The sequence below is a fragment of the Anopheles ziemanni genome, chromosome 2, assembly GCF_943734765.1.
Source record: "Anopheles ziemanni chromosome 2, idAnoZiCoDA_A2_x.2, whole genome shotgun sequence".
Classification (NCBI taxonomy): domain Eukaryota; kingdom Metazoa; phylum Arthropoda; class Insecta; order Diptera; family Culicidae; genus Anopheles; species Anopheles ziemanni.
Genome location: NC_080705.1, coordinates 52,251,401 through 52,392,184, shown reverse-complemented (window position 1 = coordinate 52,392,184; position 140,784 = coordinate 52,251,401). Strand labels below are relative to the sequence as shown.

Sequence of the window (140,784 nt, the reverse complement as noted above, 5' to 3'; positions counted from 1 at the left end):
TTCAAGTATCTTCACTGAAAATTTTAAATCGATCCGACATCTCAATAAAATGATAATTCCGAAGTACGAGAAATACGAAACGTTTGAGGGGTATCGACCGACAACGGCAAATAAACATTATTTAAATTTGTGTAAAAACTTGTTTTCTTTAGCAAAACGATAGAAAATTAGTATTTCTAGGCATTCTAAAAGTTTCATGCTGATTCGATAATCCAATCAATTGTTATTTGAATATAAAACTACAATAACTACCCGTGTAGGTGGTTAAATGAAAAAACAAATTTTAAAACAAAAAAAAATTGCCAGAAAAATATTTTTTTTGATGGGCTAAAGTGGTTAAAAAATAATAAAGAAGCGAAAAATTAACACATAATAACATTTTTACATTTTTTTAAATAATTTTTTCCACGGTCAACAGCTCTTTTCAGTATAACGGATGGGTTGAGGCAGTAGTTAAGTATATCGGTCGATATAAAAAAAATGTCCAGCCTTCAGAAATGTAATTCAGTTATGAAACTCAGTTTAAATTGATATTTTTACCAAATTTTTTTCGGGTGCCGAAACGTAAACAAACTGCTCTTCAATAAGTAGGAGATGACGAAGAAATATATACCTCCTACGGCGGGGCAACATATCGTCGATGGTTGTTTTAGGTGGTTTTCTCAGTGAATTTCAAATGTAGAAGCGCCAAACTCACTCAGGGTGCATGAAATACGTAGCTAAACAAATATCATGCATTACTACCTCAAAATTCAACAAATTTTTTTAGCCGAGTTTGTGCTCCAATTTGATACATATTTCCACATACGCCATTACCTCTGTCGCGCTTGGCTTGCGCGATTGTTCAGCCGAAACTGGGCTACTGTTGAAACGGGATGTCGCGCTGCAGTGTGGACCCCGAGTTTGGTTTCCATGGCGTGTAGGTTTACAATAATGTATTCAGTGCTTCAATTGGAAGATATTTTTGATTGAGCAAAGTTGTCTGAAGCAGAAAACCTGAACCACTTGTTTATGAGCCCATGTTCCGATCTTCTGTCATACAAAATGCATTGAATCGTATGAGTAAAGAACAAAGCACGCTACTATAAACCAGCTTCGAACGATTTGTCAAACGACGAAAACCGAGGCAGACGAAAACCGGGGCCAGCCTGTACTTGTTTAGCTATGTATTTTAAGCACCCTGAATGAGTTTGGCGCTTCTACATTTGAAATTCACTGAGAAAACCACCTAAAACAAACATCGACGATATTTTGCCACACCGTAAGAGGTATATATTTCTCTGTCATCTCCTACTTGTTGAGTGCAGTTTGTTTACGTTTCGGTACCCGACAAAACTTTGGTAAAAATATCAATTAAAACTGAGTTTTATAACTGAATTACATTTGTGAAGGCTAGAGGCAAGTAGTACAACGAAAAATCCGATGTTTCGTGGAGAATATTGCTCGTTTTGCTCGCGTTTGTGTTTCGGTTTGTTTACGTTTTGTCCAGCTGTCGGTTTGTTTTCGTTTCGACTTGACATTTGACAACAGCTAGCGCGACGACGCGTTTTTCGCTGTTTCTACACTAGCGCGATTTGTGCGACATTTTTTTTTGTATGGAGTTCTGCCGCCTGTCACTCGGGGTCCACACTACAGCGCGACGTCGCCTGACAGGAGCTGAACTCCATAGAAAAAAAACCTTGCGCGATGTCGCGCGAATCGCGCTAGGTTTTTTTTTGCATGGAGTTCTGCGCCTGTCAGGCGACGTCGCGTTACGCGACGGTGCAGTCTGGAAAGCGTGTCAGGTCTCGTCGCGATTCGGGACGGGACGTCGCGCTGTAGTGTGGACCCCGAGTGACACGCTTTCCAGACTGCACCGTCGCGTAACGCGACGTCGCCTGACAGGCGCTGAACTCCATGCAAACAAAATCTAGCGCGATTCGCGCGACATCGCGCAAGGTTTTTTTTATATGGAGTTCATCTCCTGTCAGGCGACGTCGCGCTGTAGTGTGGACCCCGAGTGACGTAAAACACATAAAATAATCATTTTTATGTGGGCCAAAGTTGGTACATAGGTGGGTCAAAATAGAAACAAAGTGGGTCAAAATAGCGACAAAAAGGGTGTTCGTAAATTAATAACTTTTCAGCGAAAACAACAAATAAACTCAAATATATGAATTTAAGTGCATGTCTAGATAGCTGCTCTACATTACCATACAAAATTTACTGTTATATGATCGGTACAATCAATGCAACGATTTCTTTTGTGATGACCCTTTCCTAAGTGGGCCAAAATTGGTCCTTTTTCCCTATACTACACCCAGCTAATGTTGACATCAAAAATGAATAGGTCTTTCAACTAGTAGGTGCATTACTCCTTGGGTGGGTCATTGAGCCACTCATTCACCGGGTGGTCACAGTCCTTTTGCTTGTTGGGTTGTTGCACCTGAGTTGACACATTACAAAGTCCTACACAAGATTACTGGAACAAGGTAACACTAGCTTCGAGGAGCCTTGATCATACGCAGAGCTGCCAACTTGACAACAATGGCGTAAAATCGCCGTTTTCTGATTTATTCGTAGAATCCGTCCAAACAATTTGCTGGCTGGTTACTGTTGTTTAAGAGTTTATCTGGTAATTAAGATAATAAAATGTCCCTGAATGTACCGCAGTGTCTGGAAAATCGGCTAGGGATAACTGTTGCTGTGAAGGTTCAACAAATCTCAGCAGCAGCGACGCAATCCGCGAAGGTGAAACATGAACCTGTGGTAGGTGTAGAAGTTTTTATTGTTTGTATTCTAAATTGAATCAATCTTCCCGTTTTCTTGACGAAGTATGAAGTAATCTCCATCTGTTGGAATGGTATGCCGGTATGGTATAACCAAGTATTGTCAAAAACAGTTCCACTAAGACTTCCACTACTTGTAGTCTGCCGTCAACGACTCAAAAGGTAGTGCGTATGGCCACCCCATAGGGGTAGCTTCAGTTAGTTTTTTTATTATAAGAATAGCTAGCGAACTATCAATCGCATATAAAGTGCAATAAAAATATTAAACTAAATCACGGGTAAAAGAGTAAATAAGGCCCCGGGCTAGATAACCCGCATTCAACCTCCACTGCGTGATTAGTTTAAACCGTTATGTTCTATTAAGCGAACCGTTAGTGATCAAATATTTGAAAAGTATGCATACGTCGCGCTTTGCATAGCTTCAGACCCTTAATGTGAACCAGTAGGAAGAGGGAATAGAAGTTTATCTACGATATGTCGTTTAAAATTGAAGTTGAAATTGATGACTGTACGGATACTTTCTTGTCAGACTGTATATATCTGTAGAGATTTTTAGTCGTAGATGTTAGGGTTAACGGATGATTCGAACATTTTCGGTTTTTTTTAGATTCGTTTTCGACTTACCGGTTCAGCCGTTTGAGGTTTGATTAGATTGCATACATTCTGGCGTTTTGAAATAATTCACGGCGAATTTTTAGGCGAAAATGTATGATCGTTTTAAAAAGAGCGCAATAATTTTGGATATGTTTGCTACAAAATGTGCCACTAGAAATTTTAAAGGTAAAAGAGTAAATGAGGCCCCGGCCGCCATGTTTTCGATCGTGGCTACACCTCTTGTGGACGTTTAAACTGAATGTATGCAATTGGTGATACATTAATTCGTTAAATTCAACCTACGAGTATTTGAACCGTAGTGTGTACCGTTAATTTCGGCTACGCAATCAACCAAGGGGTGCGGTATGAGGGGGGCCCACGGGCCCCCCTTATTTTTCAAAACTATAACAAACTCTCTTTTTCGGTAGACCTAGCGCAGTCCGCTCGCTGCGCTCGCTGCGGGCGCGCCGCCGTTTCCAACTCATTTCTTCGACTAAACTCATTGTTTCATGCTGTCCATCATGTGTAGTTTAGTTTACTTACTTGTAACTAAACATGTAAAAGTATATAAACATGTAAAAGTATATTCAACCTCCACTGCGTGATTAGTTTAAACCGTTATGGTCTTTTAAGCGAACCGTTAGCGTTCAAAAATTCGAAACGAATGCATGTGTCGCGCTTTGCATAGCTTCAGGCGCTTAATGTGAACCAGCAGGAAGAGGAGAATCTAGCCCGGGGCCTCATTTACTCTTTTACCATTTTAAAATCTAAGTTAGAAGTAAAAAGTAATAAAGAAATCATTTAATAATCTTTCCATTTTTGGTAAAAGAGTAAATGAGGCCCCGGCCGCCATGTTTTCGATCGTGGCTACACCTCTTGTGGACGTTTAAACTGAATGTATGCAATTGGTGATACATTAATTCGTTAAATTCAACCTCCGAGTATTTGAACCGTAGTGTGTACCGTTAATTTCGGCTACGCAATCAACCTAGGGGGTGCGGAATGAGGGGGGCCCACGGGCCCCTCTCATTTCTCAAAACTATAATAAACTCTCTTTTTCGGTAGACCTAGCGCAGTCCGCTCGCTTCGCTCGCTGCGGGCGCGCCGCCGTTTCCAAATCATTTCTTGGGCTAAACTCATTGTTTCATGCTGTCCATCATGTGTGTTATAGTTTAGTTACTAGTAACTTAACACGTAAAAGTATATTAACCCGCATTCAACCTCCACTGCGTGATTAGTTTAAACCGTTATGGTCTTTTAAGCAAACCGTTAGCGTTCAAAAATTCGAAACGAATTCATGTGTCGCGCTTTGCATAGCTTCAGGCGCTAAATGTGAACCAGTAGGAAGAGGAGAATCTAGCCCGGGGCCTCATTTACTCTTTTACCAAAAAGGTAAAATTTTATTTACTCTTTTACCCTATTTTTTTGACTGCTACTACTTGACCTTTTTTTCAAATATTTAAAGTTTGTTAACTGTTTTTTTTTCAACTGACTTGAAAACAAAGCATACCTTTGCCCAAATGCACTAATCTGAATAAAACTGGGCGACTTTTAACTGAAAAGAAATGAAAAGTCCACACTATCCATTAAAATTGTGAATCATATGAAATATTAGCATTCGTAAATGTTGCTTTGTTTACGAATACTACACTGCTTTAAACTTGTAAAAACTAGATTGAATAAGCAGAAAAAAGCTTGCAGTAATATGTTAATTTTAATCTCTCAATTTTAGTTTCACAGAGATGAGCGTAGTTTGGCCACTTTTGCCACGCAATATTTAATTTAGAAGGTTTAGGTGTAAGTTATGAGAATTTATGTATGTTTTCTAATATTTATGGGCTCTACCCAAGGAGAACCGTGCTGCACTTTCCTACCAAAAGTGTACATGTCTACCAAAAAAACACCTTGCCAAGTGTATTTTTGGTATGCTTTTTGGACATATACACCTCATAACCTATCAAAGGTGTATTTTTGGTAGGCTTTGGTGACATGTACACCTCATAACCTACCGAAGATGTATTTTTGGAAGGCACTGGTGTTTCGAAAAGAACTAACTGTCAAACCTTTGTTTCTTTACTGTGAAGGTGCAAGTTTGGCCAACTAGCAGGCTGTGTTTTTCCATCCCATTTGTTGTTTTTTGTTATAACCGTGTACCGTAGATGTACCATATTTGGCGCAGTTAAGGAAATTCTGCATAAAAAGTTGAATAACCAAATCAATAATCGGTCAAATCATACCATTTTTTGCACAGTGCAAGCCTAACTACCATAGAATATAAGAAAAATAAGTGAAAAACTCTTAAGTTGATATTTCTTCAAGTTTCAAAAACTCTTTGTGTAGCACATTATGTTCCTAACTTGGCGCATGGTTTTTGCAATGTTCCTTACTTGGCGCGATGTGTTCCTAACTTGGCGCACTTAAAATAAAATGGATGTAGTTCATCGAATTGAACAGCTTTATTCAAAATTCAACTTAAAACAATAGAAACACTTTTCAACATCAATTTAAAAAACAATTTAGCTTTTTTTTTTGCAGCGGACTTTGGCTTCTCTCGTGAAAATAAAACTATCTCATCGCTAACTTTTATAATCTCATTCATCAAAGCCTTCTATGATTCAAAAAAAGCTAGCAGTGCGAACAGTCATATTCTCCACGGTGAATAATTAGGAACACTGTGAGCCAAACTTGGCGCAAAATATTTTCGCTTCAAAATTAGTATAAAAATCTCAAAAAGCGCCGAATATAACCACGATTCATTGGAAATACTTACGTTTTAACAGTTTCTGATAAAAAAAATACCTAATAATTTTTCCTTTGCGGATAAATGATTGGAAACAGTTTCACCATCTCTTTAGCAGCGTTGCTAACGCGGGTAAAAAATGGCGCACTTGTGGGATGGAATTTTTCATTTAATTAAATTTACATTCAATAACAAAAAATCAATTACATGTTTTGATGCGGATATATAGTACAAACATGTACAAATATATGACTACATATTTTAGGCTGAAATAATTTGGAAATAGTCTAATATCGAAGAAAATATTAGAAAGTGCGCCAAGTTTGGACCCGCGCCAAGTATGGTGCTTCTACGGTAGTGTTAGAATGAATCGCAGTGGCACAGTTATCGGTGACGGTTGGACATCATCGGTTGTTACCGGGAGTCACATAGCATCGGTGGCGGGATAGCGGCGCATGGATCGACCAACACGAGTTGGTTAACCGAGGCCAAGTTAACTCGCGCCAGACAGTAAGTAAGTGTGTACGAACCAATAGCAGAGAGTTTTTACTGATGATGATTTGTCCGCGCTTTTCACACATTTTAATATCTCGACAAGGAAGAACATCAACGCGTTTTGAGTGTTTTCGCTGGCCATGACGGAGTGGTGCTGCACATCGTACATCGAAAGAGCCTGCTACGATCCGTGGTCGCTGTTAGCCAGCACAAACTAGAGGAGGTCCCGGACATGTATATATTATTATCATCGATAAATCGAAATAATAAAACAAACAAAAATATTATCCTGCATGAAAATAATTATTTTGGAAAGAAAAGATATCTTGAACCCAGCTCATATAAACTACAGCGAATGGGTATACGTTTTTTGCCACGTATAGTCAGAAATAGGTGTTATAAACGCACAGTCACGTTGATATAAGAGTTCTCTTTTGAGGTGTACTGCAAGTGTAAACAGAATTGTTTTTACACTTCTTTTCAGAATTCTGTTTACACCTACATTGCGTAGGAAATCTGCTGCAAAAGAGTGAGAGAATTCTGAAGAGAATTCTTTTACACCTGAATAACACAAAAATTTCTCGTTGGGTAGTATATGGAATTAAAATAATATGCATATTTTTCCGTTATACTACTTCATTTTACACGCTAAATGTTTGATATTATGTTTCGGGTGTAGTAATCCAGTACTTCACATTTCAGTCAACGGACGGAAAAGTATCCATGGTATTGCGTATATAGGCAGCACCTTGAATGTGATTCCATAGGTTACGAAACTGTCAATAATGATGGAGGTTTTGGCGCATAGTTCATCAAATTCGCAATATTTCCCTGGATACTCTTATGTTTGGCATATTTCTGTTCATTTTCATTTTTGCCATTTTCGTTTGTCTAGCAGCTTTGGAATTCAAAATCATGCGAACGTTTCGTAATAGAACACATAATGTCTTATTTTTGTAGCAAAACATTTGAACATTTGAATTTTGGTTTTTTGTTTTTTTTTGCTATTTTTTTTAAATGTAACAGCGAGGGTACAATGTGTATGTACAGTTCTAAAAAGATCAGAGCATTGGTTTTTGTTGAACTTTTGGTATGACCGTGAGATAAAAACTGTGCAAGAATAGCCAAATATCCAGGCAGCCATTGAACTTACTGTGTAAGATCGACAAACAATTACAACCAGCATTGGTTAAATATTTCACGTTTTTTAGATAATCTTAATTACCAATGGATTTAGAAATATCGGTATCTTGAACGTTCTGCAATTAAAGTTTTAGTAAAAGTGGGGTGATGTACAGCTTTTTGTTACTATGGAACACAGCAATCATTTTAAAACCCTTTTCATATTACCCGGAGCTCCAGTGAGCCCACGCAAGCCTAATTATTGGGCCGTTTCTGTTTTCTTAAGATTTTTAAGTTGAGCCGAGCATGATCCTGAAGAGTTTTGAGCAAAGAAAACGAACGGCAATTGAGTTTTGTGGTTCAAAACAGACCGCCTGCGAAAAGAAACACATCGGTATTGTTGTTTCATCAGAAGTTACGAGTAAAAAGATCCGGAGGCAAATGGCTGAGAAAAAAAGGAAACGGTAAAGCAGCCCCCTGCACAGTATGAGCTTCCAACTGGTACTGCCGCGAGTGTTCCGAGTAAACAAACAACCGACGGGAAGCATGGCCTGCTCAACACACCGATGCCCCTACCCTGCCTCGTCCTGCTCGGCGTTTTCCATCAAGGCGTTCAGTTTACCGTTGGGTTTTCCTTTTTTTTCTATCAATTGTGTGTGGTCTTCTAATTTTTGCTGGCAACCCGTGAGAAGAAGAGAGTGCAGGGAGAGAGAGCGATTTCGATCAGTTTCGTTAAGTTCTCCTTGCCCTCGGACGGAAACAGATGTTTCGTTCATGCCGGTTGAACGAGCCGATGGAGGCGCCTGGTGCCTCACGCCGTACCGAAGGCGTTTGGGGGGCGTCGGGTTTTCCTCTCCCGTAGCTCGTTTGTGCATAAACATTCCAACCGGTGGCACGGAACCACGGAACACTCTGTCAGAGCGTCCGTGAGAGTAGTTAGCAGAAGCACGGAACGAACGGACACGATCCGGCGAACGGCGAGGAGGTTTTTGATAAAACGTACCGTTCCCGTTCGCACACCGTTCATTCAGTCTTTCGGCGTCGATCGAAGCTAGCGGTCGAACACAGCTTCGTCCTCTGTCGAGTTGGTCGAAGGTAGTCGGGTAGTCGAGTGGGAGTGCTTTCTGGTGGAGATTAAAAAAGGGTAGCGTGCGCGTTGCTATGCAATTCTCCTGCCTGTTGGTTTCATCGTCGAAGGAGGTAAACTAGTGTTGGGAAATAATTTACCACAAAAAACGATTGCTCAATTCCGTGCCCGGAAGGCCCGCTCATGTGTATGTGCGTGTGTGGGTGTGTGCCTGGAAACGATTCTTGGTGATCTGGTGATCTGGTCACTGAATCTGGTGGTGTGTTAGTTTGTGGTTCGTGCGCTCGGTGCACTTGTTGGGGCAGAACCCCCCTCCTCCTCCCACTTGGTCGAGCGGTAGAGTATTTGTTTTGAAAATTTCCAAAACGTGCACGCGCAATTTCGGTACAACAACAGCGTGTTAGGATAATAAATAAGGCACAGGCAAGCTTCGGTGAGGCCCGCGGAATCGGGCAGCGTCCCGCAGTTGAGTGTCAGGACGCAGTGTTGCGTGGGGAATGTACCGCAAACCCTCAAAGCCACTTATCTGAATAGTTTTACATAAAACCGACGATAATATCATCGCTCTGTGTTTGCCGAACGAATTCTACGGGAACGTACGTTCGTACCGTACGTGTCGCCCAAGGGCTGGTCGTGCTCGTTCATCACATATGCTGAGGAGGCTGCGGCTAGGCGTTGCGGTCGGCATCCATCATTATACATTGCTGACGGTGTAAGATTTCTTCCGAGCGCAGGTAAGGACTAGACCGAATGGTGCAAAAGAAGGAGAAAAACGCCAAAACCAAGTTCCCGAATGGGCTTCCGTCAGTTCTGTGGTCTCTTCTCTCAATGTGGAACATATTCGTATGATTTTCATCTCGGCCCTGAAACGATTTTTTTATGGGCTATGCTGTTGAAAATCATAACCGAGTCTTGGGCGCGTTTTCAGCGTTTATCACTTCCTACGCGCTTTGGAACACTCAACCAGCTCTGACAGTGCAGTTTAAGGAGCATCAACCAGCCAACCAACCAGACGCTCACGTATGTCGGCCGTGGAATAAAGTTCAGAAATCGAGCGATTTCTCTTCTTTGATCTTACCCCACGAACCGTTTCGGACGAGCGCAGATCAATAGGCTCCTAATTATGACACGTTTCTTGCAAGGAGTGTTATGAGTAATGTAAAAGGATCTCATCGTATGGTTATTTCTGGATGGACGGTGAAACTTCATCCGACCGGATGCTAACAGCATAATTGCAATGTGATGATGATGGCATTTTTCCTCTTTTTTTTCTTGTTGGTTCTACAATCATCATATGAAGATGTTTTAGACTCTGTTTGCGGTTCACCGAAGAAAAACTAGATGGAAATTTAACAGGAAACTTTCTCTACCTGTTGATTGTTTTAAAAGTGATTGTTACATGTAATTTCTGATATCAATATTCATGTTTAACATTACAATGATAACACATATAAACAGTGGTACAGGTAAACCCTCCATTTTGAGAATAATTTCATGCTAAAAAATGGTACCCCATTCGTGTGTCACAGTTTTCAAATCTTTTTTCATGTAGTTTTCTTACTTTAATGTAAATGATACACAGTAAGGATATTACTTCCTTTATTGTTCTTTCACTGAAAAAATATACAACGAGAGTTCGCAGAGACGTTCGAGTTGCAAATAATTACAATATTGTATTGTTTTATCTGTTCTACACTTTTTAAAATATCTTTAGTTCAAATGGGTGGGTAAAGACTGGAGCTGTTGCGTGGTTGGGTTTAGGGTGTCCCGATTCCAGCCACCCTGGAATAATCGCAATATTTGATGATGTTTAAATTTTCGACGGTGACGAAACTTTGTCTATTTATTTATTTTTCGTTTACTATGTATTTTTACTCTACTTACCAATAGAGAAGTAAACGGCGGGAACATTACGTAGCTTACGTTGTATGTTGCAGTTGTATGTATTTTTGATCGTTTATTCTCGCGGATGCGAAAACTTATGAATAAAAAATAAGCATGTGACATTCTATATAAGGATTAAAAGGTGTTGATGAAAAGATGAATTATTTATTTTTGCACTTCATATGTTGATTGGTTGGGCTGCGGTATTTCAAAAGTTTTTTGTTTTTGACAATGACAACCAAGCAACCGGTAGCTTCTATTGTTTCTGGTCGAAAATTGAATCAACCCAAAGAGCAAATGGATGGAAGAAAGGATAGTTCATGCCGAATTTGTTCGTGCGGTTGCTTAAATGAATTATATTTAATTGTAACAACTAAAAAAATTTGTAGAGGATAACATATCTAATATGCAAAAACATGTTTCAAATATGAGTACATGAATAAATACATTAATTTGCATGCTTTATAACCTTCGATTGTCCGAAGTGCTTTTAAGCGGAAAACCCGAACTATTTATTCAAAAGAGAATAATTTGATTCGTATTTGCTGGCAAAAGACGTAAATCTATGAAATATTTGTTTATATACTTTGGCAATGTTGGATTTCTGAGTAATTTCTTTCTCAAAGAGATGTTTACAAAGCGTGATTAAATTGAGTAAAACAATACACTTTATGTTGCGCTTTAAGTTAAACTCCAAGCAAAAGTATAGTTGAATTAATTGAATCATTTGTAAATATCCAAAGTTATGCGCCCGGTATTTTCACCATTGTTTGCGATACGAAAGATATTTGTTTTTCCTGCTCTTCAGTCAGTCCACTTAGCAGGGAGTTAAAATGGGCTTTATAGTGAAAATTACGATAAAATCAACATGCGGGAATGCAAAAAGGGCAACTTGTGGCAAATGTTGTTTGCTCATACCACCCAGCAGAGTCCATTTGCGACCGGCTTATTACACATGGTCGGTCGGATTTTAATTTAGCTAACAGTATATTTCCCTAAGTATCCTATTGTTGGAGAATGTATCCGGCAGTTTCTCTCTGGAGACAAAATGTGGGTTGTTCGCAAGTAACTGCTGTGTGTTTTAGCTAGATAAGATGTAACGAGATGGGGAAATTTTGCATATAGTTTGTACAGACGAGCATAATGTTTAATGTTTGCCTGTAGAATATTTATTATTTGTTCTCATTAATAAACATACTATATCATTTTTTCACAACACTAAAACAAAGTTGTATCGTTATCTCGTACAATACTTTGAGTATAATAACTCAATGGCTTAAGTGCTTATATTTGATGTCTTCGTTCATCTCTCTACCTTCTGATGTTTACTGCTCCGCCGAGGGCATAGCTTCTGTTTCGACGGTATAAATTCCCAGTGCACACCTGGAAGAGACACACAGGAAGAAAAATGAATCAATTCGAAACGGAAGATGGTTTATGAGTGGTTTTTATTACGCTAGCCTTTCATTTATTTTCCTGCACAATTTAGCAGCCTTCCTAAGGTGGTTTAAAAACAGAACCCGATTGGCGAAAGATGTAAACAATAATTCATTCACGCATTTGAGGCATTTGGATGCTCCATTAATGTTTTCGAAGTAGGTCGTATAACATTTCGAGTGTCGATGGGTTTCTTTTGCCATTACAGTTGTTTATATTCTGAACCGGAATTTACTCCAGTCGGGAAGGAAAGCGCATTTGATCTAACAGGTTGTTGATGGGCTCTCACGTGTAGGTTACGGATCAGGGAACTGTTTCTCTTCGAGCAAGGTGTTATAGGACATGGATGCAACTTACGTTTCGGTTGCGGATGGGAAATGCGATATCGCAATATTTTGTCTACGTCGCATTCGTCGAATGGAACTTATGTAACGTATCACTTGATAAACTTGTTATTTGATCTGTGATTTTGCCCTGGTTTTTTGTGGCCGATTGGTATGTTATGTTTTTATGCTTTGAGGCTTGGCATCTTCATAAAACCCATGTGAAATATCCATTCCTCTATCTTGTAGTTATCAATACGTGGTGCAAAATAAAATGTCGCTTGCCAACCGCTTGCTCCCTCAGCTCGATGTCGTTGCGTCTAGCAATACCTTGCACAATAATCTTTTCAGTGGTGTCGAATTTATCTAAATGTTGGTACTCAAACATAGCCAATAATTTGTTTAAGTTTACTGCACAAATTCGTCACGCACCCTGTTTAATAGGGTAATTTATTGACACGTAGGAGAATAGTATGTCCTCCTAACGATGGAGGTAATAAAACACTGGTAGTGGAGCACTGATTTGAGCGCGCATCGTTTGCCTCCAGCAAATCTATTGGAATGTAATGTAATTATTTTCTCATGTTTCCCCCGAACAATACATTCGAACAGTGTACGAAACGACGTCCGAGCCATATCCGACCACTAGTGGTTATCTAGTGTTTACGTAATCCTTCCCGCCAGATGGTCATCCTTTTTCGTCTGTCCTTCGTCATTCGTTTTGCGTTCATTCGCCAGCATCATTCATTCGCCATCCAGCCGGTGGTGGCCGGTGAACTATTAAAGACCAGCGTCGCACTTTCTGCCGCCCTTCTGGCCATTCACATTCCCACTGAAACACAGGGCAGCTATGAAATCACTTGTTACTTCCACACTTACAATCGATGCACACAACGGACGCACACACACTGGCACGCGCCTGCCGAACACCTACACGGTTCTCCCATTAAGCCATTCTTTCCGCCGGCGGAGCGTGAAAAATGGAAAAGCTTCGTCATTTTACGGTGCGAATGCTGTGATGAAACCCATATTTGCCGGATATTGACTTTTGTAGCCCTGTATCCTTTGTCAAATAAGCACTCGAGGGTTTTGGCACCGCACCGGCAACGAACGGTGGTGGGAGCCAGCTGGTTCCCGGCCTGCCAAACCCCGAAACCTCTCGCTCCCGAGTTGGCCCTTCCAAAAACGCGCTACGGAAAATGATACAATTGATCATCAAGCCCCTCTCCACACACCGACACGCATGTGATGCCATCAAACATGGTCGAGCGGGAAAGAGAGTGATTTTTACATTCTTGTCAATCGGCGATCTACGTTCAGACCCGGCTCCTCTGATGTGGTCATAAACCGACCAAATAAGATTACGCCGTTTGTCTTGCGGCTGCCCTGTTACGGTAAGCTTCTCCTTTGAAACCCATCTTGAGTGCCCTTGGGGAATTAAAACTAATTCCCGTCTTCTGGGATCAGAGAATACCAGAGTCGCTACGAAATATTCATAATTCTATCCTAGAATCGATGGCCTTTATCTGACTACGAGCTGCAAATTGTGTGAACGCTCACTTAGCCCCGAAATCCATATCCGTCCATGTGCATTAAGTTTGAATTCTTCGAAAGCTATCGAAGCGAATCTGCGAAGTTAAATTAATTTCGCGATCCAAGGTGTGGCTTTTTTCTCCGAAGTAAATATCTTCCCAAGATATGCATACCGTCAATATGGGATAATATTTCAGAGACATTGTGATATTCTGAACGTCGGATACCGAAACATTCGTGTTTGTTACTCGTAAATGCGGCTCAATCCCTTTGCCAATCGTGCCCAAACCTGCTTGTCGCTCCGGTTTTCGAACGTTTGCACAACTGGCGCAACAGCTTCCTTCGCACAGTGGGATAAGCTAGAACAATAAAGCGGAGATTTTAAATTTTGGCTGAATTTCTCGACAATTATTTTTATTTAAAACTGATTCAAAAAAAACTAAACGCAATTTTTCTATTGGAAATTTGGATGGCGCTTCTGTAGTATGAAAAGGTCTTTGTACTAGAAAAGTATGCTGTTAAATAACGTAATGCAACAATTTAATGCGATCCGTTGGTAGCACATTAAATGAATTAAAATTTATGTTTCCTTCATTTCATTTTATCCAGTAAAAATTTGCTCTTTAGATCCTCGTATAGTAGCTGTTAAAATGAGAAAATTTAGATCCATGTGTAGTAGCTATTAAAATGAAAAAGTTGTATTAACATTCTTAAAGTAAAACTTTTGAACATATTGCAAATCAAAGATAAATAAACAAAATTCGAATTCGTTTTAAATTGACTGAACCACACATATTTTGAAAACTCGTTTAAAAAATTAAAAAATGTTACTTGTTTTCGTTTTTTCAACTTTTGTATAGCACAGCTAGAACATTGAGCAATGTATCGAAATTTTACTAAGATTTTTTTTTTAGATCAGACTATCATTTAAGTTTGTCACTATTAATTTATCAACACTTTCGCGTCGAGCACGGACTACGATCGAAAAATATACGTTCGAATCGAATTGTCAAAGGTCACTCAAGTGAAAAAGCGCGGGAAAAATTTCACTCATCTCCCCTTAAATATGTTCATTTTACCTGCCATTTTGAATGTGAACGAAATGAGCTCTTTGGGCAAATCCGTTCGTTCCCGTTTGTATGGGAAGAAATCCGCGAGGTTTTAAGCCGCGGATTCTCAACGAATTCGCACATTTGAGGGTTCTTATTTAAAAAAAGAGTGTTAATCGCTTTTCTGGGGATCCTATTTGTAGTTTTTATGAATTAATTATCTTATTGTGTAATTATTGAAATGATTACCAACGACTTCGTTTGAAAAGAAACAATCATCCATTACATTGAAACACTTCAACGCCTTAGGTATAAACGAAGTTGGAGGCTTCAAAGGAACCTTTGAACATGTAAGGTATAAACGCACAGAGTTCATTTTTCTCCGACCGTCGAGCGGATTTTATCCGGTCGTAGTCCGTGCTCTACCCGTTTGATTTTTCCGAAATGTCCATCTCTTATCCCACCGTGCGCCCGGCGAAAATCGTTCAAGCGGAGGCGCGTCTGTCGTATTCTGGTGAACTTTTTCGCGTGATCCGGATACGATTTTCGCCTCCTGTTCCATGGTTCGTTCGAGCGCAACAAAATGATACTAACTGGCAACAGCCTGGCTTGGTGGCACTCGGAATGGAGTGGCTCCCCACGACCGAGTTTAAGCTGCATAAGTCCCTCGTACTCTGTTCGGTGTCCTTCGCCCAGTGTCTTCTCCCGTTAAAGCCACCATGGCCAACTTTTCCTACCACCAGTCCGGGAGTAGTGAAGTGCGTACCGAAGCTTTAAGCCAGTCCACGTAGTATTGGAATCTAATTATTCAATTTTTCTTCGCTGCCATCCTTCGCGACCCTCGTTTCCCTTTGTGCGGGACGCATCGGGTTTTTGTTGAACAGTTTCTATGATTTTATTCATCAACCGTCAAAGTGCGTGTTTGTAAGATGAACCATACTATTATTGAATTCAATTTCGACTTCTTTTGTAGCAGTGTTTGTTGTGATTGTTTTATTCAATGAAACGAAATACATTTTCAGATTTAAATTTTACTTATATTGCATCTTTTTAAATTAGTTTGACAACTTAAAGCCCTCGGGGCGTTATAAAGCCCTAGGGGCAAATAACAGTAAGGTGAAATAAATACAAATACAAATACAAATACAAACTTCCAGGGCTTAGATCAATGAGATAGGTTGATATGTTTTGGTTAATATCTGAAAATCTAATTGCAGTCCATCATCAAATCTCTCTAAAAAGCATATTTATACAGCTGAAGGTTGAGATGACCGGGTTGTCGGATTTGTTCATTATTCATGAGCGTCCCGATGACCAGCTGACAGCGTTCGTCACGGCTTCGGTGACAAACTCCATGGTCATGGTCTCTGACGGTCGAGCCGAGGGCGGGACAGTTATTTCGATTATGCCGTTTTTTGTTCCTTTTTGCGGCAAATCGCGCTCCGCTCCGGTGACCCTCAAATCCTTACCATCAAACTGATCGTCTTCGCATCAATTTGGACACCTCCACGCTTCGTATCACCGAGAAAAGGTAGTTTCATTAGCATTTTCTTGTCACTCGATCATTAGACATCGGGGTATTGGGTTTGAAATGGGAAGATTGATAAGTGCCGGTGCCCCTGAAACAAATGGGCCGACATTTAGTGTCAACATTGTTCGCATCGCGTACCGTTCAGTGTACACGAACCATTGCGTCGACCGGCCAAGTTATGCTGGTCGTGAAATGCGCCAAACTTATGGCCGACAGTGGATATGACTGGGGTAGGTGAGTTTATTGTACCATAAATAGTTTTCGCAAATCAGGTAGCTTAGAGCTAAACGAAAATGGCAGCGTAACAAATAATATTTAATCAGAACAAACGGCTAAAGGGTGCAGTGCGATGTGGTTGGGGATTTAATCGGAAATGATTTGCAATATAAACAATCGTGAATCGTGACTTTCATCGTGTAGAGTCAGTGAACATTTGGGGAAAAAATAACATTTAGCTCCGATTATTTGCAAGCCCTAACATTGCTAAAGCAAATTTTGCCCGTGCGTTATTCAGATTGATATGTGTATACTTTTGTAATAAATAATAAATCAAAAATAAATTGATGAAAAGGATGTGTCAAAGATACACATTTTGATCGAATTTAAGTTAGCAGGCAAGAAGCATAATAGTGTTTTTGAAATATTATGTTTAAACTGGTAAGTTTATCATATCATAAACAAAAAAAAAAAATAGAAATAACATAATATATTTTATATTCAACCGGAAGTCATCTAAACTGCATAGCAAATCCTATCTCGACCTGGAGCTGCTCAAACTTGCGCCAATCGCTTGAAATCAGTGTAACAGAGCGTAATAATCATAACTTGCAAATATTTCTTTCGAGCATTTCTTCGCTCGGAAAAACATTGGAGAGTTGTTTCTTACGAAAGATTGACTGGCTCATTCAGTTACGATCTCGTTTCAAGCAAATGGAGCGCGCATCGAACTTCTTCTGTTTCGGGTTTGGTTTGTCGCTTTTATTCGTTTGGTCGGTACGAAGCGTCTCGATGGTGTGGGAGAACGATTACCTAACCGAGGCATCGCGAATGGTCATGCAACAGTGAGAGTTACGAAATTCGATGACAATGGCTATAAATCAGATTTAGAACCACTTGATAAATGTTAAAAGACACATTATTATTGAACCAATGAATATTAAAATCATTATACGTTACTTCAAACAACTGCTTGTTGGCGAGAACAGTTTTGAAATGAGTTTAAACGGCATAACTTGATATTATTTTGCTGCTTTCACATTGAAATCGTTCGCTAAAGAAACACACACCCACAGCTAAAACAAACAAAATCAAATCAATTTTGCAAGAATCTGCGGCCGGCATGAAATGAAAAATTAATATACTTCAGTGAAAAACTTCTCGGTATTTTTCGCATCACATTACTCAAGGATCACTGCCAAACCGGTCTAGTACGTTAATTGGGCGCTTAAAAGTGCTTAATAAAATAATATTGTTTACCCACGCACTGCCCATGTTGAGCTCAACAGCAAAGTCCGCTACTCGTTGTAAAATATGGCATGTGCTTTGTTGTCTCACGCGTGATGGGCAATTATTATTCTCGGGAAAGCTCGACACGTGCCGTAGCGTTATGAAAGATGTAAAGCTTCGTGCCGCTGAAAGACTATTGTTTTGATTGTTTTCTCAGCGGAAAAATGATGATTCGCTCGAGTACTTCGGGCGTAGTTTTTTAATAGCCATCGCCTCGGAGACACTTGGGAAGTGACAGATAGTCGCAACGGAGCCGAAAATCGACAATGCTCTCGCCAAAGATATTCAGGAGCTTTAGTCTTTGAAGCTGAGAATGATTGTCGTGACCTTTGGGCCGGCCGTGCATAAGAATAGAACCTTGGCACATAGGAAGGGTCTCTTTCCTATCGAGAAATTAATTTGATTACATAGAAAGCTGAACGTGAGAAAATGTGTTACTTTTTATGCCTCTCGGACTGTTCTGAGCTATCACTAATTTATCAAGTACACCTCCGACTTTGATTCGGGCTCAGCGGGTGAAGAAATGTTCCGAGCTGCTGAAATATTTATAGCCGGTCCCATCGTGCATCTGCCCGGAAAGGATGTGAAGGGTCTGCGATAGGAAATGATCTCCTACATCCGCATGGACCCAGGCCGTGCCAGTAATCCGAACCGCTGTTATAAGGGGGAAATTATCCTACAGAAGTGACGTAGAATGACAGCTGGAGTTGGCTGGTGGGCCCTTTTTTGTGACAAAGCAAACAAACTGGAAGGCACACATAATGCTGCTTGATGAGCAGTTTCGGAGAAAGGAACGAAATCAAGTAACTCAATCACAGAAGTTAATGTAATAGTTGCAGCTGATTAGGAACAAAGCGAGAGCTAGTTCCATCCTGTGGAGGTAGCACCCTCACTCTGCTGCAGCCAAGCATAATGAGTCTCCTATATATAGGTCATACACCATACATAACTATACAACATACTTGAACTATACGTTTGTTATAAGGTTTTACACAATCTTATCGAATATTTACACAACGTTGAATAGTCTCTTTTTAAAAACCAAAAAAAAATCTATAATAGAATGAATGAATCAATGAATTTAAGAAATAGTAAACTACGTTTCGAAAATTTACATTTCACTGCGATGAACTGATTCAATCGTAACGAAAAACATATGGTTCGGTTGGTAGACGTATGGTTAAATGGTTCAGATAAAAATAAGTGTCAAAAAGACATATCACAATTTTGTTTGGAACAATGAAATATTAAATTGAAAAATTTGTTTTACAGAACGTTGAAAAATTAGCCTTAAATTCAAACCATACAGAGTTAAAGTAAAACTAGTTTATGTACATTACGGAAGTATAACGCTTGCAGGACGTAAGGACATTACGTATTCGTATAACGAATGTCATGCTGAAATGATAATAAAAGTGAAAAACATGTTTATTTAATCGTGGGTTGTGATTAACAGAAATGTACAGTTGATGCAGTTGTCTAAGTATTAAAATATCTGCTCTATTTTCACAGATACTTCGCAGGTAAAACTTAGCGTTTCTTCTTGATATTTACAATTACTTTGCATTCCTTAGATGGTAGTAAGAACAACATACGGCTAAATTTGTAAAATAAAATATGCTAATCACATTTCATAACAGCGCATTGTGCACGTGTATTTTTCGTTCCGTTCACTAGGGCACGTTTGAAAGGATTACAGGAACGTGCCCAAGCCTATGGAATTCGGCTCAAGACGTGTTGACAGTATCCCTTTTCTGTAGTGCCGAGGTAGATTGACTTTCTAAGTGAAGTAACGCCATCGTTACCAAACTCTTTGAAGTTGTCTTGGAAACAGAACATTCCTCTCGATAAAGTTCATCGAATTGGACGTTGAGTTACTTCAGAGTAATGCTTGGCTCCTAGACGCTAGCACTTTATTTAATTCGTTTAAAATAAACTACAACATTTCAGTCCTCTAAACAACCATCCATGTTTATATAGTGAGACTTTAAGGTTAAATAACTAAGTATTTAATGGACAATTCCCGCTAAAGAACTTTCCTTAAATATCGAACAGTATCATGTAAAATATATACTGAGGTAAATGTGCAATCTAAGTGTATGTATAAAGTCGGTTAGCTTTATAAAACAATCAAACTTCTCTTGACGTTCCACACTCTGTATGTGTTTAGTAAGATCAACATGCATAATTGTTATTGTTTTGATGTTGTTTACTATTCTAATATTGCATCAGTTAGTGCATACATGGTTGGTATTTATGCTAACTTTCGAAGCGGCACGATAACTTTTATGATTGTATTGGCATTTGTTCGTTCGTGCCTGGGGGTGATGTGGCAGACTTCGGAAGAAATCAAACTTTATCTGCTGAAATGTTTTATGCATCGCCAGTGTGTGGTGGTAAACTTTTTTTTCATCACCATTCTTACCGTCATTCTTTCCATTGAAATGCTCCATTAGAAGTTTTTTTTCGCAACCTTTTTTTGGGGTCGTTCCTACAGCGGCTCGACATAGCATTCCAAAATGGCGTAGGTTGTTTCTGAAGGATTCGCAGGGTTTGGGTGCCGAAGATGCTCACGTCTTCATCAGCTCGGAAACCGCACCAAAATCCGCCGAAAGGAAGGAAGCATCCCTGTACTAACCCTCCTTAGCTGCATTTGGTTTGGGGTTAAAAGTTTTATCAGATCTCGTCCTTTCGGGCGCATCTTCCTTAGGGGCGAAAATAAAAACGGCCCCATAAGACACTCCTAGTAGACTGCTCGCCTAAGCCAGAGTGCTTCATCGATGGATCGCTTTAACCGTTTTGGGTCTAGGACCGTGCCCGGAGCCGGAAAAAGGCTTCCGAAGCGAACAGACTGAAAAATGGTTGTCACTCGCATGTCATTTCGGTGGCCGGCGGTTGATTGTTTGGACAACAAACAGTCAGCGACCGCCGTGTTTGAGTTTGCCTGAAAAGGGTTGAATGTTTTGTAATTCGTGGGAAGTTTTTCGAGATCTTATTTCATTTGATTTTACCGTTTTGGCTCCCGATAGCCAATTTGGGGCCGGACCGTTACTGTTATGGCCACCTGAGCTGTTTAACGGGGTGTACACATAAGAAATACTTTCGAAATATAGGAAACTTTAATGAAACCGAGAACACTTAAAACCATGAAAGCAAACGCTATGCAGGGTTTTTGCTGTACAGTATTAAAGTTGTCTCTTTTTGGAAATCTTTCAGTTGTTTGAGATCATCGTACTTCAAGCATTGCAAGAATTAGAAAAGAAACAGTTTTTGTGGAAAAATGTTCGCTTCTTATATAAAAATATGTGCTTAAACTAGGAAGCGCTGCTTTTTTATTTTGCAGTTTGAAAATGGCCCAAAGTGCATGAAGTTGATCCAATTGTTAATTTCTGATAATGTCATCGTTTGCATTTAGCAAGGACGTATTAGAATGTGTTTCCATTTCGTTTTCCATTAACCGTAGCTCATGGCAAATATGCTCCCAAACGCCCTTGAAAGTTGATATTAAAGTCAACAATCTTTAACGAGCACTTCATCGCTCCACAGATTCCCATCGGGCGGATCAAGTAAAAGCACCCCGAATGGTGGCGTCATGGTCTCCAAATGAATCCCTGTTTTCCATTCCGCCCTCTTCATGCTGCCAACAAATGGTGCACAATGTTTCCGCGAGTTGTTCAGAATGTTATTGTTGCATTGCTGGCTGTGACACCATCTAGTGTCGTCGTCGTTCTACTTGACCTTTCCGCAGTGTCGGAAGCATACGCTGGCTGGGAGACGCTCCAGGACTCGTGATTCCGAGTGAATACTTTCGGGATAATGTAAGACCATCCGAGCGGAAACCAATCGCTGCGTCGCATCGTTCTCGAGTGTCAAGGAGACGTTTGAACGAAGCGAACAAACAAAATCGATTCGATGTTTATCCAATGCAGCCTAAACACGCAACGTTTACGCGCACGGTAGCTCCAATGAATACGGTCGACTGCTGAACAGTTAGCAGACGAAGAGGCAAAACAGAACAAAGCAAAAGGCAATCAAAAACCATTTGCCGAAATCGGGGTTTCCTTAGCGAGCGAACCGGTGGATGTTGAAAACAGTCAAATTGGAAAAAAGCGAGGGTAGAAAAATTCCCAACACAAAATCCTTTTAATATCAGCTGAAAGCCAAACTTTGACGGCGTAAAAACGGATCAAACGCGGCGCAATTCCGTCGGGTGAGAGGTGGGCGGTATTTTCTTGTGAAGTTCAGACCAAGTTCTACGGTTGCTTGAGACGGCTTACAACATATTACATTCACCATCAAAATACCTTTTGCGGCGCGAGCGGGATGAATGTTATTTAACGAATTAACTGTACCCACTGTGGAAAGAATCCATCAACAATTCGATAAAACGAATGAACGAATGAAAAATCAAAACGAGTAAGAAAGATCGAGAGACCCCTTGTGCATTGTTTTTTCTATGATTAATAGAAGTTTCAAGTGACTCACAAAAAGCGTCAAATGTTGGCCTTATCAATGAAGTATTCAAGCATTTACAAGACCTATCTATGAACTGCTAAAATAATGTTTGAAGCTTTATATATATTTCTTAAATTTATAAAACATTTGATTTTAAATTCACAGGATTACATTTTCATTCAATTGCTTGAATAGTCTATCGTTTTTGTTTTCTTAGGTAAACTTTAAGGATGAATTTGAGTATTTGTTTCCGTCGTGCGTGAGCAGGTGGTAAAATGTTTAAATTCAATAACATATTTTCCTAGTGTTTTTTGTGTCCGTTCTGCGGTGAATCTCGGTGGCCCATTCGAAACACTTAAACTCGCGTGTGTGTCCCTTCAGGGGAACAATCTTTGCTCCTAAACCTACCGTCGTAGACCGCTCTAGATTGACCCACGCCAATCGGGCCGTCGGGCTTGGTTTACGAGTGTCTGGTTTTTGGTGAAAAACCGGTATTGGCATTCGTATCAAAGCATTTACAGGCAGTAACTTTACAATCTAATTTTGTAATTCAGTGTTATTACCCTCCGGTGAGTAGAGATTTTTGTCGAAAAGGAGTCCTCCACGTGGCATAGCAGCGAACTCTAGGGATTGGCTTATGTTTCTTTCACCGGGGTGATTACCGTGAAGCGCTAATTATATTACCGTTGGGATGGGAATGGGTCCGCCCGCGTGTGTGTTTATGTGTACATTTACTGCCCTTGCGTCTGTTGAACAAATTACATCGGAGAGGCCTCCCCCGAAACGGGTTTGTACGGATGCGAGTGCGCTGGGATATTCTGAGATAAGCGAGATTTATGCGACGATACCGAAAAAATGGGTAGCGGGAAGCAGTTCGCGTAAATTAAATATACATAAAAGCCCATTGTATGTGCATGATTGAGAACAATTCCACCGAAAATCATTTGGCAGTTAGCCTTTAAGTGGAATTTTGCATCCATGTTGAAATATGAAACTTGCACCCCGAATAACTATAAATTTGTTTAATTTGTTGCTGAACAATACTACAAAACTCTGCTCACTGTTGATTTACGAATAGTTTGTCGCATATGTTGTTAGTAAGGTGATATGAGGCCATATGACCTCTTCAAGCGGAAAACTGTTATTTCTCGCAATCTCAAATAACGAAGATTCTTAGGAGCACTTTTTATCTCCAACAGAATGTAGAATATGTGTATAACTGTAATTTAATGTGATTTCAATCCAATTGTTTACAGTATTTGTTAAATAACATATTGAGGTACTTGATGAATGTGTACGTAATTCCCATATTTTATTTTGACACAGGATTTCACTCATAATTAGTTTTATCCTGTTTTATACTATTTTCTCGGATGAATCTTAGTTTCGAGCTGTGAAATTCATATTGGATGTATTAGACACGCCACGCTTTTTTTATTATGTCTTAATTCAGTGAAAATCATGCCGGTGCATTTTATCCCACCGAGGCATCTTGTTACACATTCCCCTGCTAATGTTGTGAACCATATAAACATTGTTATCCTCGTAAGGTTTCCGTTCGATGCAGGGCTTTGTAAACAACTGTAAAGTAATTACATTGAGAGGCTTTATTATTTGTTCCGCACAAACAAGCATCCAAGAAACCAAATTAATTCGATTTGATGAAGTATTTGATTCTGATCGCAACTTTTGAAACCCACCGTTACACTACCAACCCGCCACAAAATTTTCAATTTTACACGAATTCCTGAACGAGGCTTAGCAGCCCGAATAATGATTAGGGTTATATATTGATATCCTACCAAATCATCTCGTTATGTCAGATGTCAAACTGTACTCTTGTGGTCCAGAGATTGAAACCAGAGCTAGTTCCTAGTTCGCAAATTCCCTGACCAGCATGAGTTTTAGCGTTCGGGGCAAAATCCATCACGTGCCAGCGATCTATTGACCTGCAAGCTAGAGCTGGCCATCAGGAGATTAGTTCCACGAAAACATAATCAAATGAGTTCGTTAATTTCGACCAAAATTATCTCGAAACCTGTCCGTCCAGCCGGGTTCAGCCAACCAAGCTCAAGCCCATTGGTTGTGAAACAGGAGTAACAGGCACTATCAAGCCAGTTGTCCAATAATCGCAACCGCCCGGACATCGCGCAAAATTTCTCGTCCAACCTCGCGAGTTCAAGGGCGAAACCGAATCGGGCTGATAATTTGCGCGGCCCAACGTAGGCCAAAGAGTACTCTAGTAATTGCGTGCACGGGCTTGGTCCACTCAGTCGTTTGGCTGCCGTTGCCGACGTGCCGTGTCAATTACCACAAAGTTGGGAGTTAACGAAGCTCCAAAGCATTCCTGTAAACGACAGTTGCCGGTGCGGTGAATTTTGGGCCACTTGTAGGAAATCTCGCTTCCCGATTTGGTCGAGTTGAAGGAAGCAATATGCGGGGATCCGTTTTGTTGCAGTAAGTAATAAGTGCATGAGCGAGGTTTGTTCCTCCGACTCTTTGCCAACGGGGGTGATTTGGTCTGTTTATTTGTTTGTTTGTTATGTCCTAAACATTTCCGCAGACTCCGGCAGCTCGTGCTGATCGTGGCGTTGCTTGCCGGAAGCCGTATTTCCGCCGGCGAAGCCACAGGAACCGCGATAAGTTGCATCAACAAGGGCAACCGATGCACCGTCACCAACGCCACCGTGCGCGTTAGCGATCCGAAAAACTTGCCCTACTACCAGCTGGTGCTAACTGGTGGCGACGGCGAAACATCCGATTTCGGATCGGTTCTGTTCACCGATAGCGTGCTCGAGTACGTGCCAGGCCGTGCGTTCGCTCTGCTCGGGAATGCGACCATCATCCGGCTATTCCAGACGCACACGCGGCTGCTGGATGAAGACGCCTTCCAAGGTCTAGGGCGAGTGTCGGCCATCATGATTGCGGAGAACCCGCTGGAGGCGTTACCGAAAGGCATCTTCCGCGGGCTCGGAACGCTCAAGACGTTGAAATTGATCGATATAGGGTTGGACGTGCTGTCGCCGGAATGGTTCCGTGATTTGGTGAACCTGAACTACTTGACGGTGTCGAAAAATCGTATCCGCACCTTCGCAGCCGGCGTGTTTCAGCAGAGTACGAAAATCTGGAACTTGGACCTGTCGCACAACGCCATCGAGAGCCTGCCGGAAACGGTGTTCGACCCGTTGGTTGACGTGGAATCGATAAAGCTGGACAGTAATCAGCTGGAAGAAGTGCACGAGAACCTGTTCGCCAACAATGGTGACCTTAAGGTGTTAACGCTCAGCAACAACTCGTTATCGCTGATTCCTCCCCTACTGCTGCGAAATCTCAGCCGACTCGAGGAGCTACAGCTGCGCTGGAATCGCATCGAGGAGTTCCAGCTGCTGCTGTTTCCGTCCGTCGAGCCGTTCTCCCTTGACCTACGGAATAATTTGTTGATGGCGTTCAATCGCAGCACCCTGACCGCGCTGGAAAACCTTGACACTATCCTGCTAAACGACAACCGTCTCACGCACATCGCGCCCGATACGTTCCACGATGCGGTCAACACGACGCTGATCGAGCTGGACGATAACTACCTCGAGGAGCTGCCGGGGGAACTGCTGGCTGGACTCACGTATCTGCGAGTGTTTTCGGCAAGTAGCAACAAAATCAAGACCGTCCCGGAGGAGCTATTCCTGGAGAATATGGAGGTGAAAGAGATCCGTCTGCTGAACAACCTTATCGAAACGCTGCCAGATAGGTTCCTGGCCGAGCTACCGCTATTGGAGGAACTGGACCTGGGTCAGAACCTGCTGGGCCGTCTGTCTGAAGATGCGCTCGTCGATAGCCCAAAACTGCGCGTCATTCACCTACAGCATAACCGACTCGCGGCGCTTTCTGACCAATTCTTCAAGCGCCAAAACAATAGCGTCCAGACGCTCGAACTCCAGGGCAACCGTTTCTCGAGGATTGAATTCCTAGCCGGTCTGAAGCGACTGACGCAAGTGAACCTCGCCGGCAATATGCTGGAGGTAGTACCGAGCGGCCTCTTCGAAGCATCTCCTTTCCTGACGCATCTGCATATCGGATCGAATCACCTCCAGATGCTACTCTTCGACACCTTCGACGGTCTCGGCAAGCTGAAGATGCTGAACGTGTCGAACAACGCTATCTCCTTCGTCGCTCCGGGTTCGTTTGCGACCGTGCCGAGCCTGAACGAGCTGTACTTGCACGACAATCAGATCGAGAACCTTCCGGATGGAATATTCGCACCTCTCAGTACCCTGAAGAGGTTGACGCTGAACAACAACTTCCTTAACCAGCTAGACCCCACGATGCTGCAGAGCATGCCCAAGCTCCTAGCGCTAGATGTGTCTAACAATCCGCTCACCGATTTGCCCAACACCTTCCTGCTGCAGAGTGTCAACCTGGAGACCGTTTCGATGAACGGCATTCGCTTGCCTACACTGCCGAAACATTTCCTTCTCAAGCCCCGGGCAGTAAAGTTCCTAAGCCTGGAGGAGTGCAGCATTGCGGAGATCGACCCAGGAACGTTCTGGTTGTTCGGCTCCCTAAATCCGACGGTATTGTTTCTGCGGGGAAATATAATCACTGCGCTCCCGGAAGGATTGTTCCGCACCTCACGGAAGTTGGTGGTACTGGATCTATCGTATAACCAGCTGACACGGGTCGGCTCGGAGGCCTTCACCAACGATAACTCACTGCAGGAGCTTTACCTCGAAGGAAATCAAATCCACCAGCTGAAGGATGGCGATTTTGCCAAATTCACCAGCCTTAAAGTACTAAACTTGCAAAGCAATGGCATCGAGGAGCTGTCGAGTGGTTTGTTTGAGGGCCTCGAAAGTCTTAAGGTGCTTACCTTGGGTGAGAACAAACTGACCCAACTCCCGGCGTCCATTTTTGACAAATTGCAAAACTTGGAGACAATCGGGCTGAACTCGCTGCAGTTGACCAACCTGGATAAGGCCGTCTTTAACAACCAACCCAATCTACAGTCGTTGTATCTGCAGAACAATCAGCTGCACGACCTGGACACGGAGCTGTTCCGCAAAAATCCTTCGTTGATTAATTTGAACATTGCCAACAACGGACTAACCCGCTTCGTGTTGACCGAGTTCAGTCAGCTGAACGAATCGCTTCGACAACTGGATGTCGCTGATAACAAGCTTGAATCGTTCGCCTTCACCACGACTCTGCAGGATCTGCGAGCGTCGCGCAATTCGATTGCAAACATCGTTGCCCCGTCGGCTGGACAAGAGTTTTCGCTCGTTAACATTGATCTATCGTCCAACCAGCTGCCCTCCATCCAGTCCCTGCTGCCGTTCGTCCATCTCGAGTCGTTGGATATCTCCGATAACCCCCTAGATCCCCAGCTGGAGTTTATTTTGATCGGTCATTTTTACAACCTCACGCGTCTGAATGTCTCGTCGTTGCAGCTGACCGCAACGGATCTGAACACCGATGGACTGCTGTTGCCAACCATCGTTAGCCTCGATTTGTCCAGCAACGGTCTGCATTTTGTGCCAACGGAGTTTTTGCGTAGCTTCCCCAACCTGGAGGAGCTGCTGCTGTCGAACAATCCTTTCGGCCATCTTGAATATTCGACATTCTTCGCTGCGCTGCCGTCGTTGAGAGTACTTGGATTGGACCCGGAACCTGAGAACGATGCTGAGGTCAATCTTGTTGAGATAACCAAATAGCACGCAGATACTCGAAGTTAGCTTACAGCATCTTGAAAATGACGATACCGATTTCGATTTATGAATTGAACATAATATAAAACTAATAGCACAGACTGTGTGGCTTTTTAATTATCAGCTGTCTGGAATGCCGAATAACTTTCACCTAAACAATATTTCGTACGTGACATCGGTAACCGCAAAGATAAAATCACACAAACTTGAGTATTGATGAAGATTCAACTGAGCAAGGTACATGTTTTAGTCAGTTCTACCTGTGTCAAACGAAATATATCCGGTACGTACCAACTTAGAAATATTGCCGGTAAACGTGGCCATTCTCGGAACCCCAACCTGGTTGGATTGTAAGGCTGAGAAGTTTCTTATTGTTTTGACACCATGCTATCTGACATACATCTGCTAATTGAAAATTGAGCAACAAATTTAGGATGAACTCAAAGTTTGCTGCAGTGAAATTACCTATGTGAAATAGAACATTTGTATCTGTGAATAGCATGATGAGCAACAGTGGATACATCTTTTTCCACCATACTTCTGTTTTACACGTGCGTACCAGCGAACGATAAACGTTCGATCCGACGCTTCGTTAAGACAGTAGAAGTATTTCATGCAAGATATGGCGCTTTGTTTCGAGAGTTTCCTTAGAACTTCACCAGTTCATTTCGCAGGAAGTCCTTTATCTTATGCGACAAAATTTGGGTTGTAGGCACTAATCTACAGCCAAAAGCCTTCGTTCGTACCGTACCGTTTTTTTTACCCTGTTCTGTTTGTCAACAAATTCTCACCTTTTTACCATTTTTCTACTGGTGCCTGTGGTACAATTTCCTGTTCCCGTGAGGAAAACAGGGAAAACAATCACTTCAGTTCAAGTCAGGTGAAAAACGTTTATTTTTTTCCCTCTTCTTTTCGTTCGTAAACAGCCCGAAAAGTGTTGCTTCACGATAAATGAGCTGGACACTTCCGCGCTGGAAAAGGTATCCTTTGAAATACTTCCTTCTAATTGGGTTAGCTAGGAGAGGGCAAGAGAGCTAAAATGGGTCGTGTTTCTTGAGGTTCGTGTTGTTTCCGTTTTGGAAAACAATAAAGTTCCACGAAGGATAGGCCACAGATTACAGCGAGCAATACTTTTGTGGTATGGAGCGTTACGAAATTAAAGTCAAATTGTACACAATGATAACCTTTATTAAAGAGAGCGATCGACAAAGCAACGCTAACGGAGAAACAAAAATACCCCGTTTATATACACTGTGCATGATTACATTAAAACATTTACAAATTCTTGTAACGTGAAACAAATGGAAAATGCTACAGGCTGGGCACGTCTGTCTTTGACCTTCGATAGAATGTTTGTTTACTTATAAAGTACACAAAACAATTGTGCAAAAATTCAATCGCTGCTTCCTGTTTATCTTCGCCATGAATCTAAAACGTACGTATATTACCCAGCATCAATTCCACATTGCGTGGTACCGGCTTTTCCTTTTTTCTTGTAATGTTTTCAGCTTCTTCTCCAACACCTCTCCGGTGGTAGAAAATGGTGCTTCTACTTTCTGGGCTTTCTTATCGCTGACATCACGCATCCGGTCTAAGACGTATGAGCATCACGTCTGTTGCAAGCGTAGGAAAACGCCCACGACCTACGCCTATCGATTGCTTTTCCCTTAAGGTTTTTTTATGGAGCATACTACGGTAGAGAGATTTGCCAATCGACTTTTCATCGAAACGATCGATCTCAATTTTTCAAATATTTCAATAAACCATTATGAAGACAGTTGATGTGCTCCATGTCAGTGCCGTCGACTGCTTAGTAAATATTATTAAAACGGGATTTATGCACACATGTATCGTTGAAAAATCCAAAAAATTGAACAGCAGCAAGAATATGCAAGAAACCAACCCTCAGTCTTGTAAGTCCGGAAAGATGATTGTTGAACCACATCAAAATTTTTAATAACGAAAAACCTTTTATCTCGACATGGAATGCTTCCATGATTTCAAATTATTTTCTATCATTCTATAGAATGCGAAAGCTCACATTAGAAAGTAAAATCCATCAACTTAATAAATCAATTGTGGCATCTGCTGCAAAACATGCTTTTTAGGGAAAATTTATGGTAATCGAAGGTGAAATTTTACTGATCAATTTTACGATGAAACAACTTTTTCACAGAAAGACAAAATTAATCTCGACGAGCACCCGTCATTTTCAGTCATTTTATATGGATTATTCCAAACCGATTTCGCTAAGTTTATCAGGGAACGTTCGACTAGACAATGTGTCGGTTCAGATCGGCACGGATGGATTGTATCCACACGACATTGTGAGTTTCTTATCAATCATGCGCTGTTATGCATTACTGAAGCCGCCAGCTGGAAGCAAATCTATCCGTTGTGAATCCAATCTAGGCTTGCTGCTGGTACGTTCGCTCTGCTCATGCAGAAATAAGGCACCCGGTTGTTACACCAGGTTTGCAGAAAATTTTCTTACCAAAATTGATTCTTGCCTCATTGCAAAAGCATCAATCAAACGAAAGATTATGCAATAGAGACACACTTTATGTAAAACGCACAGTAAAAGGTATTGGCTCCACATTTCCGGTTGAATGATCTATTTTTAAGCATTTATTTTTACGTGACGAAATGTTGTTGCCCTTTGCCATATTTGTTTACTTTTTCGCGTTAACCTAAGACGGAGTACTGTGTGAAGTCAGCCAAAAATATTCAACGAATTAGTTGTATTAATTTTTTTCTAAGATAGCAGAATGACTTTATTCGGTTTTAAATAAACCAAACTATGCATTCCTACCTTTAAGCCGTCTCTCTAACCGAGGAGCGACTCCAAATAAACATAAACAACGAACGAAACCCGGCATTCTGTATCGTTTCTTGTCACTGTAATGCCCCAGGCGGAAATCCTTCAAATGGTGGGCAGGAAAACACTATCCTAAAAGCAGGAAACATTATTCACCTGGCAACATTAAGTATCAACCCTTCTTTCCGTCGGCGACGGTTGTGTTGTGTTGTCCGTAGAAGTCCATTAAAAATATTATTGCGATGTAAAAGAAAGGTTAAATCTAACGACCTCATCCGGGCAAAAAAGATTTATCACTTTTCAGAGAATTAAATCGACCGACAACCATCCATCGTGAGAAGGATGCTGTAGCGTATGGCTTTCTGCACCGCATCGCAGATCACTGGTGTAACGGAGCGGGAAAAAGATTCCCATGAAATGCGAACGAATTGCCGATTGAAATACTTTTAATACCGTGTTGCATGCTGGCGGGAACCAATTAACTATTGGAAATTAGTGCAAGCTTTGTTGTTGGTATCTTCTCGGAAACAGCTGGTGATGAGAAAAGCGTATCAGGTGGGCAGATTTTATCCTTCTTAATTCCTCTAATTAAGCGAAATGAGACGTTGTTGCCTTCGGCGAAGCTAATTGCCCCGGAGGGCTCCATTGTTTTTCGGTTTTTAGTAAACTCTAGATTCAATTACAACACAAAATAAAACATTGGTGAGGAAACCAGTATCTTTTAGTAGTGTGCTTCGATAATAAGGGTAAATATGATTCTTTGGATCTATGTGAAACATAGCCCATGGTTTATCATTCCTCCTTTATAGCACCCTTTTACCATTCCTCCTCAGTTGACTTGGTTGACGTACTGTAACGGATGCTCCTGCTTAGAGCCATGCATTTTAGCAATTCCTATCAGTCTCATAACTCTTCTTCTTCTTTTTGGCGTAACGACCTCTTGGTCATGCATACCCGTTAAGGGCTTACGAGACTTGTTTCCCTGTTTTACGTGGATAGTCAGTCCTCTCGTACAGGGGAGGGTCCGTTCTCAGTTGGGATTCGAACCCACGCCGTCGAGGTGGTGAGCCCCGGCGCTCATGGGGCGATTTTCTAACCGGCGCTACCGATCGGCTGTCGCGCCCCCAGTCTCAAAATTATACATTTTAATTTGGGTAGCTGATTATTTATTTTTAATTCTTCAGCATAAAAACTGTATAATGGTAATAAATAATTAATTTATATAACATATATATTAGTAACACACAAACAAACAAAACGGGGTTTGATATTCGGCTAATAAGCGCTCGTGCTTCATATACTTTAGAGTACCGAGGATTATTTCTTCATGGTGCATGCGTCTAGTGATGCCTACGATAGAAGTCTATAGTAATAAACTTATTTTATGGCAAAATGATGCTTTTATTCGAAATTGTGAATAAAATTGGGATAAAAATCACATCAATTTATCGACCCGCTCGCGGCTCTCATCGTCGGCCATTGAGCACATTTTTGAGTTGAGCCGAAACATATCCCATACAAAAAAGGGGAGCAATGAAGACCGGCAAACGAAACGTTTCCTGCAGTTTTCGCTTCGTCAATCCTTCTCACGGCAAAACCAGAACCATGAAGAGCGTCTTGCACTTCGCCAAGAGTCGCAGGTGTAAAAAGACGATGCTAGCGAGAGAAGTTAGCTTCTGCTTGACCAACCTAAGGAATCGTAAAAAAACACATAGCCAACCATAAAACCTTAAAAGGATGGTTTGATCTTCTTTCATCAGATTTCAAACATATTTGAGCATACAAGCGGCGAAATGTGCTCAAAAGTTCATCCAACGGATTCAAACGAAAGAAAGAATTTTGTGAAATGTTCTCATGATCCGCTCAACCGAAGGTTACTCTCAACGAATATATGATTTTTTTCAAAAAGATGTTTCAGATAAATCTTGATTTTTTCATATATTTTACAATTACAAATTTATTTCACAATGGTTTGGTGAAATCAAAATCGCAAAAGGACTTTTATCTAAAAAAAAATCCCCAAGTCACGTAAAGAACGAGTTTCAATAGTTTACGCATGTATAGTTAAAATAACTTATGTAAAAAAAGAAGGAGCGGTCTCGCTTATAGAACTTCCATCTTAATGCAAATGAGCTTAACGTTATGTATTACGCTCTTCAATGTCATCTGCTTCTGATGAATTACTTCTTCAAATACAAAACTGTCATATGCAACGACGTGCAAACGTGTTCACATGCGCGAAATTTGCAGTCGAATGGTTCCATTTTCATTCATAACGGAAAGGACACACTAATGAATTCACAGATATGATGAGCTTACAGCACCATTACTTACACTTGAATAGACAGTTTCTCAACACGCGCTTTGGTTAGTAAAAAAAATGTATGTAAATGTAAAAATGTAAGAAAGAATTCAGTGATGCCTTATACATCGTAAACTCAGGCAGCAAAATTCATAAAAAATAAACCAATTTTAATTAAATTTATGTCGAAACCTTTCATCTTCAGGCATTGTGCACAGAAAATGTGTGCAGTTGACTTCATAAAAAAATTATACGTAATCTCATATAACATTTGAATGAATGAATGCTGAGAATCTCGCTATTGTTAGTATGTACCACAATCAAGCATTAGTATTTTTAAAAAAGGAAACCGTTTCCCACATTGGTCATCTTGCCTATGCTTTGTGTGGTAGAAGTAGTAGGTTACGTATTTCAATCGGGTAACAAAATGAAACGTGAGTGATCAAATAATACTTTTTGACAATAGGATATTCGTTGTCTAAGTATACCATAGGTTTGTCAGGCTTAAGACCTGGAGCAAGAAAGAAACTAAATACACATATAATATACATATTCGACGTCGTCAAAATAAACATTTAAGAGGATATCTTAGGGTGATTTAAATCGTATGCCTATCTCTATTATTTGTATTCTGTTACAACATTGTCATGATACCAAGAATTACATTATTTACAAATACCTAAAGGGTAGAAATGCCGTCAACCATGCTTATTTACTTTTTTAGACGCTTCTCGATGTTTCTCCATTGTCTTCAACGGTTGCCTGTATTCAAAGTCAAATATGCAGGAAGAACTAGGGAATTTTATTAAATATAGGATTAACTATAAGTTTTAGTGTTGAAAGCTTTTTCTCGTTCATAAAATCGATTTAAAGCATGAATTTCAGTCATCAATTTAATAATGTAAATATTGTTCCAGGCAATGAAATTATGGTTTATCTTGGGACGGTAAAAAGCTGAACCATATAACAGAGTTAACTCATAGTTCATTCAGTTCAGTCAACTGATTGTCAGTGTATCACACCAAACAAATATGAACATTGTCTCTACAATAATACAATTTACGCAGGAAGCGTGTCATTACAATATTTTTTTCGATTATTTCATTGAATTTTTGTCAACGAACAACTATGATGCTCTGTATCCTTCAAGCAAATTATTCCATTTGCTTCCCAAAGCAACCTGGATTCGGATGAGTCAACCCTGTCACAATGCAATATTATCATGGATCTGATAGCTGGAAATATTTCTCTTTGCCAGGTGGTCAGTTGATTAGTGTCTAGGATGTGCTGGTTGGATGAATATTAAGTAGCCCAATCCGAACTGACACATGATCGGGAAAACTGGGTTGAACGAGTTTGGTATAGTGTGGGTTGATGAGGTTAGAGTATGAATAGAAACTTGCTACAAATAGTATCAATGCATTCTGCTTGACTTAACTATATGCGGTTTTCATTCCCTTTTAATCAATCGAAATCAATGAAATGTTAGCCGCATTGAATCATTTGACACCTAGAGATTACTTTTGTAGCTCTCAGGTATATGGCGTTTAATTGTCCAAACATGAAGCTTATATAAGCAGTATAAGTTTGTTTGTTAGCTATTGTTGCATGCCTTTCTATACTTCTAACGTAAGTTATTTCTTTATGGCTTATAAAGCATTTCACTATGTTGATTTGACTCGAATAGATAAACATATTTTTTTGTTTGCCTTTCTTTTGATTGAAGTTAGTCATATTGCCAATCCGAAAATCAAATTGCAATAAAGAACTTAATTACTCATAACTAATGGTATGCGATCGTTGCTTTGCTATTAGGGACATTACTACTCAATTTCATTTTCTATTTACACTATTTCAATAAAATAACTTAAATCGGCAAACAAACTAAGAAAACGGACTCTACTTTAGTACAGTTTCTCAGATGCTGCGAGCTTTGATTTTTTAATTATAACGTTCATTTCAATAACGAAAAAACATGTTAAAGTTTTCATCATAAGAGTGTATGCATCACACAGCAGCAAACTTCATACTAACTGGCTTCATGTTCAGAAAAAAATCTACTCTCTTCTATTATAAACGAGTTGCCGCCGATTTCAGACCAGCGGAAGCGATCCGGAAAATATTTTTATGAACTCTTTTCTGAGAATTCCAAAGGGTTTTCATGCGGTGACGCGAAAAAAATGCCTTTCCCCATATTTCGTTCTTTCCTGGAACCTTCACACCCATTTCACATCATTTTAGCACCGCATCGACATGAAAATGTTCATTTGCAAGTGTGAAATTAATAAGATGCCGCATAGGCACGTGCCTTCACCCCGCACTTGCAAGTTGAATTACATTTGAAGGATACCCTGTAGGTGCATAAGCGCCAACGAAATTACCGCTGCGTATATTAGGGGAATTGGAAGGATAAGAACGAGAGAGGTATGTGACATAGTACCTTGCTCTCCATTCGAGGTAGAGGAATTATGCTGGATGCGTGTTAATATAAGTAAGAGCTTAATTGGTCATTTAAAATAGCATTTTACCCTACGGTTGTGAATAATGTGGAACTTAGAGCTAGCACTGGGGTGTGCTAATGAAACTGTAGTTATGTAAATTTGTCATTACTTACAACCTTTTCTTAACTTTTTTTTCTTCTTCTGTGATTTGTATGTGTTGTAGAAGCTCATTTTCCGTAGAAGTTTAGTGCCATGTTTAGTGTATTTGGTAGCTAGATCAAAATAAATATGAGCTTTGATTTCACCGACTCCTGTATGTATTTTCTGGGACGTAATAACAATGAGGTATTGTCGCTATTTAATCAACTCTGGTTCTATTATCTTTTTCGAAACCATTGCTCGTAAATCAATGAAAAGTAAAACTATCAATGCTCTCAGTCGTAAAAATAAAATAAATGTTGCATGATTGTTAATGCATGATTGTTAAAGTCATATTTCTCTTGATTACCAATTTGACTTGATTACCATTTTTGAATTTCGACACATTAAACGATGAATTAAGTTGAGTGAAACGATGCTACATAGAAAGAGAATATTCATATTTTTAAGTATTTAATTTTCTTTTCATTTAGTTATTTTCAAAAAATGTTTAAACAATGTTCCCTCTCCGTTAGATTTGTTGTGCTGTGTACCTTCTTCAGTAAGCAATCTAACAGTATCTTGGCTTTTGAAGCTTTCGCCTGTGGTGCGGTTTCTCGTACCTTCGGAGCGATTTATCTATTGCCTTGGTAACTTTTAATACACAGCATGTGGCAAACCGACAAGGAATGCAATGTAAGAGCTTGTTCGTCCGTTGATTAGTAGACTGCCTCTAGCAAGCGTAAACATGAACATCGCACATGGGTTTATTTACGGCGTGGTTATGTACCATGACTGTGGAGTTTGCTTTTAAACGGGCAGAGTGTCTGCTATTTAATTGTAGGAAGAAAAACGATGAAAAGTTTTTAGAGTATCATTTGACATGAATTATTATTTACCGCTTTTATAAAGTAATGCACACTGTTTAAATCCAATTTTTAATGATTAGTGCCACAATCCATTCAATGCTTACAACTCGATGGTCATGGGAGTTACTATTAAAAAAATTTTTTTTTTGTTTCGACCCATTGACAATAACTTTTTACCGTGAATGATACCGGGATCTAGTAGAAGTACTCAGCGCTCATTATTATTTTTGTTAATTACTACCGCAAACCAACGCCGAAATCGACTCGGCTTATATATCTAACGTATCATCTAAATTATGAATGTGTTCAAAAAGATTATATTTGTTTATTTGTTAAACATTACATTGACATACTTCGAAGAAAGTACACATATATAAAAAATCCTCAAGAACAAATTTACACAATCTAATATTAGTTACTCTTTGTCGTAAATTATTAATTGATAATAAACTTTATACATCAAACTTGCTTGATTACTCTCCAAAACATATCATTACGGCTTCGTATGGAACTAAAGTTTTGCTATCAGCAATAATTAGCTCCACCTGCTTCAATCTACATCTTGTCAAACTAATGTTTTGGGGTACCTTTGGGCCTTCGCTATACCTCATTAGTTATTATCAGATTTAATAATATATTCTTATTCGTTTAGCTTAATCGTGAGAAAAGAAGAAACCAAAGGACTAGGAAGTTTGGGAATGTGATTGGTTGAACATTGCATACCATTACTCCCTACAAGAGGTGTCCATTAAAAGTTCATGGAAAAGAAAAAAATGATTTAATACAAAACCTAGAGTAGCCCTAATAGGATTAAATGGATTAATGAGCAGTAAACAAAGCCCTTAAGTGTTTCGGAAACACTGCTCGTCGATAGGAAATCCATAGGAATTACGAACCTTTGGTGGATTTGAGAGCGTGCAGGAAGCGTATTATGACTTAAATTGGCTGATTAGATGTGCTGGTCGACAGTGAATAATGAACCCGAATGACATTCATTAGTGTCGAAAGTCGTAAATCCCGACAACAGCGGAATCCAATCTGATAAGTTTAAATGTGTTATTTATTGATCACCTTCCGTTTCTACATCATGGTCGAAAAACAACTTTGAAGAATTGTGAGGAGTTAAGACACGTTAGTTTTTAATGAAGCATTTTCTCATTTATTTGATTTGAGAAAAATAATTTGAGATCATTAAAAAAAACTTTCATAAATTTTATTTCGTTAGTTACAAAAATTGGAATTGCCTGTAATAGCATCAAATTACCAAATATCTAGGCAAAAGTGAATTATGTTTTGAATGAAATAGTTTATTGAAGCGTGTACATTAATACACCATTATAACCAAATATTGAAGAAGGAAGGGTTTCTGAAAACATACAACGTGATTGATTTGCTTCACGAATTCCTGGAAAACACCCATGATTATAAACTGAGCCCTCTCCTGAGTGAATTTTGAGTGAATTCTTCGCCAAATGGAATTTTACAAGCTATTTAAGAATGCTTGTTTTATCCTTTTGGAATCGTTGGAAACCTTGTTAGAAGCCCTTTGATAGACGGAACATTTATTTTTCTAGATTTGGATAAAACATTGTCATGGAGATTTGAAGTGTTTGTGTTGAGCTCAAGTACTTTATTTATTTGTTGTTTTAGTGGTTTTTTTTCTTATTTATTCATGAATTCCTTTTTACGCTAGTAATTGCTAGATTAGTTTCGTGGTAAAAAATTATTGCATAAATATAGTTTTAAACTGTTTTTGCTAGAATTTTCAGCTTACTGGCTTTTTTATTTGCTGTACAATGTACGAGTAAATGTCGTAATTCAAGTCAAACACGTTAACTAAAATGGCCTTTGGTTGAAAAACGAATCTTATTTTCATTATTTTATGTAACGATTAAAACAAAATATTTCGTGTACTTTATTTGAAGGCAACACTTCCGATTTGCTAGAACGGATGTGCATGTTTGTGCACCTATGAAAATTAATTATTTTTCGTTTTAGTGTTTATAATTATACTACTAAATATAGTAGGCGTTATAGTGTTCACAAAAAAAGACTGAACTAAATTTTGGTTTTGATCTTACCATTTAGAGAGACTTAATATCTACTATTTTCGTTTTTGGTTGGAAAGAATGAAGTCCCTGAATCCTTTGTTTCCGTTTTATACATTGAGTAATTTTCTCTTTGTGCTAAACCTTGCCATCCATCAAAATGTTTTTTTGGGATTCTTTAAGAATAAATTTACTAAACATCTTTTTGATTAAATTCATGACCGCGTTCACAAAACTATGAACATGTAAACCTAACAGGACCGATGTTGTTGACGAGTTTTCATTGCTAATTGTATGAAGATAAGTAGCTCAATGTATAGTTAAATATTAAAAAAAAAACCTTGTGTCGACTCAAAAATAACTTATCTCATCCTACTAAGCGTTTTTTGGAATCAAACGGCTTCCTGTAAATTGATAGCCCTTTTTATTACCGATATTAAATATTCTCTCACCCTGACTGAAAGCTTTCTAACACGTTTTCATTAGCTTGAAACGGTTGAATAATTTGTGACGCCGAGTGTTTAGCAGCGTAGCTGATTAGAATGCTAATTCATCCCAGTGAGCAACCATACTGGCAATCGGTAGGAATGAGTTCATTATTTCCGAGAATCAAAACTTTAGCGTATCGCGACGCGCACACAGCGTCTGTGTCGTATATTTTACACCTGTTAGGCATCAAGCTACGTTAGATGTTAATGAAAATTGCCAAGGGAAACACTTTCGTCAGCATGTTATTTGTAGGGCTTCCCACTACTTTCCGAACAAAAAAAAAACGAAAGAAGGAAGATGAAAATTAAACCGCTTTCTAAACATTTCGACAAAAATAAACATGATTGCCCCTAGCTCGCTGTATAAAAGGGTTGGCCCGCATGATGCGTATCAAATGTTACACATTGAAATCATTATAACACGCAGCGAACCAAGCTGACACGCGTAGGAGAAAGCAACACATAATCCTCGTTTTCCGATGTTTCCGGCGTCCCAAACTGGTAGCATCATCGCCCCAAGTAAACGGACGGCACGGTTTCGCGTTACAGCTTCAATGGATCGCATTCACGAAAGGGAGTGTGCCGTCGAGAGGCAAATGGAAAAACAAAATCTAACATGTAAAAATATTAGACCTCGCTCGTCGTTCCGCATTCAACGGAGCCAGCAGTTGTCTGCTATGCCCAACGCTTTCATTGATTGTACGCGACTCAAAAAGTTCCCGTATTTCACTCGTGCGGGCTCTTGGGTTACACTTGGTGGCATGGAATTGATCACAACAACATTGCACTGTTTGAGTGTGGCCGAGAGCGCCTACAGCCTAGGCTTCGTTGAATCGGACCCTTTCGGTGCAGGTGTGACGGTGCAATCAGTATAAGCCAGCGGGTCCCACACAATCGTTGCCATGGTTAAGTATTATTACTTCACGAAATTGGCTATCCTTAAACTAACAAGCATGTCGATTGCCTCTAGAGGGCGAAGGCAGGTAAAAATCTCCAGTGCAGGGGTTGGCAAAGTCTGACCGGCGGGTTGAATCAGTAACGCACGGTAAAGCCAGCCCACAGTTCCAATTTGTTATCAAAAACACCATGGAGATAGGATGTATGATAACATTTTTTTTTTCAAAGTTTCCCGGGGTCGACATGAATATTGTCGTATTTCGTTGATATTCTAATGTTAGCTACTTTTAAACTACAAAAACAATATCAGCATAACGAAGTATAATGATACGAACATTGCTGTGTAGTCCTCACATTTGTTGTATTCATTTTTCTTCATAACGTTGTTTTTGCTTTGATATTTTCATAGCAGATTGACGATTGTGGAACACAGTAATTGAAGTTCAATTAAAATGTATTTCTTAGTAGAATTTAATCCTTTGCCATGAATTTTATTCTTAATGCAACGGTTTTTATGGAATGTGCTATACAGTTTAATTTTAAATTTGCATTTTAACATTAAAATCTTGCAAAGTCAGTTTTTTCTAGATATTTAACTCGTAAGAGATGTAAAATGTTTTAACCAGACGAACCAATACGGCCAGGCCGTTTCTTCTGAAAATAAATAAATAAATAAATAAATTAAACATGAATAATAATAATGTATGTAGTTACACTTCCAGCCAGAATTTCTGTATAATTAATCGTATCCTTTTTCTTTTCAGATTCCTGAAGGGCATTGAAAACAATATGTAAGTTTTAAATTGTCCACTACTTTTTACTTTTGGCTACATTTTCTCTCTATCCAACACTACAAAAATACATAAAAACACTTGTAAATAACAACCACACACAAATTACTTTTTCTCTTGTAAATATATGTGCCTTCGCACAGACCTTTGTAAATATATTGTAAATAAATCCCCTCTGCCCTTTTTCATAACAATAGATGTTTAAGAAAGTTTGATCAATTTTTGGTGAATACAGTTTCAGACAAATATTATCGGTATGCGTCCTTTATTTGTTGTGTATTACCGTTAAAGTACATTCAACCCGTTGGTGATGGTAACGGGTTTGGCGTAGAAAGATTTTCCCCAAATAGCTGTGCATATCAAAGGATTCATTATCGAAACATCAAACAGGATTTTCGGCCGAAGAAAGCGTATAAACTGGAATAACATGCAGCACCGGGTAGAGCCACTTAAGCTGTCAGTGGAGCTGTTATGGATGGAAAGATAGCTGGAATCAATTTTCATTAGCGTTATTTGTAAGGTTCCGATGGTTTTCGCCTGTCCTTTCCCGTCCCACGAGAGACGCCGAATGGTTTCCGAGTTGCCAGCGAACCTCTGTCGGTGTTTACCTTTATTGCCAAATATTACCCAACTGTTACGCCAGTGTTACGCGCCGTTGAAATACTGGTACGCCAGCTCCGCCACCCGGTACGCCCCCTTGGAGCACGCGTTGGTAGCGTCGTCCAGGTCGAGCGTGTAGATGCCCACTCCGGCCAGCCCATTATCCAGGACATAGGTATATTTCTGGACCAACGTGTCCTCCGTCTCGATGCTGACCCAGTTCTTGCCGCTGAAGAAGTACGCGGTGGCCGCATTCGCATCGGTTGCCGGGGTGTAGGACGCGAGCGTGCAGAATTCGTAGAGGGCGAGCAGTCCGGCCCGCTTCGTATTTGGTCCGGCCGCACCGGGACCGATGGCGCTAGCTCCGACGCCATTCTGGGCTTCGCTTGTCAGCACATACGTCTGACCGTACGCGGCCACCACAAGATTTATCTTGTTGCGTCGAGCGCCCGCCGTTAGCCAAGACGTAAGCGTTGAGTTCTGCAATTTCGCGAAAACCCGAAGGGGGGGAGAATGGTTTGAAATGCATCACTGATTGGCACTTGGCAAGCGGAAGTACACCGACGGAAAAACTCACCACGCTGACGGCCGAGGTGGCAGAACCGGCCGAAAAGAGTGGAGCAAGATTGGCGGTCCTGGTGAACGAGCCGGTGAAGTTGTAGGCGTGAAAGTTTATCATGTCGGCGTACCTAAGAATCAGTGAATCGTTAATCCGGTTAAACAAGTAGGCTTCGATACGCCAGTTCTCAGTCATCCTCCAGTTTGGCGGTCGGGGAAAAGTTCCAACCCACTTACAGGCTTAGGGAGGTGATATCGTACGCATCGATCAGCTGGGCCGAAACGGACACGGACAGCTGCTTGTTCATCATGTACAGCCGGGCCCGGAGTCGGTTGATGAATCTCGCCAGCGCTCCCTAAACGTTGCAGAAGGATAATAACAAATCAAACCCCAAACACGACGTCCAAGGCTTCAGTCGCAAATATCCCCCTACCTTATCGAAGTCATTGGTTCGTCGGTCGATTTCTACGCCATCGAAGTTGTACTGCTCCAGGAAGATGGCGACGCTGTTCACCAGCCTCTCACAGCGTCCAGCGATGGCCTACGCAAAAGCGGAACAAACATCGGAAAAAGTTTTCGTCAGATTTATGCCCCACCAGGGTCGAGTTCAGGTTCCCTTCCCTTTCCTCCTCCACGCTTTCCGAACCCTTCCGGAAGGTGAAAGTGGTGCTACCGTTTTATATCACTTTCGCTATACATTACGTTCGTCAAACTTTTACTGCCGTCGCGCTCCGAGCCGAGCTGCACGAACAGTTTGATGTTGGCGTTCTTGCGCAGGGCCTGGAAATCGGCAAACCCAGCTGTGGGAGGGGGCGAGAGGATAAGGACATGGGGAATTAGTAAGGCCCTAAGCAGCCCGGTCCTCCAGGGACGCTCTGGACTTCATTACGATCCACTGTGCGTTACATGATGTATCGTAGCTGCTGAGGACGCGCACATCCCCAAGACTCGTCACACCGATGCCGTCGTAGATGTAATGGGTGCAGTGTGTTGTGCTGAAATTGCTCGGATACGTCGGAGTGCTATAGCTGGCCGCACGGCTGTCGTAGTAGCACACGATGTCTGTAAAGGAGGGAACGAGACAATGCTTGTAGAGAAGCGAACAGACTTGGAGCCTTGACTTTAGGCAAGGCGTTGAGTTGCTGTCATAAATTTATGCTGATCGGCTGCTGACGTCTCTCCCTGCTATATGCAGCTTTTCCCGAACACTGCTCGGATTGACTATTATCCCTTCGCTTCGTGGAATCCCTCCTTACGGTCTTTAAATATTAAAGTGTCTCATTATGTTTCACCTCCCAGGAGGTGTTTGTATTGTTGTCAGAAGTGGAGCATACACCCTACACATTACAAAGAGAGCCCAAGGGAAACTAAGAAGGAGGGATTATCGCGGAAGATAAAGGATGTATCTATTTTTACTGGAAGCACAATACGCCAAGATTGCTAATTATTTACTAATCGTGCGTAGTCCCTGATCCTACCCTCAATCTGACACCGATATTTAGGGTTAACCCGAACACGCAACAGGCGAAAAAGGACCCATATTAAACGTGTCGTTAATGTTCCATTTTCAACGTCACGTGAGGGTGTTGGTGGTGGTTTTTTGACACACAAACACGCAGGACAAGATCGCGCGTCACTCAAAACTCTCTACTCACTCTGTGCCACGACTGACGTGATGCATATCAAAACTACTGCCAAAACCGCTTTCATGATTATTTTTCCCGATGTTTCGTACAGCAACTGCCGGCTGGTGTACGCGTGTGTGTATGTCTGTTTCCTGCGAGTTGCTTTAATTAACTGCCGTCTATCATGCGGTTGCGATCGACCGAAACGATCAAACTCTGTGGCAGCTCCACATTCGTTCTCTTTCTGCCCTTCTCCTTCTCCCAGCCTCCCTTCGTCCGACGAAGCGACAAACTTTTCGTCTTTATTGACACAGTTTGTCCGCAGCATCGTTTCGTTTGGTGTCATGGTTGAAGGTGTTGTATTTTTCGGCACATTACGGTACAATTTAGAGGTTCCTTTCGTCACCGGCGATGGCGTGCCAGTTGCAGCGGCCGCGATCCTAAGTTTTTACGTCACCGTCATGTGTCTTTACGGGCACGAAAACAACTTTCAAACGCACTCGGCTACAGCAGGAGCCGTTGCGACCCGTGAACTCAACGGTTCTGGCAAACGTAACACCCCGCCTGACCGCCCTGTGACACGGGAGTTCACCTCCGCCCCCATCGCCGGTTGGGTGAAATGTTGCTGTTTCCTGGGAAAATTTACATCAGGAATTCGCTCCCTGCTTGCTTCGGGTAAAAGCAGCATCAAAATGAGCTTTTGCCCGAGCGGCCAAACGATGGACCGGAAGCGAAGGTGCACGCAGTAGGGACGGGGAAAATTTCGTTTGGGAAATGACGCGAACAGAGAGCGGGATTTTTATAACACTTTTTTATCTGTTCAGCTTGTTTTTCTTTCAACTTTGGGCGTGATACTTTTTCATGGGAAACTTTTTTGTAAAAATGAGAAAGGGCGGGAGGGAAAAGTTGCATACATTTTATATAACGGTAAGGTTTTGCTCCATCGGGTAGCTTCCTATATCGTCTTTCGTTTCACTGCGCTAGAAGATGGCGGATGTGGGAAGGTTTCAGTGGAGCGACGAAGAAATTTGACCAATTCCAAAAATAGTTCACCATATTGTTCTGATTGAAAAGTACAATAAAATGTGGATCAATAAAAGTGCCTTTGGTTTCTATGGGCTGTTTGTTTTATTTTTATTCGAATCAAACGTTCGACGGATGAACTAGAAATTCATAAACAACCTATCTGATAACCAGTGCGACAATATTTGTCCGTACACGAAATCGTACAGGATGTTTAATATTCATCTAGAGTTTTCGGTCAACAGGCAATAAAAGAGCCCGCTCGCCGTTTAATGGTGCGACTGGAAAGTCGCGTGAAAAATGGTTTTATAATGCAAAGCAAGACAACCACGCTCCGGGTCGGGTCTCGTTGATTTGACAACACACTTCGCGGAAGTATTTTCAGTTTCCTAAGCAAACAATGTTCCAGAAGGAAGCACGCTGTTAAAACGGTGCACAAACAACTGCCCCTCCGTGGCCGAGGACGTCAAAGAATAGGCCCAACGGAGCTTGTTGGTATATTTGACCCAATCCGTGCCCGGGAAACGGGCACCAAACGTGACCTACGGCATCAAAAAGAGAAAAATATTGATGTGGCAGTGGGATCTATCAGAAACAGCCAAGCAACTCTTTTACCAAAGTTCATTGCACCTATTAATTTTCGAAACACGTCTGTTGATGAAATTGATACCAATCAGATCGTTGATTGCATTTACAAAAAAGGATTTGTTATAGAAATACTATATCAAAAATTTACATCATTCAATTTGAAATACATTAGTTTTGCTAGCCAATTTCCTAGGATGAATATTTTCTCTTGCAAATAACGAAAACGAAAAAAGCGCCATGCAGTTCAAGTGCGTTTACTTCGAACCCTATTTGTGCTTCACGAAGCAATCTTATCCGAGGACAACAAATTGAGTGGATATTGCCATGCCTCCCGTTTATTTTCTCCATTGGTTTTCTTTTTTTTTTTGAAAAAAAAACAAAAAGCAAAATTGGAATCCTTATAAATCACCCATCGCTAAACCCGATAATGTACGGTAAAGTAATTCAACCGCTTTGTGCCTTCGCACAGCTTCCACCAACATCGTTAGATTAAAGTATTAATGCGCATTTATCATCCATTATTTGGGTAGAAGCATTTGCTTTCGACATCCGGCAGCGGAAAGCAGTTTGTAAGGCACTTGCGATGCCGACTGCTTGAGAGCAGTTTGTAAGGCACTTGGGATGCAATGTGAACCATGTTTTTTGCTTATGTTTGTGTATGTACAACAACGAAGTGTTTTGCGCCACGAACGTGCTTCCATTTCCGGCGCCTCGAAACAATCCGCACAATGGTAACTGCCGATCTTTGCCATTCTTGGAAGGGAAACAAACAAATTTCGTATCGGCAGCAAACGTACAATGAGTAGCGATTTTTTTTAAATTTTCGACGGACTTTTTAATGCTTCAACTACACGTAAACGCAAGATTTCGCGTTAAAACACATTTGCAAAATGCTATTGATTGATATGTTCGTAAACTGTTTTGTTTGTAACAAAAAATGATGAGCTTTTGATAGAGGCTTGTTCGTTGGAAAAATAATCAAAGAAGGAACATAATACGATATAACATTATGAGCTTTGGAAAGGACGTTTTCATAAAACTATCATGAATAATACCACAAGCTCGGTAGCACGCGAAATAAATTGATTCCTTTCAATTCCGCGCCATACGCCGCATTCAATGTCGGCCCAGAGTTACAGAGTCGCCTTCCACAAGCTCGTTGGAAGGAAGCAACAAACCTATACAAGGCATACGCTTTCATTGCAACAACCGTACATCCGAAACATCAACGTCGGAAAAATCCCCTCAGCTGGACCGTATTCATTACGGAGACTTCTCTTAGGCCCCGGGGCTCTTAGTGTAGGGTTGGTTACCAATGCTCCTGCCAAAAAGTTCGTAATTGGGTGGTGAAAGTTTTATCGTTTCTTTAGCGCAAATTCACCGAAAGCGGAACGTGTTTAGTAATGTCAAACTGCTTCTGCGGCCGCAAGCATTGAAGACAGGAAGGACCTATGTGGTTGGTGATTAGGGTCAAAGTTCCAGGAAGAACGCAGATTGATCGGACCTGCGAAATTATCACTATCCGCTGCGGTTGATGTTTTCTCCGCCTGAGCAAGACGATAAAACATCGGACAACACTTCAACATCAGTGAAGCGACGAGCAAAACAAGGGCGTGCTCGAAATATTAAACATAACTAAGTACGTGTATAATGTGTTCGATGTAGTGTTCTATTTAAAAAAATCGATCTGATACATGTTACTTGTTCCCTTTCTTTGATGTAGTTGAACCTCCTCAATGATTACTTTACAATTCTTTCCCCATCAACTCTATATGGCCCCAAACAGTACATGTTTATTCATTTATCATACATGTTAGACCAGTTCCTGGACCTAATGTGTGCCCGTAGCCCTCCCTAAAAACTCGCTCATTTATCCATTACCCGTAAAGCACCCATGTACAGCATGTTAATCGTGTTTTCTAAGGCAATGTTTCACCGAACGACTAAGACTCTTTTTCTCTCAGTTCTACGAAGATACGTAATTTTGCTTGATCCTTGATAACACAAAAAAACTGTTAATAATGTTTATGTTTCCCAAAGCTTCGGTATTACGTAGAATTCAAAACATGGATCCTCATTCCTTCCGGCGACCGATGTTCGACGTGTAGTGATGGTGTTTCGATGGTCTCAATGTGCCTCTCACGGGCAGACTTTTCCGTTCATTAATCCCTTCGAAATCGTTCTACTTCACCAAACTCTCTTCCAGGGCGACTCCTTCATATACGGTGATTAAATCATTCAGTTCGGTCAGGTACGTACACCCGCAAGCAAACCGTTTGTTTTCCAACGAAACAATCCTGGTTTCGCGCAAACATCGTTTTAAAGGTTTTACTGGAAGTAGTCGTATTTCAATGGTATTTATGTAAAAAACGTTTGCCGAACTTAAAACTATTTTTAATATCGGGTTTTTCTTATAAACATATGTTCAAAATTTAGTATCTTCTTCTTCTTGGCGTAACGACCTCTTGGCCATGCCCGCCCGTAAAGGGCTTACGAGACTTGTTTCCCTATTGCACGTGGATAGTCAGTCCTCTCGTACAGGGGAGGGTCCGGTCTCGGTTGGGATTCGAACCCACGCCGTCAAGGTGGTGAGCCTTGGCGCTTATGGGCCGATTTTCTAACCGGCGCTACCGCTCGGCTGTCGCGGACCGCGTATCAAGCAGTATAGTGATGTCTTTTTCGAAACGCGTTAACCCAGCCTTTATTTTAATTGATGAGATGCTCATTGCTTCGCTTCATTAAGGAATTGGAGACGCTTTTTTTGTTCGTTGAAATTTGCTTCTCCTAAAAGAAACATTCCCCGTAGGCTGTGTTGCTCTGTGCTGACACTTAAATTAATCAAATCGTGGAACATTAAAAAAAAAAGAAGTTTCAAAGCTACTTAGTGTTTGTGTGCATGGACGAGAGCAAATATCACCAATTTCAAAATGTAATCTCGGTAAATTAGAACCGAGAAATTTTTGCTAAGCTAAACCGAAAGTTTCCGGCCTCGATGGTAGCCGGCCGCAACGTAGATATGGGTGTAGGTGTGTGTTTGTGTGCTGGAAACTCTTTCGCCTAAAGGCTGCGGATGGACCGACGGAGAAGCTACCGAAACTTCCGAGGGAAGTAATTGGACTTTTCGTTTACTTTTGCCAACATACTCACCAACCGATACGCGAGTCACGCTTTGTCGATGCCAAGGGACGGTCCTGTGGTTCTGCGGCAAGCAATCGCAGCAGATACAGTATTTACTGTGGCGCTGTGGTTGATTCTGAATAATTTACACTGTTCCATTTGTGACACCAACATTTGTGCCCTTCCGCCGAAAGCTTCTGGTGCGTTAATTGCGTTCCCTAGGAGAAGGGCTTATTTGCAGCTATTAAATCACTTTCCAAAGTTTCGTCTTCAGACAAATCAACTTCCAACATAAACATTAAAACTACTTCCAAACCACATCTTAACCCAGTGGTGGGTAAATAGCCCCTCATGGCTAGCCAAATAGTTACGAGAAAATGTTCAAGTTTTTTCTGCATTTGGACAGTCGATGAAAACTAACTTACTAATGAAGCTGCATCCTATCAATGATTTTTGAAAAATCCTCATATAAAACGAAATTGACCGATTTAAGTGTTTTTTTTTTACCCCTTTTCCCGTACAATATGGTTAGGACTATCGATTTGGTAGCTGGTTTCTTTTTCCTGGTGCGGGAAATGCGATCAAATATGGGAATCATTTTCTCTGTATTAGTCACCCGCTGCAGTGTAATTGAAGAGAAAATAATCAAATTCTCAGGAATACCTCACTCGAGAATCACTAATTGGATATCCGTGGGGATTAATCGTACGTATCTGAAGCCATTTTACGGATCACCGCGACGCTCAAATGGCGTGTGAACTTGCTAGCAACTCGGTAATCATGTATTGTGCGGACTTCACGTGCGAACCTGAGAGATGGTGAAACATTTTCATTTAACGCTGGGAATTTAGTTCGTTTCAATTATAATAATAATTGCTATTTTGCATGTACAGCTTGCTCAGATAATGATTTAAAAAATACTTTCATTCATTTTTTATTAATGATGAGTGATGTAAGAGTTTTATTAACTGCCAACTTTATATCGGTAAGTTTCTCTTACATATGGTTCATAATTTATGATTGGGTTTTCTGTCTGCTTATCATTTTAATTTAATTTAATTTAGAATGAAACTAAATCAAATGAGAGCGTGCTTAGTACTTTCCGACTAATATAGGTGCTTTGGGATGGCCGACAATCTAATGGGATGGCATTGTATGTTTGTGGCACAACATGCCCATGAGTAATGTTGGACCAATTCAATCTATAACCATTAATAATGGAGTTCGAAAATGTTCGTAATGAGGTTTATTGGTATTATTGGAATCAACTGTTATGATAGAAAAAAAAAATAGACTTACAGTAGATCGTAAATTTGTATAATGCTGAATAATAAATAACTAAACAAATAAACATCACATTAACATTGCTAACGCAGTTGTCTCAGATATATTTAAAATAATGTAATGTTACGCTATTATCAAATTTCATGTATAGATCAGCTATGCTGTTGACAAAAGCAGGAACACTCAAATAATTTCCAGCTCGCGTAAATACCTATTTGACATTATGGAAATCAAGTATGAATATAGTGAAGAGTGCACAACAATTGGGAAAAATTGAATGATGAGAAATCGGATTATGTTAAACAAGATTTAGTTTCAATGTGGGCTTAATCTTTACGATTAACATGATTCGCAGGTAACATTTAAATTGATTTATTCGATGTTATAGGACCAAACAAGTTGGGGCTATTCTTAAAAGGAAAACCAGGATTTTACGTTCGTACGCAAATTGATGGCAAATTGATGGTAAATTGAATCAAATTCTTAATCTCTTTGAAGCTATTTGTAACACATCTTGCGCAGCATTCCGAATGCAGGAATATTTGGCGGAATAGTCTCATTTTATCTCGTTTCATCAGTCCACTGTTGAATGTTGAGATAATCCTAGCATCAAAGAAAGCTTTCTTGAACCGGAAGAATAAACTCGTCTATCACCCTCGTTTATGCTTTTGCAGACGTCATGGTCGTGCTGGTTTTTCTCTCTATTGCAGCTGAGAACTACTTAACGATCAAATCGGCCATAAAACTTCCGGATGCTGTTCGGAGAACCCTGTCGAATATACGATAGTAGTGTAAATGACTGACTCACTGGAAGTGATTGGTTTCTCGTTGGTCGTTTTTTATTTCATATAAAATGTGCAAAATTGTATCATGCTTGCGACGCACATGAACTAAGATACAAGATTTATGAATGAAATACTATCTTATTGATGAATTTAGAACGTTCTTTTTATTTATAATACGTACGAAACGTGAGACATTTTTAATTTCTTCTGCACGTGTTGCAGCAGCATTTTGAAACATTTCACAAACCGCCTTACAGGCGAAATTGAAAAATTGCGTTTTCATTAGTTTGATTGTGTGCGTGAAATCTACGTACGGTTAGTGACCTACACATGCAACGGGCGGCTACGGTTGGTCTATCGAACCGGTCAAATGACCTCTGTTTCGAAGGGTTTTATTTGAGCAGATGTCATTGAAACGGTCAAACCGGTTCAGTTACCGTTTCACTTACCGGTAATAACCAAATTGGCAGCACTGCTTTTATTTAGTTGACTGACAAAAATGGCGTCCTAGAAAAAAATAGAATCGAATGCTATCTGCGCGGCACCGAGTGAAATGCAAATATTTAACCGTAATTGGTGGTAAAAAGTGTGATTTTTGTTATCATTTGACTACTTCGTTGCAGGTGAACGGTATCAGCAGTGAAAGTTCCTGTAGGTGGTTGAAAATTTAGCCGAAAAGAGTGTTTGCAAGTGCTCGGTACATTGTGCTCCGCGCGCTTCTTCTAGTTGTGTTTGTTTATAAACGAAAGTTGTTGATGCATTTTAGCTGAAAATATTCGATTTCAGCATGTACAACAACTCGAACGGTAGTGTTGAGCATGGCGATGCGGATCCCAGTCAGAAGGGGCCAGATTCTACGCCGGAAGGTCCCGATCCGAAAAATGTGGCCAACGATGAGGACAAGCCAGCCGAAAGTGAATGCACGGATGACCGAGAAGAAGAAAAGGAAGAAGATGCGGGTGCTACGGATCCGGTGGATAAAGAATCTTCCGTTGCGTCCGACCTGAACAACACGGCCGAATCCGTTCTAAACCCGGAAGAGGCTAGCGGAGGGGAGGACAAAGAAGAATGCATCGAAAAGAAAAACACAGATCCGGAGGTAAAAGCGGATGACGGTGCACCCGAAGAAGATGTTTCGGAAGACAAACCTTCGAAAGAAGAGTTGGAGGGAGAGAGCGACGTCAAGGATGAAACGGTGGAAGTGCTAACGGAGGAGCTCGAAAAGAAAGAAGAGGTGCCCTATACACCGGCTAAGGAAAAGGTGACCGTTAATCTGGACCTATGTCGGGTGTGTATGGGAAAAGAGGATTTGACCGACATCTTTCAGCTAGAAGGACCGGTGCGTATCAGTGATATCATTATGAAGGTGTGCACCAATGTACGCATCACAGCGCGAGATCATTTGCCGCACAAAATTTGCGAACGTTGCCTTGGACAGGTGCGGATCGTGAATGAGTTCAAAATCCGGTGCGAAGCTTCGGACAAAGAGCTGCGGAAAACTTTATCTCGTAGCTCCAACAAAACTCGCCGGCCAGTAATAGTGGTCAACTGCCCGATGTCGGATTCTGAGAACGAGGATGAGCCAGTTGACGACGACGAGTACCAGGTGTCACAGTCGGAGGTGGAATCGGAGCCGGCCACCTCGGACGACAGCTTCTCGCCACCCACCAAGCGGAGACGAACGCCAGCAAAGCGTGGACGCAAACCGGCGCAATACAGTACACCACCGGCTCGCAGAGGCAGACCCGGACGGAAGCCGAAAAACATGGCCATCGAAACACCACCCGTACAGACACCCACGCCTAAGCGTGGCCCTGGAAGACCACCGAAAAATCCGAAAACTCCCACCCTATCGAACATCGTGTATATCGAGGCGCCGGAGGACAGTTCGAGTTCCGATGAGGTTAGCGAGCAGAAACGGCGGCGCAGGAAGCGTGGGGACAATCCGTGCCCCAAATGTGACGAAGTCTTTCCCTCCCAGTTAGCCCTCAAGCAGCACCTGAAAACGCATCCTGCAGATGTGTTCAACTGTGACCGTTGCCCGCTATGGTTCAGAACGCAGCAAGCCCTGACGAACCACATAGAGCGACACAAAAAGGCTGATAGGATGCGGGATGAGAAGCGTAGGGAGCGCGAGCAGCGTCAGGATCAACGGTACCGGGAACCCAATCGCTCGTCCGATCCGGATGACAGGAAAGCCGGGACTCAATTTAGCTCGAGCACGGAGAAAAAGAAAAAACTAGATGTCGCCCCCACCAGTACCGGAAGGGATCTCTTCAAATGTGTTGCTCCACTGACGTCCACGTACTGGAGTGATAGCTTCTCAGAATAAGCGGTCTTTTTGGCAAACTAGAATCACCACGATGTAAGGAATATATTTTCCTTAAAAAAGAGTGAGGTAAGTTTTCCTTTAATCTAATAAAAATAATCTTTAGCTTTACGTTTTTTTTAACGTTAACTGCTGAACCGTATCAGAATCTTGATTTTGTTAATCCAACATAAATTTCCCAGTTTAACCCCTTTAGTTTGATTTTATTTATTAATTTTGTTTGCCTAAAGCAAAATTGTCTCCTGTTAATGAGCTTTTTTTCTGTGCTTTTTCAGGATCAAATAAAAGTTTGGAGTATGCGTCTTGATTTAGTGTAGGTGGTTAAGACAGCCATTTTTGCAAAGTAAAAATTGTCATAGCTAAGCAACTTTTTGGTAAAAGTAAGACAAATCGCTTATAGTCGAAATAGACAAACTTTGTTTTTCAGTTCGTGGAATGCAGAAAACACTACTAATTGTAAGATATAGAGTAAATTGAATAATATTCAAGTGCGGCCCCCATTTTTCAGCAGCTCCACAGTACTTTAAAGTTTAGACATACACCGACGGTTTGAATTTGAAAACCCAAACCAAAGTAGGGTTTTGAACAAATCGAAAGTCATCAATGCAATGCATCAATCGGTATGGGAGGAATTCATCAATAATGACAGGAGTTTGATCAAAAGTTCTTCGAGAAGCATCGGTTTTAGACAGATTTTAGGTTATACTATGCGTGCAATTTTTTTTAAATCAAATCTTATTTAACAGTCTTTCAACTCATTCTACTCACCACCGGCAGAAAAAAACTTTACTAACAAAACGAAAAATGCTAAACAATCACAGTTTAATTATAAATAATGCTATTATTACGTCCAGAACAACGTTGCAGTGTAAGTGTTCGACATATTTTACATACGGTTGATTGCGAATCGTATTGGAGGAGGTGATTGTATAATGTAAGTGTCCTTTTATTCAGTTGCGTCATGCAAGACATGATAAGGGACGATATTTTCTACTTTAGCTGGTCTGTACAATAAAAAAGGCTTGTCAATCTAACCCCATGGAAAACTTCTTTTAATGACCGCCCCTAGCGATACAAAAATGAAAGAACACGACTTTCCCTGACGGCAGATTTCAAAGGTAACACTTTCAGCGTTTTCGATTATCGCATTTATTTCATTGCTCGTCGCTCCACTTCTAGGTTGGACTAATAAATCTCGAAACAACAGTTGGTCGATCATCGGCAAGCTCGTGTGGGTATATATTGTTTATACTGGCCACTTGATGGCAGAAACTCTTCAAGGTCGGCCAGGCAAGATACAGCGATTAGGGTTAAAATCATCAAGGGTCCTATCTGCGGATGTCTGGTTCGTTAGTGGGTCATGCTTCTACACATCCTTCGATAGGTTGTCCGTTCATCCACAAAAGATTGTGAAACAAAAGCTGTTCTCGGTCGGACATGGTTAACATGGCCGCCAACCGAAAACAAATCTTACGAATAAAAGTTTATTGACCAATTTAGAACTGATGTTACCAAATTACCTTTCAGCCATGGAAACAGCAGCTTTCGTTCACTTTTTCTTCACTAACGATTCTGTCGGAAGAATATTCCGCCTAGGCGGTTTTACGTAATTTCTCAATCTTTAATTTGTTAGTTTAGATTTTTTTGAGAAATTAAAACATTACACGATAATTCTATTATTCCGTTTATGTCTTGCGTAAATGAACTGTTACATAACTTAAAAGCCATGCTAATGATAAATTATGTATTTCAATTTTGGCATATTTATTGACTGTACCCCTACTTCATTTCATGTCACTTTTTCTTGATACCATATTTCCATAGCTACATAAGCAAAGGATGAACAACATCCTTCCGAGACTAGTTACTCGGTATTTTAAGAGAGTTTTACTAAAACAACATATTTTTGCCATTTTATATGCCAAACAAAGGTTTGTTTCACTTTTTATGGGAAAGAATATCTTGATTATTAAGTTTGAATTTAAATTTATATTTGATTGTTAAGAAAGATTAAACAATGTAGCTTATATGTACAAAATCAAGTCGGTTTATGGTTTCGGCTTCAGACGTATAGTATTTGTCATTTTCTAAAAAACATGGCCAACAAATAGACAAGGTAGATTAAAATTGGATAAGCTTATAATTTTATAAAAATGTCCTGACTCTGTAGCTGCTTTGCCTTTAGTAAGACGCATTTGTACAGACGTGCACAAAGAAACGGTGAGCTTCTACTCTTATCCTGACACATACGAATCTCCTGCAAATGCATGTGTTGTTTGCACTGGTATAAAAGGTACCTTTTTGTTGCATGTCCTTAAGAGCTTTTCTTAGAAGCAATGCTAGCCAAGATTTGCCATCACATGCAATAAGCGTGCCATTATCCGTTTCTAAGAAGGTTAGATTTGCCCTGTAATAGAACAGCGAGTGGATGGGAAGAAAGGTGCGTTGCGGTGTCTCACTTTTCTATCCTTCTATATTTTTCCATGAAATGTGTGGCATTTGTTTTTCTTGTTGTACAAGTAAAACGATTGCACCTGCGAAAAGCGCCATTCTTCGAAGCAAAGTATCCTATCTGAGAGAATCTTTATTCAATCAACTAATGATGGTTCAATAGTTAGTGAGCGCGAACTTTCAAAAACACTGAAAAACGCGTATATTATTAGGAATGATACGATACACAATAAAAAATTACAATAGAAAAGATACTTAGCGTTACTTAATAGATAAATGTTTTAATATAAACACATACAGATATATGCCGGCGTAAAACAAGCAACATTCATTTTTGTTTTTAGCAGTGGCGTCTCGTCCACCTGAGCAACCTGTGCACTGCACAGTCATTCATTTATAAAAAGAATCACAAAATTATTTGTTTAGTTATGGTATTGTAATTTCCACCCGCAATAGTTGCGTTCAAAATCTATTTATCGCTTTACAACGTTGCGTTGGGCACTTCTGCTGGTGCACCGCTGCTACAAACGAGCATCTTTAATCAAATAAGAACATTTCTCTTAACCACAGTCTCATAATACCATCCTCATTACGAACGGTGAAGAAGCGCTAGTTTTCTTATTAGCAAGAGTCAAAATCCAGTTGGAAAGTCGATCAGTTTTGTTTACGGGTGGGCACTTCTGCCAGTGCACCAGCCAATCGTATATGTACACATTAGTTCTCTCGTGCATGTGTTGAATGCGTCCATGTGAAATTGTCGATGGATAGGTGCCTTTCCTGTGCACATTAGATTGTACCCAGGCCGGACCCGAAGTGAGTCTGACTTGCCAAATAAGAATTTGATTCACAGACATTGACTAACCGCGGATATATTTATCGAGTAGATATTGACGTTCGTGAAGTAAATTTGGAAGAAAATAAAACTTTGGAATAAAATCGAAGAAACAAACACGCAAATATAGCCAACAATTAAAAGCTAATTAAAAAATGTCTAAGCACTGGGCAATACTGCTGGTGCACACAGTTTCATTCGAATGATTTTCATGCAATTGTTCTATTTAGGGTGAAATTACCAGTCAATGTATACATCAACATTGAGCAGGACATCGTAGATGAGCTGTTAAACTCGTTTTTCATGTAGATCCATTTAGTAGCAATTAAAGATTGCAGAGCTAAATAGACCATTCACGGTTCCTCAAACTATTCTTTTACTTAACATCCTGACCAAATTCGTCCTCGTGTGTCGTGTCGTTCTGGTTCTAATAAACCATGTTATATGGTTTACCTAAGAAGGTATTACTTTTTTTGAAGGTGCACAACCATCTCATTTTCTCACGAGACGCCACTGGTTTTTAGTGAAAAACATGGATAACCTACAAAATACAGCTAAATGGGGGTGGCTCTATAAAAACTAGACGCTATAGGTATATAACAACAATAGGTAGCAAAATGTTGTCAGAAAAAGTCTTCTCGTACATATAAGTGTGTTTTATCCGGACGAGATGACCACGTGGTTTACGAAAACGCATTTTTCTCCTGTCGAACAGCAACAAATCTCATTCCTAATTTTAAAACAGTAGAGCAAAGTAAGGAGAGTGGATTAAAAAATGTAACTCATGATTTAATGAACGCGCGTTTGTTTAAAAAAAGTGTCATGTTATGCTTCCGAACTAAGCTGCGCAGCTTATTGTTGTTTCTCGATACAGAAGGGGAAAGTGGAGTGAAGTTGTTTCATCAGCGTTGATTAAAGTTCCACACGGTGTAGTGAATTCGATCGCTAAAGGACGGTTTTCTTTGACAACCATCAAACGTATCAGCTTTGTTCACTGCTGTGAAGTAGCATGATAATTATCTATTCCAATCGAGCCAATGGTTCCCTACGGCATAGCAAAGTTCGCAGGGCAAATCTGGAACATTAAATCGTCCGTAGCAAGTTTGACATATGTTTCCGATATTCCCGACCTCGGGAGGACATAAGTTGTCAGATTTGAGATATGAAGGATGATTGCGTCAAGGAGCTTTCACTTGGGACCAATTAATGATTCCGATCGGGGCGCTTGAAGCACACGAATGATGATAGGCCAACGATTATCTGTCGATGGAAACAAACCTCAGGCAATCTATTTCGTCTATACGTTCAACGGCCAACAATATATTATGGATGAATAATATCGGACGATGGAATGATTTGTGCGTGATGAATTAAGCACACAACAGTTGCTTTTGCTTATTGAGAGCAAATACTATTATGTAAGAACATTTCCGATGAGTGCCTCCATTTCATTTACACCAATTCTATGGAAAGAAAAACCATCAATCGAATGCTCAGACCATTAATACTACAGCCAGTGTTTATTGTGCTGTGTTTTTTCGGACATTTTTCGATTCTAGGGAAGGGTAATCAAATTATAAAAGAACAGTTTTATGATACCGGACCTAACCACAATCGAGCAACTCGTGTTAAATGTAATCTGTGTAAGGAAAAGGAATACGAAGACGTTGTGGAAAGAAAAAGGTAGCAGTTCTGTGATCTTCAATCAATCGTTTGGAGTTAATTTTACCGGTTAAGCTCAGCAGACCACCAGGTTTCATTGCCATCCTTCCGACGTACTAGAACAAGCCACTTCCGGGGTAGTAGTATTTGGTTCATCCATCAAAATCATCGCGATTTAAGTACTCGGGTCGAACATTTATCACCACGTCTGTTACACTTCACGCACTAACTGACCGTACGTGTTCGGCATTAAGCGGATGTGGAATGCAATTCGTTACCGCGATTGGATGCACGTAAAGGATTTTCGACACCTTTATGGGCGCGAACAAAGGTGGATGTTATCGGAGGGAAGGAATCGATGAAACAGGAATAGTATCGAGGTTTAACATCACTTCAGATTTCTTGACGGTTGAAATTACGCACTGACCAACACTTGGTTAAGTGGAACGCCGCAAGAGTCATTACGGGTCGTTAAGATGGGAAAGGAAATAAAGAGGGTAACTAAAAACATTTTGCTCCGCTTGTTACATCAAAACGGTGTACTCATGCTCGGTTTACGTGAAACGAGGTCAATTAATGGTTTTTGTTTCCGGTTTTAATTGTATCCTAAAGCGTAAAACATAAAATAGTGGTACTTAACGTTATTTCATGATTCAGTAGCAATTGGTTGGAATTGGGTTATATTGATGATCCAAACTATAAATAGTTTAAAATATCAGTTTCTTAAATTTTCACAACCTCGTTACGGTCCTAAATAAATATTGCATCAATAAATACTGGTCAGTAATACATATTTAGAGTTGTATTTTTGTATTGTGAGAATCAGTAAAGTTCAATGGAAATAAAAAGCTAAAGTGAAAGTCTTTACATTAAACTCTTCACAGCTGATGTGCTTGTAAACAACGAACTTCTTAGACTCTATCTCTTTCCCGACATAGTCTTTCTTCTATTTTCTTTGGTTTTCTCCTATATTTGTTTTGCCTTGCTATATCTCGGTCATAAATATCGTTCGAAACATTGATTCCATGTGGTCGTGTGGAAGATTGTTTCATTTTTTTTTGTCATTATGTACAATCAATTCAACATGTTACTGCAAAAATAGTAACCACCACGCACGTTACTGGCTGATGGTTGTAATTCTTTTTCTTTGTTACGGCGTGGACCTAAGGACACCCATGTCATGCAGAACATTATTTATGGTGTGGTATTTTCACGCTGTCGGTCAACCGATGAGCGTACACGAACTCTGATTCCCAGCGTGTTGGGCATGATGAATGGTTTTTGTCCCTGAAATCTGTGTCGCTAGCCTATAGCGCAGGAATAAGTAAGCGTACTTATAGAACTCTAAAATAAATCGCACAACGATTTTTTTTTTGGTATTATTATACATGCGTAATAATTTAAGAACATTTTCGAAACCCTCGAAAGTTAACTGGTTTAACTTCTTAATCTTGGGTTGTGATCACCTTATTCGTATTTGTAAGGTATTTCTAACCTCATCCGAAAAACGAGTTTTAATAGTGTTGTAAATTTGGCAATTGTCTTTTCTTTAGGTTAAACATTTTTTTAGAAATAAGGCTAATGAATTCAGTTTCTTTTGTATTCATATGTTTCTATTAATATTTCTTAAAACAAAATCAAATCAATCAACTTGGCCTATTCGCATTCTTCTGTTTTCCTATAACTGCATAAATAATTGTAAAGTTTGTTTTGAACAATGTAACTGAGTTTGGTTGCAATGTAATTTGGTTGTTATCTTCAAATTCTTCTATATTCGTATAGTTGCGTAAACATTTCTAAAGATTTTCGAAACAATGTAACTGAGCTATCTTTGTGTTTGAGGTTGTTATCATCGCATTCGCATTTGTATGATTTTTCTCGTCTCACGTCTCAAGAAAAAATCTTAGTAATGATGGCAATTTGACCGTGGTTTTTTCGATCTATTTCTCTCTTCGAGGTTTACTTTATCAACAAATAGCATTTTACGATTCTGCTTGCAGAAAGCTGAGTTTAATGTTGGTTGAGGTTGGAATGAAGCTGAAGTAAAAATGTCTCAAAATTTGCTGTAAATTACGCAATACAAATTGGTGACCTTTTTTCTCGCGGCATCAAACAATCAACCTCAACAATGATCCCTTTATGGACCGGGAGTATAAACGTCCGAGCTATAACCAGCAAACGACGCGCTGGGATCGGTAAATGTTTCATTTGGCGCGCGGCCATTCTTCAGTCCATAAATTGAGCGATATCTTGATTGACTGAAAATCTCCACCAAATTGAGCTTTATAAACACATACGAAGCAGCATATAAAAGGCCAGTATCCTGCGATAATAAAGGAAACAATTCGAAAATCCCCGGTTTTTTTCAGTTACCTTTTGCAGTCTTTGCTCCTGATTGCATTCAAGGGACGGTCGTCGGGTTAAGCGACCCTCGTTTTCTTCCACACTCAGGGAATCTTTTGTCGCATGAAATTTCATTGCAAAAGCTGGGGCTTGCTTTCCCTCGCCCGCAAAACATTGGGACCGTTTCCGTTGATTACGGAAAAGCATGCTTTTACCGCACACCAGATTGAACAGTATTTTTATTTTAATGTCTTTTATAGCTTTCTTTTCGCTTTCTTTATTACTGCTGTAGGAAATATGCTTCTCCGTTCGCTATCGTCGAGTGCAGCAGGTGTGCAATTGCTTTCCTTTCTTTGCCCTTAACCTTTACGAGCCTTTAAAGTTTGCATCATCAGCTTTTTCCTGTACGGGATGACTTTAAGCTACAGGGAACTTTTTCCACTTTCGTGCTTTATTGCCACGCACTTAGAAGTAAACTTAATCTTTTGCGTTGAATTACTTTCATTGTTTTATCCGGAACGAAGGTTTAGGTAGTCCTAGACTTTTAATAAAAAGTAAAACTACAGTTTGGAATGAGAAAATGTGTTTAATGAAGAAAAACATTTCATAAGCATTGAAAGCATTCAAGCTGATGAACTGGAAAATCAATTTGACTTCATTGTATATCTTGTTATACTTATTTTGAGCGTTTATACGCGTTTGTCATAGATGCCTTTACACATGGAATACTATCAGGCATTCTAGTAAATTCAATCTAGAACAATATAAACCGTATTATATTTCATGTTTTAACCACATAAATGCTTTAACTAACATCAATCATCAATTAATGTAAGGGGGTGTTTCTTTTTGTTTTATTGAAGTTGAGTTGAACAGTATAAATCAAAACTTAAAATGCTACATTGCGTGAAAGAGTTTTGAAGTGTTCTTGTTTACACCATTTTTGTTTAACAATTTATCATTTAAAAAATGTCCCCTTAACTTTGTGGTAATATTCATACATTAAGGAAAACTTTGTGCTTTTTTTCCCTTTAAATTGTGGAAAATCCCAATCCTAAATTCGTTTTTTTCTCTATGTACCGATTATTAGGAAAATGGATCATTTGTAAATAAAGCCTTCACCTTAACATTTTTCTTCTTTTCAAACCAAATCTGTCGGTCTTTACAGTAGATTTAATTAGCCAACAATCTCTCACAGGTTATAGTGCGGTCTAACGCAGTGTAGTTTTAGTATTTATCATATAAAATAGCTAACTAATTATTATTTATCATATAAAATAGTTATAGGGTAACGGAATCAATAGTGGTGCACTTAGTAATGTAACTAACAATATGATGTAATTTATAAGTGTTAAGAATACAATATTTTACGTATTTGTACCAATTATGATCGAAACACGACTTTTCTTCAGGAAAACATCTATTTTCACCGCAAACCATTGAAAATACACGAAAAAAGCGTATATTTCTTCCGAAGTTGGTTGCTTCTATAATGGTGGTATGGTTCCTATAGTTGTGGTATCGTGTTCCTATAGTGGTGGAAGTACTTGGAAATAACTGAATATATTTTGACTGTGACTTATTTTTGACACATATTAAAACAGAACGGTAAAATTACTCATAGGTCAATGGATTGTCTTGGTCATAGACCAATGCATTGGGCTCGTAGACCTCTCATAAACCAATGCATTTTGCAGTGATGTATAGTCTTAAGGAATCAAGGCATACCTGAAAAATTCTTAAGAAATCCTGCTTATTAGTACAACCTGTTCGGAAAATATTAATTTTGAAACCTTAATTTAATAGATGAGAAGGTTTATCGTTTAAACACTTCGCAGAAAATCAAAAAACATTTCATAGAAGAACAAATACCTCCATTGTATTTATTTCGTCGTAGAGCCAGAATTTTATTCTACTACATCCACTATTGGTACTAGCATCACTATAGGAGCACTTACCCTGCTAAGTTAAATTAAATTTTACATTGAAATGCTTAGTTAAATTAAGTTTCACATTCAAAGTGCGAATGATTATTGGTTTCTCGCAACAAATCATTTCAACTGTCCCATAAATACTATGATATGAATTCAGTTATATTTAAATGCCTAATTTATGCATATTATTTTGTTCATTAAAATTCACTCACTCCTTCAATATAAAATTTACCACTCACTTCATTTGCAATTACTTTGCAATCCTCTTGTCGACTGCCCTTCAATTTAGAGCGAAATTTATTATTTACCAGACAAGAGCTTACATTTTACAAGCGCTTTGTCCATTTCACGTTTTCCTTAGCAATCCGCTTAAGTAGCGCGTCCACTTCGGGATGCAGCCATCTCTAAATGATGTTCCCCCTTTTCGATTGGCGTACTTTCTGGATTCGGCTACTTTAAAATGCATGAGCAATTCGTTCCGGAATCAATTTACCCACAGCCACACAGAAGTGCGCTGCCTTCAACCTCGTCCGTAATCCTGCGGGCAGCGAGCAAAGTATTTCTCAACTTGACCGACTTTCCAAAGCAGTCGGGGGTGACCGACTCGATCAGTTACATCCCGCCGTCGTTTATTTGCCGATACCGCCTTCCCCGGCGAAGGAAATGAGCCCCAACGAACGAAGTGGGAAGCCAAATTGGCCTGGAAAAATTTACATCCCACGAGCGGATTAACTGTAAATACGAAAAGGCATGTCAATATAATCACTTTCGAGGCAGGGATTTTAGTAGCTGCCTGTCAAAAGTACTTCGAACCTTAGCCCGAGCGACCCACTTCAAACTGGGATCCTTCTCAGCTCGGCTCTGCACGTACACACACTCACTCACACTTCACACACACACACACACACACACACACACCACCAGATACTCAGGGCTATTTTCCCAAAACCGTCCAACCGACCGCAGCGGAACGAAATGAAACTCGCCACCGTATCGGATGGGAAAATGAAATTTGTTTGCCATGAAGGTTTCACTAACGATACGTTTTATTATTCGCTCGTTTCCAATCGTGGTCATCCTCGACGATGGTCCCAAAACCCCCGGGGGGAAACGGAGCGGAAACGGACGGCTTCTCGGCTGCAGACAATGGATCCTTCAGGCATCGGGAACGGTCGGTACGATCTAACGCCGCCTGGCGGCGTTGATTGATCCTGGCAGCATGGAGCGCAGCGTGGAAGAGCGTGTCCTAGAATGGTTACACTACATCTACAGCAACGATACCGCCACGGCCGTCGTGCTGAACGTCACTGAGTTTCGCCGCCGCCTGCTGTACATCCTCGATACGCGATTCGGGCCCGCCATGGACGAACCGGGCGTAAAGGCTGGCGCCGGGAGCGTGAACTTCTACCGGCACGCGTTCGAGTTCCACAACATCACCGAGCACAACATCACCCAGGAGTACGTGAACGACTTCCTGGAGAAGCTGTTCCAGTCGCTGAACCGCCTCAACCGAACGACACCGGAGCTGCCGGACGCAGACGACGTCGATCCGACGAACTGCAGCGACTACTGCAAGGGCGCCGTCCGGGAAATCCTGCTCGAGTACAAACTGCTGCACGGTTACATTTCACTTGTGGTAAGTTGAACGCATGATTGCTACGCATGATGTGAGGGGCTCCCTCTGGGCGTTCCGGGAATAGCCCGAGATGGTTTGCGCTTCGCTCGATCAATCATATTCCCGATCTAATGATGCACGAACTTAATCACCGTTGGTCGAAGCTTTTCCATTTGCATCGTGTTTCGTACTCGTCTCAATCAGATTCTCAATTGTCGAAACAAATTCCCGCTGCGGAGCAGGTCCTAACGGAAGAATCTAAGAACACCTACCGTTGGTGAAGAGGAGCTTTCAAGTATTTTGCTTGTGCCGACTAGGAAACATACACTTTACATTGATTTACCTGTCCAATTTGGGATGTTTCCACTAGCTTTATCCTTCCAAACAGGGCTGGTTAAAGAATGATTTCTACGAGATTCTTCCCCTGACTTCTTCTGCATTAAGTACATCTTCTTGGTAAATAAATGTAGTTTGAGACTTATTACGGGCTAGTCCTAACCCACTGTTGGTTGAAATAGTGCAGCAATTCTCTTCTCTATGGTATTTGTTCGCAGCGGCGGATTAAACGTTCTAGGGGCCCCAAGCAGTTATAAAATGAAGGCTCTAAAACATACGCTACATTTAACATACATTTATTTATTTTAATAAATGTTTTTATTATAATAAAAATTTCAATTAGGATTCATCCTAATCAATCAAATTTCAATTCAATCAAAATTTCAATTAGATTTGCTACAACTTACCTCCCTTCATTCAAATGTACTTTTATTTGGCTTATTTTATGCGAAATCATCAATAACTTTCCGAAAGAACCCATAATATAATTTTTTATGGAGAAAATATATTTTTTACTTTTTAATCTTCTTTTTGGCGTAAACGACCTCTTGGTCATGCCTGCCCGTTAAGGGCTTACGAGACTTGTTTCCCTGTGGTACGTGGATAGTCAGTCCTCTCGTACAGGGGAGGGTCCGGTCTCGGTTGGGATTCGAACCCACGCCGTCGAGGTGGTGAGCCCCGGCGCTCATGGGCCGATTTTCTAACCGGCGCTACCGCTCGGCTGTCGCGGACCCCCTACTTTTTAATAAAATACCTTTTTAGTCGTTTTAAAACTGAAATGGTCCTTTTTTGTGAAAAAATGAAAAATAATTTTAATATGTGCAGGACACTATTTTTGTTAATCAATCTTTTTATTTTAATCCAAGGAGTACATTTCTCCTTGAAATAAATTTTCGGGCAAACAAAATCAGTTCATGTCAGTTTTTTTTCTCACTCAAGTAGTTAACAATTATGTTTTACTTTTCAATTTTTGCAGTTTGCCTGATAGAAGGAGTATAATTTAGTATTTTACCTTTCAAAAAACAATAAATTTGATGAGAGTGATTGAATAGCTCAGTGCAGCAGCATGCAGCATTGGAAACGAAACAATGGCGTGAACGCGGTCAATCAGCAACGCTTCAAACATAGCTTATGAAATCCAGAAAATGTTTCTTTAATAACAGAAAGACTAATTGCATAAAAAAAAACTGAAATGCAGTATTTAAATTCGAATAAATTGAAATGTTCAATTTTACTCGTGAGAGCACGAACTTTAGATTTAAACAGTTCTTCAGGGTGTATCCATTGATGGACCATCGATGATGGTAATGATAATCCTATATAATATTAAAATAAATTTGTAAAGAAAACTTTGCTTACAAAAATATGCAGTCCGAAATGTCGGTAAAATGTTTGTGGCTAGTTTAGTTCATTTTGAAAAATTCCGAAGATGTTGGTTTAGAAAGCACTTAATATAGCAAATTTAAATATTTTCTTTTGTATTTATAAATTTATATTTTGTATAAAATGCGATAAATCAATCAATTGGTTCTGATAGAAGAAAGCATTTACATTCATTTGAAACTGTAAGTAGAAGACACCGAACTCCGTCGACCTAAAGTTGTGAAACCCTTTTTTATATTCTAACGAAAAAATATACATGTATTTTAGAATCAAACGCTTCTTTGAAACGGACCACATGTTTGACACCTTTGCTCTAAAGCAACCATTCTTGACTCTATCGCATCAAACAGTCGCTCAATTTAAATTTCATCCCTGTCTAAAAAAATATTGAGCACGATCGTTATCGTTTACATTAAAATGACCAACAAAATTGCCGTAAGACAAAATTATTAATAAGATAAAAATTCATATGTCTTCCTTTTTGTTTAAATTTATCCAAAATAGGTTTAAAATTATAAAAATATATGGCCGAAAAAAAAATGGATGCGTTTTGTCCAAAGAATATGCCTTAGGAACAAAATTGATGCGCTTTTGAAAAAATAGTACCATGGAGATCTGCTTTCGGGACCAAATTTACTGGTCACGGCTATGATATGATAAATAAAATGGTAGAAAAAACTCCATTGCAAAAGAACCTATGAATAAATATGCGCGGAATGAATGGACGTACGGCATTATGCGTCAGAACAAAATGAAGCAAACAAATTCCTCATGCCAAATCTAACTAGCTTTCCACCGGAAATGGTGTATGATTTGTCTGGCGATGAAGGGATTAGGAATATATATAGGGCACTGCTGCGTGGGCAAATGGTTTCGCGGTTGTCTGGCCGTGCTTGATGTATTATTTTGGTGCCTCGTAACCCAAAGGGATATCCTGCTTCGCGGAATACATCTAACGTATTTGTGCACTGCTGTGCGATGCACAATGCATGCGGGCGATTAGTCTGCTAGTTGTGCAACGAGTAAAAGCATTCGCGGTAAAAGCGCATTTGCCAATGGAAACGGATAGGGCAGTGCGAATTTTGATAAAGCATGGCCGTTCAACACGCTCTATGAAAATAAAACTAATGTTTATAACGCCTAAATTCAAGAAGCATTTAGTAGAGAATGTATTCATCTGAAGTACGATAACGTAGTTTATGGTTAAAGTTACACATCGTCAACAAATATCCAAAAAGGCTTACCTCAGCAATCCAATCAAGCAATCCATGTTTAATATACGATACATGCCATGGAATTGAACCTTTGAAGCGAACCCAGTTTAAAAATGAGGCTATATTTGTACATAATTTATGACACTATAGAAATGTTAATATTTATGCAGTTAGATCAAGAAAAATGCAGTAAAAGATGCGTTCTCGGATGATAATCTGTTGAGAAGGATAACGCAAAACTATAACAAAGCCTCAACCTAGCGCATTCCTTGTATTTTTCCTATTCAGCAATACACCATTACAGGCAAATAAAGTAAATCCTTACCCCGAGTTCGCCAAGTTGCTAAGCTGTGGGAAAATGCGAAATAAAACATGCTCCTCCCTGAGCTACAGCACGTCGGCAACAGCGAAAGCATAAGTCTTGAACTTACCCACGGTACCAACTTTACCATCAGCCGCCTCGGGGAATTAATATGTCAGCAGGAAGACTCTCGTGCACGCGGAAAATGTTACCGTTTTGTTTGTGTTGCTGGTGATGTTATTGTTGTTTTTTATTTGCGTGGCGTCGTTTTTCCACCAGACATAAATTTAACGTTTTCATTGAAGCACTCAATGATAAACCTCTCGTGATTCGGCGGTGCGCTCATGTGGGCGATGCATAAATAGCTTTCGGGCTACCGCCGGCCAATACCACGCCTCCGAGGTCGCTGAGGAGTGGGACGGTATCAACAGCAACCGAAATAAATTTGCCTACATCACGTTTAACGTAGTTATGCACGTTGTTTCGCATGAATTATGGACATTTCCCATTCTTCCCTTGAAAAGCGCCATGATCCGCAAGGTCCGGCATGGGAAAGCAAACACCACGACAAGTATGTTGCTAATTGGATTGGGTGGGGTTTTAATACTCGATCGAGACACATCGAACAGATCTCAACAACGAATCAATCGTGATCTGTCCGTAGTAAATGCAACTCGAGCGTCGCTGTGTACATAAACCATTTCGCTAGGTTTCAAAATTGCATTTAGAAAGATAAGAACACAACAAACAAACAGGCATAATCATATTTTCTTTTATCTTTGTTCTTCCAGATATGCTTCTTCGGTACCATAGCCAATATTCTCAACATTATAGTGCTCACGAGGAAGGACATGACCAAAGTGCCCATCAATCGCATTCTAAAGTGGCTCTCGGTGACGGATATGTTCGTCATGATTGAGTATATACCGTTCGCATTTTATATGTACCTAATTCTACCAGGTAAGCGTTGTGAACCTATCTAATCGTACTGGCGGTGACACTTTTACAAAGTAACAAAATGACCCGTCATTTTTCGTCCTGACCACAAGTTGCTCGTCCACATTTATTGGAATTCTTTTTTCACTTATTTTGTTTTGATTATCTACTTCATCTGCGTGTTTGTATATATGATAGGTAGAACAGGATAATGATGTGTTTTGATAAAATTCAAAACATTTAGACTCATCGCTGAAGCATACTTTCCTACAGAACTTTCACGTGCTTGTTTATCCTGCCTACATGAGATGTCTCATTTAGTAACGAAACACGAAACACTGCAATAGTCAAATCCTTATCAATGGTTCACTAGCTGAAACTGCTAACGGAAGTAGTAGCGCTTTGTAGGAAACGGAACATGACTGCCTGGAAGCTGGATTTTTTGAATAATTTACTTATCGGTTTTTTTTTACGGCCGTATGCTTTAAATATGCTAATCACAAGCGAGACAGCTCCCATCAGATGCTGATGCCATGATAAGCGTATGCTTATGTTTATTTCAATTTCGACTCGTGCCTTCACGTTCACCACGCGTTTAGCACAAAATGTATTTCACTAGCACTGGTCAATGGCAGACTGTCAAAAAGAAGCGCAATGCGATGTTATAGTTCAACTGTTTTCGAAAATGAGATTGACGCACTGGAGCTGCAAACCGTCGTGAATTTAAATATGCCAAACTACTTGTAAATGCACCAAGTTTAGGCAGTTCAAGTGTTCAGTATTGTTCAGTGCTTGGACTTTGAGGAACTCATTGAAGGTTTTAAAGTCCCTACGAGCTATTGTTGTATGTAACCTCCAATGATCAAATCCGCACTATATTTTCCGGTTTGTTTGTATTTCCAGCAACTATTGTGTTTTGACTTTTTCCTATTCGATATCGATCCGAATACAACTAGCTTTCCAAATCCATTGTTCAGTTTTTTAAAAGTTGAATTATCATCAATTTTCTTTTGGCTCATTCCTTATCATCATTCGAAGCTGAGATTTCCTTTGTTTTCCTTACGCATTATGTTGTGTAAGGATCGTCATGAATATGCTGCACTTCCTGCTGTACGCTACGTGTTTATCCATTTCATGTTTTTAAAGGATAAACATAATTTCTACGTTCTTTTCTCCATCGCTCATGTGCCATCCTCGTGTAGGAGCCCATAGGGCCGAGTGTTTACCAGATTAATGCAAATCCCTCGCGAAAATCTGGGGCTGCTTTAGGTAGAACAAAAAAAAAGTACTTCGGTACTTACATTCCAAGAATTGCTGATCTTGGTTCGCCCCGCTAAGCCTGTGATGGCTTGTCAGATCGAGGCAGCTTAGCAGAACAAACAATTTGCGCTGCACATCCACGAATTCACCGGCAAACAGTCAAGACTGAGGGCGGCATGTATGATGATGTTTGACGTCTCAGAAAATCTCACCGTTCACCGTACCGAAGACCGTTTGCAACGAAACAACGATCCACATATTTTATCGTTCAACGCCGCCAGGGAAGGAAATTAAGATTTCCCACCCATCATCCGAGCCGACCGGGGTAGGACAGCAAAGGTTTTCTTATCGATGCGATATCGATAGATTTTATAACCAATCGATGTCGGTTGTGGGGTGTTTGTTTCGAGACCCGAAAACCATAACAACATCCCGTCAACACGTCAATTTATCAAGCTCGATGACACGTGGAAAATAAGCGGACTTCCTGGAGATGATAAATGAATCAAAAATGACGCAATCCTCTGCGCGGGGGCGATAGGAAAACGAATAACACATTCTATATTCGTTACCATTCTTTTTTAGCGAACCGAGCGGAAAAGAGTTAAAATGCTATTCAGACAAACATATTTCATAGGTTTTTGCTTCACGCCAATCGAATCGAATTCGCAACGACTTTGAAATCGCTTTGATAATTTCTTTGCTCGAGTCTGAAGAAATCACAAAACGCTTGAGGTTCATTTGAAATTTGGTTAATTCCCACTTCGAATTACAGCTATAGTTTTTTCTGGAAACAAAAGGAAACGATCAGCTAAGAAGGGACCAACTCCCAACCTTGATCATGGTTATCGCATTTTAGAGCTGAGTTTTGTTTCTAAGTTATTTTGTATTTTTCTTATAAAAACCTTCGAAGATCCGTGTAATGCTACAGGTTTCATTCACATGTGCATTAGTTAGGCTTCTTTGAGTGTATTTCTTCAGCTTTTTTGTTTCCATTTTGTATGACGATTAGACAGTATTACGGATATGAACTATTTGATAAAGCTTGGTGAGGAAGACAGTAAACAAACATCATCAGAGATTTGCATGTTTTTGGTGTCTATGAATTTGCAAACAGAAACTACCAAAATTTGAACCGCCTTAGGTTGACCAATCGTACAAAATGCAGGAAGGAACTGGTGGATAAATGCAGACAACTTATATGAAGATGATTTACATAAAATTCGATAACATAAAAATAAAAAAATACATTATTTTCATATTAAATATATCAACATGCCTAGTACAACTTACATTCTTTCTAAAATAACTTTTTTATTAACACCAGACTTGACCAGAAAAATTACATGAAAATTGACAAACCGCTTGCCTTGAATGATATCTATTAAATTTGAGGGAGCACCGGGGAGCTTTATTGACTCCGTGATATGCAAAAACCCTCGGAAGGATGAAGCATGAGTGCTTAAAAAGTTAGAAAGCAACAGTTGGCAGTCGCCCGGTGAAAGGAAACGATTCTATTAATGGGCACGTGTGGCGTAACGTGGTTGGTTCGTTGGCCAAGTTTTTGACATTGTGGCTGCCCTTACAATAATCGAAGTTGGCGCACGAATAAACGAATAAAGTTCCATCATCCTAAAAACGCAGGTCGGTCCCAAATCGCTCCTTCCGATCGGAAAGAAATGTTTTGTTATGGATATCAGTAGCTCAGCAGCAGCAGCAGCAGGTGCAAGCCATTAGGGAGTGAAATGATACGATAACTCCGATAAGCATACAATAAATACGTGTCACATAGAGGGTGATGCTTTTCATCAGAATCCATTCGCAAGGGGAGCAACACTCTTCTGCTGAACGATAAGACGTTTTACTTCCAGGAAGAGATCTGAAGGCAATTATGAAGAGCTGTAGGGGAAAAGGGGTTAATATGTACCGACAAAGTAAAATGCATTCGCACATTTTGAGTTGACTATTCAATCTCTTAATTCACTTAGTTCACCCAAACTGATGTTTTAAGTATTGTATGGATATAAATGATAGATTACAATCTTGTTAGTTTATGAATAACAATAAGAACAAGTTTTCACACAAAATCAAAAGTAAGGTAGAATATCTTCTCCCATGGAAAATATAAATCATCTTTTGCTTGGCAAAACAGTCTAGTACGAGCATTCAAACCCTAAGCAATGAGAGAATGTCCAACAATAGTCCTTTACTGTCTTTTACTCAAAGTGATGCATATTTTACCATTATAAGCTACAATCTATTTAATAGACAATCTTTAATATTTATTTCTGATACCAGACATTAGATTATTCATTATTCATTGAATTATTTATTACAAAGATTGTTAGAAATTATGTGTCTTACGTCCAATGGATTTAGTACCTATTATGCCTCACCTTCCCCTTTTTGCAGCAATCAAATGGGTTCAGTATATCAAGGACACATCCAGGACACTTTTACCATGTGTACACGGTGTCCAATATATTATCATACAAATTGAAACATCTATTATTTCTTACCACCAAACAGTTTCATACGACACGCACGATTTCCATCACTATTTTCTCGCAATTTCGAACGAACTGGGCCAAAATCAACTAGTTTTGCTTGCTTATATTAGAAAGTCAAATTTACTCATTATCACATATGGATCAAAAAGTAGTGTCAAAAGATATTGAAACCGCTTCCTAACATGCTGAAAACAACCCATTACAGAATTTATAACGTTTTTTTTATATACACCTCTAAAACATGGGGGGAGCGGAGTTTTGGTACCATAACCATATAAAGTCCAAATATGTAATTTAGAACAGCCTGGGATTGCTGTAGAGAAATTACTTTCTTAGTGACAGACGTTCTCCGAGCATGCAGCGGAAGCGTTGTTCCGTCTCAGTCCGGCACTATTTCATCTTTCATTTAATATGAAAAATAGATGTAAATATTCAAACACAAATTTTAATGTCTTATTTAAACACATTAAACTGTTTCAAAAATATGTAGAAAGTGTAGAACTCGATGAAAAAAGTGTATGAGAATATATCGGACACCGTGTATACAGCTACAGCCATTTGTTACGTGGTCTATCTCGTTACTCTAAGAAAAAATCATTTCCTAACATGAAAATTAATGCATCAGCTAGCAATAGTATAACGATTCGCCTCAAACATCCTACTTTCAGATCGTCGGGACTATCCATACTCCTGGGCCGCATATCTGATGTTTCACATGCACTTCACTCAAATTCTGCACACCATCTCCATCCTGCTCACGGTAACACTCGCCATATGGAGATACATAGCAATTAAGTAAGTTAATGACCAGAATAATTAATTCGCATGACTTAGTACGAATATATTCTTCGCATCCTTTCTTAGAAAGCCGGAGGTTTTGAAATGATTTATGTTTGTTATATACCGTTAAGATCTGAATGTGCCAATCGACTTGCTATCAACATGTTTAACGACGAACATTGTAAATGTAAGTCTAGTTGACCTTACCGAATCTTTTGCCCTCGTTTTTATTGAAAAGATCTAGGTTATCTGCGGCGTTCAGGATTCACTCAGATCAAAGTCGCCATCCTAACCGGTCCCATTACCGAATTTGACAGTTTTTCTTCCCAGAAAGGGTTATATATGTTTGATTAGTATTTAAATTGAATTTCGCCTCGCTTCTACGACCTTCGGTGGGTTTTTGATGGATGACCGCAATATAAACGGCACTCAATTGCTTCACCTGCACCGCAATTTACGCCGCCCGAATAAAGTTTTTAAAGCCCCGCTCCGACCCCTTGCTAAAATCGTTATCAACATCAAACCCCGTCCGATCGCTGGGAAGGTTTGCATCGAGGCCATTGAGGCTGCCCGGGACTCCGTTCGATGTCGAAGCGTCCGGCGTAATGGCAGAAGATGAAAGCGAGCGCTACTGAAAAACAACAGGGTTTACATTATTTTCCATGCCTCCATTTCCACCCTTTGCCCACACGAATGAGGTTAATTGATGTCGTTCTGTCGTCGGAAGCGACTTTCCAACGATTTGGAGCGAACGGAAAAGCACCACTGGCACCGGGTTTTGTCCGCTTCCGAACGCCCGGCAAAAAGTACGAGTGAAATAAGAGGCTGCTAATGACTTCACGCTCGGTGTTGCTATCCTGGTCGTTAAAGTAGTTATTGCAGCCTTCCACGTGCCGATTCCGGTTTTCGCGTGAAGAGAAAAACCAAGGGCTGCTTTCTTGGTACGCTGTAAGGACCATGCATTTTAACGTAGCCTGCCAGAAGTTTACAGCTGGTCTTAGAAGTTTGATGCGTCTACGTTTTCTTTTTTCCGTTTCTTCGTTTGGGAACTTGGTAGTTTGCCCAATTCGCCCCTGGGATGCTTCAAAGATGATGGAGGAATAAATACATGAGAGAGCTTACGTTTGTAAGAAAAATAGAAATTTGTAGCAAAAGTCACAAGAGAATGGTTAGTTTTATTTAAATAAAAAACAAACCAAACAGTGGGTAAATACTATATTTTATAATGACAAAACTTTGGCAACAAAAGAACGTTTGTGGGAAACTACCGTGTATTTGAATTCAGCTAGTACCTGCATAAGAGGCAGCTTGTCTTATGTGCAGTAAAGTCCAGAAAGTGTGTACTTCATGCAGTTATGCTATAAACAAAGCGAACCCGTTTTTCACAACTTTTCCAAGTGTACTTTGAAGCACATTTCATTCGATGTCGTCGATTCAAAGTTCTCTCCTCCCCGTTCACATCAGACATCCGCACGGGTCGCTGGCCATTTACGCCCAGTCAAACTACGGCCAGGCCATCGCACTGTGCTACATTCTGGCGCCGATCCTGTGCTTCCCGACCTACTTCGTCTTCACGATACGGCAGACGTTCGTCTTCGAGGGCGACACCCAGCTGGTGCTGTACCACTTGGACACGGATGAGAGCGCCATCGTCTATCGGTGAGTGGGACAATACTCATAACAAAAATAAGGTAAGATGAGGCAATATGCACCCCGTAAGAGTGAAAAGTAACAATAATTTCTAGCAGTCTATTCGAGAAATGTAACCACAATTTTCACAGTTCGATTCTGCAACTTGTCTTCTATTACCAAAAAATAGAGGTTATCATGAGATAACGACGCAATCTGTCAGTTTTATCGGTGCTCGTCAGTTTTCTCGCGGTATTTTTCCGAATTGTAGGCGCTAAATGGCCCAAACTGTGAGGCGCAAACCCCGTTAATAATTATTCAGCAAGCACACAGCTTCATGTTAGAATTTGAAAAACTACGTAACATCTCTAAAAACAATCATGAAAAAACTGTTTATACTTCGGTCAACTAATTTTTTTCCCATTTTGATGCGTAGATTTCAAATAATCATGACCATTATTAAATTAAATGCTTGGTATGGCTATGTGTACATAGCCATTTGCATCTGTACATAATTTCCCTACACAACCGTCTCTCACAAATAGTGTACTGGTAGACGTGCTCGAGTTTTGCGTCAGAGGTTTGGTGTTCGAATCCCATTTGGAAAATATTCTTTATTGTGTCTTAATAAAAGTTTTCTTCAAAATCAACGTTTACCATTCACGAAGCGATATTTCCCGTTTCCACTTAGAACCATTTAAAAAAAAGCATGCTTCACGTATACTTTAAAAATGTAGGGTTTATTGCCTCATCTCATCACGGAACTTTGAAATTGAGAATTATAAAAGTAAAAATGAATGAAGAATATGTACAACCTTATGCTAATTTAGTTTGGACACTAGCAAATAAGTTTAGAAACATTCAGTATTTTGCTATTTTTGCCAGAACCGAAGCACTCTGTCCCACATACGCTGTCTCCATACAAAATTCCTCTTGTTGAGCATATTTATGGTTTTTCTCTGTATAACCAGAATGATTATGGATTATGAGTCTTATTCTTTTTTTATTCTTTGTTTTATATTGTAGCTTGATTGCAATATCGCAAATTAATTGTTTATACCTTAAACTTACGAGGCAATCTCACAAGATCGTAGACTTATCCTGCTTTATCCTGTTTTCTCTGTCAAATTTTAAGAGAAATGAAATTATAATAGGATGTACTAAACACTTAATGATATGTTCTATATCAAATATCACACATAACTTAACATATTTTAAATTACGTAATTCAACTTAAAACATGTAGGTGCATCTTGCCCCACTTTCCTCTTTAGAACCTAACCCCCTTACTTCCTTTTTCTGTAAGCGAAAGCTTAGGATATTTGTTTGATGATTTCAATGCTACCTTTTTATTCCCACATCAGGTACAACTTCTGGATCCACTCGGTGATAATCAAACTGATACCCTGCACCATCCTGACCGTCATCAGCTGCGTGCTAATACAGGTCCTGTGGAAAGCTAGTAAGAGGCGTATAAAGTTGAAACAGGGTGGAAATTATCCGAAAAACGGAGCCCCATCGGTTACGCCACAGAGTGGCGGTACTAGCACGGGGAACCCACCATCCGTCACCAATGGAAACCGGTAAGGATAGTTAGTAGTAAAGGAAGCGAACCGCAAGTGAAACAAGTTTCAGGCGGAAACCCTAGGAGAGACTATTTAGTACCGAATCTGGTTTACTCTGCTGTGGTAGTGTCTTTTCTTTTTCGTTTTGGCTATTTATTATTCAGTGCGAAAGGCGACATTGAAATATGAAACAAGGAATAAAACATAAAAGGCAACGATACAAGGAATAAAACATAAAAGGCAACAATAAACGCATTTCATCGTTTATTTTCAATTAGTATACAGTGACAGACATTTGAGGTTTTTTTTTCTATACCAACTGTAGTTTAGCGATCTTAGTATTAGTTAGTACAATAACGTTAATATTAGTTGGTATAATGATAGTTCAACATGTAATATTTTTTTAGGACCCGTTAATCAGAAAACATTGTTGTAAAATCGGAGTGTTATGAATACTTTGTATGCCCCTGTTTGTATTCCAACCATATTTTTCTTTCATAACTTTGTTATTTTGTTCATTCAAATTTTGCAAATTACTGAATTGACACCTAGCTCAATTTCTACAAACAACAGTCAAGTGTTTAACGTTATAACATTGTATATTTGCTGCAAAGTATCACAAAGTCAACCTTCCCATAATGAGAGAAAATGTTTGATAATGATTCCAATCTGTTTTTTATCACTGTCGGTCCAGCAATCCCATCCGATCAGTTCTAGGAAAACTTAATATACCATCATATAATTAAACCCGTGACGTCCCAGATCGCCATGCAGGTTTTTTCATTCTGACCACGCTTTTCATGCCGAGACTAGGGAAAAAGTGCGAACCCTGCCACAGCAGTTCGTTTTTTTGACGAGGGTAATACAATGAAGAAAGGAATATTTGGTCGCGCCACTTTTCGTGGAACTGATATTTTTATCCTTATTCACAAGCTGTAATGTTGCACGCGTGTGTTGTAAATGTGTTGTACAGATTGCGTCTGGTTTGTCAAAGCTAAAGTACAAAAATACCTACTTCCAGTTCCATGCCGAATGTCCGCTCATTGAGCGAAAATAAACATGACACTCTGCATTCAAAGGGAATTGCAACTGTCTGGCAAACATTCATCATTCAATCGCAGTAACTTTCTATTTCTGATTCGTTTTATTTTTAGATTGTTTATGGCTAGTATTAAGCTTAAAAACAGAAAAGCTATCTCAATCATCTATGAATATTGGAGATTTGAATATAAACGCACTTTGAGTTGTGAAATAAGCCTCGACTGTAAAGGAAAAACAGGAATAAAAAATACTTAAAACAACTGTTCAGCGGGATCTGCAACGAATTTTGCTTTTCCCCAAGATTCGTTAAAATGAACAAATTATTACAAGGAATAATAATGAAGTACGTAATCAAAAGTTTTAGAGAGGCAACGATGTTAAACTAGTTTACATTATTTTAACCATTTTTATTATTACTGTTGTTATTAGTTATTATGCATTATAATCACCTCGTTTTATCTGCTTCAACAATAATTTGCTTGTCGCGCGTGAAAAATCTATTCGTCAGTTAATTAAAATCTGGTTTTATCCTTCTCGCCTATCCGCATCCCTTTCTCGCTCCGTTCCAGCCACCCGAAGACGGATCGACGGGCGGATCGAACCACCACGCTTCTCGTGGCAGTCCTGCTGCTGTTTCTGTTCACCGAGTTTCCCCAGGGCATTCTCGGGCTGCTCAGTGGCATGCTGGAAAAGTGTTTCTTCCGCCGCTGCTACGGTCTGTTCGGCGAGGTGATGGACCTGCTAGCCTTAATTAACGCTGCCATCGGGTTCGTCCTGTACGGGCTGATGTCCAAGCAGTTCCGCACGAGCTTCAAGTCGGTTTTTTTCAAAACTCCAACCCATAGGGCCGAGAATACGCGTATGACCGGCATCACGACAACCTGTGTCTGATCGTGTCATCAGACCATGCACTTCCATCATCACTACCACCACCCGCACCACCCGCACCGCCACCATCATCATCACCAACATCGAAATGATCCAAATCGCCACTGCCTTTAAAGGCCGCAATCACATCCACAAATCGTGTAATTACTGCCTGATGCCGCAAGACCTGCTGGACTTTCAACAAATGCTTTCTCGAACGCTATCATTGCCTCGAAGCAACCGTTCGAGGTACAGTCAAACAATAAAGTTTCCGTACAGTCTACAATTTTAACTTTAACCCAGATTATATCAGGAAATACTTGACCTAGGACAACAATTTAACAGGCATGGTGTAGATAAACTTCTACTCTATCCAATGGGGTCACGTATTGTCCAAGAATGGCAACCGTATGAGGTAATACAAATGTAGACGATACTTCCAATGGTTTCGGAACAGAACTCTCTAGAATGATTGTTGTAACATGGTTTGTGGGCCATTAACTAAATCTTGGTAGACCTGTATGAACAAATTGTTTAAACATGGGAAAAAAACAATTTGAAATAAAACCTGGCTTAAAAGATGCATTGGTACTTGTAGGCTATCATTTGATGAAATATAGGCCACACCAAAATACTCTTCATGTACGGATACTTTTTAATAAGTAACTTTGAGTAACTTTGTCAAAATGTTTTAAACTTATAGGATAGAGTAGAAGTATATTCACAACATACCGTTTAACTGTTTGTCCTAGGTCGTGTTTCGCGGCAATAACCAGGTTTTAAAATCAAAATCGCACCCTGTGTGGATACTTTTATGTCTGACTGTACGTCTGGAATGCTTCGGTTTGTATTGAACCGTACCCTATGGGTGCGATAGGAGTAGCGGTAGTTTTCGACATATTCAACGATGAGGACACTAGGTCCCGGGCCGTGAAACGTTGTACAGCAACTAGTTTACAACGGCACAAACGAACGGAAAGGAAAGCATATTACACGCCCCGATCGCCAGCCGTGTGGGTTGGAGTTGTGATTTTTACCGAAAACTAGAAAATGAATCTTAGTGTACATAGGTTTCTATGCAGAAGGAGATGTCACGAAAGGAGGGTTAATTGATTGTAGAAAAGCTTACGAAGTAGACACAAAATATAACCGATTAAAGCGCAATGTACAGCGGTATAGAACATTAATTGCAGATGTTAGATTGTTAAGATTTTGTAATCATAAAAATAGATTTAACAAACGTTGGATTTGACGTCGTTATGTAATCGAGCTGTGTAATAACGGTTCATCACTTTTGATGAATTTCCATTCTAGGTGTTGGAGATAAGGCAATAGCTATATTTTGCTACTTATTGACAGTGGATACGCTGGAGGTTGTTTGATATTTCAGCAAATCAAAACGACGTCCATGATGACGGCACACACACTTAGAGTCGCCGAAATTAACGAAACTCTGACCTGCACTGTCCGTTGGACGCCTTTGAACCCCTTTAAGTTGTAGCAATTGTTCATTAGTCGAGCCCACTCGACTGCCCCGAACGGCAGGTGAAGGAACCCTGCCATCTGCTGTCCTCGGTCGCAGATTGCCGAGTGCGGACGATGGGTTTGGTTCATGCTGGCCGCAACACTAGAATATAATATCCTACACAAGGTCCACCGAGCCCAAACGCCTTTTCATGGATATTGAGTGACAGTGTCGTGGCAATATGAATAATGACAGATGACAACGAAGACAGGTTCATGGCCATCCCCACCCGTTTTATCCGTTCCTCCCACATCCACCCCTCTCCCTCCTCCTCGCCATCGTCGATCAACAAACCGCGTTATGTAAGTGAATCGCAACGATTTGGACCAAAAAAGGCACTTCCCATAGGGAGCCGTTGAAATTTCGATGAAGTTGGTTTTGCATCTCCTGAGAGCACGTGAATCTTTCGGTTGCGAAACGGATAAACTTTTACAAAAGAATCTAATCGCTAGAACCCTAAGAAAAGTCATTTGAATACGTTAAGATGGGTGGATTTCGCGAATCAAAAGGAAGCGCTAGCGCCTGTGGAATGTTTAGCAGAGACAAACAAAACAATTAAATTAATTAAAAATGTAAAGAGTAAGTAAATGGAAATTAGATTGAAGAAAAACACCGAACGCTCTGCCTCTGTACGCTCAAAATGTTGCTAGGTTACGAGCAAGAACAAACTTGACATACCGAACGTACCGATAGAACCGGCAGTTAGGACATGCACGCGCGTCGTATGCATCTCGTACGGTTTTTGCTAGAGTTTATACAGCAGAATGAACGTAAGTTAAAAAAAAAAAGAAAGCTTAACTTACCGACTCAAATTATTCAAGAGTAAAAGAGAGGGATATCGAATTTATAATGACTAATATACTAAGCGAACTTACGGTCATTTTGCGTCGATTCGAACCGGAAAATCGAAGATGGAAATGAGCAGAAACTGTGTATTTTAATTGAAATATAGTTGTAGCGATAAAACTAGAACGGTTTCGTTGAACATTTGAAAGAACTTCTTAGCACGGCGTCATCCCCGCGTTCTTGTACAGGTTTTTTATTGGAATTCTCTGCTTGTGAAGTGCTTGTCGTTTGTATCTCTTCAATTTTGTTTTTAATTTTAATTAGCAAGAAAAACGTGATGTTATTTGTTTGAGGTTAAAAGTAATCAGTTTTTGACAAGAATATTTCAATGTTCTTGCACACTTATTTTACTACACACAATTTAACGTTTACATTAAAAAATAGACAAATTTTAACGACTTTTCATGCACAAACGGAAAGCGCTGGTAACTTTCTGTTGAAAGCATACATAATAAAGAGTAGCATTTCTTATAAAATTTCAAAGTTTGACAAGTTTAGACATTTAAATTGTCGATCGAGGTCAGTAACTCAAACAAAACGGCTCGAAGCTCCTGCCAAACATGTCTTCGGAAAATCGCAACAACGTGACAAGCATGGATGTTGTAGCTTATTTGAAGCTATAGCTCATAGACGGCGGTGAGTGGTAAAAAAAACTGGTACTTTATGTTTCTCTTTAAGCATGTTACAGTATATTTCAAATGTGTTGGGGCCCCTAATTCCCATAGAAGGATATGCACAAAGTCGCTGTTCTTCCTATCAAGACTTCCGGCTAGTGATGAGTCTTACGATTCTTTTCACGGATCGACCCGGAATCGATTCCGTCTCTAGAAGAATCGATTCCGACCCGTAGGTGCAACGAGTTCGGGTCGACCCGAACCAACGGGTCGAACTCGCATATGGACAGCTGCACCCACTGGTCGACCCGGAGTCGTTGCACCTACGGGTCGACCCGAACCAACGGGTCGAACTCGCATATGGACAGCTGCACCCACGGGTCGACCCGGAGTCGTTGGAATCGGGAATAAGACCCGAACCGCTCCGGGTCGCTTACGGATCGCTCCGACCCGATAGGTTCGGGTCGACCCGCTCATCACTACTTCCGTCGTATGGAGAAGTGTATAGAGTGAAATGCCTTCCGGAATTAAACAACTTTATCAAAAGACATCATAGAGAGACGATGCAGAGATTTGGACATACCTGGCCACAGGAAATAATGCCCAAAGAACATCGGAGGAGTTGAACCAATCAAATATAATTAATATACCCAACACTGCTAACCCTCCTTACGCCTCTCAACTATAACCAATCGGAAAAACATGCTCAACTCTTAAAGGTACGACCTATTTCAGCACTTTAAAGCCCAAACGGAGTAGCATTTGGTCATGAATGCCTCACAACAACTGAAAAACATCCCTACAATAATGGTCTTGTCGGCTATAGCAAAAATTGCGGCCAAGTACCGTAAGGCCGCCTTAATGGCCGTCAGAGTATTTTTCAAAGTACTTAAAAGATATAACTTAGCAAAAAAAATTACTTCATTCAATTAGCTTTATTCTCTTTTTTCTTATTAGCGATGAAGAATTGTCGATATTTTTTAATGCAAACGTTATATATCAAGACAAATGTTTCTGCATCATTCGGATGAGAATGCATCGTTTCAGTTTATTGTAGAGATTATGCTTTCTTCTCATTTACCACGTTTGGCATAATTTATTAACAAAAGAAATTTGCTCGACATCTTGCCCTCATCAACTATCCGGACAGCGTAAACTCTAGCTCGATCCAAACCGCTCCAAACTTCCTCACCGAGAATATAACCGGGAACGGACACTTTTCCTTCGGTGTTGCTCGGCAGTGCGGAAGATAAGGATATAACCTAGTGCGTCCTTTATGAAAATTATCGCTCCAAATGCGCAAATTATGCATTGCCACAGCACCGACGCTGGACCCGCTCGGTGGCAGTTTACTTTATGCCCTGCCAGGAATCCGAGCCGAAAGTCGTCCGTCATACCAAGAACGATGACATGAAGGATACGGCTAGGACGAAAAAGGAAAAACAGGAAAGGACACGCGGAGTATACAAGGGGTCGGGGCAATCCTTTCTTGCTAATCCTTTCATGAAGTCTGCATCCTTCCAGTGGTTTGATTTGACGTCCACATCAGCAGAGATCGCCGTCAGTTCCGCTCCGGTCCTCGGCACCGCGTCGTTCGCCCGATTTCGGCTCCGAAGAGGCGGCTAAGGTTTCATCCGCTTCCTGGTGGTCCTTCTCGGTAGCGTCGGGATCGCCCGGGCGTCTTTGCGTTTCCGGCACCGGCAAGTTGTGGCTCCGGGCGGACATCGCCAGTGCCGTATTCAGTCTCTCCGCCATCTTCAGGTACTGCACACAATGTAATAATCAGAAGACATTTGCAAAATAAACCTTCACCGATGGTAAAGAAAAAGGAGCTGAAACACTCGTCCATTATGCCGACGGGTCATTCGGTAATGGTTCGCGCAATCAACTCATACACTTGCCTCGCGGTGGACGGTAATGTGTTGCGTCATCTCGAGAAAGTTACTCAGATGAAGTACGGACTGGTCCGATTTGCCGACCTCGTAGCAGTACAGGGCAAAGTTGAGATAGATCAGTGGGTTCTTGATGGCATCCGGCAGCATGGTTGACTTTTCCAGCGAAAGGTAAGCATTTCCGGGATCGTTCAGATGTCGCAAACACGCTGAGGTGGAGAAGTGAGAGAACAGATACACAAGCTTTACACGATACAGAAAAAAAGAGAACTGCACTTCCGGTTGAACTTACTGCCAAGCAGCATGTAGCATTCGGCGTGCTCCGGACGCAGACTGATGGCGGCCGCAAGCGTCTGAAACGCGCTAACGTACTGCTGAGCTGAAATTTAATTGAGAAACTGATCAGGTCCGAACCACGCGAGAGTGGAAAGCATATTCACCCTCCCCGTTACCCGGAAGAGGTTTGATGAGTTTTCTTTCGGTTTTTCCCCAGCTAAAACTTACCCGTAACAAGAACCAGGCCAAGGTTGTAGAGCGCGTTGAAGTTTAATGGCGATATCCAGGCAGCTTTCTTCAGGCACGATATACCCTGACGGACAGAAATCGTTATGATAAGCCCAGGCTTTAGAACTTGGAGCAATTTCTTTTCAACTCTTCTCTTCGATATGAAAAGTTTAAGCTGTGGAGGTTTGTTTGACATAAGTAAAACCTGAAGGGGGGCACGCAAAGAGAATAAGTCTGGTAAGCCCCTAAAGTAAGAAGAAGAAACCTGACGAAGAACTGAAATGATACACTTTTCGTTGATTATGTTCATGAACACTTTGCCATCTTAATGAGCGTACGCTTCTATTATTGTAGTTCAAGGAATACAAATCGGTCTTGAGCGCCTAAACCTACTTCAATTATTGCATCATCATTACCATCATCATGTTTGGCAGAAAGGCTGATGATCGGTACGAAATTAGTACGAAACAGGTCTATGAATTTTCAATTAACGCCAGGGATTACATGAACCCCGGTGCCCTGTTAATAGACTAGACGCAAGGCAAGGAATTAATTGCAAACCACGTTTGCATGAATGTAGCAACCTTGCCGCACAATCACACGGTAAAGCGTATTGCGGCGAGACTGTGGAGGAGCATACTTACTGCAATAAACTTTTGCTTTTTGAAGAAACACAGCCCAATGTTGCTCCACACCTCGGAGCTCTCCTCCGGGAGGTTTGACATTCTCTTGTATTTGTTCAACGCACCGTCGATATCGTTTTTGGACTGGAGGGGAAAATGGAAAGGAAAAAAAAATCCTTACTGGTCAAAGATTTAATAAGTTTGGCAAGTGCAAAGCGAAATTGAATTTAAATATGATTAGTAACAAGATCATGAATGTACTGTAGAATCGCTTATATGGTTTATCGTGGTTTCTTTTGAAGCACTCTATTACAAGATAATTGTTAAACGAATAGTGTTGATCAATTATTAGTGGCAATGAGAAATTAAAGTTCAGCTCTCGTCTGGTTTTAAAAATCTATCTTCGAATCCGTGGAGCAACTGCAGTTTGCTTGATCGAATTTCTTAGGAATCGCCAGCAAATATGCAGATGACTGACAGTTAATTTAAAACAGTTTAATTTAAAAGTTTAATTTTAAACTTAAGTTAAGTTTAAGTTGAAGTTAAAATGAACATCCACGGCATTACAATAATATTTAACGGTGAAAACAGGATAAAACTAATAATGCCAAAAATTATGTAAGATTTTACCACGATGGTTTATGCTATAAAAAGTGTTAAAACAAAATATTGAACAGCAATTGTGGAGATAAAAATTAAAACATCGTCATTCCCAGACATTACAAAAATGACTGACATATTCTACTTTGTGATGGAAATTTGGAGTATGTTCCATGGTTGGACTGTGAAAACCTCACATGTGTGCCTCACATTACCTTCTTTGATTTCTAGATTCGATTTTAAAATTAGAAAGGAAATAATATCCAATCGCGTAATCATATGTTTTGGGAGGGAAGTTGAAGGATCTACTTCGAATGAGACCCTCTAAATTTGCGACTGAAAGTGTGGAGTGCTAAATATATTAATAATTATTCAATATTAAACGGTACCAAAATTACCTTTTGGTTTTCTTTTTATGAAGTTTTTATTGAGTAAGTACTTAAGTATTTAAGATGAAATTAAAAGTTATGAGTGCAGTAAATATTAAAGTAAATGTTAAAAATATAACGAATGTGTACAAACGCTGAAGAAGATTGAGGATAAAATCATCAAATAAATAAGGAAATATAATAATATAGTATCAACTTGAAATAAGATTTGTAATGGGAGTTGATGTGAAACAAGAACATAAATATTGATTCCTCTATCCAGTATTATAAATAAAATCAACAAATTTTTTATCAATGCTGATTACAGCCTGTCCCACCGTGCAGAAATATTTAAATTAAATGTTCACAAAAGCAATAATAATTATGCAATTAAGGAAAATGTTTTGGAAAAAGAACAATTTAAACCAACATACATACCTGCAAAATGGAACCAAGAGCCAGGAGGGCGCTGGTGTGTTTGGAATCGGTCGCCGTGGCATCGAGCAGCTTCTCGAAGGCTCGCTGATACTCGTTGATTTTTAAATACAGTATACCTATTTGAGTCATCAGAGCCACATCGATCGTGGTAAAGAGCGAGGGAAGAGGAGAATATGTTTAAGCAACGTCTTGCAAATGATTCACGGAAATGGTTCAAGACTTACTGCAAACAACTCTCAATCATTTCTATCGCTTTAATGCTATCCCCTTCCTCGATGTAGATTTCCGCAAGAATCTTATAGCTGGCCACGTGTTTACCGCAGGTGATGGCTTGCTTAAGATATTCCTTCGCCTCGCCCCGGCCGGCCTTCGGCTGGCCAAAGTTTTTATAGTACAGCTCGCCGATGTGGTGGTAGATCTCGTGGTCCGGCCGCTCCAGCAAAGTTTCTGCCTTAAGGAACACTTCTAGGGCATTCTTGAACTTTCCCATCGAATAGCTGTCCAAAAGGTGGGGGATAGAAAATCTCAGTACCGGTGCGAATTCCCGTGCAGACAACATTCCACCTTCGGGGGGACAAATTCCCCTTGCTCCCCCCATCCCAATCTCTCGTCCCCTGACACATACAGCGTTTTGGCAAGCTCCTTGTAGTTTTCCGGTTCCTTCCTGTTCAGCGCAATGGCCTGTTGGAAACACTGTGTGGCTTCGGTGGCGTTGTTTTCCTCCCGCAGCAGCAACCCTTTCATGTAGTACAGATACTCCTTGTCGTAGCAGATGGCCAGCTGGCGATCAATCAACTTTCCACACTGCACAAAGTGCTTCCTGCTGTACAGCGCGTGTATCAGCCAGTTCATGTGACGATTCGTGACACTTTGCGGCTTCATGGCTGGATTGGAAACACGTTAAATGGCTGATGATATTTCTCGGGAAACGAAAACAACCCAACCGCCTCGAACCGCTTGGAAGGTTCGAGGTGGGAAAATGTTGTATGTTCAAGTATCGGAATATTTACCAGCCGTCGACGAAGGTTGTTTACCAGCTCCCACACTAGACGTCGCCTCGTGAGCTCGACCATTGCAGTAAACGTAGCGGTCGGTCATTCTTCCCCTTTTTGGTCGATAGAGAAGGTTACACAAGCTTTAAGGTAACTTTTTCACGAAACTGTGGACACAACTAACTTAGCTCAAGACTGGCAAAATAAATGGTAGCTTCAAGCAAGCGATTTGTTTGTTTTGTTTCTAGGTTACCCTTGGCAACCATACTGCGCAAGGTATCACCAACCACATCATAACTGGCAGAAAGGTGTTTTCAGCTGTCGAACACATATCGGATTAACAGAAAAACTCAAAATTGTGATAAATTTTTCTCACCAGCATATTTTGTTTTTGTTTCGGATATTTTGTTATTTTGTGTTTCTCATGAAAAAGGCATACTTTGCCACAGCTTTGAGGGTATTTTATTTATGATATCTCACTTTAAATGATTGACATTCTTCACTACAGGTTACATTGTTTAAAGTTCTTCGGTTCTTCTTATTCAATCTGAATGATCACGCTTCGATCCTGAAGTAACAGAAAATAAATTACTATAAATTCTATGCAATTATCACTTATGACTCGACCAACAAATGGTAAGAATTTCGACAACGAATATGTTTTGCTGCACAAATAAACAACTTAAAGTTCCAATCATAACGAGGAGTTTGGTAATCATTATAAATAATTTACAAAAAATGCTTATTGCGCCAATTAAGCAAAACAGTTACAATTTGATTTAATTTATTACACCAACTACCCATCACAAATTAGTGAAAAGTTATCCATCGTGTTGATACTTGACTGGAGTCCTACAAGTAAACAAATCTGGTACGACATTTTTCGGTTACTGTTCTTCAATTGAATATGTTATACATAATAATGCAGTAAATTTCTCTACACTGCTTCGATAAATGTGTTCGCGTATCGTGTGTATCTTCCAACGCTACGGTAATATTAAACAGCTCTAAAACATCTCATTTACTAGCCAAGATACAACGGGACAAACGATGCTCCTATATAATAATTTAGCGGGTTTGTTTTTTTCTTCTGCCTCAGAAAGTTATCGATTTGTAGAAATCGGTCAACAAACAATCATGATTGTCGGTGCTAGTAAAAGGTTCAGTACACTACAAAGACTTCTATCTCTCTTAAAAGGTATCTCAGATCAGTGCCGGTGAAGAAAAATATCTAAAACTACCCATGTTTGGTGGTTTTTCTTATACTGGAAGGTTACTTTTTACTCGCTATCTCAAAACGCTCGATTGGATTTATATTATGTTGCTTTAGACACCACACGTTGACACTACTCCATCGACTCGCGATGTCATTTTGCCGTAGTTTAACATGCACTCCCTCCGCAGTTCCTTTCAATAAAACCGTTAGACACTTATCGCCACGAAAGGACGTTTAACTCTACCTCAAACGAGCACGAAAACAAATATTGAGCTTTCTGCTCTATGCAATTATGTTATAAATATAGCCGGCTTGTATTGCTATCAGTAAGGAGCTTATCCTAAGTATTTTTCATTGTATTCCCGCCTTATGCTGCATGTTATTAAAGTTATCCGTTATGCTTGATGAGGTGTTTCAACCGCGTTTCGACGCCTGTTTAAAATTTGGAAGCTTCACACTGCATACTTAAAGATAAACACTCACTAATGTTCAACTGCTGGAGCTTTCACGAAGCATATTGAGAAGTGTTGACCACTCTGCAAACGGTTTGCTTGCTTGTTCACGGTTTTTCCCACATACGAAGCATCCTTTGCTCTGGAAATATTCCATATGGCCGCTTTTATCCATTTGGAAAAGCTTCCACTGAACGGCGCGGCTTTTGACTATCATCGCCAGTTTTTCACGGTGTATGAGCTTTTGTTAAACGATTAAAAAGTTTGATTTCCGAACGTAAAGGATACAAAAATCGAGAAGCTTTCTGACGACTTGCAAGCTCTAACTGGAACAATATTTTCAAGGAGGGTCGCTTAATTTAGTACACCGCAGTATCTCCAGCATCCTTGTAGATGGCGCTTTTGCGCTGGGGTAACAATTCCAATTTCCATCTCAAGGTTTTTGGGTTTTCCTTTTACGAGAAAATCGAATGTGCTGCAGCCACACAGTCTACAACGGGAATGTAAAAGAAAAGCAATGGGAAAGCTGTTCGGGCAAAATGTTTCGATCCTACCCTGCCCCGGGCTAGCACTAATTCGAGATGGAGGGGGGGAAGATGGAAGAAATTTACATTTTTGCTGCGGATTGCTTTTGTTTCTATCAACGTTACCACTCATTCTACGGCTCGATTTAATCAGCTAGAACATCTGCAAGGAAGAGAACAAGAATCACAATTGGCTTAATAATATATTATCTTTCGTTGGCGAAGGGACTCGCTGTAATGCTCTGAGGGTGTTGTTATTGTTGTTGTTAATAAAAGCAAGCAGGTATTGGCAGAAATAAGATTGGTCTAAACTGTGTATTAACTACTCTCTACCGACTATAGATAGTAGCAAGAAGGATAAACTACTTACGCAAAGCGGCAATGCTATGTTGTGAAGAAAAACTGTTGCTCTAAAGAAGAATGCAAGCAAACTGGTATACAAGTGGTGGAAAAGGTGTGCTACGCATGCATAAAAGTTTGTAGAAATTTAGTAAAAGCTAGGAAAAGCACTCTGAAAAGAACTTGATATATGTTCAATGGTGAGCAAAGAGATTATTTTTTACAAAGAGGCAAAGGTAAGACCATAACGAATCGTTAACAATCACAAAGAAGTTAAAATGCAACCTCGCCAGCAACTTAATTTTGGGAATGAGTATTTCAAAAAGTAATCTTGTTTGCCAATTAAGCGAATTGCAGTAACCATAACTTGTTTTAAAGTTAAATACCAGTATACAAAATCATTATATACAATACATTTCTGATTTCAAGAGCATATTTTGATTACTTAAAGTATTTAATTCCAATCGAATGAAGTCTATTAAGCTGTTTGGTTCTTTACAGCTACGGTAGTATCCGAAGGATTTTTCACAAGATCGGTAAAAAGAAATGTCACTGCAAAGCTATTTTTTGCTTCGCCATTATTTTGACAGTTATTTGCAAAATGGTTTACAAACATTCTTGCATAAAGGGGCCTCCTTTGCAAACATCTCTTAACCGAAATAGGTCAACGGAAATTTTGGATCACAGTGTAATAGTTGTGACCTCATGGATCATGTTGTAAAATAATATCCCGAGTAGTCGAAAGTGCTCCTTGGTGCGCAATCATGGGATATGGATGCGGTTTCCTTGCACGATATGGCCGAACTCATGTCTTTCTCACGTGCAACATTTTTCCTTAACATATATGAAACGCCTCAATTGAACAAGTGTATTAGTGAAACGATAAACCAAATTCAAAATAACTGTCAAAAATATGCCTACAGTTTCTGGCTTGTTGCATGGTAGGCTACTTGGTAGGTACTCTCTTTTCACCGATCTTGATTTTTCATAATCCTCCGCTCGTTAACTGAGACAAGGGAAATATGTAAACCTTGACCTAACGCGTCGATGAATCAATCGTTGATGGAAGTGCCATTCTACTGCATTAGACAGGATCTAGACATCGGATTGGTTCGGTACCGCTGGTTGAACACCGTCACCTCACACCCAAGGTTATCGATCGAGCGAGACTTACGCCGACGGACGTGGTACTGTTCGGCCTCAGAGGTCGGGCCATGCCGGGAGCGCCCAGAGTGGCAGCTCAGTGTCCCGAACGTACAGTGGCGGAACAGTGCGTGCAGGTCGGTTTCGGTAGAGGACAGTTTTAGGCGTTCGTCGGACGGATCGGATCCCGGATTGCCACCAGTCGGCACCGAGTTTTGCTTCCGCAGCAACAGCACCTCCCGCAGCAGGTCGGGCTGATGCTGGTGCTGGTACTGATGGTAGTGGTACTGTAGCTGTTGGTGGCTCGGTTGGTTGTATTGGGTGTTGGTAGAAGAAGTTGAGGAGTACAGACTAGAACAGGTCCATGCATCTACCGAAAGCGAAAGAGGGCGCCAGGCGTGACAGAGGGCTACTTTGTGGGACATACCTGAACGTTCCTCCTGGAACTCGTCCTCGTCCGAGGAGTCGATGCGATCCTCCACCAGCGAAGACTGACGTGAGAGCGACTGCAAAATGGTTAAGAGATAGTCAGATCTTTCGCCGGGCAGCTCTTCGACCTCACGTTGACGGTACTTACTGCGTTCATCCTGCGCCTCGGAGGTGATCTTTTGTTCCACAACGCCTCCAGCTGATCGAAGTGCTGGGACTGTGCGAGGGCTGCCTGCTCCGGACCTAGGTTGGCCTGTGACTCGACGGTTTTGGACTCGGCCAGCTTCGAGATCTCCTCCATGCTGGCGGAGACCGAGAAGCGCCGCTTCAGCCGCTCATCGACCTGCGCCATCATCACCGATGACGTCAGATGGGCGTACTTCTTCTGCCAGGTGTACGTATCCAGCGATACCTCCTTCTTCAGAAGTCGGCGTGCGGGTCGCTTCGGACCGGCCGGTCGCAAGTCCTCCACGTCTCTGGCCGGCGCGGAGTAGGTAGGCAGCTTCATGTAGCTTGCCGGCGAGTTGTGCAGGCAGATTATAGGCAGGCACGAGCTGTCGACGAGCTGGACAACGATTCGCGAACACTCCAGGCTGATGTCGAAGCGCGTGAACTGAACGTGCAACTGGAGGGAGGTCAATGCCAGTCCCCGCTTCGTTTCCCACACGATCAGCGTCTTGTCATCGCTGCCGGACACGGCCGTTGTACCATCAGCGGACACCTTCACGCACGTAACCGGCCCAAGATGGCCGGCGAGGGTGTGAATCTCCTCGCCCGTGTGGATATCCCAGATGATCAGGTTCGAGTCTTTGGAGCCGGATATGACCTGGCTCTTGGTCGTCACCGAAACGGCGACGCACGTGACGGCGTCCGTGTGGCCTACGAGAACCTGCGCCAACTTACCGCCCGTCGCCTGCCATACCTTCAGCGACATATCGCGCGACCCGGTGATGACGTACAGCGAGTCGGCCGTGATGACGAAGCAGGTGATCTCGTCCGAGTGCGACACCGTGTACTTCTCGTCCTCACGGGTCAGCGACCAGATGCGCAAGCTGGTGTCGCCGTTGGTGCACACCGCGAACTTCATGTTGTTCGTCACCGACAGGCACTTGTGCGGACCCTGGACGTTCTGCAGGATGATGCCCGAGTCGGCGATCCACACATACAGTGCGCCGTCCCGGTCGCCCGAGATGATGCGTCGCGAGTCCATCATGAACGTCACCGAGGTGAGGGACGTGGCGTGACCCTTGAAGGTAGCCGTCACCGTGCCCAGCGCGAGACTCCATACGTTCACCGTTTTGTCCTCCGAGCCGGACGCGACCAGCTCGCAGTTCGGGGCGAAACTCACGCAGGACACCGTCGCTGTGTGACCCTCGAGGATGCTCGTCAGCTCCGGGGTGTTCAGCTGCCAGATCTGCACGCAGCGACTGGAGGCTACCGCGGCCATGGTGGAGTCGCGCGACAGGTCGAAGCAGATCACCGGGCTGGAGGTGGACTGCAGAGCGAGTCGGTTCCGGTGGAACTTCTTGAGCGTTTTCTTCTTCTTCGGGTAGAAATTGACGATAGAATCTTCGTTGCGGAACGAGTAGAACGTGATCTTGTTGCCGCCGGCCGTGATGAGGTAGTCGTCCTTCTCCATCACGTACACCGCAGTGACGGCGCCCGGGTTCGGTGGCAGGGACCGGATCATCCGGCCGGAATGCATGTCGAAGATCAGCGCCCTCGTGTCCTCGCCACCAACGATCGCGCGCTGGCTGTCCATGGCAATACAGAGCGCCCGTACCTACACAAATTGAGGAACAGTTATAAACATTCTTAGACTCAATATTTTTTTTTAGGCAGCAGATTTTTCGTGTTTATTAAAATAAGCATGTTTATCCCTGAAACATTCCATAATATCAATAATACATAGGAGATCATGAAAACATTGGTTCTGATCAGCTCTACGAACTATTAGACAAGATGTTCAAAAGAATCCGCTTTGAGTAAGATTCCAGAGCGATAGAGAACTACAGCAAGAAGAGTCAGGTGAACTTTCCCTTTAATTAGTTTATGGATTGCAAACATGATAGTTGTTCATGACGCAGTGGTTGTGTCAAAACTAGTAAAAACCCTCCTCAAAAAGAGGTTATTGATGCTGAAAACTGGTCACACTAAATCATAATCGCTAGAACTGCTGCTAGAAAGCTGTGTAGGTAAAGTGAAGCCAATTGCCCAAGTAGTACTCTAAATGCACCTGTTTTTTTATCTAAGCTGACTATTGAAGGCATTATTTTGTGCACAATTAAAAATATTCTACGTTGTGGAATATGTATATTCAGCTGCAATATTGTGTATACAAACATTCACCTAATTTATTTTTTTAAACGTAGTTTGATAGAAAATTTATCAGGCAACACGAATAAATTTTTGTTTCTACGTGACTTGTTCGAATTTTTTTTAGTAAAATAATAAGTGAAAAAGGGCTTTTTTCATCATTGCAAACTTGAAGGTACAGCTCTGTGCACATCACAATCTAAGGGCCGGATTGGGATCAAATAAAAAAAAATTTAGTTAGTATTTTGGGTAAAAGAGTAAATGAGGCCCCGGGCTAGATTCTCCTCTTCCTGCTGGTTCACATTTTGCGCCTGAAGCTATGCAAAGCGCGACACATGCATTCGTTTCGAATTTTTGAACGCTAACGGTTCGCTTAAAAGACCATAACGGTTTAACTAATCACGTAGTGGAGGTTGAATGCGGATCAATATACTTTTACATGTTAAGTTACTAGTAAGTAAACTATACCACACATGATGGACAGCATGAAACAATGAGTTTAGCCGAAGAAATGATTTGGAAACGGCGGCGCGCCCGCAGCGAGCGCAGCGAGCGGACTGCGCTAGGTCTACCGAAAAAGAGAGTTTGTTATAGTTTTGAGAAATAAGGGGGGCCCGTGGGCCCCCCTCATACCGCACCCCCTAGGTTGATTGCGTAGCCGAAATTAACGGTACACACTACGGTTCAAATATTCGTAGGTTGAATTTAACGAATTAATGTATTACCAATTGCATACATTCAGTTTAAACGTCCACAAGAGGTGTAGCCACGATCGAAAACATGGCGGCCGGGGCCTCATTTACTCTTTTACCGTATTTTGTTTGAAGTTTGTATCGTTGTCCTACTGGAGACAGTAGTCACAAAGTACGATGGTTTTTTTAACGATAGGTTATTGGTCATATTTAAGATTGTTCAAATAAACTTTTTTGCCCATGATGGTTTCGCTAAACTAAAGCTAAAATTTCTTTCAGCTGCCATTGAACTTCATAGCACAACGTTGCCTTCAGTATGTTGGACTGTTAGGAACAAATGGTGAATCTATGACATCGAATCAGGTTGCTACCACGTCATCTGCCTATTTTAAGAGTCGAATAGATTGATTTAAGAATAATCGACGAACAAAACGTTTTATCAGAACCATTCATTATGTTACTTTTATCAAAAAATAGTGATCAAACAAACCTTCAACAACATCTGCAGTACTTAAACTTAATGTGTGAAAAGTTTCAGAAGCGACGGTTCAGTATTGGTTGAGTTTTTAGTGTACACACAACTCCATACATAAAAAAGCTAAAATATGTAGTAGATAAGTAGTATAAAAGCAATTTGCACTTTTCCATTTGTACTATAAATAAGCTACAAACGTAAATTTAAAAATAAATTTTATCAATCAAAAAATTCCAATTCTCCTTTAAATGTATGCTCAATTTTGGGGCCGACTGTATGTTGGTTAACATGTTTCTCAAATCCTGTGTGAATTCCTGTATTAAATAAAAGTATTAAAGTAAATTACCAAGAGCTTAAATCAGATATTGAAGTCGAGTCAGTATTCATCACGTACGAGAAAATTGTATTTAACGAATATTGAAACGAAATAAATTCACCATCAGTGTATTCTTGTTTTAAATAAGAAAAAGAATATGTCCTTAAGTGGTGGTAGCATTGATGAAAATGTTAGGCAAAACACTCAAATTTTCGCTATAAAACACTTTCATAATAGCTCAGCGCTAGCTTAGAAATAATGTCGTCCCAAAGATGTTGAAATTGCGTGAAAAAGAGACTATTCGAAAATCTTGTTTTTTGTATCTTTTTAAAATTCTGAATGTTATTTCGAAATGTTTTTTTTTTCTAATAGATGGGAGTTGTATAAGCGTCAAAAGGTGAAAATTATTGGTATATTTTATAAATGGAATCTTCAACTCAAGTTTACCTACACTTAATAAACGCTGCATGATTTTAAATATATTAATATTAATTTATTTCAATTTAACTTTTTAATTTCTAACACAATTCTAGTACATTTCTGGATGAGATTTCATTTTCCATTTGTTACAATAAACGTTGTTCATTTAAAAAAAAAGTACAATTAAACCAAACATTTTAAAAGATTTGCTGAAATGATGTTGCCATATTTATGAAAAATTATACTCTTTTGTCACTGAAAAGCTTTACACACATTTTCCAATTAAAAGGCATTCCTGTTACTTCACGAGGTAATTATAACGCTATGAACGTTCATAAACTTTTTCCGTTAGTCATCCAACTCTTATCCAACCCTTGCAAGATCCAGTTTTGCAGAAATGTTTCTCTTCAAGCTATCATAAACCGTGACGAATCTGCTTGATACAGACGAAACAATTAAATGGAAATTAAATACCGTGGGAAATATGAATGCGAGAACGTTCGACCGAACGACGGTGTTATCCTTAGGCTAGGGTTGTGCAATAATACTGGCATCAAACGTAAAACCATCATAAACATGCCACAATCACAACCACCAAACCCCAGTAAGCACCGGATGATCCTATCGGCTTGCGGTGAAGAATATTATCGCTTGAGTGGTTAACCCGCCTCGACCATGACCGGTTACATTATACTTACTATTGCTTTGGTCAGACCTTCTTCTAGAACCTCTTCAGAAAACATTCAAAACAATCCGAACATTTCATTCAAACAGATCCGTTTTCTATGAGATGATGTAATGCGAGTGCAAGTATTAGAAGTTCTTCAAATATACGTAAGGAATGTTTGTTCCAGGATGGTTCGCCTTTTTTATGCGAATGTTTGCAGATCATGAATCACTGCTAACATATTAAATAACGCTCCGTTGCAAAGCCGTTTCCAGATCGTTCCCTTTCTCGAGCTCTAAAGCGGAGAGTTGGCAAAATAGCTTTCACTATTCTTTTTCTTCCTCATCCAGGACACGAAAACAAACTCGCTTTCGACTTTCCCATGCATTGCCAAAACTGAAAAGCTCCGGTTTCGATTTGCTGAACACAACTCGGCGCAAACCACATCCGGCGTTCGCAACTCGGGTACACTCGGTTGCACTTCGAGCCTTACTCGAAACATTCAATATCCGCAAACCACGCGATTTCCTTCATGGTTCCTTGCTCTTTAATATATACTCTCCATCTCCGGTGTCGCCTTTCAAGCCGGTCGGGGATGGGTTATGCTTTGGTTCTATAAACAAAAAGCTTTTCCCTACGGAAACTGAAGACCCCGTCGGTAGACGCTGGCACGAACCGTCTGCTCTCACTCGTTTGGAGTTAATAAATTCAATGGTAACCAAAACAAGCCGAGCCAAATGGGATGTTTCGCCAAACGGAACGCCACACCGGAAAAACCACACGGAGCGTGACCTGGGCTCATGGATGTGTCGCTTCCGTTGGGGATCGGTGCCATAACTCGCTTTTTGTCTTTCACGTTTTGCCTTTCACGGACTGGTGGCTCACGTTCGCGAATGTCGGCGCACCACGAAATAACATTTAAATCCGCTTCCTTGCCATCATCCGAAACGTTTGGAGTGTGTTTACCCCGTGGCAGTATCGGAAGCGTATGCTGTTTATAGCGAGCCTACGCGAGTCAAGTCAGGGAAGCACTCCCAACAAACAACACGCAGGCACCAACCACCACTCCGGATGATGATTCCCGCGCGAAAACATTAGTCAATGTGCGAGTCATCGATCAGGATGCGAGTCGTGGAATCATAGGCGCTATTGCTGGGAGGTGTAACATTTTATGCATAGCTTTTGAAGGCATCGCACGTCCTTATGATCATCACATCCAAGGGATTTCTTGGAGAACTACAAGCGGAACGAGAACCAGGGTAGCAAGACACGACCGGAAGATTGTTTTCACCCACGGATTCCGATTATTGCAAGCCCTTGGGTGGAATGTCATCACGGCATTCCCGGCTGCGAAACTTCCTGCCAGCTTGAGATGACGAATTGATTTCTCATTTATATCGGAACCGGAAAGGCGCTCCCGTCTATCTCCTCTACCCCGCTCGTCATAATCGTAAATATTTATTAGGTGCCAGGATGAGTAGCGCAAGGATGACGCAAAGAATGGAGGCTGATTTCTCCATGTACGCACATTCGCTTTCCCGTTGGATAAGACATGGGACACTTGTCCTCAGGGCATGTCGGAAAATGTCAATCGATGCGAAGGTTCGATCGATGGCGACGGGGTAGAAGAAAGCGAAAACCCATAAAGCTGTTTCCCGTCCCGACAGGCCTTTGGAGCTACAGAGCACCATCGAGCAATCCTTTTTGCATCTATCCAGTATTGTAACATTGCCGGTATGCCACAGGTTCCTTATCCATCCAGGGTAGCCTGTTTCTTTTTTTCCCTGGCTGTCGTAAAATTTTTACACGCCCTCGCCATTGGCCGATCATCGAAATGAAATTAGGCAAATAAACATTTACGGAATAGGAGACGACGTGTTGATCAATGGGCGGATAATTGCCACCTCCGTGTAAAAGATACGCGTGAGAATGCGTTGCGGAGTAATGGAAAACTGCCCTTTTTTACGGCACACTAAAGAAAGCACTAACGAAATAATTATCTTAGATCTTTTATGTCGATGCTTTTCTGCGTACGTCAAGCGTGTGGCCAAGGGTTGAATTTGCTTGTTGGGAACTGAATCTAGGTAGAATAGAATGTCGTTTATCAGATTGCCCTGATCAAAGAACCCTTAATGTTTGGTGTAGGTAGTATATTTATACATTATACAAACATGCAATTGATTTTGATTGAATGGTTTTGCAAGGTTTAAGACCAATCTACTTAATTTAAGCCAATGCTGCGAATATTTTCTCCTTGGCCGTATTAAGGCTGGGTATAAACGAACCCCAATGGGTATAACCAAAATTCAAAATTATCATATTTTTCCTTTCATTACCTTTTCTTAGTTTATCAAAAATGTTTCTATCTTTTTTCATATACACTTTTTATTATTTCGTCCTGTCGCAGAAAATGGTAGGTTCTTTCCAGGGGTTTGACTTTACAAAGAGTACACGTTGTTTCACCGTAGCGTTTATTCACACACAGAGCAAGAATTCCTGGCGCGCTCGCCATTTTATATAATCCGACATATGTCACAATGACAGCTAATGTCCCATGTAGCAAACTGCTAACATAGAGGTGGTAACATTGTTGTTACCGCAACACTCCTCCTCAACGATTGTTGCCACCGCTCGACGAAAGTCCCATCATCTTACTGAATTTTAGTAGATTGACTGCACCTAGCGGCTTAGTCAGAATGTCGGCGGCCATCTCCTCAGTGGGGCAGCACTCCAGCTTAAGCACGCCACGGTCACCCAGCTCCCTGACAAAACGTCCACGAGCTTCGATGTGTTTCGAGCGACGACTGGAACGTTCAGATCCTACGAACGCCATACAGCCTTGATTATCCTCCAGAGTTTTGGGTTCAATCTCCTCCTTAAGCATAACTCCATTAGCATATGCTTCCTCGATCAGACGAACCGGAGGGATCCCTTTCGTTGACCGGGTCGACCGTCTATCGGTCTCACTCAGTCCAGGTTCTGCAGCTTCAACCTCTTCATCGGCCATACAGAATTCCTCTCCACTCTCTTCCGCGTTGCTGTCCGGATGAACCTCAGGAACCTCTATTAATGGTGCCTCACGACCAGGATCGTCATCAGCATCTGCACATGTATCAACAGCAACCTCCTTTATTTCCCCCTTTTGCTGTTGTACTTGTGGGACTACTAATGGAATGAGGGGAATGTTGGCTTCAACCTTCTCTTGCGATTTGAACGGAAAATCTTTTTCGTTAAATCGAACATCACGTGCCACGAATACTTTCTTTGACACCTGATTCCATAGACGATATCCACACGGCGCATATCCAAGCATTACGCAACGTTGGCTGGTTGGATCTAATTTGCTCCGTTTCTGTTTCGGTATCCATGAGTAAGCCGCGCATCCAAAAACTCGCAGGTTTTCTACCTTTGGCCTCACACCATGCCACATTTCCGCAGGGGTCTTATTCTTCAGAGCTTCTGTTGGACTTCGATTTAACACGTAAACAGCATTCAGCACCGCTTCACCCCATAGTGATTGTGGTGCTCCAGATTGAATCAATATAGCTCGCATTTTCTCCGTTACTGTTCTGTTAAACCTCTCTGCTACCCCATTTTGTTGTGGTGTGTAGCCTACCGTTGACTCGACTTGAATTCCACGATTCTTGTAATAATTCAACTGTTCGTTGCTGAAGTATTCTCGTCCTAAATCGCAGCGTATTTTCTCGATTTTGGTACCGAATTTTGCTGTTGCCATAGCCTCATATTCCTTAAAGTGGTCGAACAACTGGTTTTTCGACTTCATGAGGTATACAACGGCAAAATGGGTGTAGTCATCCACAAAAGAGGCAAAATATTGGAATCCATCATGTGTCGCTGGTGTGATTTTCCCACAGATATCTGTGTGCACCCTTTCCAGTGGTCTTCTAGTGGCCGGTCGTGTACCATTGAATGGTGAACGAATTGCTTTACTTTCCGCACACGTTTCGCAGAAAGTTTGTTTACGTCCTATATCGAACTTCAATCCATCCACCATGTTCAGCTGCTGCAACTTAGCCACATTTTTGTAGCCCAAATGGGCGAAGCGCCGATGCCATAGTTCCATTTGCATACTGCCTTCTCCTCGGGTGGATCGGAGGTTAGAACCTCCTTCACACCATGGGCGGCGAGTTGGGTTTCCACTCGAAACTTCCATGTATCGAACCCTTCTCCTGAGAACTGCACAATACCAGCTTTTCTTGCACTGCTGGCCATTTCCGTGCTTTTTCTCTAACTTGCCGATTCTCACAATGCTTCTTGTTCTAATTTCGTGTTTCCCTGGGCTTACGCAGCACTGGGCCCATAACCTGTCGCAGAAAATGGTAGGTTCTTTCCAGGGGTTTGACTTTACAAAGAGTACACGTTGTTTCACCGTAGCGTTTATTCACACACAGAGCAAGAATTCCTGGCGCGCTCGCCATTTTATATAATCCGACATATGTCACAATGACAGCTAATGTCCCATGTAGCAAACTGCTAACATAGAGGTGGTAACATTGTTGTTACCGCAACACGTCCAATAACATAATCAATTTAAAAAATAATGATAAAATCACCGAAATATAAATAAGAGTATTAAGATTATTTTTAGTGTAACTGAAGAAATCTGAAGAGAATCAGGAATAATTTGAAAGCATAAAGTACTGACTGTATTGATATATATTCCAATTGGATATCAACATATTGTGTCTTGTAGGCCGGGGTTCAATAAATAAAATAGGTTTACGAACCATTTTTCTAAAAACTCCGAGCGCCGTACTTCAAAGGTACATAGTTACAAATTATATCGATTATATTCAAATGTTTAAAGCCGTCGAGATAAAATATAATGACAGAACATTTAAACTCTCAAATTGGGCTCAAACGAATTTGTTTGCCCCAGGCAGTGCCCCACATAAATCGGTGCATGTTGTCCCCGTGTGACGATGGTTTAATTTTGTCTTCACAACTACAACTTAAAAATTATGGAATACAATTAACTTCAGTATTCGTTAAGAAAAATATTAAGGTATTTATGGTACTTATGAATGACTATTTGATTCTAAAATATGATTTTAACATTTGTTATAGCTTCAACTATCGCACGGAAATCTTACATGATTTCAGACATAATTAGCTTCATGTTGTTTTCTCTTTTACATTTTTTGTAGGGCCGTGAAATTAACAAAGGATGTATAATATACGTTCAATTTACCCCAGCTAGCAATCTTGCCCTTCTTTTCTCTTATTTTACAGCCGCTAGTATAGTTGTTGCAAACGCAACAGACTTTCTTTCATTCCGTTATCGGCTCCAGCATGCGTCACGCGACAGCCTCGGTCCTTGACCCTTTGCCGAGTTTCGGGGATCGGCCGTTGCCCCACGGCGGTGATCCTGCAGCGCCCTCTTTTTGTCATCCTTGGGACCTTTTAATCGGATCGTTGCAAATTCGCAACAAAAGTAGAACATTCCAACTCACATTGACAATGAATTTCAGAGTATTTACTATCTCCAGGACCTTTGTATGTTTTAAGTAATATGCACTTGTATTCCACTATACTTTAAATGGGTTCATAAATGTAATACAGAATTGGAACAAGAGAAATTAGTTTCCTAGCTTTCTTTTACTGTTTTGACACAATAAAAAAATCGTCGATGCTTAAGGGGGTGACAGTAGCAATCAACATCAGCCCTTTACACTATTGCAGTAGTACACTAATATAACAGTAAGCTGAAGTTATTACAACCGAAATTAAATTTTGTTAAAAATTATTGTATCTAAAACAGTAACTTATAATCAGCGTAGAGATAAATTTAGGAAATTAGGTAAAACATTTAAGAACGTCCTATTGAATATGATCCTCATAAACTTGATGCCAATTGATAGAAACCGAAGAAAAGATTGAGTCCAAATAACTTTTGAAACATTACCCTCAACGTTCTGGTGCTTTCCTTACGTTTAAACCCGCTACGGACGGACGTGACGAACTTTTTCATCAATCAACGTCTTCTTCGACCGCCGAGAGTTTGTTTATTTTTATTCTACAAACCAAATAGTTGCACACAGCTCCGAGCCAGTGAAAAGTTAAAACGATTTCCACGGGACTCTTTCGCTTGCCCACAGTAGCGGGGGGTGAGGAGGTTGGAAATCTTTTCTTGAATTCACCGAAGCCACCGTCCCCGGCGGTACCCTTTTGCTTCGATGCTTTCCACGCACAGCGTCGCCCTCGAGATAAAAGTTTTCCACGCAATTTCCGTTTATGGGATTAGTGCCACCCGTAAGCTGCTTACCTTCGATTTGTGGCCTTTCAGGGCGTGCAGCTCCGTCCCCGTGGTCAGCGACCGAAGATACAAACCGTTGTCAGCGCAGTGCACCAGAAGGAATGTCTGTGCGGTTCCGATGTTCCCGATGGCGGCGAAATGAGGAAAGTTACCGGCGAGCGAAATGAAAGAAGAAACGATAGGGATAAAGAAAATGGGCACGGATTGAAGGACATCCGCCAGGAAGTTGGCAGCGTTCGAGCAACCGGGATGGGGGTTTCTCGGAAAAGCGATGACTGCCAACACCACCCGCCCTTGCTTTGTCCGTCGACGAATACTTACCGAGTCGCTGGAAATCTGTGTGTTGAGGACCGGTTGCGCCAGCTGAATGCAGTTGAGAAGGTTGAAATTTTCCAGCGACCACAGACAAACGGTAGCGTCATGGCTGGACGATACCAGCACCTCGCTCGGGTAGCTCACGTGCAGCGACGTCACCGGACCGCGATGATGATCGATTTTCGTCACCTGTTGGCATTATTTAGTTCACGTTGAAGTCTACGCTGAACAACACAGTACGATTGCGAATGGTGTTTGTTTGTGACTTACCAGTTTTCCATTTTCGAGTAGGGCAATAATAATACTGGAATCATCACTTCCGCTGATGACGTATTTGTTTTCCAATGCCAACGTAGCGCATAAGGCAGGTGCGATGTGCTCTCTGCTGGGAAAAGGGCAAAACATTTTTATGAAACATGTTCTATGTTTAATATTTTGCATATAAAATTCTGGTGTTCTAATACAGTTTGAGCGCTTGTCGCTTAACTTCAGTTTGGAAGCTATGTTTAGGTGTTGCTTCACGTAGTATGTTGTAGTGTACTTATACAGAAGTAGGCTACAGAAATTACACACATATATCCTTTGGGAAGTATTTGGTTTTTAGTCTATGCTCGATTTCCTAAAAATGTTAGTTTAACAAATTTGATAACCAAAATTCGTCCAAAAATGATTGTACCAAAAATCTGTACTAAAAGCAGCGTGGCAGTCAACGTATTAATTAAAATTTATCTTTTTTTTATCGTTTTTTTTTATTTTTTATACATATTTTGACGGCTAGGCCCTATTGTACTCCTTTTATCGTTTTTGTAAGTAATCAAATTTTATATCTTAATTATAAATCATAATTGAATCGTGAAGGACACAATAATGGCAAATTAGTTCACAGAGTAAGTCACGTTCTGTGCTAACTAACATTCAGTCACTCATGGGAGGAATCCTTCCGGGAAGGAAATACAGTCAAGGCCGAGAGTACTTTTATCGCTAGCAAAATTACCATTTTCCTGTCGGAGAAAGGTTAATTGAAAACTTTACATGCAATTTTCTCCATGGTCTGGGGCCTAGATGACGTACAGTATCGCTGTCTGTAGAATTCATTTTCCCGCTCCCGACCTTGCCAAAGGACGAGAACGAGCTTGCAGCAGCAGCAGCAGCTTATCAATGCGAATGGAACGGCGTGCTTTGACACAAGCGACTGCCATGTTTGACACAAGCTGCTTCTTATGCTGCTGGAGCACGCTCGAAGATCCTTCTGCTCGGTCAACGCAACCGACAATCATATCACAACAGCTACGCTGAACGGCTACGTAATGAAGTGTCCGTTCGCTTGCTGGGCACGATTTTTATTCTCCCACTCCGAACATGCTCGAGCTCGGAACGTCGCTTCCGTTTGTTAAGTTAATCCCTTTGCAAGAATCTTTGCAAGCATATGCAAATGAAAGAAAATAGTGCCCCCATTTGCATCACAAATGACACTGCTGGGTGGCGTTGGGGTTCTTTCATTCTTTACGATTTGCACCATATGTTACAAGGATATTTCTTCAACACACTGGCACGAACTTTTGGAACTGCTAGAGTCGGTCAGCAATGCTTGTACGATTCCATAATGTTAGGGTAAATCATAGTCTTAACGTTGTTATAGGGACTCTGCAACGGTAGAAAACCCGACATTGTGTCTCTAGCTGGCAGACGAGGAATCAAAACAAAAGCCTCCCCATCGAAAAAGCTACAAATTTATTGCACCACGACGATAGTTTCTATTTAACACGTTGACTGCCATGGCTATCATTTTTGATAGCCAGCTGTCATTAGTTCTAAAAAGTTTTTGTCCCATAAATAAATGAAAATGAAACATAAAGAATATAGTAATATTAAAAATAAATTCTTTGGGAAGCTAAGTTTTGGTTTAGGCTTCGAAAATCGTCGGTTTAATAAATGTTATATACAAATTTTATCATAAAAGATTGTACTAAGAAAGTGTGCTAAAAACGCTTGGCAGTCAAGGTGTTAACACGTTGTGTACCAAGCGTTTTAGCACACTTTTTAGTACAATTTTTTAAAATAAAATTTGTTCATAACATTTATTAAACCGACGGTTTTTTAAGGCCAAGCTAAAACTTAGCTTACCAAATAACTTATTTTTAATATAACTATAAATTTTATGTTGCATTTTCATTTATTTATGGGTTAAAAACTTTTTAGAACAAGAACTGCTGTCACCCATATTTGAGTGACGCGGTACAGAACGTGTTAACACGTTGACTGCCAAGCGTTTTTAGCACACATTTTTAGAACAATCTTTTTTAATATAATTTGTTCATAATATTTATTAAACCAACGATTTTTGACGGCTAAGCAAAAACTTAGCTTCCCAAAGAATTAATATAAAGTATTACTATAATTTTCATGTTGCATTTTCATTTATTTATGGATCAAAAACTTTTCAGAACTGATTTTTGCTGTCACCCACTTTTGGGTGACATGGCAGTCAACGTGTCAAGCAGGGAATTTAATTTTTGACTCATTATACCTCATCTTTAAGACGTTGACACGTTTTTAGCACAGCAGCACAAAAAGAGCAGCTAACATGACCTCTAAAATAAATTAGTCACTAAATACACAGAAAAATCTTAAATTTTTTTCAGCTTTGGATTTTTAGAAAAGTTTTTGTTTTTTCTTGTTAAATAATATTAAGCCGTTATCAAGGTATTATATCGAATATTTTGCATCGATCAAAATGACCGCTATTTGCCTTCTAGTGTTAAGATTAAGTGAAATATAAGCAGTTTGTTTTAATTTAAAAATTTCGTTTAGTAAACGAGACAGCTTACGAATAGCTCTGAACCTACAAATTGTATAGTGTTTAATGTATTGTTACTCTTTAAAATAAGTTTCCCATTTTCCTCCAAACGCCACCTGAATTTTTAAAGCCCAAACATTTATTTCAGGAAGCGAAAAAATCAAATATTTAGTCAATCAACAGATTGTATTGTGTTCCATAAAAGGGTTCATTTCCTCAAAAATAACACGATATTATCTTTCACAAAGGTGGGTTCTTTTGTGCTCCAAAAATCACGTTCGAACCCATATCATGCTCAATTTATCAGATCATCATCGTCGTCATTTCTCAACCCCTGCCACATACCGATACCAATCGATTTTTGATAACTAATCAGAGGTGAACACACCACGAATTGATTTTCTAAAAAAAAAAAGAAATGTTCCCCCATTTGATCAGTGCCGTGTCATCTGGCTGTTAAAAGCAGCTTCTTTTAACATGCGTTCCTTTTTGGCCTGCGCAAGGGATTTTTTCTCTTCTTCAGTGTTCTTCCTACGCAACACGGTTGTGTTAAACATAACCGCCCGGTAAAGCGCGAGGAGAAAACCGGCAATGATACTCCCAGCGGCAAAAGGATATGCAAATTAGAATCCTGACAACGGGAAACTCCCTGCTGACACGTTCAATTGCTATCCGTGGTGTGATGGGTACGAGCTTAACGAACGAAAATTTCCCAACCGTACAGATGCAGCCGAGCCAAGATGATATAGCGCCATGTTAGGAACTCATTAATTTCTTAAGTTTTGCTTTTCCTTCCCCCGTTGCGGGCTTGGGACGCGGGTCCACAAATCTGAACCCAGCAGCAGAAGGAAGCAAATGCCTATGATGGGTGGGATAGAGGAAAAAAAAAGCAACTGCTAACAAACTTTTACCACGGAATTTGGCTTTAGGGGAGAGCCAGGACTTCAGGACGCTGCGAAGTGTTTGGGGGCAGAAAGGTGGAAGCGATACATAGCACGCATGTACCTCAACGTCGTCGGATTTTGTTCTGTCATTTGCATATCGGCCACATAGGAACGGGAGGACACGTTGAGCCCCAAGTTGAAAGCGTCTCGTTTACCGTGCTGGATTCTCGTACGCCTATCACGTAAGAGGGTTTGATTTGATTTTGAATGCTTCCAACTTGAGCCCATTGCCACCTTATATCACTGTGTATTTATTGTTTCCAAGCATCGTACATCCTCAGAAGCACACACAGAACCGATGAAGCAACTTTCTAGCCACGGAACCCTTTACCCGACACAAACGCTTCCACATTACTTTTATGCAAATATTTGCCCAGTTCTGGCCAGAACTGGACGCAAAGTTCCACTCGTTGGTCATCCCTGGTAAACCCCTGTAAATATCTGGGTGGGATGAGCATGCTGGACAGCTACATTACCGTAATCTCAACTTCATTGTCAGCGTCTTCATGTCCCAGACAATAACGGATGTGTCCTCCGACGCCGTGATCAGATACTGCGACTGGACCTTCATGTACGTTACTGGACCACTGTGACCTGCGGGTGACGAAATGGAAGAGGAGAAAGGAAAAGTAGCAAAACACTAACTAAGTAGATACAAACAAACACAATATACGAAGTACAAGTTTACTGAAATGAGAAGAATGTACGTGGTGGTGACAGATGGCTAGAGTCCTCACTCGTTTTGGCAAGCTTTTAGCTCGTTTGTAGGTAGTCAGAAGCTTAAATAAAGGGAACTTTTAGAATGTTTTTCTTGTGTTGTGTTTTCTTGTACTTTTCTCTCTTTTGAATTGGAAGTCACTTGTCTAATAAAATTGGAATTCTTTATAAAACCAAATGAAAGGGATTGTCTTATTTACTCATTAATGCGTAAGCATAACCTAAGACGGTCGTTACGACAGAGAAAAGGGAAAAATAATGTCTGAGTTTGAGTTTGGATTGTCGCTTTGTGTTTGTGCCATGAACGATGTTAAAAGTAACACACTTAATCATAAACGACGGCATTGACCTTAACATAACCTATCGTAATGGTTACAATTCAAATTATTAGTTTTGTGATTAATTTAGAACAATTGAAAATCTATGCTAATAGCTTGGTTTAGTTCATTTTCCTGTATATATAAAATATCCGTACAAACCCCTTAGCCAACCTCTACCTATATTGAACGATGCAGAACATCACAGATTAAACCTTGCTTAGCTAATTATTATTTTTTTCTGTAATTTTGTGTATTGAAGTCACAATTCGATAAAGTTCTTATTATTCATTATTAACACGTTGAATGCCATGTCTATCATTTTTGATAGCCAGCTGTCATTAGTTCTAAAAAGTTTTTATCCCATAAATAAATGAAAATAACCTTAAAAATTATAGTAATATTTAATATAAATTCCTTGGGACGCTACGTTTTTGTTTAGCCTTACAAAGCCGTCGGTTTAATGAATGTTATAAACAAATTTTATAGAAAAATATTGTACTAAAAAAGTGTGCTAAATACGCTTGGCTATAATTATTATTATATATAATTATAGACGCTGTAAATAATTATTATTATTTACCGAAAGACTAGTTGCAATTTGTTCAACTCAATTTGGCATAATATCCCGAACTAAGTTTTTATCTAATTCTATCATTTAAATTTATTCTTCTTTTCTATTGTAACTTACCATTCATTTCATATTATTAATTATTTTGCAACCAACAATATTTTCCGTTTCCAGCTGCTCCCAATACGATATACAAATTACTCGCTGGACTAATTTCATAACAGAATGCATAATTAAAATAATCCGTTCACGATATTCATTTGCACAAAAAAGTCTTTACTGTTAAATTTTTTTTTTTTTCGTTTGACCCTTACTCTTACTAGCCATTTTGCATTATAAGCCAAACAAAAACCCAACGACAATCCATCCGAAACGAAAGACGTTGTTCGTGGGCTAAAAGAAAACGCAAATAATCCCTTCGGTGGATAAAGTCAAACCAAACACTCTTTTTATGGATCATGACTTTGTGGATGATTTTGTCGGTGAACAGAAAAAGGTAAAATATTTAACTTTTTCCTATCCTCTTGCCTCGAAGAGATTAGGAAGTATATAATTAAAAGATTTTGGTCAATCTAGACGTGGTGCGAGTCGAAGTGATAACCACACGGAATCTGTATACCGACGAAAGTCTCTGGCCAGTGGAGTTTGTTTGTCATATAACGATGGAAAGCCACTTACCTTTGAACGAATGCACCAGGCTGTTGCTCATGATGTGCCACAGCTGTGGATCGCCGACCTTTGGCGAGAGAATCAGATGCTGCTTGGACGGCGACACCTCGATGCAGCGGACTGGACCCGGCCCGGGCACGGTCATGCAGCGGATCTGGCTGGGCAACGGAACCGGAAGCCAACCAGTCAGCGGAACCAGCAAGGGCACAGTGTAGCCATCGCACCAGGCCGTCGCCGACTGCACGGTGACACTCAGCAGAGCCTGCGGCCCCTCGTGGGCTGATACCGACTTCAACCACGAAATCAACTGCAAGGTGCGTCAAACCGAACGAAATGTAAACTCGCTGTCGCACTGTTGGAGCGGGATCCATGCTTACCTGAGCCCCGAGCTGCATGGGGTCGCGAGTCAGTACGTCACTGGACTTCCGGATCGTGTAGTACACCAGCTCAATGTCCCGGTCCAGGATGTAGCAGCGGACGTGCTCGATTAGGCAGCGCAGATAGCTGATGGACACCGTTTGAACCTGCGGGACGGAGACGGTACGCATGAGGCGGCGGAGAAAACCAACAACATCCCTCGGCTACACTTACCGCGGCGAGAAGGAAGTCAAAGTTGCACACGGCAATCTCCTTAAGCTTTTTCGTGTCCTCCGACTTGATCAGATGATGCCAGGCTTCCTCCACGTGCCGTATGCTGTAGGAAATGTCCAGCCCCAGGCTTAGCACTTGCGTCACATTGTCGTCCTGCTGTGTCTGCATACCTGAGCGAGGCGACATCAATCAGAATGTAATCAAACAACAGCTGCAGGTCGCTTGTGAAGTCAAGAAAAATGTGTCGCCATACGAACAGGAGGCCACATTCCAACGTGAGTGTTGTCTGTTGTCATGATTCCAAGAGCTCTAACGGTAAGAAGCCGTAACGGAATCAAAAACATTGTTTAGGTTGGCTGTCAGGTAATGTGAGGGAATATGCTCCTCTTAAGCGGAAACTACTTTTATGTCCCGCAATCCATTCAAGAAAAATAATGCAAATCTTCACAAATCGATACTCTACCCTCTATTAGAATATGCGTGATTTTAATTTATGGGGCAAAATGGCCAACAAAGTGGAGTGGAACGTACACCGTAAATAATTGTTTAATTTGAGGTTTTTTATCGATATTTAATATTTGATACAACTTCACCACGAGATGGACTATGTCAAGAAATCTAGTAAAATGAACTCCAAATAAAATTTGAAATTGTTGTTGTTTTGGAATGAATTTTACAGAATATATTTCAATATACAGAATACTTAAGGTAATTGGCGTTAAGGAGCCCTCCTTAAGCGGAAAACATTAATTTCTCGCAAACCATTCAAGGCAAAACCCCCAAAAATTTTCACAAATCGATTCTCAGCCCTCTTCGCTACTACCATACAATAGTAAAACGGCATCAAAACTCTTATTATTGTTAACAATAGAACATGCGTATGCAGAATACGTACAATCTTGCTTCAATCTAGCTGAAACAGTATCATACTGAAAAAAATATAAATCATGAGTGTTTTTCCTAACAAACATTACATTTTGCTTACATAAGCCGATGCATATTGCCCCCTAATACCCTTTTTAGACAAGGGCTTTTACTGTTATCTTTGCCCAGAATTTTACTGCCAAAATAGGCTTTTCACATAACAATGCTGTCCGCTCGTGTAATAACGCAAAGTTCCATAAAATAGGTTTTGCAGTAAATTGACAATTTTCATGTTTGAATTTAGCGTATTGTTCAACCTAGAGTAAAGAAACAAAATCTGCTGCAAACAACAGAGGAAAAAGTAAACAAATCGCCACTTTGACATAAAAATTCTAATCGAAAGAAAATCGGAACCGGGCACGAGCAATAAAAAGGCAATTGCTGCCAATGGCCATTTGACACTATCTTCCAAAATCGACGGACAGAAATATTCCTCGTCTAATAAGGGTACAATGAGGAAGTTTGTCTCCAAAAATAGAATGAAACGATTTTAAATTCAATTCGTTCAACCATTCGTTCATTAAATATTGAGATGATTTATGAATATCTGCTTCATTCCAATATTTTATTTTAATGCTTAGTTTATGTGAAGCAGAAAAGACGTAATATATATATATATATACGAAAATATCAGTTTCGATGTTTTTTTTCATTTTGTGTAGTCGTTGCTATTAGTGCGCAGTGTGTAAATGAAAGCGCACTCAATATTGATTTGAGTGTGTTACTGTAAAAAAATACAGAAGAGAGGTAACTTGTTCACCGAAATACTATACATAATCACAAACAACTATTTTCCATACGCTCACACAAAAATCCTATTTTTTAACTACATTAGTATGGTAATAATTAAAGTATTCCATTTTAAAATTTTGGGATTTGTTAAATAAACTTATTTGGACTCAAAGTTGATGTAATAACAATTTTTACTCGTCTGTTAATAATTAAAATGTTCAACATGGTTGTGCAGTGTCTGTTGGTAGACCCACGGATAATCCGACCCCTGGTTACTACTATGAGGCAGTCTTACATGATTTGTATGGGTATTTTGTATCATCCTGTTTTCTCTGTTAATTCATAATTTAAAGCCGTGAAATTCACTAGGACACTTTCCTTAACAAACATTTTTTGAGCGTTCAAGAACTCGCTAAAACTTATCTGCTAGAACGCGAATATAACATCGATGGTAATAAAGATTGTTGATGTAATGAAACAAAATGAGTTTGATGAACCATAATATCTACTTCCGTGAACGGTTTCAATTCACATTGAGATAATTAATAAAGAGGCTATTATGATACCTCTACGCCTAAATTACAAAGACGAGGAGAAAAATTGAATTTGATAACCAAACCTTTTTTCTCTTCAAGGGAAACATTTACTTTTCTTCTCCTTCCACGCCACGCGTAACGAGCGTAATGAGTGAGCGGCAAAATACCTTCGGTGCTAAAATGCGCGTAAAATATGACACCACGGTACCTGGAGAAACCGAAGGACCATCGTTCTGCCATTTACCTGGCATCCACGCTTTCAAACAACGAGGCCTACGATACCGGGCAACGGGCCATAACATCGCAAGACACTGATGCGGACGCAGAAATGGGGTATCTTGCTCCACAAAATGTCATTAACTAGATTCGCCGTAGGCCGTTGGTACAAAACTGCGTCCCAAACGTTCACTAGAATGTTTCTCACACACAAACACACACGCACTATCTCGACAAGAGTGACAAACGGCTCGTGTCGCTTTTATGATTTTGGCACGGACTCACTGTTAAAGGGGCACACCAAAGTGGAAGTCATGGCTCGAGGATGCGTCGCTCGCTTTCGTTTGGGTTTCGGGTTTTTAATGTCACTTCGTTTCCAAATTGCCCTGTCCGGTTTGGGACTTGCGTTGCTTCATGCTCAAGGTTGGGTTGCTGTTTAATTAAGATTCCCTGGAGCGGAACCGGGATGTAGGAAAACACGATCCATCACAGACGGGGATGAATTCGAGGTCAGCATGTAGTAAAATGTCCGGCACAGGATTTGGTTTTGATCTTCCTGCTCAGCTCCAGGTTCGCTTGTGGCACCGAAAACGGCGGATCAAATGTGATCCACGCCGAAAAGGCACCGGACGCGCTGTGTTATTTGATTTCATCCGTGTGCGTGTGTATGTCATAGAAACGTAAGGACAACAATATGCTGCCATCTGTGTGATTAGTTGCGCAATCAACTGTTCAACGAGACAGCAAATAAAGCTCTGCCCATCTCACAGCACTAGCGAAAAGATGGACAATCTAAATCCAAGCATAATTTGATTTTTATACATTTTCAATCAACTGATTTATGAGGTTCCTTCAATTACGGTGATTTTAGATTACATTACCAAATGATTTCCCTTGTTTTAAATACACTAAAATGCATGTACTAGGTGCAGTAATTTAAATTACCGGTTTTGCCTTTCAGACCTAACCTTAACGTAGCCTACGGTTTGCAAAATATATTAGTATTGTTGTTGGACATTAAGCTATTGCAATAAGTTAGCTTCCCTATGTTAAAATTAGAGAAACTAGGCCCGTAATCGGTTCGAAACATAACATCTAAGCATCTACCATCTGTGACGGCCGTAGTGTGTGTCAAAATTGGACCTTGTCCAAAAACATCAAAATTTGCAATCATACTGAATGTGTCTCTGAAAGAATTAGCAAACATTTCAAGCACTACAAAACATTAAATAGCTAAGATCCTGGGTGCAAAACATATTGCAATATCTCAATTCAAACGAAATACGAAATTAACAAAGGGAGATCTTTTGTAAAGGTCATATTGAAATTTGATTAACGTGGTCTTGTCGGACGACAGTTTATCGAAAAGTCGAAAAGTGAGTCAAAAACCCGGTTTGGACGGAACTAATATTATTATTATTACCCAAAATTTGTCTGAGTGATGGAAAAATTGCATTTGCACATACAGTGACCGGCAGGAAAAAGTGCCCACTTCGAATTTTGTTGATTTTCGCTCAATATTTTTGTCTCAATTAAACTAAATATTCTGCAAGTATTTTTCGTATATTGATTTACATATTTCATATAAGATCCACTAATGAGTAAGCGAAAACAAACATATTTTGATTTTGAGAAAAAAATAATAAAAAAAAGTATCTAAAAAAACAGTGACAAGAAAAAGTGCCCACTTCAGTTATTCATTATTATACATAAAAATAAGAAATAATAAATGCATTTTGATATTTTATGTGTTCTCTTTTAGCTTTTAAAACCTGCTGAAGGGGTTTTGGCATACTTTCTACTAGGATTTTTAGTTTTTGGAGATTTTATTCTTCTCAAGCGCGCATCAGGGCTTCAAAATTGTTGTTTTTATTCGATACATCAGTTTTGTCCACCCTGGCATCGAGAATTGCCCACAAATTCTTAATCTCCGGGCTCTGAGGCGGCCATTTCAACAGTTTTGTCCGACAAGACGTCGAACTTGGCCCCGCCGGGCTGCATCAAACTTGCCCCCGCCGGGAGAACGAACTTCTCTTCAAGGCCCGTCAGGATCAGTGAAATCTCCGAGTGAGTGATTTTGTTGCAGGATGTTTATGTTTATGTTGTAATCTGCAGTCTTAACACCGTTAATGTTCCCAAGGCGCCCCACTCCACTGGACGAAAAACAACCCCAGACCACCATATTGCCTCCTTCATGGCATACTGTGCCCTGGATGTGGCGAACCTGCAGCATTGCCTCCTTCGATCTGCACTGTATACGTTCATGCCATCTTCGATTAAATCGTTCAAATTTTGATTCGTTAGACCACAGAACCGTTTTCCAGTACTCTAGAGGCATAGCAGCATGTTCCTCAGCGAGCTTAAGACGCTTGGCCTTATTGGCCTTGCTGATATAAGGGCGCCTCCTATCAAATCTGCTCTTTAACTCGTATGCAACAAGCCGGCGACGGATAATTCATTCAAAAACGGATGGCTGAAGTATTTACATGATCTCCCTGACAGTTAGTTTTGAAGTTTTCTTGTCTTCACGAATTATTTTAGCGTCCATGCGCGCATCTGTTTCGCGCTTGTCTCCTCTACGAGGGCGATCCTCCACCGATCGGTGCGTTTAAAATGTAACTATGAATTTTCCTACCGCTGCGTTGTGGATTTCGTACTTTGAATAAGTTACTTTAATGTAGATAAGTGCCATAAAAAATATTTTATGCTATTTAATTTCTCGTAACACTCAAATTAATGAGATACCAAAACCTAATATAAACAAATTGTATATTTACAACCAAACATGAATTAAAAACGTGATCATACGTGTATAAATGTCAGAAATAGTGCTAACAAACCTAAAAAATATTAAAACGCAATAAATTGGTTAGCCCTCAATGCAAAACTTTATGCAAAACTCGAAATTTCAAAGTGGGCACTTTTTCATGTCACTGTTTTTTTAGATACTTTTTTTTATTATTTTTTTCTCAAAATCAAAATATGTTTGTTTTCGCTTACTCATTAGTGGATCTTATATGAAATATGTAAATCAATATACGAAAAATACTTGCAGAATATTTAGTTTGATTGAGAAAAAAATATTGAGCGAAAATCAACAAAATTCGAAGTGGGCACTTTTTCCTGCCGGTCACTGTAGATACTACTTCTTCTTCTTCTTGGCGTAACGATGGCGCTACCGCTCGGCTGTCGCGGACCCCACAGATACTACTTCTAATAACAGTATTTTGATGCTCAGTTCAATATTTTATACTGACTTCCAAGATGTTTTTAGTTATTACACCTGGTAAAGCGAATGTGCAAGATTACTGGGCAACACTGGGTCTATGCTTGTATAATCTAAATCGGTTATATACTTTTATAAAAATCAGCAGGATTTTTTCCATCCGTGGGTTATGAAAACAAATCTGAAATTCCATATTTTTTACTTTTAGTGCGTTAACTTCTTACGAATTAAGTGTATAAATACCATTGGTGGATAGTATTTAACCGTAAATCAATATTACACGATGATACCATCAATGAACACAAATTAGAACATACCAGTTTACTTGATATGCCACCAAACAATTCAATTATTAAAAAAGTAATCCATTAATAGCTTGAACATGAATGGTGTCGGATGAAGCTTAGGCGTTTCGAAGCTTAATGTTGAATATGCATTTCTAATTTAACGACTTTTGCAATCCACATTTATTACTCGTTTTTACAAGGTTGCTCATGGGAAAAAAGCTCTTCCAGTCCAATGGCTTCATTGTTCCTGTCTATCCACGAACCATCCGTAGCTCATGAATGGAGTAGGTTAATTGGCTACCCGCCCTTTGGCCAAGGGGGATTCCAATGCGAGCGCTATGAAACAGGGTTTAACAATGAATGTAAGCGTAATCCATGAATGATATTTTTCTCATTCTGTTTTTGTTTCCACTTTAAAGCCCTACACAAACTGTACATCCATGTTTTTGTTTCGCCGTAAACGGGCTTTTGCACCGATCCGTAACCATAGTTTGGGATGCACCGGCCCTCAATCAATGGCGCCCAATTTTCCGGATATCCCCACCGTTCGATAGGACGACTATATTATCAACGTTGAACTAAAGCTTTCCTAACGTTGCCATCGGTACGGTACGTTACGCATAAACGTGCGCCAGAATCCAGTGATTCAATTAAAATCAATTCTAGCAATTTGCACCTTTGTTGGGTCAGCTTCCAGAAACGCTCTTGCTTGAAAAAAGAAACATGATAAATGGACCAACGGGGAAGAAAAATCGAAAGCAACTCCCCGCCCTCCACACCCTCGCACGGGGTTGATCGTGAGAATCTGAAAGTAATTCCTTTGCGAACAATGGCGGGACAACCCCTTTTGTTTGCGCTACATCATGGCGAAAGCTGAAGAACGCAGTTACGAAGCACTCGGGCAGGCCGTGGCACTGAGTGCCGACGATAAGAACTGTGCGCCGGTGGAAAAGTTTTCTTACGCCTTTGTTTTGCACCTTTTGTCGAACGGATTGCATGGCTGATAGAACTAAAAAACCGTCTTCCCTGACGGACCTTGCCTAATGGCGGACGCACAACAAATGTCGAAGTTCTTCTATCACAATAAAGCAAACTTTTAAAGTGTTTCATTGTATTTCCCGCTGACGGGAAAGTGCCTTTGGGAAGTGAGCATTGGCTACTGGGAAGTATAGCATTGAGAGAAACTACTGGAACGAGAATCGTCTTAAGATACCAAACCAAAATGATTGTTTTGAAAATAGTTAATACACATTAAATTTTAACCAACATTACTCGTATTCAGCCCATCCTTAGCATAACATTCATGAAAATTCACTTCTCATACATTTTCTTTTAAGAGCCGTTGAGTTGATGTCACAGTACACACACACTAATGTGTTTACACAAGATATAAAAACTAATTTGTAATTATTGCTACTAATTGTTCACATTTAATGAAAGATGAATAGTTCTGGGCCGTGGTAAAAAAACGCTTCCAAGACGCGCTGGCAGTGCATTTGCCTTTTCCGTTGAAAATTATTTGTCCTATACCAGTCCCAGACTGTTCAAAACTATTGATTGTGGTCTCATAGTTCTACGGATATTACGTACAAACTTGAGGCCCCTGCAATGCTTGTTTAAAAAGAGGTAGAGTGTTTACTCCTCACTTGAGAGTTTTCTAAAGTTATGCTTTTACTCTTTCTGATAAAACTTCGTTTGAAACACTTCCAGGAAGCACCGGTCAAAATCCGGTTCTGTAGTTGTTTTAGTTGTTTTCAGAGGTCTTATTTAATAGTTACAAGTATGGCATATTTAAAATGATTGATATTTCATAGATTTCCACATAGTGTATAAGCCCTGTTGTATAATTTTTTATTAACCCACCCTACCATGTCGGTGTCATTGGATCCCGCTACAAAGATGCATACACACGCGGATTGAGGATTATTTTCATCAGATCTGTGTATGAATGTAAATTTGTGGTAATATTAACCTTTTCACAGTCCGGTCAAGTCGTGAAAATGACATAAAAAATTGCTACACTGTTCTTACATTTTCGTATAGTTTTTAATTTAAAACCGAAGTTTTTGGTTTAAAAATGATACTTTCCTAAAAAAAATTATGATATTATTGATTAAATGATGGTTAGTTTGTATATATATTATTTGTAATTGTGATCAGCAATAATTTGCCAATAATAAGCAAAAATTTGGTTCAATTGCATCGTTTAGAGGCAATTAAAAACATTTACAAACACATCAGAACGTGTTTTCGAAGCAGGTGCACTCCAAATAATCGCCGCGCAACGAAAGTAGCAACAAGGCGTCCAACAAAAAACGGACAAAGCAGTACTAATTCCATGCGCTTGTCCGAGTCAGACTCGGGCAAAATTAAAAACCTCGAAATTGATGCTAAAAATTATTGTTTACGGACAAACTACAGGAAGTTGTCGACAATCTGTGGTTTGTGCAATTCTCAACCAACATTCTTGAAACAGTAGAACAGCATTGACGTCTTCATGGTCGGTCATGATGCGCTTTGTTCTCGCTTTGAAGTCACTAACTTGCCGCGGATGGTTAGTATTTTCATTTTGTCCACAATTATGAAATATGAAAAACATAACTAAGTGCATTTACTTTTGACAAAAACTACTAAACAGATTTTCCCATTACATAACATTGATTGCTACAGCAACCAGCTTGATTTCAGAAATTGTAAGGATACTTGGATTAACAAAATACTTTTCTTGTTGAAATTGTGTTTTGAAGCAATTTCAAATTTTCGCGCTGCACCGGGTCCGGGCCTTCCGGGGTTCAAATGAGTCAAGTGAAAACAAATGCTCGATACCGGGTAACTAGCAATGTCGTTCGTATAATTTAACAGAAAAAAGCAAATCAAATTGCAACACTAGCAGAAGTGATGGCGAATTTCCTTTACACTGTCTTCTCAAACAACGGGATACACGATTCTTCAAGTGTTTCACAACACGTTCAAAACACAAATTCATATAAAACACAGTCACTAACAAAACTAAAATATCGCCATGATGTACAAACCAACCACAACGCATTCTAGAATTCACTCCGTTGGACAAAACGCGGAAACCGGAGGAGTTAATTGATCGACATTTCTTAGCAATAAATATTTCAAAGCTTCCTAAGATTAATAAGAAGTCGAACAGTACCGATTTAAATGGTTCGACAAGTGACTTGGAGGACAAGTGAACAAGTGACAACTGGACTTGGAATAAAACGTTGAATGAATGTTATAGGTATTTGACCAAAATTTCATATTACACCTCCTAGAAAATGCAGAGTGTCCGTTTAACCGGGCCAAAATAAAGATATGTGCGTTTTTTTATGTATTGTTTTGTTGCAAAATAGTGTAGAGATCGTACATGTTTATTTTGTTTGTGTTAGTAAAACTGACACACACTTTTCTCAAATGTAAAATTTAGAAAAGCAGGAATCAAACAAATGTTCAACAATATCGGCAGTGCTTAATCTTAACGTGTGATATATTTCATAATCTATGGTGCAGTATTGGCCGAGTTGTTAGTGTAAACAAAACTCTATACCAAAAGAGGGCAAACATATATGATGAAAGATATTATTAATAAAGTTTTGGGAAGTGTATACCTACAAATGGTCAAAAATACCAGTTTGTTTTTATATAAAAGATCAACGTTGCAAATTTTCTGATTGGTTATTTGCAGCACGTTAGGAAGACAAACATAGAAACAAACGTTGAAGAAGAATGTGAAAAGGAGGATTGGATTAAATACATGTTAAAACCACCAATTTGATTCATGTCTGATAACGTGAAAATGTGTCCTTTTTTCCCCAACGACTGGGCTCCTAGTTTAGCAGATCTCAATCCAATAAATTGTTTATGGTAGTCAAATGAACTTTAAAATATAAACAAGGAAAACATGTTCACTTTATCCCATTTCAATAATTTCTGCAATTCTTCGGTGTTGAGAGAAAATAGCCATGGAAGTCTTGCGCTTGGCATAAACCAATATAAATAAAGACCGCAAAAGTTAAGAAATAATGTATGTTTGAATTTATATGAGAATATATTGGACATCTTATAGACATGAGCAATATGAAACATCTTTAAGTAGTGTCATTTTCTAGATTTTTTAAAAGATTCAGCTATTCAAAATAATAATCCATTCTTTAATTCCACACTATTATCTTGATTTTTATTACTGACTTAATAAATCTTAAATGTCTGAACGCAAGTTTTAAATGTTCGAAAAATATTCTTGGGTATTAAAAGTAAATGTGTCTAGGTACATTAAAGATAAACCCATGCTCTTCTCCTCTTTCAGTTAAAATTCTATGGCACAAACCACAAGCTAGGGGAGCAATTTGATGAGTTGTTTTGTTTAAAAAAGGACATCCTCAACCCATCTTCGTTTAATCAGGTTCGATATTTGCTTCAACTTTACTTCTTGATAGTTTGGAGGTACCTTTGGTTATTTTAAATCGTCTTTGGAACTTTGAAATTAATCAAATACAAATCATAATATGACAAGACAAAACAGCTATGCACTTGACTCTTCCTGCCCTCGAGATCCAGTTTTAATCAGCTTACAAATCATCCCAGTGGAGTTCACGAATAAGCTCTAACCAATGCACACTCCTAAGTATACCGAGCGCGAGGACGTGTTTATGACAACTTCCGTTGTGCTCGCAAGCGCTTTGAAATTAACTCTATTGATTTTTCAACAACCGATAAGCAGCCCTTGAACGAGCTCCAATTAGCTGTCCAGCACTCTCGAGACCGTTTAAAACGTAATGGCTGTGACAACGAACGAAGTTTCCCTACTCGAAACGTGAAGCCATGCGTCGAGTTTTTATCCCTTTGAAATCGTGCAACAATGCGTCGTGGTCCGTTTGGGTAGAGGAAGGATTAGCCGACAAGTACTTACTCGATTTCCTACTGTGCTGCTCGGTGGAGATGTCGTCGCTGTCGTCGCCGTCCGGCGGGAAGAACAGGTTCACCAGCTCCGAGTGGATGGAACGGGCGATGTCCGGCGTCATGTAGCGAGCCCGGCTAATCTCCGAGCATATGCTGTGCCGCCAGACAATCAACAGCTTACCGGACATCAGCTTCTCCCGCAGTACCAGCCCTGAAACCGGAAGCGAAAGGTGAAGGTGGAAAAAGGGGGTCCGCAAAGTGGTCAGCGTACAAGTGTGTACGTACTCATCTGGTTGCGGATGGTACGGAAGGTGGAAAAGTTAAACTCCCCTTCGCTGCTGTCGATGGCCACGTCCGCGTCCTGCGTCGGCATCAGCAGCTCCAGCAGCTCCGTCTCCGTTAAACCGTACTCCGAGCACGTGATGTAGATGGCCAGCCGGCTGAAGCCCTTCACACCAAACCGCTGCTCCATGGCGTCGAACACGGCGTTGACGCGTTGAGCGAAGCTTACGTCCGAAACCTCTCCGGGACCGGCGGACTCCGCACTCGGGGCCCAGGGGTGGACCAGCGTTTCGTTCTGCTCCAGCGACAGGTCGAAGAAGTAGTCCGAACAGCGGAAGCGCTCCTTCTGCATCGGCGTGAGCTTGAGTGACTCGATCGGCACGGTGGTGGACACGACGAGGAACACGTTCCAGGGCAGGCTGATCGGGAGCCAGGAGAGGGCGGCCACGATGTCGCAGTCGAGCGGGTTCAGCCGGTGCAGGTCGTCGATGAACAGGAAGAGTATCTCGTTGTGCAGGTCCTCGCAGTGCTTCAGCAGGTTCTGGAACCAGTTGTTGATGTAGAGCGGATCGAAGGAGGCGTCCTTCGGCAGGTAGCCCTCCGGCAGATTGAGGATGATGGCCAGCTGCTGGCAGACGACGCGCAGCAACTCCAGGTTGTAGGCCGAGCGCGGGGTGGCCGCCGCGTACCGTATCACCCGGTGCACCTTCGTGTGCTCGAACCAGTCCGTCAGCTGGGCGTAGACGTGCGAGAGCAGCGTGCTCTTGCCGCTCCCGTGCCCACCGTGGATGAAGTAGGGCGGGTGGCGGCTGCCGGAGCGGAAGTTCAGCAACACGTTCTGCCGTATCCGCTCCGGAACCTTGGACGAGTTGTATCTGTTTGCACTCAGGTGCTCATTTAAGTACATGATGTGCGTCGAGTGTTCGTGGAATATTTCCTGGGTTTCAATGGGCCGGGGGAGAAGAGCAAAAAACGATGGTAACGATCGCCATTAGATTGAATTGAAAGAAAACAATAAAATACAGAATGTTTGTTATCAAGGATAAATGTTAATATGAATTATAAAACAACATCCGTCAGGTTAATATAGTGTAGATATTAGGTGAAGCAAATTATGGAACAATCTCTTTAATGGATTCCTTCCTTAGTCTTTTTTATTCGATAACATAACTAAATCCAATCAAGATCAGGAGATACTGTTTGAAACTGTTTAGAAATTACAATTTGCCAAATTTATAGTCTCTATGTATCAACCCTTGAAGAAACGACCTAATTTGGTCAAATATTCACAATTTTATAGATCTTCTCCATCTTCTTCTTGGCGTAACGACATCTTGGTCATTCATGTCTGCCCGTTAAGGGCTTACGAGACTTGTTTCCCTGTTGTACGCGAATAGTCAGTCCTCTCGTATAGGGGAGGTTCTTGTCTCGTTTGGGATTCGTAAACTTCGGACTATGAAGGAATATAAATTACCAAAAAACCTATTACAAAAACTTTAAAATAAAGCTTTTGAGTTTCGTTTTCGTTTCGAGAGGATAGGCTACGTTCCAAGCAGGATAAAAAACGACACACATCACAACGCGCCATCGTAGAGCGGAAATTCAGTTTTCTACTTTCCAACCGCACGCTTCCGGTGCAGCGTTTCGGTTTATGGGAAAATATGTACCTTCCAAACAGAACCGTCTCTGCACGCTCACATAAACCGTACACTCGACGTGAAATGCAGTTTGTGCATCGGCGATAGAGTTCAATGGAAACGATGAGCAAGCGTAAATGATGGAACACTATAGCAAAAACAGAATCTCTCCTTTACATAAGTTCAATTGATGGCGTAAGCAAAACGAAAAGGATAATTTATGGTTTTAAAGAACATAAGGATAATTAAAACTCCACTGCTGTTTATTGTTCACTCGTTAATTTACATGAAAATATTATCTGCAGTGAACTATTGAGTTTTTTTCCTTTTGTAATAAATGTTAGACGAATAGTAACGCTGTTGGAAAATGTTCCATACTGATAAATCCCCCATTTTTTAATAATAAGAACTGGCACGTGACTTATCGTTCGAGCGAGTGCCACTTGTTTCTAAACAAACAAAATGGCACGGAAACACCGTCATTTGTGCGGCCTACCGGAAACCATTCCATCATCATATCGGTGGATTAGAGAACGTACGTACGTGTGTTGGGAACGCATGCTTATTATCTCTAAATATAGACGTAGCAGTGCCGGAGTTTCGCATTACTCACCTGTACCGTCTTTTTGCGCCCCTTGCCGCCGTTCGGGTCCTTGGCCAGGTCCTGATCGATGGCAGATTTCATCATCTCGAACATTTTGTTCTTGAAGCCCACCAGGTAGAGATCGTGACACTCCCGCTCCGGGTCGATGCCATTTTCCGCCCAATCAACGCTGCCGCACACACCGCATGGGGTCGATAATGAAAACATCCCCCAAGACCGGCCCGGGGTGGAGGTTCAGGGAGGGTGAGAGGAGTTGGTGAGGGCAGCCGGCGAGAGGTGGACGAAAGAAAGCAAGAGCAAACAGAATGGTTACGGAATGAATATTCATTTTGTTTTACCTTTCCCTTTTCCACAGCATCGGGACGGGAAAGCACCAGGTTGGGCCGGGAAAATCGTGCCCCGAATCGAGGGGTTTTGGTAAAATGGCCGACATGGGAACGTGCATGGGAGCGGCCGGCGAGTAAAAAACCCTGAGGTCTAGGTGTTTGTGGAAAAGGATGGTGATGATTGTCGCAACAGCAGGGGGTAGAAATCACTCGGACACACTTACGTGAGCGTCTGGCGGTTGCTGGCAGGTAGAGTGGCGTCCAGGTTGGCCCGCAGCTGCTCGGTATCCGGGTCCGGGTCCTCGTGCTCGGTAGAACCGTTCTTCCATTGCCGGAAAAGTGCCAAAATGCGTCCCGGCGAGCACGCTAAGCGAGGCGGCAAACGAAGTAAAACGAAACAATGAGACGGAGAAAGGACGACGAAACCGAAAAAAGATGGATGAACGGTTAATGGCGTGCAACACAGCGGTGCTGATTATCTATTTATTTAGGTCGGTCTTTCTCGCGCGTGTGGTTTTCCGAGGTACACTGCGGGAAAATGAGGAAACTACCACCGCGGGTCGTGCGCGATAGTTGAAGAAGAATCCTGCTAGAAGGGGAACCGCCGCGGAGGGTCAATGGAAACAGAAAAACCAAAAACCGAAAGTTACAGCAACATGCAATGTCCACATTAAGGAGACCAAATGATGGTAAACATGATTGTTTTGTAAAGTTAGAGCGCATCTTGTGGACGACTTCTTTGTCTTCGAACAAAAAGCCCAAACAAAATCAATTAATGCTCCCACAATCGAAAATGTCCTTGCTCCATTACCTCACGTATTTTCTTGTGCTGTAAACTGCCAAAAAATACTTAATTATGAAGACACATATGTTTTACGCATCAATTACAATTTTCATGTAAATAACATTTCAACTATGAGGTCCAACGTCATGTAGAGTACATTTAATATTTTTTCATTATTAATTTAGCATCCGAAATGGTTGAACACTCCAAAAAGTTTTATTGAATTTGTGTTCTCCTTAGAAAAAATGTTATAATGTGTTTTTTCTCGTCTATCTAAATACGGGGAAACGCAAATCAATAAATGGAAGGTTATAGATGTAGAGAATATTTACACTCAGTTGGTTTGAACAAGTCCACATTGCAATAAGGTGGAAAACCTTAGCTGATTTCTCACATTAGGATATTTAATTTTTTAAGTTTTCGGCCTTACATAGAATGTTTTTAAAGAACCAGGTTTTTGGCATTTGTGAGATAATCTTTCCACTGACATGATACAAACTTGTTTGCTAGTTCTCCTTGTCGTTTTGACTACTACATGGTGTCCAATATATTGTCATACACTTTTTGCATCGCACCGTAGTGGAGACGTTTAGAATGTTTCTTATAAAAAAGTTTGAAAAACTAGTCTTTTGCTAGTATCCATTTTTCCACTGGTAGTTCTAACCTATTCAATGGCTTCCACCACGGTTTAGGGAGGTATATTACAAAATTTTCAAAAATACCTCTTATTTATATCTAACAATGGCAAAGTAAACGCTTTACATTCTGCAACAGGTATGTTTGTAGCGTTTTGTGAAGACAAGGGGACGGGATGATAAGCTGTTTGAGTACCTTTTAACAATTCCAATTTGATCCATAACTGATAAGGTGGAAATGAGGCTGACTTTCTATCCAGAAAGACTGGGCTTCCAGTTCCTCAGATCTCATTCCATTGAATTATGTTGAGTGGTCATATTTGTTATCAAACAAAACATGTTCAATTTGGCCCAGTCCAATGCCGCAATCCTTCGACCAACTTTTAAGCCTGGTAAAAAAGCCGATAAGAGTTTTATTCAAAAACATACGCATGATCAATAGAAACATAACTTTGCAAATAAAAATGAGATCAAGAAAATCCAACTTTGTATTGCGAAATAATTCATTTGAATTTGTATGAGAATATATAGGACAGCATGTAAATAAAACTGCTGGACCATGGTATTTACTTTGAGTGTACGATACACGATTGTAAACCTACTTCGGTCAACGACGCAACCATGAGAGGCGTCAACCCGAACAGGTCCTTCTCCAACTCCGAGATAAGTCGGGAGGGAAAATGCTGGGAGCTTCCAGGGAGTGCTTCGGGAAGGTTTTTAGGGGGTAGTAAACGGGAGTAAATCAATTGGTGGGCAACCATGTCAATTGTATCCCGTTTGAGTCCATCGTCGAGAGCAGGATAACTTTGGTCTGATGATCCAAAGGTTGTCTAGAAGCCTCTCGGCGACATTCGCTTTCCCCCTTCAGGGGATCGTCGCGTGCCACAACGTCCTTAAAAGGAGATTTTTGTCCTTCCGAAACCCTCCCATCCTAGCTCTACCTTATTGGTGCACAGGCAGGATGGGGACAAAGGGTCAGAGAGGTCGCCTTAGAGGTCGATCATACAAAAAAAAACCTATTTCGGTAATTAATACATTTTCATTAAAAGTTAAGCCATTAACCCAACACTTTGCCGAGAAATTCGCCTCTATACCCATTTTAAAATATTTTCTTGTATAGCCTATTTAATTAATGCTTCCACGATACAAATTTGATATTCAACTTTTCTTTTTCTGTATGGACCGTGCTTATGAAATGTGAGCTACAGTCATCCATTTATTTTGGTTTTGTTTAAATTGATTTTAATTAATGAAATCTGCTTCAAAATCTGCTATTAACAGCTTTCAGGCTGGCAATTGGCAAGCACCAATGGCCATTTTTCGCTTCAAGCTTATGCGCAGCACAGAAATCAAGCGTAAAGTAATCGATCGTAAGCGAGCGATTATCGTAGTTTGCCGCCAAAACAGACTGAAATTTTCCGGCCGAGGTGAGTGAGATGTGCAGGAGCTTCCCATTTCAATTTCCATCGTATTTATCTATCACAGCATTCGCAGTTCGAATGAGCCACGATGCGCCCTACAACCGAACATGGCGAACAATCTCGATAATGAACGCTAAGTGGGCACGTTCGGTGCAACGAGGAAAATGACAACTGATTTCCATTACTCTCAATTAACCGGGCGACGTGACGAGGATGCTTGATTGAAAGATAATCTATAACGAACCGGCGAAGCGTGATCGCTGCAAAGGTCAGGTCGACCGACCTTCGATTGCCCGGCTTCGGTAGCGATAGGATGCAATCAAATTGTACTTTCACATTCGCTGAGAGTACTTGTTGTTACTGGGACTGTGGTCATTTTCACATTGCTATTGATATGTACCGCAGGCGATTTCAATTTGCTAGTCAAACATGGGTTGCCTAATTTGTAGGAATATCGTGCAAACACAGCTTAACGGTATGATAATGAGTAAAACCAACTTCTGTTTGGATTGCTCATACTATAATGTTATTTTAACGAATTGTGTAGCACAAACACCATTGTTTGCCAGCTGCAAACCGAGACTTACATGAAACGTAAATCACAATCGCAAATGCTGAAATGATTTATCTCACATGGAGTAATCATCAGCAATTCACATACCGGTCATTGGACAAAAATCGATTTGAATGATGAAATTGTACTACGGAGGGAAGAAAGAAACCACGCCAGATGATAAACATTACTTCACATATAATGAAAAAAAAGAGTAGCCGAAATTGCGAAACCTAGAAACGTTATGTAGCACCTCAATGTTGGTTTGAATAAGAAGTATACAGGAATTTCAACAAAGAACGGAGCGACATAAGATGAAAAGAGAAAAACTAGATTTGATTTGATAATAATAGCACAACTCTCAACTCAAATGTGAAAGTGGCGCATCTACGTAATGCGCAAAGTTTTCTTTACTTGATCATATCAAACAGTAAGTTTCGTTATGTTCTCATAATACAACCGGTGCCACTAAACATACAAACTTTATCTTAAAAGAGGTTGTGTTCTCTCTAAAGCACCATGTTCATCTTCTTTTGTCTCTCGCCAATTTGAGTTTGTCTCTAACTTATCAGCGTTAGAACTTTTGACTCTATCCGATAACATAAAAATGAAAATGGTTATTATATTTTATCTAGATATTTGCACTGCAACAGCAATAAACATTAATTAAATGACGCTTTAGAATTCTTGTATCTATTACCACGAAAGTTTTTACTGATTTTCGGAGTACATTTAAGTTTGCGCTCTCCAATACTGCACAGAAGCGGTGCATACGCTAATATGAACTTATTTTCAAAGCTGCCAAATGTCACTTATTTTGTTTGTTTGTTACAACCGCTGCCGTATATTTTGCAAATTTTGATCAGCACCATTCTTTCATTTTGTTCACAATTTTGACTCATTTTCTGTTAGTAGCAGGTGCATGAAAGAAATTTAAGTACAAGTAATAATATTTATATCTACATTCATTCTAAATTCATCTAATTTTTAGATTGGAACAACATTGAAATCAGAAGGTAAAACCAGATGAACACGAGACAAAAGTTGATCTGAATCTCAGCCCCTTTGGGACAAAAGTTGATGCGGGTGGGTGCAAAGATAGGAGACAACAACTATTTTATCTGCTTAAAAACCTCAAATTAAAAGACCAGAAACAGTAGTTTCAGTTGGCATGACGAAAATATATTTAACATCTGACCAGCAGCAGTTTCAGCAAACTAGTATCTATGTTTCATGTGGCAGTGATCTATAATATTCTTTAAATTTATGGAAACACTACAAAAAATACGGATCAAGATTATGTATTTGGGTTTTGGTGAAAAGGAACTTCATTGGCCCTTCTAGAGCTTACTCTCTTGCTTCGCTTTTGAAACGATATCGCTAGGTTCAGTGCTTTTATATCTTGTCAATGGTGTGCGGCGACGATAAATTGTAAGAAACAACGAATTGAAAATTAAGCCCCAACTTGGAAACGAATCAAAGCGGTTGCAAAGCGTCAAACCCAGTGAATGTACAAAACAAGGCTTGTGTAGCCTCGTGGAAACTCCCCCTGGCGAAACCGCAAAATCGACATCCACAAATCGTTGACGACCGAACTCGAACAATCCACTTACCTAAACCCTTTTCAATTTCCCGTGCGATAGCTCTGGTTTTCAGTCGTTTCAGATTATCACAGAATTGCTCCCCGCCGGACGCGCCCTCCGTTGTCGCAGCGGCGTCTTCAGATATCCCCGCCAGAAGAATTTCGTCAATTTTCCTCTCTAGCAGCTCGCGCAGCCGTTGGCTTTCCGCCGTCCACTCGTCGCGTGCCAGCGTCCTGCAAGCGAAAGATGAAACGGTTAACACGGAGCCTAGAAAAACCGATTACGTCACCCGGCCTGATCGGAAGCGGGTGATAATGTAAGGGGAGGAAAAAATGAAACGGTGAAAAGCCTTCGAAATCGTCAGGCCACCCGCAATGGCTGACGTGAGCCGTCGGTGGTAATGGTTTTGATGAAGCGGTTCAATTTCGTTTGGAAAACCACCGACGAATCATAACTCAGAACTCTATCAAATCCATTTTGCCGAGCGTGAGCTTCCTATTTCAATGGAACGGAGCATCATGTTATTGCCAAGGGAAATAGTTGACGTAGCTTAGTTAATTAAACGTCTCACTTTCCAACCCACTGTTCGCTTTGGGTAGGAACCGTTTTTTTCTGAAGACCGCAGCAAACGTTGCGTCACCTTTCTGCGAAATGACAAATTTCGGATTTGAATGTTTTTAGGCCGAGCCCTCGACCGAAGTGATTGCCGAGGTGAGGTAAATTTGTTATCCAACTTTTGTAATGAATAAATCTCCAATCAGAAAGCCCGTCCGCAGCCGAACATGCTATTATATCAAAAATAACATTTCACGCCAATAACAGAAACGCCAAAGGGAAAGCGTAGAAAATCGTAATTATGTATAACATAGTTTAGAAACTTCGTAATAGACGATATCTCGCCTTCATAAATAAAATCATTAGTAATTACTTGAAGGATACTAAAAGCGATGCAAAAAAGCCATTTCCATACAATCAATATATTTACAACGATACCAAATATCACGCACCGTATCGTAAAACAACTCTCGAAAAGCAACAATCAATCACACACATCATCACAAACAAACCATTTTAACAAAAACCCCGCACATTGAAGAACGTTTGCCTCCAACAGCAAACCTGCTCTCCGAGACCGATAATTAAAATATTTTCGAGGAATTCCCGCGGAAATCGACCAATTCCAACACCAATAAAAATAATCAATTCATCATTCATCTCCCACCCGTTACGGCTCTTCGCGCTCTCAACTTGAAAAGGGGTCACTGAGAGGGTAACGCGTCCGAAACAGCCGGCATACCGAAGAGCGAGGAAATTGAAATGGAATTCGACCCACCTGTAGTCCGTTGCGAGCCGGTAGCATCCTTCCCCGTCCGTCTCGAGACTCCGATACCACTTCCGGAGGCACTCGTCTTCGGTGGCGCTGGATCGCTTCGCAATGGCCGTCAAAACGCCTGGGTCGACTTTGGTTGGCAGTAAAAAATTACCCAAACGTGACCCAAGCAGTACCTGTTGTTGTCGATGTCGTCGGTTGGTGGCGCGTAGAGGGCCGGCAATGTTCCGAGTGATGAAATGGAAAAGCAATAACGAAAACGAAATGTTAGCGATACAGGAAACACCAATAACACTCGGGTTCTGCGGAATAGGATAGTCGTCGAGGGGCTGCTGCTGCTGAAACCAACACATTTGGCGCTTCACCTGTCATTCCGGAACTTTTCCAATCATTCGTATTAATCAATGAATGTCGAATATCCTCTAATAAATCCTCTCAGATAATTCGCTGTCCATGGATTTGCTTGTGAAAAGGGTATCGCGAAACAAGAGTAATCCCATGAACATACAATGTGGTTGCTCTAAAACAAACTTAATAACAAAAAACAAAATAAAGTAATTATCCCCTATCTTTACCTCTAACCCACCCAGGATGGAAATAGCGCTTCTGTCTCTTACGCACCTGAGTTTATCTATAACTCATCAGCTTTTGGCTCGTGTTCATCTCGTTTTGTTTATTTTAAAGCATAAATGGATTGATGTTTATTGTTGTTACACAGTAAATAACATGCGGAACTATAATCACCATTTTTATTTTTATGTTTACGACAGACTCAGACATTGTAGAGACAGAAGCTGATGAGCAATTACATGGTGGCTTAGAGACAACACAACATGCTTTCAAGATGAGTTTAGCGGAAATGGCAAAATGAAGAACTTCGAAGGAAAACTCGATTAGATTCTTTGAATAAGTAGGTTTGAAAGCATAATGCACCTTTCCGTTGTTGCTATAGAGCACACAAGAGCGTATTTATTTGAATCATATTTTTCAAATGATTGATTTTCTTCAAAACGGCTTCGGCCTTTTAACTGAAATTTTAACTCACAATCAATGAATAAGTCAAAATTGTGTTTGACAATATTGAAATTCTAAAAGCGAATACGATGGTAAAGTTTGTTTCTGCATGTAATAAAAGTATGATGCCACAAGTGTTTTCCAATCGTTGTAAAATTTCAAAACTAAGTCTTAAACAATCTGTCCGAACATCTTTAGATCTACTAACATTAAAACTTATCAAGCCTATTGCACCACCGATACATAATGTAAAATTAAATGCTTTACAGAAACTTAAATCAATCAATAAATTGCTTTGCAACATGCACAGCTTCACCCGTATGTGTACAACGGACAGTTTCCAACCGACTTGGCCTGGCTGGCGCAGAAATACGTAGTTCAGCTTTGTTGTGTTTTCCCGGGTCATAAATCATCATTACGGAACCGTATACATTTCGTTTGGAATATCATCGTATCCGTATGCACACCTCTCCGTGCGACCTTGAACCCAACGAACGTTTGGGGGTGATGAAGCATTTTTCTTCCCCATTTTCCGCGCGCCATTTGCCTCGCCTACCTTCGCCAACCTGACCTGGCACTTGACAAGGTGGAAAACGGCATCTCCTCATCTCCAGCGTTCCCTTCGGTACATTTGCTGACAAATCAATTCAATCGCTCGGAAGAAAAACATGCCATTGGCCATCAATCCCTTTCTTTTGGAGTGAACAATCCCATTCCCGGGATGAAACAGATAAACTGAATATGTTATAGCGAAATGTTCCGAGAACGGGAAACCGTATGGACGAGAGCGGCACTTCGCCAGTTTGCTACTTACGATTAAAAATACGCTCTTCGACACGGCGTGGCACGTTTCGATCTCCTCCAGGTGATCGTCGAGCACGTACGGGTCCAAATCGACGGCCGTCCATCCATCACCTCCGGTGCCGAAGTGAATGTCCACTATTTCAACCTGCCAGCGATTTGATTTGCGGTAGAAAGGAATGGGTTTGGTTAACGTCTTCGCTTTGAACGGAACTCGTTCGATGCCGAGCGCATTCGGTTTGACACGAATTAAGTACCTCAATTTGTCGATCATCGTACAACGATTGCAGGTCCGGACCGATCACTTCCAGCAGCAGCCGACGTTCCTCTTTGAAATCTATTGCAATAATAATAAACGTTATCTGAGTAGCAGCTTACGAAATGTTGAATGTTGGATGTATTTATTTTACGTTTTTTTTTTTGCAAGAAAATGTTTGTATGGTTCATGATTTCGTCGTTATCGGTAAGGCGATAAGGTTATTCAAATTAAATTAATTTAAAAATGCAAAAGAATATTATCGAATCAGTTATCTGCATGTTTTGAAATTAGATTGACTCATTTTAGCATTGTTTCCAATGGCATAACAGTGATAGGAAAAGTGTATAATACTTTCAAATGAGTATAATAAAATTTACTTTATTTTTAGAATATTTCGTTTTGCCAAAGTATTGACAGGCTACCTGTTCACAAGTATGCATGTTTGCATATAAGGATGCTGCCTTCAAAATCTATACTACGATTCATTCTGGAAGACAAATTCAAAAGAGCATCCAACTACGTCATAATTCCAACGATGTAAAAATGATTCAAGAATTGGTAATATTTTAAATTAATTAGAGTCTCATCGGTTTCTCCATTCGTTAATTAATTAAAATTAAACGCTACAGAAACGAAACGTACCCATATGCAACGCGGAAACGGGCTTGCAAGTGTTGCATTAAACTTACCATCCTTCAGACTGGCAACGTAGATTTTTATTATGCGCGGTGATGGAAGCTTCGTGTGCTCATTGTGATGGCCCCGTAGAGCGTTATACACTGCTTCCTCTATCGCCGTCGCCATGATGGGTGCATTTGTATTCGTTTCCCGCAGCGTGTATCTTTGAGTGTGCGTCAGAAAATCTAGCCACGTTAAAGTGAGGCCGGGAATACAATTTCCCTCGCGCCGTCCTTCGCGCGTCGTAATCCGGTCGCAAACGGATTGATGAAAATTACATCCTTATAACGTCTCTTCAGGTTCGCATCCTCGTGGTCGGTCTGCACTAGTAAGAAAGAAAAGAAATAGCGAAGATGGTAGAAAACGGATGCAAATCAAATAAAGCAGCGGCAATTGATTTACGTTTACTTTGTTCTTAGCATTTGGTGTGTGTGGGTGTGTGTGTGAAGTCTTTTATTAAACATTTCCGCTTTTGTGCACTATGTGGCAGCCGATTGGAGAGATCAGTCGGTGACCGGACATATGAATGCAATAAATGTCTAAATGTCACAGCATAATATGAATTTTTTTGATCTCCATCTAGATTGTTCTTCCAAGCTTATATTTAAGTATTGGAGCCGTATTGCTTCGACAACATTCTGTTTACCAATAACAATACCAAAAAAGGGCAGTATTATACACGAATCATTCTTTATTTTCATTCGGTCCAAACTTATTCTTATCGTTGTACTTTCTTACAATAAAAATTTATTTCTTAATTTATACTAACGAACAATTCGTTGTACAGATATGTCGTCAAGTTGTTAGGTTTAAATGTCATTTAGATTAATTTGAGCAGACATTTCTATGAACATCAATTTATTTATTATTAATATCTAGTCAAACACACAGTTAATACTTAAATAAATTTAACATTTTCGATTGTTTTGTGGACCGAGATTCAAGTAGTGCAGAAGTTGTAAAATAAAAAAATAATACCGCTAAATGCTGACATGTATGTGGTTCTTTAAGTTAACCTATTTATTGTAGCGCTAGTTATTATATATTTCAATTTTTTCAAAAAATATAATAAAAGAGGTTATTTGATTGATCACCTGTTTAATGAATCGAATTGAATGAAAGAATACCAATTAGGAAAATTTTCCGAAAAATTCTATTGCTTTTTTTCAAAACCATTCATTAGCAAATATTCTTTTCAATCGTGCTGGATATTTGAATGCCAACATTCTATCACGCACAAACTATAAAGGAACCGAACGAAAAACATTTCATGACTAACCAACACGCCACGAATGAAACGAACCAGCGGCTACCGACTTATGAAATGTTGACCATTTGCTCCCAAGTCAAAGTGATGAAAAATTGCTCAAGGTCTAACTGGTTCTTGCCTTTGATTATGATTGTGTGAACTCATGCGAAAAGCGACCGCCGTCAGGAAAAGTACTCGTCCCTCTGTAAACCAACACAAGAGTTTAGCCTTCCAGTGAGCGCTTCAATAGACAATGATAAATGAATCCCGTGACAAGAGCACTAAAAGGCGAACACTTCCTTCATTAGCAGTATTGCACCACTGCACGAAGGAATGTAGGCAAGTATCCAACTGAAATGAAACAAAAGCTCTTGAATTTCACAAATATACTTCAAACGGAATGAAGAAAAGGGAAACATGATGATGGATTTTCTTGATGATTTTTTCCATTTTTTTTTTTAGTAAAAGAGCACCAACGATAAAGAATTTACTACGACGGAGCTGATAATTTGTTTCGTTTTTTCAAACATTTCATGTTGAAAAATTAAAAACGTTTAAATACGATAAAACGAATGATAGCAAAATTTTCTACAAAAAACACCTCACACATGTTGCTTTAGCGAACGATTGCACTCTCTGCATTAACAACGAACCATAAACAGGCTCATGCATGGATAATGGGAAAGTTGCGTTCGATTTTCAATACATATCTGATGCTGTGTTCAGTTCACAATCATATTCACAACTCAACCTTACGCGGGAGGGCAGATTGAAACAGTAAAATAATATCCAATCATTCAGAGTTATTCAACATTCACGATGCTTCCAAGCTGCAAAGCATCATTGAACGCATCAATGCTCTCAATGCAATGTTTAATAAAATCCTGCATGTATAATCGTTCAATAAAACTGAACGTAACACAAATGCGTCCGGGGGGTCACAAATGGGGGTCCGCGACAGCCGAGCGCTGGCGCCGGTTAGAAAATCGGCCCATGAGCGCCGGGGCTCACCACCTCGACGGCGTGGGTTCGAATCCCAACCGAGACCGGACTCCTCCCCTGTACGAGAGGACTGACTATCCACGTACAACAGGGAAACAAGTCCTGTAAGCCCTTAACGGGCAGACATGACCAACAAGGTCGTTACGCCAAGAAGAAGAAGAACACAAATGCGTAAAACAGATAAGTATAATAAGTAAAGGAAGCAATGGTTAAACAGTCTTTTGCATACAGAAAACCTCCATATTTGCACCTCATGCACGTTATGTTTAAAAATAAACGTCGTATGTTAAGACTAACAGCTGAAACTAAAGAAGCAGAAGATAGGTAATTTATCAAACTGTTATAGAGATTTATTTTCAGGTAGCATTCAATTTGACTTGACGCTGGTTACCTTCAATTTATGTTCAACATCTTTAAGTCAGTTTTAAGATCACAAAGTTGCAGATTACATAGCATATATGCATTCGGCCTTCATAACAATAACAAAGCAACATTAAGGAAAACTGTCTGGAAAACGAACTGGAATTTCCTCACAATGAATAATGTTCCTCTCACGTAACTGCCTTGACTCATGTTTTGCGAGAACGAAACTTTTTCTATTCTGTTCTTTACACTCACAAATTCTAGGAAACGATTTCCGTAGGATATTAATCATAACCTGGGGATGTCTTGACGCCACTGTACGGACTAACAGTCAGTCGGGAAAACATGAAAAACCTCACGAGCGGAAGTGCGATAGAAAAGCGAACCTTTTAATTCGCGTCGGAACGATTACGCGATACTGTTAAGGTAATAAATTAATCTGCCGCAGGAGACGTTGGCATGCAGAAAAAAGTTTTCATCCGCGCTTATACGATTTTTGCCATAAGCAAAACATGTTTTGGTTCCAGTTTCATATCGTAGTACAATTAGTCACTTATAATGCGTATCACAAAGACCAAATTTCATATTAAATGAAATTCATTACCAATGTTTTCTACAAACGTATCTTATTACCTATGAATCGGTCAACATTAAATCCAAACCGTAACCGGGACCTCTATTGTGCGACAGAAACAAAGGAAGTAAAGGGAAAAATCTAGTAAACCTAATGGATTACATGGCGTTTTGCTAAGAGAAAATAAGTAAAATCAAAATAAGACGACGAAAAAAAATTGTCAACATTCTCGTCAATAGATGACTTAGACTCCAGTTTCTTCTTTCTTGGTACAAAATGAGTCTTTAGTCATCTTATCTTTAGCTGCATTGGCCTTTTTTTCTTATCATTCTCTTTTCATTTTGAAAGATTGGTTAGACTTTCTGCGATACTTGTTCTTATTTATGTCATCTAAGAGGTATAGTATCCAACGTTTCTTTGGATAATTGATCTACTTTAAGTGATATTTTATGTCTACGTTTTATGTTCTGTATCCAAAAGTGGCATTTCAAAGAATATCGCACGCGATATCGGAATACACGGAATGCGTCAACTTTCCAAAAGTTCCTCGAAAGTTTAATCCTTCCAAAACCAACCGCCAAGCCTTTTCTAGACTCCGGTGAAGATTGCACTCTTCACTTATCTGCCTGAAGGTCCGACGTAATCCGCCGCACCAGTAGACTTTCCCGCTGTGCTTCCAAGTTCAGGTTCGGCTTACGGGAACCGCGAGCTAGCTTTCCAGAGGATAAGCAAAAACTCCGTTGCCTGTTTAACGCTACCGGAAGCACGCCAAAAATCCCATCAAAATGCGGAAAAGCACACAGTGGGGCAGATTTCTGGTATGCAAAACGAAGCTACTGCGGTGATACCGTTGTGTGATTTATTTCATTTTGCTCACTTTCGCTCCAAACAAGAAAAAGCGAGGCATAATCGTAACCTCCGCTAAAAGAAACGTGTCTTTAGCACGTCGAAAATGCTAATAGAAAACGAAAACTGTTCCGCAATTTTATTCCATTTCAAGCACTGGATCGTCTTTGTTCACTCTCGTTTCGTGGTCACCTTCTCCCTCATGCATTCCCGCATTGATATACGTTTCAAAACAAAAAGTAAAAACTAAATACAGATGTATTCATACAAAGGAAGTGGAACGGACAGCAAGAATAAAATGACAAGATTCTAAATATTAAAAGTTGTATAAAGACTAGAACTATATTTATTTATTTATATTAAGGCTAGTATTTTTAAAGCAAAATTCGTCAATCACTGTATATATCAAAGCAAAAACATAAAAAACTGTTGCGTCTTTCATAGAGGAACCAAAGGTGAAATAATATTTGATGTTTTCTTAGGTCTAGAAATATAAACGACTTTTCTTACTCAGGTACAAGGAAAATGAAATGAAGCAAAATAATGTGTCATACGTTAAAGGATCTCTCGAGTAGATGAATGCTGTGGATCCCATTCCGGTATCGGGCGAGGACAGTATTGAACGAACCTGCATGTATGTTTCAATGCTGTCTCGTGTTTCAAAGAGCATATCTTCCAATAGAGTGAACCAAGTTTCTCGAGCGCATTCGTCGAATCGGATATTTTATGTGAGACGCAAAATTCCTGCCTTGATTTGCTCGCTTGTATCCAGTTGCCATGTCCACTCTGTTTCCTCGGCAATAGTTCAAGCCGTTGCCCGGAGTGGATAAACACAGTTTCGCCTGCTTTTCCGTGTACATTATTGACGCTGCTAGGAGGATTTATCATTCTCGTCGTCGTTTGGACGGGGATTTTTCCGCAACGCCACAGCACTGTTTGCGCTTCATTTATCAAACGCTCGACAAAAGAATGTGACCGGAAAAGCGGTCGATGACTTTCCGAAAACAACCCCAAAACCAGGCCCAAGCGGTCACTAAGGGGGATGGGAGAGGAAATAAAAAAAAACGATGGCTTGGTGGACGATGGGGTTAAAGCATGTCAGATAACGACTAGAGAAGCGAAACGAAGAGAAAGAGAGCTCGTCATAAGACGACATTCTGGCCACTTCGTCCTGCTCGCTGGAGCGAAAGTAGAAAACATCCCCCGGGGAGTAGAGGCATAACTTCAAGCAGCAAGAAGTATTTATCGCGCCACTACGCTTCAGTGCTTCAGAAAGCACTCAAACGTGGCGGAGGATTCGTTTGCTTCCGGAGCAGCGAAAGGAAGAAAAGCCTGCTGACGAGTTAAACTAGTTCTTGCTGGCCCCACCATTGTCAGAGAACATTTTGGATGTCACCACGTCACGACTCGACCCAATGCAAACAAATTAACTACAGGCTTATATTGGACACTGGCATCTGTAATCTTCATCTGTAGGACACTCTTGTTTACAATGGTGTCTCTCTTGACACCGGTATGTCCAAAAGCGTACTGATTGAACTGCTAGACTGACATGCATGACGAAAATAAAACCTATTTTGTGTAGTGCTGCAAAAGCTTGTTCTGGTGATAATTATTGTCGGCTAGGTCAACTGTTAGTATATTTTTTAGTAATTTGAAAATAACCCAAGAACAATAATTTGTCTTTAAGCCATAATCGATAAATAAAACAATTTTCCATTAACACGTTAACCACCATGTCAGTTCCTGGGAACTGACGGGGAAGTTTCCGTTCACGCCATGTCGGTCCCTAGAGTCGATATTCGGGGCAAGCGTCATCTGTGCTTTGTTTACGTTTTGCAATTTGGTAAAAGTTGCAGTTTTTTAAGCTACAGCTATTATTATTTGTGTATTGTTGAAAATACAAAAAGTACGCTAAATTTCGATAAATATACGATTAAACCACGATAGAATGAACGGTTGTTTACGTTCTGACAAGATAACGTATGCGATTATAGGGTAGAAAACTCAAAAACAAAAATCTGTCAGATCGAGCAGCGGAATTACACGATTACTCTTTGTTATTCTCACGCAAAAGTGTACAAAGGACTTGGCGGCTCCATTACCTCTAATAGAAATTAAATACAGGTCCAATTCTCTTGGTCAACTTAAGACATTCCGTTACCTCTCACACCTTTTATTATTTTTGAACAAAACTTAGTTTATGTAACAACAAAGTTTATGTTTAGCAATACATCCTTTTTCATTGCTTGGCACTTGTCAATCTTCGAGCACTAACATGAAATCACGAGTTAACTTGACGAGAGTGAAATGTTTTAAATTAAAAAAAAGGTAAATTCCCAAAAAGCCCTCCCAGCCGAAATCACTGCTGTAGCTAAAAGGTATGCAATGGGTGAAACATATGCCGTTGCGTGAACCGTTTGAATTGAATGTCTCGTTAAATTAAAGATTATAGTTATAGTAGAAAGAATGTACAATAAACATCAACTTCTTCATGCATTACTTGCATGAGTTTATGAAAATTCGGATACGCAGGATCAACCTAGGGGTGTGGGGGCCCGTTGGCCCCCCTTATTTCTCAAATTTATAACAAACCTAGCACATTTTTGGTAGACCTAGCACAGTCTGCTCGCTACGCACCGTTTCAAACTCATTTCTTCAGTCGAACTCATTGGTTTATGCTGTCCATCTTGCCACTCTTATTCATTTCAGCCCCTTTAGGTCTATACATAATCATAAAAACTTATGATCGACTTCTCAATAAAATAAAGAAGTTAACGTATGAAGTATGAAAAAAGTTTTTTTAAATAAATCAAATTATCTCTCCTAATTTCAAAAAATCTACAAGCAAGTGAGATAATAACAGCAATTGTTTTTTAGCTTGACAATTTTTTAGCGAAATCAAACTTGAAGTATTTTTCGCAAAATGAAAACAATTATTATGTCAACAATGATGATGATTTGAAATAAAATAGAATTTTGAAGGCAAGTGAAAGTATAATTCTTACGTTCCCTCTATAAAATTTGTTTTACATTCTTACTAAAAATGAGCAAAACTGTTTTTCTAATTAAATATGTTAATAGTTGCAACATTTTAATTAGCTAAATACAATGCCTGTCTATCAGAAATGTTGGTCCACACATGTGTGTGTCATCATCTTTATTTATTCGAGCTCATCTGGGAAAACAGCAGGTTTTCCATTTTCACCAAAGGCTTTTGGTACTGATTGGCATGCACGGCATAGGCCGTTTCGCTTATATACGCAGCGATATCATCAGCAATAGATACACACATTCAAATACACACTCACACACCCACACACACTATCGCAACTTGTTGCGCGGTTAGAACGCGCGCCCATGCGACCTACACAACCACCCGGAACGGCATCGCGTCATTAATGTTATTAAATTCAAGACCTGCTAAAGCCAAACCAAAACCGGAACTTCCCGGATCCCCCGAGGGAGTTGTAAAATGTGTGCGAATGTGTTTGTTTTATACTGGAGCGCTACGGGGCAGATAGTTTCGATGTGTACGTGAAAAAGAACCACAACTGGGAAGAGTCGAGTCCAACTGAAAACTCGAGCTAGTATGGAGTCCTCGTCTGCTTCGACGCTGGCGATTGTAAGCCGCACGCTTGTGTTTAGGAGTTCGTTGGAGCGAGAAGATACTCAACACGCAATTCCATTTTCCAACCTGGAGCAAACGGAACGTGCCCAAATTTTGCCGCGGACCTCGTGCAGGGGCATCTTTGAGGTAAAATTTGCAGCCGCTGTTCACGTTATGTTTGATATTTATTCCATACAGCTCGTCCATAGTCATGGAAGTATTGATCAGCATCCATGAAATTCCCCACCAACCTCAAACACGATGGTGCAGATTTCAGGGATTCATTTTTCGCACCGAAAACGCTGAAAATTCGTGAACCCCTGTGGTTTGTTTACCAATCCAGGGCGCAACCTGTAAGACGGGAGATTATCCACAGCAGATGCGGTTTTGACGGTCATTCTTTGCGCAACAGAAGTGGAAAGAAAGATATGCTGCGGACAGCGATTGACCAGAGTCGGAGTGGAGGTTGGAGCAACCGAAAACATTATGCGATGGTGGTTAAGATATTTTTATATTCCGCTGAAATCAAAGAACTTTGCATGCTTCAGCACAACGCGGGCTCGCGCTTTCAAGTAATGAGAATCACAAGCCAATGGTTATTCCTTGCTTCTTCCGCCAGCGCCAAGCAACCGCTGTATCGTTCCGACGTTTTGGGCTGCTCTTTTTTGGGTGGAACAGAATGATAAAAATTGAATCAAAGTTAAAAAAATCCCACGATGGGCAAAAAGAATGATCAAAGTTGAAAAATCCAATCCGTACCCAATCAGCAAAATGAGAACAATCGTTGCGAATCTGTTGAAAGGAAGGTATTTTGAATAAACCATTCGGCTGGTAAATGGAAACTGCCAGACGTTCTTTTCGTTCGATTGGTAGAACCCCCTCAAGGGAAGTTTTCTTAAAAGCGCAAGCCTTTTGGAAACTTCTGCATCTAGCTAGAAACAAAGCACGTGTTGCAAGCAGCATATAAATAGTAATAATAAGATTGCAAATATAGACTCTGTTCAGTTGCCGTGAGACCATCTTGATTTTCATCTTCATTGATCTCGAAACATTTTTGAATGAAAATTGCTAAATTTTCCTGCAACAAATAGAGAAAATTGACTCTCCCCAGACAGTTTCTGTGACCGAAAGACGGTATATTATAGATCGGTGGTCAGCCGTTCGTAATACCGGGGGTGCCAGACTCAAGATTCGATTCCACACCTGTGGTGTGGTGTTTCCTCGCGCTACCGCTGCACCATGGACACCCCCTATAAGCATGCTTAATACATCAATTTTATCGCTGCTATTCATCATTCATGACCTGCTCGAGTTTAAATACTGAATAACAACAGAATACGTCATGCAAGAATATTATAAAACGTACTTATTTATCAATTAATTCTGATTCATCCTAAACCTTGGCAATATCTATTCAAACTATTAATAAAAATCGAGATCATAGTTTTTAGCAGCAAACAAATGATAAGACAAAATAATGTACATGGTTTCCCAGTCTAGTCCTATTGTTTGGTTCAAGGGAAGTATAGGCAACTTTAATAAACTTGAAGTTGTTTGAAATATAATACTTTAATTACTTGATTTTATCGACACAAATGATGCCGACACACCTTCCAGATCTAGACATTTTCCGCTCAAAATGATGCAATTTATGATTTTATCAGCTTCATTTATAGTTTTCATCAAAATTATAATAAACTACAGGAGTTTTTATTTAATCAAAATTCACCACTGGTATTATGCAACTGGATAATCATTGCATAGACTTTGAAAAAATTATCATAAGATTTTTAACAGGTTATGATGTACTTTAATTTTCTGTATTTATATAAACAAATTTTGCAGACTTTTACCAAACGGTATGCTTTGCAAGAGCGAGCACATTTTCTGAAAAGGTTTTAATTGAAAATTATTATAATAAAGGTGATCTTATCGCAACTGTACAGAGTGTATTATAACAATTAAAAGGTTAAGAATCATGCAAACTAATACTAACTTGGATTGTTAAAAGATGCATTGAAATTACTCGAAAAGGAAAATAATATCTTCACATTAACAATCCCGCTGTTGGCACAAGCTGCACTAAACATTACGAAGATAATAAACGAAGATGATCAATAAATTGGTCTCTCTATGGGCCGGTCTGGGAATATTTTTATTGTTCTTCATCGTTACCGTCGAGCGCAGATTGGAACTCAATCGACGGTAATGGTTCTTAATGGCTGACCACC

General features: G+C 40.4%; 6 protein-coding genes across 7 annotated transcripts; 3 read left to right on the top strand and 3 right to left on the bottom strand.

The window, feature by feature from the left end:
• Nucleotides 1-24,958: 24,958 nt before the first annotated feature.
• Nucleotides 24,959-28,229, top strand: LOC131293837 (protein toll-like). Its single transcript, XM_058321890.1, has 2 exons — nucleotides 24,959-24,981; nucleotides 25,088-28,229. The coding sequence occupies exons 1-2, from the start codon at nucleotides 24,959-24,961 to the stop codon at nucleotides 28,227-28,229; spliced, it is 3,165 nt and encodes a 1,054-aa protein (XP_058177873.1).
• Nucleotides 28,230-41,660: 13,431 nt separating this feature from the next.
• On the bottom strand, nucleotides 41,661-43,884 carry LOC131293836 (chitotriosidase-1-like). Its single transcript, XM_058321889.1, has 7 exons — nucleotides 43,830-43,884; nucleotides 43,081-43,236; nucleotides 42,877-42,974; nucleotides 42,608-42,715; nucleotides 42,411-42,529; nucleotides 42,193-42,304; nucleotides 41,661-42,095 (listed from the first exon to the last, which is right to left on the bottom strand). Exons 1-7 carry the CDS (start codon nucleotides 43,882-43,884, stop codon nucleotides 41,661-41,663), a joined length of 1,083 nt encoding a protein of 360 aa, XP_058177872.1.
• A 7,229-nt stretch (nucleotides 43,885-51,113) lies between these two features.
• Nucleotides 51,114-53,474, top strand: LOC131282911 (muscle M-line assembly protein unc-89). Of its 2 annotated transcripts, XM_058312457.1 has the most exons (3): nucleotides 51,117-51,247; nucleotides 51,383-52,994; nucleotides 53,201-53,474. In XM_058312457.1, the coding sequence occupies exon 2, from the start codon at nucleotides 51,384-51,386 to the stop codon at nucleotides 52,926-52,928; it is 1,545 nt and encodes a 514-aa protein (XP_058168440.1). In that variant the 5' UTR covers nucleotides 51,117-51,247; nucleotide 51,383; the 3' UTR covers nucleotides 52,929-52,994; nucleotides 53,201-53,474. The 2 variants fall into 2 exon arrangements, with proteins under 2 accessions (XP_058168439.1, XP_058168440.1); XM_058312456.1 differs by having other exon boundaries at nucleotides 51,114-52,994.
• A 10,222-nt stretch (nucleotides 53,475-63,696) lies between these two features.
• LOC131282919 (G-protein coupled receptor dmsr-1) lies at nucleotides 63,697-77,608 on the top strand. Its single transcript, XM_058312465.1, has 6 exons — nucleotides 63,697-63,783; nucleotides 67,788-67,956; nucleotides 72,371-72,497; nucleotides 73,947-74,141; nucleotides 75,476-75,677; nucleotides 77,297-77,608. The coding sequence occupies exons 2-6, from the start codon at nucleotides 67,848-67,850 to the stop codon at nucleotides 77,606-77,608; spliced, it is 945 nt and encodes a 314-aa protein (XP_058168448.1). The 5' UTR covers nucleotides 63,697-63,783; nucleotides 67,788-67,847.
• A 4,506-nt stretch (nucleotides 77,609-82,114) lies between these two features.
• LOC131293835 (Bardet-Biedl syndrome 4 protein homolog) lies at nucleotides 82,115-86,092 on the bottom strand. Its single transcript, XM_058321888.1, has 9 exons — nucleotides 86,005-86,092; nucleotides 85,620-85,878; nucleotides 85,218-85,491; nucleotides 84,995-85,147; nucleotides 83,610-83,732; nucleotides 82,966-83,050; nucleotides 82,754-82,840; nucleotides 82,471-82,670; nucleotides 82,115-82,333 (listed from the first exon to the last, which is right to left on the bottom strand). Exons 1-9 carry the CDS (start codon nucleotides 86,090-86,092, stop codon nucleotides 82,115-82,117), a joined length of 1,488 nt encoding a protein of 495 aa, XP_058177871.1.
• A 3,501-nt stretch (nucleotides 86,093-89,593) lies between these two features.
• Nucleotides 89,594-131,035, bottom strand: LOC131282906 (protein qui-1). The gene is made up of 18 exons (XM_058312450.1): nucleotides 130,921-131,035; nucleotides 130,230-130,309; nucleotides 129,986-130,120; nucleotides 128,161-128,333; nucleotides 126,858-127,060; nucleotides 122,076-122,217; nucleotides 121,535-121,694; nucleotides 119,288-120,221; nucleotides 119,013-119,213; nucleotides 108,174-108,343; nucleotides 107,960-108,106; nucleotides 107,592-107,889; nucleotides 105,785-105,902; nucleotides 101,838-101,949; nucleotides 101,574-101,756; nucleotides 101,262-101,357; nucleotides 90,238-91,872; nucleotides 89,594-90,166 (listed from the first exon to the last, which is right to left on the bottom strand). The coding sequence occupies exons 1-18, from the start codon at nucleotides 131,033-131,035 to the stop codon at nucleotides 89,594-89,596; spliced, it is 5,475 nt and encodes a 1,824-aa protein (XP_058168433.1).
• Nucleotides 131,036-140,784: the final 9,749 nt, after the last annotated feature.

Excerpts from the sequence above, each read along its gene's own strand:
- LOC131293837 (XM_058321890.1), top strand. The coding sequence starts at position 24,959 with ATGCGGGGATCCGTTTTGTTGCA. Across the intron at positions 24,982-25,087 it reads CGGGGATCCGTTTTGTTGCA|ACTCCGGCAGCTCGTGCTGA; the intron begins GTAAGTAATAAG and ends ACATTTCCGCAG.
- LOC131293836 (XM_058321889.1), bottom strand. The coding sequence starts at position 43,884 with ATGAAAGCGGTTTTGGCAGTAGTTTTGATATGCATCACGTCAGTCGTG. Across the intron at positions 42,975-43,080 it reads CAGCAGCTACGATACATCAT|CTGGGTTTGCCGATTTCCAG; the intron begins GTAACGCACAGT and ends CCCCTCCCACAG. Across the intron at positions 42,530-42,607 it reads GAACCAATGACTTCGATAAG|GGAGCGCTGGCGAGATTCAT; the intron begins GTAGGGGGATAT and ends TGCAACGTTTAG.
- LOC131282911 (XM_058312456.1), top strand. The coding sequence starts at position 51,384 with ATGTACAACAACTCGAACGGTAGTGTTGAGCATGGCGATGCGGATCCC.
- LOC131282919 (XM_058312465.1), top strand. The coding sequence starts at position 67,848 with ATGACCAAAGTGCCCATCAATCGCATTCTAAAGTGGCTCTCGGTGACG. Across the intron at positions 67,957-72,370 it reads TATGTACCTAATTCTACCAG|ATCGTCGGGACTATCCATAC; the intron begins GTAAGCGTTGTG and ends TCCTACTTTCAG. Across the intron at positions 72,498-73,946 it reads TGGAGATACATAGCAATTAA|ACATCCGCACGGGTCGCTGG; the intron begins GTAAGTTAATGA and ends CGTTCACATCAG.
- LOC131293835 (XM_058321888.1), bottom strand. The coding sequence starts at position 86,092 with ATGACCGACCGCTACGTTTACTGCAATGGTCGAGCTCACGAGGCGACG. Across the intron at positions 85,879-86,004 it reads ACAACCTTCGTCGACGGCTG|CCATGAAGCCGCAAAGTGTC; the intron begins GTAAATATTCCG and ends TTTCCAATCCAG. Across the intron at positions 82,671-82,753 it reads ATGCTACATGCTGCTTGGCA|CGTGTTTGCGACATCTGAAC; the intron begins GTAAGTTCAACC and ends TCTCCACCTCAG.
- LOC131282906 (XM_058312450.1), bottom strand. The coding sequence starts at position 131,035 with ATGGCGACGGCGATAGAGGAAGCAGTGTATAACGCTCTACGGGGCCAT. Across the intron at positions 122,218-126,857 it reads GGAAATTGAAAAGGGTTTAG|CGTGCTCGCCGGGACGCATT; the intron begins GTAAGTGGATTG and ends CGCCTCGCTTAG. Across the intron at positions 91,873-101,261 it reads TGAAAGGCCACAAATCGAAG|GTACGGGCGCTCTGTATTGC; the intron begins GTAAGCAGCTTA and ends CAATTTGTGTAG.